At 38.9% G+C, this 144,179-nt stretch overlaps 3 protein-coding genes across 4 annotated transcripts in view; 1 reads left to right on the forward strand and 2 right to left on the reverse strand.

The window, feature by feature from the left end:
* Nucleotides 1-26,878: 26,878 nt before the first annotated feature.
* LOC136883506 (mitochondrial import inner membrane translocase subunit TIM44) lies at nucleotides 26,879-65,118 on the reverse strand. 2 transcript variants are annotated; one of them, XM_067155854.2, is made up of 6 exons: nucleotides 64,982-65,118; nucleotides 64,656-64,772; nucleotides 64,303-64,466; nucleotides 50,612-50,745; nucleotides 45,996-46,269; nucleotides 26,879-27,702 (listed from the first exon to the last, which is right to left on the reverse strand). In XM_067155854.2, exons 1-6 carry the CDS (start codon nucleotides 64,982-64,984, stop codon nucleotides 27,063-27,065), a joined length of 1,332 nt encoding a protein of 443 aa, XP_067011955.1. In that variant the 5' UTR covers nucleotides 64,985-65,118; the 3' UTR covers nucleotides 26,879-27,062. The 2 variants fall into 2 exon arrangements, with proteins under 2 accessions (XP_067011955.1, XP_067011956.1); XM_067155855.2 differs by lacking the exon at nucleotides 64,982-65,118 and having other exon boundaries at nucleotides 64,303-64,461; nucleotides 64,656-64,770.
* Nucleotides 65,119-86,156: 21,038 nt separating this feature from the next.
* LOC136883384 (thioredoxin, mitochondrial) lies at nucleotides 86,157-90,896 on the forward strand. Its single transcript, XM_067155655.2, has one exon. It carries the CDS (start codon nucleotides 86,235-86,237, stop codon nucleotides 86,805-86,807), a length of 573 nt encoding a protein of 190 aa, XP_067011756.1. The 5' UTR covers nucleotides 86,157-86,234; the 3' UTR covers nucleotides 86,808-90,896.
* Nucleotides 90,897-134,335: 43,439 nt separating this feature from the next.
* LOC136883160 (uncharacterized) overlaps nucleotides 134,336-144,179 on the reverse strand; it is a 117,129-nt gene continuing 107,285 nt past the window's right edge. The window contains exons 11-12 of the mRNA XM_068229616.1: nucleotides 135,526-135,663; nucleotides 134,336-134,748 (exon numbers count right to left, since the gene is read on the reverse strand). Of these exons, the coding sequence (XP_068085717.1) occupies nucleotides 135,544-135,663 (120 nt within the window). The 3' untranslated portion in view covers nucleotides 134,336-134,748; nucleotides 135,526-135,543. The remainder of the gene's footprint in view (nucleotides 134,749-135,525; nucleotides 135,664-144,179) is intronic.

The following is a 144,179-nucleotide window of genomic DNA, read 5'->3' on the forward strand; positions in this document are numbered from 1 at the left end:
TGTCTGTACAGAACAAACTGTCCATGTGGTTATGGTTGCGTAGCTGTGAGCTTGCATTTAGAGAGAAGATGAGTTCCAATACCACCGTCGGCAGCCCTGAAGAGGGTCTCCCTTGCTTGTCCATTTCACACCAGTCAAAAGCTGTGCCTTAATTGAATCGGTCAGTGGAGAGGAACTAAGTCACTTTTTCTTAGTGTTCAAGAGAGACAAAAACTGTCTTATTAATAAACTATTCAACAGAATTATAAGCTGTAAATTTCATTTTTGTTCTGTAATAATAATAATAATAGTAATAATAATAATGTTATTTGCTTTACGTTCCACTAACTACTTTTACGGTCTTCGGAGACGCCGAGGTGCCGGAATTTAGTCCCGCAGGAGTTCTTTTACGTGCCAGTAAATCTACCGACACGAGGCTGTCGTATTTGAGTACCTTCAAATACCACCGGACCGAGCCAGGATCGAACCTGCCAAGTTGGGGTTAGAAGGCCAGCGCCTTAACCGCCTGAGCCACTCAGCCCGGCTTTTTGTTCTGTATTGAAGTGAAGTTATAAGAATAAATTGACAAGACGGTCTACCCTTTCAATAAAATATATCAAGTAAATGATATTACATAAGTCTTGGGACCAGCCAAATAAAAATTAAACAAATTATGTGATAACTAAATCATATGTACTGTATACCAGACAAAGACAATGTTGTAGGAATAATTATAACATTAAAATACATATAATAACAAAAATTAAGGTTATGATCTTCTTGTCACAATATGATATCTTTAAGTTCACTTAGGACCTCAGGCAAAGAAGTAAATTTATAATGTCTGTAGAACAAGCACTGACTTGCTCGAGGAAGCAGGCTGAAATTAGTCCCAAGACTTGCCAATTAATTCTTATATTCAACAGAATATATTAAAATTTTCCACATTTGTTTGGGAAATCTGTGAATGATTTTTTTAAAATTTATTAGTCTCTCTCAATTCAAGGTATACCTTTACTAAGATATTATTTTATATTTTGAGCGGGTATTTCATCTGAAAAATATGCGTACTTCTTTAACATTCTTCGAAATGTAGTTATCAATATAGTGAAACAGGAGTGAAAAGACCTCATTCGTTCCCTTTCTGGCTTCACCTTCATGACATAGGTATAATGATGAATATTTGGACTTTACATTGCAAATACAGAAACAGTTAATCCATATCTGAAGTAAACAGAATGTTTCCTGCACAGGGATGTTTGGCAGAGGCAGATTTTGATATATAGTCAAAAGCTAGTCCAACAATGTCATCCCTGCCATTAAATTCTTGTTCAGTTATTTTAATCAACTTATAAAACTTCCTGCTTTGCCGCTTGTGAATATCCAGATCAAGATGTGAAGCTCTTTTGCTACTGCCGTTTATATGTGGCCTTTTCAGCTTAGCCTCAAAATCCTCTCATTTGCCACACACATCAATTTGGGGACAACTGAAAGAAAAGTTAAAATTTTCACAAAAATATTTCCTGTAGAAGTTGTATTTCACATTTACTTGTGAAATACCTCATGAGGAAGATTTAGTGCACAGTTTTCAGATCCAAACGTGTGTCTTAAGTATTTCATTTCCTTCCCAGCATAGTGAGTTTCTTTGAGTGGGTAAGATCTGATCTACAGCTTCCAGTGGGGCCGGCATCCACATACACATGCACGTTCCGAGCGGTGTATTCATAACCTCATGCTGACTCACTGCATAGTTATGAGGCAGTCAGTTACAGTTTGTGTGTCACGGGAAGACGTGAAGTGATACGTTTGTTGCAAGAGGACATGTGGCTGAATTACAGTACAATTAATTAGATTAATTACATTATTACCAGTTGAAATGCCAGCGAAATTCACGCTTGAACAAAGGGTTTTTATGTACGACACGTGTAACAACTGAGTCATTTAGAGAGGCATGTAGGCGATTTCAGGAGAGATTTCCCAGGGTTCCAGTTCCAGGCAGAGAAACAGTTAGATGTCTTGTGATAAATGAAGAACAATGGTATCACTTAATGCTGTAATTCCCAAATCGAAATGAAGGGTTCTATTGGAAGAAAATCGACGACATTAACACTCATTTGTACAATCACCCACTAAATCTGTATGATGTGTTGCACAAGCCGGTATCTCAAAATCCTCAATATATAGGGCTACTAAAATATTGAAATTAAAACCTTACAGAGTGACTATCGTCCACCAATTACGACCCTGTAATGATGAAGCCAGAGTAAATTTCTGTAATTGGACGTTTCAAAATATTGCTGAAGGCATTGTTGCCCCTCATTAGAATTCTGGTTTTTTGTTGTTGTTGGTTTTTTTTTTTTCAAGCTGCTTTACTTCGCACTGACACAGATAGGTCTTATGGCGAAGATGGGATAGGAAAGGGCTAGGAGTGGGAAGGAAGCGACTGTGGCCTTATTTAAGGTGCATCCCCACCATTTGCCTGGTGTGAAAATGGGAAACCATGGAAAACCATTTCCCGAGCTGCCGACAGTGGGGTTCGAACCCACTCTCTCCCGAATGCAAGCTCATAGCTGCGTGCCCCTAACCGCACGGCCAACTTGCCCGGTGAATAATTTTCTCAGATGAGGCATAGTTTCATTTGAGTGGTCATGTTTCTCCACAAAACAATAGGTATTGGAGCACTGAAAATCTGTGATTAATTCACAAATTTCTTTTACATAACCAGAAAATTGGTGTATGGTGTGTTGTAACTGCAGAATGGATATTAGGCCCCATATTTTTCAATGATGCCATAAATTTCAAGGGATACTGCACAAATATTCTTGCACCATTTTTTAAAATGTTGACACATAATGAGATAAACTGCATCTGACAGTATCATAGAAACTTCATATTTTTACCTGTGCATTTTTCAACGCACAGTACTCCCTAAAGATTTTATTGCTTCCCTATCAGCAACCTATAGAATTCTTTATACTTCGCAATTTATTTATCTGTGCATTGTTTTACACCTATTTGTGATCGGTTGATGATGACCAAAATACTGGTCAAAACCAATACCAATTTTAATTAAATAAGAATGTAAACTTATACTTCTTATTTTAATAGTATTGAAAGGCTGAACCATTTCATACTTTCTTTTAACTTATTAGCAAGGACACTTGTAGTTGATGATGTTTGTATAAAAACGAAACGTACTACTAACCAAAGAAATTGCTTAAGGCAATAAATATATAGTACCGATAAGATGGAATAAATATTTTATTTTAATTTAACAAATACTCTCTATTTAAGGCAGGCCATACTGGCCTTAGCTGTTCAGTTGGAGTTGTAAGTTAAGAAAGAGTGCAGTCAGTTCAGTCTGAGATTGGGCGAGTTGGCCGTGCGGTTAGGGACGCGCAGCTGTGAGCTTGCATCCATGAGATAGTGGGTTCGAATCCCACGATCGGCAGCCCTGAAGATGGTTTTCAGTGGTATCCCATTTTCACACCAGGCAAAGAAAAAAGTTCAGTCTGAGAGTGAGTGCTGCTGAGTGTCAGCCTCTGTGAGCGTTCTGTCCGTGGAAGACTGGAGTCTCTCGCGTCCAGCTGCTCTAAGTGAACGTCATATTCTGGAGCAGCACGAGTGTGTACAAATAGGTATCGGTATATGACAGTGAATGCAGTCTGCTGAGAGGTACGGACAGTTTATGTCATACGGAATTGTGATACCAACAGCCAAAATAACTGTAGAATTGATTTAGACTGCAAGTGGCAGTTGTGGAAGGATGACCCCGATTTATGTCAGAGAGAACATGCGACCTGTGTAATTGTGTGTACTGTGCAGTATAAGTTGTGATCCAGGTATGTATATGTAGTGTAAGAATTAGAAGTCAGTTAATAAATCCTTGACTGGGTGAGTTGGCCATGCAGTTAGGGGTGTGCACATGTGAGCTTGCATCCAGGAGATAGGGGGTTCGAATCTCACTGTCGGCAGCCCTGAAGATGGTTTTCCGTGGTTTCCCATTATCACAGCAGGCAGATGCTGGGGCTGTACCTCAATTAAGGCAGCGGCCACTTCCTTCGCACTCCTAGCCCTTTCCTATCCCATCGTTGCCATAAGACCCATCTATGTCGGCGTGACGTAAAGTCACTAGCAAAATATATATATATATAAATCCTTGAGTTTAACGCAAGCAATTGTTGTGTTTATCTACCCTGCCAACACATTTCAATACTATTACACTGAAACAACCAATATAAAGTAAACTTAAGAGTGGTGGTGATTATTGTTTTAAAGGGAAGTATACCCAGGCAACCATCCTCTACTAACACTAATCAGAGGGGAAAAAACTGAATGGAATCTGACACTTTAACACACGGTAACTTTTTAAGGATATCTCCCTTCATAAGGCCCCACCGGCTTCCTTCCTTTTGTAACAACAAAGTATTACCACTGTCAGCAATACTTTTATAACACAAAATTACGCATTACTTTTGCCAGTTGCCAGTCAACAGTGAAATTTTCTAAATAAGGTTTTTGTTTCAACTTCCAAGACATAAATGTGCAGTACTTTTTGCAACAACTAGTTTTAAGGATGGTGCAATTTGTCGAATGACAATCAGAACTTTTTTTAACTTCCCTTTTAAAACATTTTTCTCATAATTCATAGGACAAATCTTAAAGAAGATTTTACAGTGTGGATGTTTTTTATTGAACCTGTATTTAAGGAGGACTCATCTTAGAAGACTAAGTAATCTTGACATTGTCACCATATGTAAAGTGTTTTTTAGTTCTAAGTTTCTTTATATGTAGCTGGGGATGGTCAGGTATCGACCGAAACTAGTACTACTTCCAAAGAGGTAGATTAAGAATTTATGTCTTACTTTTAATGTTGATGCCGGCCCCCTGGTGTAGGGATAACGTACCTGCCTCTTACCCGGAGGCCCCAGGTTTGATTCCCGGCCAGGCCAGGGATTTTTACTTTGATCTGAGGGCTTGTTCGAGGTCCACTCAGCCTGCGTGATTACACCTGAGGACCTATCTGACAGTGAGACAGCGGCCCTGGTCTCAAGAGCCAAGATTAATGGCCGAGAGGATTTGTCGTGCTGACCACACGTCACCTTGCAATCTGCAGGCCTTCGGGCTTTGCAGCGGTCACTTGGTAGGCCAAGGCCCTTCAAGGGCTGTTGCACCATGGGGTTTGGTTTTGGTTTTATAGTGTTGATTAGGTGGGAGCTTTAATAAAGTCCTTTTTTCACACGAAACTGGGAAATCAACACAGATAATGAAAATTAGGTATTAACTGTGATGTTGCGATACAGAAACAAACAAGAGGTGACCAAGGGAGGTTGGATAGAATAGATGAAAGTGAGGAACTCTGCACAAATAAGATAAATTCAAGAAACAACTTTGTGAACAAAATATCAGGTACAATTCAGAGTCTACATCAAAGACTTTTAAACAACAGCATTGTCTGTTTACTATGCTGCAGCCAAGTATTGGAAGCCTCATATGGTACAAGTTGGCATACCCTAAGCAAGTAGATACTGCTTTCAATGAGATGTACATGCTAACAACTGGTTGCCTGAAATCAATGAAAATGAAAAACATGAAAACCTACAACCTGTTTTCCAGTCATTGACCAGGTCAGGGATGTAAAGAATGAAGCATACATAGGCTGTTAGTACGATGGGGTCGCCACTCCCAAAGTGATATATTTATGACTGATAGATGCTATGAAATGACAACAGAGAGTGTTGCTGGAATGAAAGATGACGGGGAAAACCGGAGTACTCGGAGAAAAATCTGTTCTGCCTCCGCTTTGTCCAGCACAAATCTCACATGGAGTGACCGGGATTTGAACCAAGGTATCCAGTGATGAGAGGCCGATGCACTGCCATCTGAGCCACGGAGGCTGCCTGAAACCAATACCCTGGAAAAATAAGTTTATAGGCCAAGAATGACCTTTCTACATCAACTGAAGTGATGGGACTAAATTTATATACTGGCACCAACACACCAATTCCACTTAAGTACCGACTAAAGAGTTTGAATCTTCTTTAGTCCTGGGATATTTTGGTTTACAGAATATTTCTTCAAGGATGATTGTAAAACTGGACTGTTTAATTTATTCCATGGAATAACAGTGCATACTACAGCCACAATGAATATAATACCTAGTGTGATCGCTCCACGCTCTCAACACTGTCGTTGGTGGCCTGGCCGGAGTGTGGCACTGCAGTCGCAACGAACCAGCTGCAACAACACATACGCCAAATTTACGGCGAAAGTAATAGCGCTCATGCGTAAAGTCATGGTGATAATTTTAACGATCATCGAGGGAATTTGTTTGCTTTAATATTTTCCGAAAGTCTGTCTTAGTATCTGTGCAGTGCTTTGTGTGTGCAATCAACTGTTTCATTCCTGGTTGTAAATCGGGTTACGGAAGGAAGCTTGATGGTAGATGATATTTTACACCGCCAAAAGAAAATAAATAATGTTTGCGATGTGGGCTAGACTTATTCCGCGGAAAGATAAGCAGTTGTCGGCCAAAAGCAGAATATGTGACCTGCATTTTAGTGCAAATTTAATTATAAAGGCAAACTGTTTTGTTGTGAATGGTGAAAACGTTGAACATTCTCATTATTCAAGACCTTTTAAATATTGAAGATCAGGAAAGTGCTGTATCGGAGTTGAGCCCCTTCCCTGATCCTTCCATATAAAACTGTTTAGTTTATCATGTGGCCAGGTATGTTGTTAGGCAAACCTCAAAATTTATCAAGTGTACATCCTGTGCCTGGTCTCTGTGGCGCAAGTGAAAGTCAGTTTTCAGTTCTTATGGAAATGAAAGATCCGGCCACCAGCTTAGTAGTTGTTGTAACATGCGTCAAAAGTTTGTGAGAGTTTTTATAAGGAAACAGAACAAGGTTAAATTGTTTTGTTTTAATAGCGCACGGTAGTCTGTGATACACTTTTCATTACTGTAAAAGCATTTCAAAAAGAAATGCAAATATAGTTATAAAATGGTAGTTAAATAACAAATCTCCATATAAAATTGAGCTCTGAACCGCGGTTTTCCTAAACTTGTTTTAAGTCAAAATGGTGTTCAAATTAGAAGCAAACTATACCGTAAGAAAGTTTATATTTTTTTCTAATTAGCTACTTTAACATACTTTAAAATTAGGGACTTTATATATTTAATCATGATTTTAATAAAGCTCTGCTTATTGACTTACGAGTGTCGGCCGAATTCTAGTACTGGTAATTCAGCCAGTTTCCGTCAGATGCCGCAGCGTCGCAAAGTCTTGTCCTTGAAGAGGGATGATGACAGATTAGCTCTTCTCCATGCAGGGATGTGGTGAGATCTTCAGCTGCTATCAGTCGCTTCCTCACCCTTGCTTCATAACAAGCGGCAGTGGACACGCTGACACTACTTTGTTACTCGCTAGTTGTGGTATGACCTTTCAATAGCATGTTGTATTTTTATTATACCATGGTACTATGATTAGTGGATTTTTTTATTAGTATGGTTGAGGCTGTGTAGTGGTTTTATATTGCGATGGGTTTAACATGGACTAAAAAAAATTTAATGCTGTCCACCAAAAGGAAAAAAAGAAGACTACCGGAGCAGCTACGCAAGTATATTGAAAACAAAAAGTAAGTTGTAATTCAACATCTGTATCGGGTTATAGCCCAGCAGTCGGGTACTTTTTACCTGGAAAGTATTCTGAAGTTATGATATTTTGATATGTTCTTAACGGGTACTCTGTGAAACAGAATCTGAGTTTTTGACCTCGAGAAACCTGTGCTAACTTAAGGGGAGCCGAAAAACCTTGAAATTTTTGGACTTTTTTCATGCTCTCGCTTATAACTTCTAAACCATACGTTTTTAGCGGAAAACACCTATTTACAAAATTGAAAAACATTATTTTTCCTACACATTTCGCTGGTCAAAATTATCTTTTGACCCAATAGTTACTGAGATACAGTGGTTCAAATATACAACAAATTTCTCAAATTATCAGAAATAGCAGAAAAATGCTAGTTTTTGCCTTATAAATTTCATTTTTCAACATTTCTACGTACATTTTAAGTACCCTTTAATTTCAACACAAAAACATCAAGGAGCCTGCATGTCTCGCATACACAACCCCCTTTCCCTCAAGATACCATACTAACACTCTCTCTTCCCATTCCAAAAACATTTAAATTCTACACTCACAGCTGACTTAATGCGGTTTAGGGGGTGGAAGGTCTGCTCAGCAGTTGCCTCACATTAGTAAATAAATAACAATAATAATAATAATATTACTACCTCTATGGATATAAGGAGACTCGCCATACAGTGGCATATGAACAGGCTACAAAATCGGAAGAAGAGGCTGAGGTGGTTAAGCGTAAATTACAATAAACACAGTTGAGCATTTACTGTAAGATGGAAATACTTAACACATTCACGCCCACCACCTGAGCGGCTATTTAAAGGGCTGGCCCAGCTATTCCAACTGTTAGTGGCAGAGCAAACAACAATGAATTCTTTTCACAAGTTCTAAACTAAACAAGATATGGAAACAAAATTTTCCACATCCTTAATGAAGTCCTCTAGTATCTCTGTAGGGTGTGGTAGGTAACGTCACACTTTCCTGGGTGAATGGAAACACCACACTTTTCACAAAAATAGCGTGTTTCACTAATAATTTTATTTTTGAAGCACACTTTGCACCTTCTTCAGGGGAACTTGACTATATTTGATGGTGGAAACTTCAAGAGAATATGCTCTTTTCTCTTCCCATCTAACCTAAATGATGGATCCTTGGCCGGTGCCCTTTTTGGCAGCAAAATCACGGGATGTTGACTTGGAGCTGATGAAGTAGATGGAGCTGAAATTTCGGAGAGAAGTGACTGTACTTGTATGTCGGGTTCACTTTTCCCCCCCGTCTGAGAATTGCCTGGTGTTCCTTTAGATCTTTTGGTACACCCCTATTTGACCCTGTTGTTCCACATACGGCAGTGTTCTGTTCCCGTAATTGTTTCGCGTGTCCAACGCTATTTGTAATAATTGTCCATATTGTCGTGGCCAAGATAATTTTCAAGCAGCTGAAAAACTGTGCTTTGTAAATTCGCATCACTTGCATCATTTATATTGTCCCTACACTCCATGATTACACTTCAGAACGCCATTATACACATGCTTGTGCAATCACAAACCAACTACGCAGCTAGTTGTACCAGCAGTAGGCTACCTTCAGAAACAAAACAAAGAAAGTGCATTGGGAGGGAAAATCGCCGTGGCCATGTGGTTTCTGGTGAGTAGAAGCATTCATAAGGGTATTACTTTCATCTCTCTCGCACATATTTGTGACCAAAATAGATCCCAGCTGCGTAGGAACGGCTCGAGTTCAAGGTTACGCTTATCCAGGCTAACTTGGATACGGTCCACAGCATGGTCACGCGCTATAGGCAATAACTCGGATACGGGCGTGAATATGTTAAAGCAAAAGGGGCTTACCATAAGTGTCTTCCGTTATAGGTGGAAACATGAAAAAACTCTGAAAATTTTGAGGTTTTTCGGCTCCCCTTAAGTTAGCACAGGGTCCTTGAGGTCGAAAACTCAGATTCTACTACACAGAGTACCCACTAACAACATATCAAAATATCATTAACTTCGGAATACTTTCCAGATATCTTTTAGTACCTGACTGCTGGACTATTGGGTCTAGGACCGAGGTTGTTGCCAAAGTCTACAACACCATGTAGAAGTAGACATATTTCTTAAAATCATATACAGTAATAGAATTATTAATACATTTTTAAACTCTTATAGTAGAGGTATAATCAATGACTGACTGCCTAACCCTAAAATATCAAGCAAATAATATAATTGATTATTATGAAGTGTAGGCTGTAGAATTTTATTGTTGTTTGGCGTTTGGCTGTATTTGTTTTAAATTCAGTGTACGTTTGGGGGGTTTGCACTCATTGAATTAACGTCGGTCGAGTTAACTATTTATTGCAATACCGATAATTTATCTCTTTTCAGGGCACAAACATCTCTCCTAAAATTAATAATAATGATGAAGCTAATAACCAGAACCAAGAAGTAATCAAGCCTACTCTAATTGGACGAAGAATTGTTAACATAGGAGACATGTTCGACCAGGTAAAAGACTTGGATAATCACAGTCCATATGGGTGTTCTTTTAAAGACATGTCATTTTTGAGAGAAAAGAGAACTGGACTTAGACGTAGTTTTATTTTTAAGTGTGATATGTGTAATCATACAGAAATGATCTGGTCAGAAAAAGACAGAAGTGATGAAATGGATGTTAATACTTGTGCAGTCAGTGGCTCCATTACAATGGGCAGTGGACACACCCACCTGGAAGAACTTTTGTCATCGATGAACATTCCGTCAATGACTGATAAAACCTTTAGACGGTATGAAGAAGTTCTATCCGATAAATGGCACGCGACAGCCGAATATGAAATGAAGAAAGCTGCTGAGGAAGAATCAAAACTGGTATCAGAATGTGGAGATGTTGACAAGGATGGAACACCATTGATCACAGTCATCGCCGATGGTAGCTGGTGCAAGAGATCATGCCGGACCAACTACTCATCACCCTCCGGAGTGGTAAGTTATAATTTAAAGTATTTATTTATTTTTACTTATTTATTTATTTCAGGCTACGATAGTCGGCCTTGTTACGAGGAAGTTCCTGTATGTCGGCGTCAAGAACAAATATTGCACGCCTTGCGCCTGAGCCAATACAGCGGGGGTGAAACCAAAACCTCACACATGGTACAAGAACTGGAGTCAAGGTCAGAGCTCTTCAAGTATGGAGCCTGCTATTATTACAGAGGGTTTCCAGCAAAGCGAAGAGATGTACAGTTTATGGTATGCTCGTCTTATTGCTGATGGTGATAGTAGCGTATATAAGAAAAATTTAGAAAGTAGGCCTTACAAGTCACTTACAGTAGAGAAAATTGAATGCAAAAACCACCTATTGAGAAATTTTTCAAATAAGTTAAGGTCAATTGCAAAAACTAGCACGAAAGAAAAAAATACAGTGTGGTTGAGGAAAAAGATTGGTGATAGTATTTTGCGCTGTGAACAGCTGTCACAAAGGCAGTACGATTTAGGAAGAAACAAAATGGAGATCCAAACAAACAAATCAACGAGCTGCGACATAACATTTAAATATTCCAAGTCACATCTTTGGAGAACACAAAGAATGTGCCATATGGGGCAACTTTTGTGAGTTGAAACCAGTCCCTTCCTCTGCTTGAAGATGTCACCAGCAATACAGTCGAACACTACAACTCAATAGTTGCAAAGTTTATTGGTGGCAAAAGGAGATGTACGGGTGTAGTCATGGATTGTTTGAAAAAAAGAAAAAAAAAAAGTAAACAGAGGAAGAAATGCAGAAAATCATTATTCCCAAACTTGCAGAATGAAAATGAAGAGAGAGATTATGGTGTATGGTGTATTAAGACCTACTGGAAAAAGAATCTGAAGAATTCTTGAACAATTTAAACAAGTCTAAAGAAGAGTTAAAACGCATTGAAACTGACACACTTCAACAAAGTGAGAGCAGTCATTGGCTAGAAATAAGACGAAATTTGCAAACTTTGTCATATTTCGGAAATGTTGGTAAAATGAAGGCGACAACTGGATGCCAGTCATTAGTCAAACAGATGTTGTATTCAACATTTGACTGTCCTGCGATGGAACATGGGAGAAGACACGAAGACACTGCCCGTCAACAAGTTTTGGAGCTAATAGGGAAAGAAGTTAAAAAGTGTGGCCTGTTCATTGATCAGGAACATCCATTTCTTGGAGCGAGTCCAGATGGACTTATTGACGAGGACGGTGTTATTGAAATAAAATGCCCATCTTCCGCAAAAAATCTTACACCGGAAAAGGCTATCAAATGGAAAGTGGGAAAGAATGGAGAAATAGGGAACTTTGACACCAAACACAATTTTTTTTACCAGTTTTAAGGGCAGCTTCATATTACAAGAAGGCAATATTGTCTATTTGCAGTATGGACCCCCAAAACTCGTACAGAGAAATTATGACTTTTGGCAGAGTATTTTCCTGTTACTTGATCGATTTTACAAACGTTGCATCCTTCCTGAAATTATAGACCCAAGACAAAGTAGATCTATGCCAATAAGAAACCCGGATTATACATTAGAAGCCCAAGGACGAGTAGAAGAAAGAAAAGTAAAGAAGATCAGCAAGCAAATGCCTCAGTGAACACAGAGTTGAACTTCATGCATTATAAGGATCTTATCTACGTATTACGATAGCGCATTTTATTTGTAGTTTTCTGTAAATATTATGTTTCTCTTTTATTGAATAATTTAGGAATTTTCTTTATGCTACTTTTTGAAGAGAAAAAAGTCTGTTAAATATCACATGGTATACTTGCTCGATCAATGCGCTTGAACTACAAAATACTATTATAACCTGTTGTAAATAGAATGTTGCTTTCCTGATGGTATGGAGCCTACGGGTCTTACGCAGTTTTAGAGATTATCGAGTGCTTTTTAAGTTGTTTTATAACATGTCTGTAACATAGTATATGCTACTTTCAAGATTATGCCACTGTAACCTGTTGTAAATAGAGCAGTTGTTGCTGATTCATTTACATGATTCATTTAAGGGTTTGACCACTGTGAAAGTGCCCCTTTTTTCCCTTGTACGAAAATGAATGATTTTAATATTTCATCACATTTTTCCGCGACCGATGCACTGCCCAGATACAGACTGACGACTATAGACTAAATTCAGCTAACCAGCTTAGGAAAATGTATGTATGTACGTATGTGTGATATGTACAGTACTGTATGTAGGCTAGTTCTGAATACTAATTTACATTAATTACTTAAACTGTATGTTTAAAAATATAAACATACATTATTATGCTATCCTTAATTCTTCTCCCTTCGTCATTCAAAGCTGCTATGGAACAAACCCTACACAATATTGTCCTTTGAAGAAAATACACAATATGCATAATATTGGGGTTGAAAATAGACAACAGAAAATCTTTCGAAGGACGGCCGGTTTTGAACCCACTCATTTTCCGAATCCGGGGATAGATTGGACTCGTGCCGTAGCTACTGCGGTCGGTCATTGTGTACTTTATATCTGCCTGTAAAACAAGTTTCTCCATGCAAGGTCTTGTTACCTTTATCTTGTGAAGCTCCTTAGTACAATTCAGGACGGGCCACCGAGAGCAAGTTTGCCAAGCGAGCATCTTACCGTGCAGCGAGCACCAGTGGGAGCAGATAAGAAAGCAAGGCAATTCAAGGGCAGCGATCCACAACAGTTCTATGTTTCATAAGCATACTGGGCATTGCAGAGGAAGGAAGCAAATGTCAGTCATCGTGACGACCTTCAACTCCCATCACGTTCAATGCAGCATGGGAACACCAGTAACTTTTTACCGAGTGCAATGGAATGGCAAAATGCTTGATTTGTAATACTACATTAAACTTTATTAGAAATGTTAACACTGGGCGAGTTGGCTGTGTGGTTAGAGAAGCGCAGCTGTGAGCTTGCATCTGGGAGATAGTGGGTTCGAATCCCACTGTCGCCAGCCCTGAAGATTGTTTTCCGTGGTTTCCCATTTTCACACCAGGCAAATGCTGGGGCTGTACCTTAATTAAGGCCATGGTGGCTTCCTTCCAACTCCTAGGTCTTTCCTATCCCATCGTCACCACAAGACATATCTGTGTCGGTGCGACGTAAAACCACCAGCAAAAAAAAAAAATTAATATTCATCGACATTATTCTTTAAAACATGCCGAAGAATATGACAAATATGTTGGTGAAGAACGCCATGAAAATGCGAATGAAATTAGAACAGCTGCCTTTTATTAATGATGCAATGATGCTTACTACTCTTATTCAAACTAAGACAATTAACTTATTTTTATTGGTAATTGTAGGTCAGAGGTGGATCATCAGTTCAAATAAGCTACAACATATCCCACTAAAAGAATGGCTAAATCTCGTAACGTTACAGAAAGAGATGAAGTAATGGTTGAGAATCTACATACTGAATAATAGTTGCTTCTAATGTTTCTGTATTATCTCTGTGTGTATACATTTATAAAACTATTTTAAGGTTTAGTAGAATAAGAATAAAAATGGAATTAATTGCTATAAATATATGTTGTTCCTCTTTCAGTTGTAGCCTATTACAATATGGGCAGTGGCAGTTCTAGATACTTAAAACTGGGAGGGAGGGGGGCGGGGGCCTGTTTGGAATTGAAGGTCTTGGTAACAGAATTCAAAAGAAAAGTAACCATGTTTATGAAAATACAATGGGCAACACTAGCACAACCATTAACATGTTTATTTCAAATACATTATATCTGTACATTATCAATTTCTTTATTAATCAAGGAATTTTAAAATAACTATTTTGCTAAAACTGAGGGCCCCACCCCGCTAGGGCTAGAACCGCCTCTGGATATGGGTTTAAATCTATGTTTGTTACTAGTGTGCACGGTAACTTACCGCTGCACTGCTTCCCTTGCTCTACATACAAGGCATGCAGGCGGACCTCCCCTGTTTCTGCATTACAACCCTCCTTGAGGCTCCGTGCAAGTGTCACTGTTTGAAATACCCATTACAGCTGGGACAGAACGCAACCATTTCAGGAACACAACCATTGTTCAATGAAACAGTTACAAGAATATAACAGTTTTTCATTTGCAGTGCGGTGGTGGTGGTGATTATTGTTTTAAGAGGAAGTACAACTAGGCAACCATCCTCTATATAACACTAATCAGAGAGAAAAAATGGAAGGGATCCAACACTTCAAAGAAAGACAAGGGCCACGAAAGGCGTGAAAATGAAAGACTCCATAGGCCTGCTTACGTAATACCATTGGGGTCAGAAAAGAACAAGAGTTGACCAAATGTGGTCGGATAGGATAGATGAGAAGAGAGAATATCGTCTACTGCAGCTGGTTGTTCAAGGGAAGATACAAGGCAAACGAAGACCAGGAAGAAGGCGCATTCTTTGGATTGATAATCTGAAAACTTAGTTCAGCTGTTCCACTACTGAGCAACATCCAAAGCAAGAATTTCTATGATGGTAGCCGATCTTCTGAAAGGAGATGACACTTGAAGAAGAGGGACAGATGAAAGTGAGGAGCCTGGCACAAGTAAGTGGACATTATGCTAGGGCTCAGCTAAGGGCTCCGTGGTCGCCAACCCAGACTCCCAAGTTCAGAGCCCACGGGGCCCCCTTTAGTCGCCTCTTACGACAGGCAGGGGATACTGTAGGTGTTATTCTACTACTCCCACCTACAGAGGGAAGTTGCAGTGCCCCTCAGCTGTTGCGTTCTTCACCAGCACCGCTCCAGATTTTCATAACAGGTAAGTATACAAAACCGTCATTTACAATCCTTGTACTGGGCGAGTTGGCCGTGCGCGTAGAGGCACGCGGCTGTGAGCTTGCATCCGGGAGATAGTAGGTTCGAATCCCACTATCGGCAGCCCTGAAGATGGTTTTCCGTGGTTTCCCATTTTCACACCAGGCAAATGCTGGGGCTGTACCTTAATTAAGGCCACGGCCGCTTCCTTCCAACTCCTAGGCCTTTCCTATCCCATCGTCGCCATAAGACCTATCTGTGTCGGTGCGACGTAAAGCCCCTAGCAAAAAAAAAAAAAACAATCCTTGTATTTCTTGGAAATTGGGTTTTCCAACGTAGCTAGAATGACTCACAGGTCTGATAGGTCATTCCGGAGAGCAGTGCTGCTATTGGCTAATGCGCCTCACGTCACCGAGAGCGAGAAAGTGGTATTTTTTTGAGCTTAGTAGTTACTCGAATTACACTCCACTCAAGTCATGAAATACAGAACTAATGGATCTTTAGATACTGTAACATTTATTATTTAAAACTTATAAGAAAACATACGACTTCAAATCTGTCTTTGTAAAGACAAAGAGACTTTCACAACGGCTCAAAGGTTGGAATGCAGGCCTTCTGCCCCTTGGCAGGTTCAATCCTGGCTCAGTGCGGTGGTATTGGAAGGTGGTCAAATATGTCAGCCTCGTGTCGACGCGTTAAAGAACTCTTGCAGGACAACATTCCAGCACCTCTGTGTCTCCGAAAACATGTTATTTGAATCCAATTTTTAACATAATATACAATGGGATGTTTTATACATTGTTTATATATTTCAGAACTGTTTGTTTCCAAGGAAAAAACTGTTATAAATTTGTAAGGCTTTTCTTTGATTCAGGGTTGTTGGAAAATTCTGTTCTAAGTCACGTTACAATCTTTATTGTATGATCAAAGTATCACCGTATGACTAAAAAATGCGTAAATGAATTCACTTCTTTTATATCAGTTTGTATTTTCATTGGATAGAATTATATTATGTAGCAATGACTGGCCGGTACAGGGAAAGACGTGAAGCGGGGACGGGGTTGATGCACTACTTCAACATCGGAAACAGTGTCCGGCTCCATGGCTAAATGGTTAGCGTGCTGGCCTTTGGTCACAGTGGTCCTGGGTTTGATTCCCGGCAGGGTCGGGAATTTTAACCATAACTGGTAAATTTCTCTGGCATGGGGGCTGGATGTATGTGTCTTCTCCATCATCATTTCATCTTCATCACGACCCGCAGGTCGCCTACGGGTGTCAAATCAAAAGACCTGCACCTGGCGAGCCGAACTTGTCTTCAGACACTCGCGGCCCTAAAAACCATACGCCATTTCATTTATTTTTGTCGGAAACAGTACGTTGTTTTGACTGTTTTGCTCAGCACTAACCCATGCTCAATAATTTCCTGGAATGTTTTGCATTCCGTACAAATGTCAACACCATCAGCTCCGTGCAAGTACTGTATCACAACTTCCTGGTGACACTGGAGGGTGAGAGGGGAATCGCTCGCTCAGCCTTTCTCACTGACATCTATGCACCAGCGATGTAACTATCAGTGGAGTTAGCTGTTGACAGCAACGAGACTAGTGGCGATATTTTGAAATAAAAGCTGGATCTTGACCTGACTCCGGCCGCCTCTTAAAGAGCCGATTCTTCTTCAGAATGATAGAAATCTGCAGAGATCTTCCAAGCTGGACAATCTGCTAAGTATACTCGTAAACTATCAAAAGTGGCTTTGAACTAGTTTTGGTGGGTAATTTAAGTCATTTACTTTATTGAGGAAAGTGTCAGTGTTATTTGCAATCTGGTGTACGTTTAATGTTTTATGTGCTCTGTTTAAAAAGTTTTTTTTTATGTATGTAAAGCATAATATTGCTTTTGCTTTTCACAATGATCCATTTTATCTCGTAAGTTCTCTTTTTAGAAGCTGGATTGGATATGGCGGAAGTAATGGAGTAGGAAAGGTGGAATGACAGAAAGGAGTGGAGGCTTGTTAACCACACCCGGGCGACTGGAGTGGGACACTGATGATGATGATGATGTTCTCTTATTAAAATCCAAAGATATTTCTTCGTGGGGACTAAGAATAATATTTACAACTCTCCAACAGTAATATTCTTAAGTCTAAGGAACTGGGTGTTGTATATGGTTAGTTGCGCATCAGTGTAAAACAGTTGACCGTGAGGCGTTGGTGTTAGGCTCCACTAGTGCTGCTCTGCAGGAGTGCACTTGAACTCAGTGAGCGATCTCACTACGTATTCTATTCGTCATGCTAAAGCCTTACAAAGATCGGTTGAAAATGTATTAAGCGGAGGCTTCGGTTTTTCCATGCGTAAGTAGTTGTAGTGTGTTGTTGTTCTTTCCCTCCTTTGCTGTAAATATGTGCAGTCATTTTTGCATGTTGTTCAAGTTAAAACTTCTTTTCAGATTTCACTTCCTTCGAGCATACCTAACAATAGACGACAACATCACTCGAATAATCACTATTATCCGACACCTACTGATCGAGTGATATGGAGGACACAGCCATGACTGCACCTGGCGGATGGCAGAACAACCTACGATGATGATGTTGTTCTTCACTTTAGGCATTTTGGGTACAGGAATGCAGAATAAGAATAAAGTAACAGGTTAACTGAACAAACTCTGCACAAAACTAACCCCAGGCTATTGGCTGCCCAGCAGGGATGCGACAAATGGTTACTTTCCAGTATCATGTTCCTGTGTACCCATTACAGGTTGGAGTATTAGAATATAAAAGTAACATAATACATCTTGCAGGTCAACTTCTGGGAGGAGCATTCACTATACCTGCTGCCTCTTGCAACCTCTTAACCGCACCTTAGCAAGTACTTACAAATAGCAATACCATATCTTTATCTTGCTTTCTTCTCTCCCACTTGCCAGCTTGTTACTCACATTCTTGACTATTCCATGAAAATGTTTGCAATGACCCATTTACATTCCGAGAACTAATACTTCGAAACCTTCATTTATAACAATCGCCATGTTTGCTAGGTAGCTTTGTGTATTCCTAGATGTCCAAGGAACTGTAGTTAGACAGACACTGGAACTCGACATTTTAAAATATGTTGATGAACGTGTGTCGTGTACACTTCAAATGCTGCCGGAAGGAGAGATGAGGAAACAAGTCTTCAGTCAGGCAAGACGTAAGCAGATTTTAACCCAGAACTCTCTCTCATTTTTTTTTGTCTTTTTACGTCGCACAGACAGACTTATCTTAAGGTGACGATGGGACTAGGACGGAAGCAACCGTGACCTCAACTACGGAACAGTCCCAGCATCTGCTTTGTGTGGACATGGGAAACCGCCAAAAATTATCTGCAGGGATACTGAGAGTAGGATTAGAACACACCATCTCCCAAATACAAGCTAACAGCCATGTGACCCAAACTGTGTAGCCAACTCGCTCTGGAAATCCAGTATAAAAGTTTCCAAAATCTTTGTTTTCCGCCATAGGAAGAAGGTTGGGAATATATGGGTATTGTCGAGCGGTTTTTTTCTCTATATCACTCCTCGCAGGTTGCAGTCGATGACTGAGTTTCAGGAGAGAGAGAGAGATACACATCATGGCACTTGCAATGGCTTTTCAGGACCTGATACACAACTACCATGTACACTAAGGAGAACTACATGAAGGGGTTGAAATTTTTAAAATTATACTATTATTATTATTATTTGGTACCTTCTTACAACGCGTTTCTAAGAAAATGTTTCCCTGTAATTTAGGTTTTGTCCGCATAGATCGTATCGGGTCCACAGCACAGCATGAAACATAAGATGCATAGTGGGAAGACGTGGCGTAACTGTTTCGAGGGACTACGCTTCAGTATGTATTACCACCAGCCTAATACAAAAGTACTTCAAATAAGTGAAGAATACCTGACCGGCCAGCAAGTAACAGGGTAGGAATATCGGTATTGCCTCTAAACGGTAACAAAATTATCGCTCGCGCCTGTGCAGGAGTGCACGCTTAAAGCGAGCTGCTATGCTTCCTAATATCCATTAGCCAATCAGAAACTCCCTTCAATCGGTTTCACTGAAAAGGAATGTCCCACCCAATCTCTTTTTTGAAAGAGCCAGGCAGCATGCTTGCATAAAATACTGTTCTCCCATTGTATGCTACTCAGAATGTTGCCTACAAGGGATGTTCAACATGCAGCGAAACCAATTTTGTTAATAATAATAATACAACGTTATTTGCTTTACGTTCCACTAACTACTTTTATGGTTTTCGGAGATGCCAAGGTGCCAGGATTTAGTCCTGCGGGAGTTTTTACGTGCCAGTAAATCTACCGACACCAGGCTGATGTATTTGAGCATCATCAAATACCACCGGACTGAGCCAGGATCGAACCTGCCAAGTCGGGGTCAGAAGGCCAGTGCCTCAACCACCTGAATCACTCAGCCCGGCGCTAATTTTGTTTGAGACGTTTCAAATTATATTTAATATCAAAGGTATATGCTGAAATATGTTATGTATAGAACATGCAATAAATCCAATAATCCCACAAAATATGCATTTTCAAAAAATCAGGTCCCTATTAATGATATATGATGGTATGAAGGGAGCATGTGAAACGTGGTTGCAGAACAGCTTGCTTACTCCTGTTGAACAACACCGCGGTGTCTGCTCAATTCTTAACGTCACCATCCGATGGACGAGCCACCATCAACAGCGTTATACGCCCTCATTCCATGTTAACACCTCTCCTGCCCTGCTGACCAATATTCTGATGGTGTACGTTTTTAAACCAACGGGACTCGAACCAGCTAACCACGTATCGGGCCATGTACAGTAGACTCGACGCCATAACGATCCTGGTCACCAGGCGGGCTTATAATAAATAGTTTCAAACCAGTTAATACCTCTGGGAAAAATTTCAAACTCATTGTAATAACTTATTAACCAAATTTTGAATATGAAAATAAGTCGTATCAAAATATGTTTTTTGACTTCTCTTTTCCAAATGTATCAAATGAAAATGTTTTTCAGAGGATTAACAAATTAAGAGGACTGGCAAGGAAACCAAAATATAAATTAATATATTAAATTTTTAAATTTAAAGCAACTACAAAGACTTCAAAAAATTACAGATTTTTTTACTGAATATCGACAAAACACGGATTTGGCACTTAGCTCCTTCCAAGCTACAATTAACACATGGCTAAAATCCTCGGCAGGTGAAGAATCAAACTCAGGATCCTCTGAATCAAATGCCACTATGCTGACATTTGGTCAAGGAGCTGTTTTTAGAAAACATGATCTAAGTGATCTAAGTTTTTAATAATATATTAAATACCTTTATTAACTCAACCTTGGAAAGGAAACAGTTATTTCATGCAAATTTATGAAACATATATTGCTAAAATATATTTTATTTACAAAATAAAATACAGAGTTGCAATAATTACAATGCACCATATGCTGCAATGATGGTAACTAATAGACAGTTGGTGGAACTGCTACCCTGGTGGGAAACTTTGAGTGGTGTTTTTCACTTTTTCCAATAGCAAATATACCATACACAAGTACATATAAAGGAAAGAATTTTATTTTTAGTAAGTTGACAATGAACTAACAAAATTAATCAGGATTAAAATGTGTTTGATGTAGTGTCACAGAGCTAGACAACCGCTCAATGAAAGATGTTGAGAAATGGTTCAGCATTTTTATGAGGAAGTTAATCCTAGAACTGCAGACCAGTGTATTATTTTGTCAAGTTGTCAATGTAGTTATGTGGTCTTTCATCAAACGGCACCAATTTTGAATTGTGATGGCTACAGTGAGTTTTGTGAAGCATTTGAAAATATTTTTGCACATGTGGGTACAGTACTAACAGTGATAAATAATGGTGTGTGCCCTCCGCAGAGGCCTGGTGCAGGTGTTTAAAGTTGACGCCTTATAGGCGACCAGCTTGTCTGTGAGGATAGGTGCTCATGCTGAAGACCTGCACATATATCCAGTCCCCGAGCAATCGGAATTGACCAATGAAGGTTAAAATCTGAGACCCATCTAGGAATTGAACCCAAGACTCCTTGAACAAAAGACCAGCACGCTAACGATTTAGCCACGGAGATGGAAACTGGCAGTGATAAACGAGCACAAATGGATAAACAGGCAAATAGAGTAAATTGAATTTACTGTTGAAAGGACCTTCATTACAATACAAGAAAAAGAGAGAAAAGTGATGTGATGTCGTATGGTCTCAGATGTCTAATGAAGGTCTTTGCAGTTGATGCCCATCTGGGCGTGAGATCATAATGACGTAGAGACAGGATGAAACCTGATGTTAACACATAGCCTATTCGTGTCAAAACACCACCAATTGGTCTGCTTATGGCTTAACATTTCCATCTGATGGATGATTCACCATCAACACTGTTGTATTTCCTCCCTCCATATGAACACTGTGGAAAAGTTTGGATTGAATCCAGGCTTTTGGCATGCAATCTAGTTATCAGAAATTGTATACCACTTCTCATACCCTGCTGGTCCACATTCTGATGATTAAATATTTCATTTCACCAAAAGGACTCTAACCAGCTAACCACAGTGAAAGACCATAGAATTGATGCTTTAATAATAATGGCCACCAGGAATAGAAAAAATGACGACCTCTACAAATACATCGAAAAAATCACTGTCACCATGCGAAAGCGAAGGCTAAAATTCCATGGGCATCTAGAAAGAATGGATGAGAAACGGCTAACTAAGAAAATATTCAAGTACATCACTGGACTGAAAGCTTCGATGAAGTGGGTGGAAGAGGTAAAAAAAAAAGATGGAATAGAAAGTGGACTTACAATGGATATGGTTCACAGCAGTGCTTTGGACAGCATCAAAACATTCCAGGAGAAACCACCAAAATGTAGACCCAAGCTGGTCATATCTGAGAAAGAAAGGAAGATCAGAAGTGAAAGGATGAAGAGGTTCTGGGAGGAGAATAAGAAGAGAAAGCCTTAAGTTCAATGCAGTCCATAGGTGGCCAAATTCGGAAACAAGAAGAAGTAGAATGGCCACCAGGCAGGCTTAGAGAGGGTGAGTGTTAGGGAATTATGAAGACCATGTCCTAAAATTTTAAATACAGTATAAATGTCCAGTGTGTCAGGCTTTAAGAAACATTTTTGGATAGATCTACTGGTAACAAGAAGTACTGAAAATTGTTGCAAAAGACAATTTTTTTAAGCTTCTATGTTTTGAGAATAAATTATATCCTGAAAATTTCATTCTGTGGGCAAAAGGAATTACTATTTTTCATTAATTCAAATAATTTTGTTTTAATTTCACATGATTATAATATTTTTGCCATAAATATATATGAAAATCTTTTAGTTAACTATTGGTGCAGACAGGATTTTCTGCTATCCAGTGAACTGGGGAAAAATAACTGGAGAATTTGAAAGTTAAACCTGCAGCAGTACAAATGTTCCTGTAAATGATAAACATTAAATGTGGATCTGCAGTAACTAATGATAAATCGTATTTACGTATGCTGGCCGCACCGTTTGGAAGACTACAATTCGGAGGAAAATTCAACGGTGATAAAAAAAATGAAAGTGGATACAATCAAAGGATGCCCTTGAGGAAAAAAAACAAAAAACACCATTAGTGCCACAGGTTATCACTTGTATCGCTATCACCTACAAGCGGAATGAGTAGTTTACTTCTCGTGGCGGACGTGGTCGGGCAGTGCACAAGGCTGCCAACCTGTATTGTTAGGAACAGAGATAAGCACTAATTTGCTAGTGGTAAAAAGGCGAATTACACCTTTTTCCTTGCCGTACAGAGAGTATGCGTTGCGCCCTCATGAGAGAGATTGGCTTAGAGCGATAGCAGTGCATTCTATGTGGGCTAGTGGTGAAAAGGTGAATTACGACCTTTTTCTTGCCGTGTGGACAATATGCGCCGCAGCCACTTTGTTTCCTTCATTTTACATTAGTGTGCTGCTCTTTATAAGGTTATAGAAGTAATAATGTACTTCTGGGAGTGGGCTGGTGGGTTCCTGGACATCGCAATGAACACATCTCTCCTCTCAAAGGAATTCTACGCAAGTTTTACATCATTTCTACTTCTTTATAATGTTACAAATCTTGCGATAAATAGTGTATAGTTTTCTCCCAAGAAAAGTCTCAAACCCGAACCACTTTTCAGAGAAAGAAGGCGAAATACTATGAGCCAGAGGCCAATCTCCTGGAATATGTATGCAAAATAAGATCAAATGAATTTTCGATATCTGTGGAAATATTACAATTCAAAAACATCAGAGTAGCACATATCATGGCAATTATAGACATGATATACGCTTTTGGGCTTATGATCAACATCTATATCATCTGATGTCCAGGCAGGCGTCAATTTTTGGTAATGAGACAAAGTCTCTCATAGTGCATTGGCACTGCCGGTGGCTCCAAATAGCCTATGCAGTGGTCTCCACGGTATCCACTAGCCATGCGTCTCGGTAGGTGTGCTATTTACCAACTCATGAGCCCAATTTAGCACACTGGGGCAAAACGCTGGCAACCAGGAATGACTTAGCTGGAAAATTTATAATATCCAATAATGGACCAAATTTGGGCTTATGCAGTGTCAAGAAAATAAGGTGAAGTTCTTTACGTTTCATGACACGCACCAAGAGGGTGAGACGAATTTGTGAGCCATCAAATATCCAGATAGAGAAGGACACACTCAAAGTCACGTTCAAGGGTAATGGTTACAGCGATTTGCTGATTCATAGAGCCCTGCATCCCAGAGAAACCACCAAGCAAAGCTCACAGAAGGAAGAAGTGAAGGGAACTGCCTACCTGCCTTACATTCACACCACCACAGATCGAATTACCAAGGTTCTCCGCAAATACAATATAAAAACAGTGTTTGGCACCGTCACTAAAATTGCTCACAGTCTGGTTAAAACAAAGATTGGTCTTATAAGTTGTACGTTCCGAGCTGTCAGCGGAGAGATTGCGTGGAATGACATTAGTAGATGAAAAAGTTTAAGTGGAGTCTTTAAAAGTAGTAAAGATCACAATATGGAGATAAAGTTGGAATTCAAGAGGACAAATTGGGGCAAATATTTGTTTATAGGAAAGGGAATTAGGGATTGGAATAACTTACCAAGGGAGATGTTCAATAAATTTCCAATTTCTTTGAAATCATTTAAGGAAAGGCTAGGAAACAACAGATAGGGAATCTGTCACCTGGGCGACTGCCCTAAATGCAGATCAGTATTTATTGAGTACAACAAATTGTCCCCACTTTTACATCCTGGGGTGTATGAAATTCCCTGTACTTGCAGCAAGGTACATATTGGCCAAACATGCCAGTCCATTGGTACTCGTATCAAGGAATATGAACGAAACATTCATCTCAACCAGCCAGACAAATTAGCAATAGCTGAGTGTGCTCTATCGTCGGGTGATGTGTTCCAAGATGCTCGAGCTCTTACCCACACTAGACACTACAGGTCCAGGATTATACGGGAAGCTGTAGAAATCCTAACAATTTCAACAGGGACACTGGCTATGAAGTAATACATGGTTGCCAGTCATTAAGGATTTACGTAGGTAGTTGCCTTCCCTGTCCCTTCACTATTGTTATTTCATTTAGGTGTTTTCCAAATTTGTACGTTCCTCATCGCCAGATGTTTCATTCCAGGCTTGTGTCTATCTCATACTTTCATATGTGACTCCCTCTCAACTGATTCTGATGGTTCCGTCAGCTTCTGCTTCGAATGCTAGCGCTGTACCACGTCCGGTGAGCCATCTGGTGATGATTGAACGTACCACTTCCACTTCTATTATAACGTCAAAATCAAATCTCATTCTTGAGAAGCCTTTCTCGTGAACAGTCGAGATTTTATTCTGAAGACGCAGAGCAAGTTCTCTGCAAAACGTAAAGAATTTCACCTTATTTTCTCGACAGGGCATAAGCCCAAAAGCCTACTATCATATCTATAAGCACAGGCCGTGAAAGCATCATGGCAACACCATGGGGATTCCTCGTAATGAATTTAAAGGAAATTATGACTGGACAAGGAGTTTTATGACAAGATATGATCTCTTAATTCAGAGATGAATAACAATAGGGCAGCAGTTTCCCAATGCGTGCCAGGAGAAAACTGCTCACATTTTTGAGACATGTTCTAAAGTTACAGATGACAAAGAACTACAGCATAAAGGCAGATGTAAATTCTGATGAAACTAGTGTTAAAAGGCAGGCAATAAGATTACCAGTGTGTACTGTGGGAGCAGAAAGGCAGCAGTGTTCCATGATACGAGTCACTGTTAATGGTTGCAAGCTAGCATCATGTCTTGTTCAAATGAAAAACAATGCTAAAGGAAACTCTGCCTCCAGTGCAAGAGAAAGGGTGGATGACCAAAGATTTATAGAGGATTGATTGAAATCAGAGTGATTTCAGTGACTTACACTCCAACATCAGCAATCTGTCTGGTGATAGTCAGTTTCAGAGTACTTTTAACAGAAAGTTTTAAGGTGGAGATGAGGCAGGAAAAGTGCAACATGGTTGATACCAGGAGAAATGCTGGGTATGTTACAACCATCACTCGAGTCCATCAACTGGCCTTGCAAGGCCCATCTACGGCATTTTTATTGTCACTGGAGATGCAATTCCGCGGAAATGATGCCTACTGAATAGTCAAAGAAAAATTTGCTGTTGCAAATGTGAGAGAGGATTGTAGTCGGAATAAATAGTCTCCATAAGTTTCAAGTCACATCCATTTGCAACACGGCAGACAAGACTGAAGACGTCGGTGTTGTATCTAGCATCATGTGAGTAAAATCTCGAGTAGGAGTGACAAGGTGACAAACAAATGTTGTTAGCATGTCTACGAAAGGGAATATTTTGATAACATGTTTTATTGTATGTATTGTTAAATATGAATAAATTGTATCAAAGCTATTTGTAGGATTTTTTTTATTTTTTACAATTTGCTTTACGTTGCATCGTCACAGATACATCTTATGGTGATGATACGACAGGGAAGGACTAGAAGTAGGAAGGAGGAGGCCGTGGCCTTAATTAATGAACAGCCAAAGCATTTGCCTGGTGTGAAAATAGGAAACCACGGAAAACCACCTTCAGGGCAGCCAACAGTGGGGGTTCGAACCCACTATCTCCCGAATGCAAGCTCACAGCTGCACGACCCTAACTGCAAAACCACTTGCTCGGTGGTCAAATATTTCTAATTTTATGTTAAAAAGTGCAATCTGCACATATGTAAAAACATAGTAACTCCAAGTAAATTCTAGTGTTCTGCCTTTTTACTTCTTTGTTTTAATAGTGCGTTCTTTACAGGTATTTTATAGTGTTATAATTAGTGTTCGACAGATTGAAAAAAGCTTTAAAGTTACATTTTTACTTATGGCAAGAATAAATATTTTTTCCTAACAATAACAACCTAAATTACAATGAACCATAGGCACTAGTAAATACAGTATGTGTTGAATAAACAAACCAGAAAATCTTTAATATCACTTCATTTTAAATAAAACACGTACACTTCAAAAGAAAAGGACATGATACAAAAGAACATACGCTCACTTTATGATACAGATGAATTGTACATATATTTACAGAAGTTATTAACAATGCATTACATTCTTACACTTTAAAACTGGTCAACACTAGCTCCTTCGTGTGGCTACTATACGAACTGTTCTGTGCTGGTAGCCGACAGGTCTAACAGTCTCCAAGCTGCCTTGGGATTAAGTTCTAACCGGTCTCGACACAACACCCAGACGTAATTCACTCTCAATATTTTTTCAGGATCCCCTTCCACCACATTATTATTTTTATCACGGACACAAAGGATTTGTTGTGACGTAAAACTTATGATAAGGACAGGTCCTTGGTCCATAACTTTCCCCATAGCCAAGTCCACATTATCTACATCTAAAATTTTGGAATCAAATCGTAACCCCATTGCCTTGGCTTGTTTTATTGGAGTGGAAAGTATATTATACGGGGCGTCATGGCACCAATCTCTCAAGATATCCAAATCCCCACGCACCATAGCTTCGAGTATGTTGGGAATGATGTCGGTTTCACAATCTCGCAGGAATCTCACTTTGTCGAACGATGGATCCAGTTTGCAGAGCTCTGTCATAGTTTCCGAGAGCTCTGTCTTCTGGAAGAGGCCGCCCATGATGTCTGATACCTTGTCTGTCAGAACTCTAGACGCTCTGATGACGGGATTATCACTCTCTTCATAACGGATCTTCCAGTCCAAAACTTTGTTAACATACGGGTTGTTTTCCTTGAAGTTCTGCCAGCTCTGGTAGAATCTTTATAAAGCAAAATTCAATATTAATAAAACAAGACAAAAAGGTTACAATAATTATGTTTATGAATACTGAATACAGAAAAAATTGGGAAGAAAGAAGGAATTATATAGGCATGAAGGTTGAAATTCAATTTTCTCTTTTATCCAGATTGATTAACTGAGTGGATAGTAAAGAAGAAATCAAGTGAGAAAATTTTGCAGATTGTTGTGGGGGGGGGGGGGGGAAAAAGGACACCGATCAATACTTCTGGAGAGAGAGAAAGAAAAAATTGTAGATCGCATCAGACAACAAATTTCTACAGAAGATCTTTAAAGTAAAAAATTTGTGGTTAAAATACAAAAGGGAAATTCTAGGAAAAGGTAGGTATTAACAAAGATATGGGGACTGTAAATAATAAATAGATAAAGAAGACAGCAAACAACAAAAAATAAAGCAGAGTGTTTAGTGACAATGATAATGGTGACCCATTTAATTGCCCCTTCAAATGCTGTAGATCTGAAAAGATGCTGCAGAGTTCTTTAACTTCTCGGGCTGGTCTACGTATACTCTCACTTAATAGCCACTGTGTGTGTATGTGTGGGGAGGGGGATTGCGCTCTGCACACAATGCAAAATCAGCATTAGCATTTCATCTACTGAGCACTTGTAGAAACTGTGAATACCAACAAGTTCTAGAAGCCTTGATCTTCCAGACATCCTGTATTTTACAACAAATATTTCAGAAGGTTATTGTTTTACAAGTTATTGAAATGAGGAATAATTTGCCTCTATACAGACAAAATAGAAATTATTGACTCCTAGGCAGACTACTGCTAAGAATTTAAACTTTCCTTAGCCAAAAGAGGAGGTGGATACTGTCTGGAGGGCTGGTTCCGTGAAAATTGATTAGGGCCTTCATCTTTTAGGTTCTGAAATAGAAAGTGCTCCGTTATGAGAGGAACTGTGTAGTGTAAGCAGTTTTGCTAGTGTGATTCTGATAGTGAAGTAGATTATGCCCAAAAAGAATTTCCATCTCTGGAAGAAAAAGCTGAAGATGAAGAATAGTGACATTCAGAAGGTGAGGACGCATAGCGAGAAGAAAAATTCTTTTTACTGCACAATCAAGATGATCATCAAATTTTAAAGGCCAAGCTTGTCACTGCAGGCATAGGTTTCTGTCCTGATCTCTGAATAAGATGTACAACTCAGCCTTAGAGTAAGCTGCTAAAAAGTTTTCCCTTTGTCGTCCTCTCCCTCTCAAAGATGTTGCAGAGGAAGTCGCTGTGCCATATGATGTGAACAATGAACTTTATGTTCCTTCTCTCGATTTCACCAGCGAGGCTTCCTTTTTCTCCTACTTAATGCTTTTATTTTCTGTTCCGGCTTATAGGATTCTTTCTCTATTTTGAGGTAAAAAAAGATTTTGCTGGAGTCAGATGTGTTTATACTCTTCCTTGTTGAGGATATACACACACACTACTGGCCGAAAGTTTCCGGACAAAACATATGTACCCGCACGAAAAGGTTTAATGACAAAATATATTAATGTAACCAAGCTACGAAGGTTTTCGGCCAACGGCGACAAGTTTACATTCAGCATCGGAAAAAATGCATCTTGACTATATGAGGCGGTCCGTTCCAAAACTCGTCTTATCCATCATAAGTGATTTTTCAGGAAAAGCGAAAAACCTGTAATTTTTGTCATATAAGTCTCACTTGTTTAAATGTATTACGACGCATTCAAGTCCAATGTCATAGGGTCGTCTTACTGAAGAATTATAAATATAATTAGTAGAACGTCAATAAATTACATTTGTATTTTGGATAAGACGAGTTTTGGAGCACCCAAAAAAATTCAAAATATATTACCTCACACAACTTATTTTTAAATAAGAAAAATGAAAGGATTGAGAATATAATGTTGTAATATAACTCACCACTACACTCATGTACCTTTTTGCTATCAGTATAATGATATTCACAAATAAATTAAACACAGCAGTGTGATTTATCATATTTACATCCTATCCATAGTATTTGGGGAGAATTCTTCCTTTATAGGCTACATTGCACTCGCAATAGAAGTAACTTGAACAATAAAACATCACTTTGTTGTTAATCAAACTCTCAAATCTGTTCCCTCCTCTTGAGGTCCATCATAAAGAACTTCTGTTTCTACAACAAGATTGTTTTCGTCTACAGAAATTGAGGTGAACAGATTCTTGTAAAAAGAAAGCAACACATTCCTATCCCAATCCATTCTAAAATGCTTTTCAAGCAAACGTTTTACGTCCTTTACTTTAGCGGGATTCAAGTTTACTCCTGGCAATAATTCAGGTGGCATTAGCATATCTCGTCAGGCGTTTTCCCTTTTTCATTACCGATTTTCCTAAACCGATGTCTGAGTTGTAAGGAGGTTCTCCTCTAAGGGTGGCATTTCCCAGCGAGTCTTTGCTAATAACAAATCATTTCACTGAAGAAAATTCACAGTGCCAAGATGCATTTTCATCATATTTTCAGAAACCATTTTCCAATTGTTCACCGAGGAGTCTCTGCCAAACTTGAAGACTTCAGCATGTTTGCTGAAGATGTCTTGATATTCTGCTGGATTACAGATTATAGAGCATTTCCATATCTCTCTCTCTCGACTTGAGTAAATACCCTGTCAGAGGGCAGAAATGAGTGGCCTGTCATAGGAAAGACCAATTCAACACTTTCTATATTAGGCGGAGCTGTGTGTGTCAAGAAATATGAGCACATTGCAATCGTAGATTTGCGGTTCTCGCACGAATTCGTATAGTAGTGAAGTTTGACAAATCAGTTTGTGATAATCGATGGTAAACTGCAGATGTCGTTTCATTAGACCCCTTGTTGAATTCATGCTCCATCCATGTGTATGCAAAAACATTCTCCTTTGTCAATTTGGCATGTGAGGTACCCCTCACAATGGTAAAATTATAGGTGTACAATTGGCGACTGTAATAGGCAATCTGATCTGGAACTTTTGGATTCACAAGATTCTTTTGGCAGTCAAATGAAAATATTGCCATGCTATCCCTTTATTCTTGGAGCATTCTGAAAAAAGCTGCAGCCCTTAGTTAGAAGTTCCAAGATTAAATCATTCTTCAGTGCTACGTTCGAACTTTCAAGTTTAATTTTCTCCTTAAACTCTATGCACTTTGAGCAAGCGTCAGTAACTGGTGTTCCGAATCCTATGTTGTAGCAACACGTAAATATTTCACGGAAGAACCACCGCTTCACCCTGAGTTCTTCAGGCGATTTGTTGTTATACATTTTGTAAAGCCTAGCGATGCTTAAATTTCCAGGTAGATACTGTCAGACCGGTGACTTTCCGCGGCAATAGTGACTTTCACAACACTGCAAACTTTCAATGAAACGTTTCACGGAGTGCTTCTTTTCAGTGTACTCTGGTTTGATCCTAGCTCCTCCCCTCTTTTCTGTTGGAAGTTTCCCTGTCGTGAAGGGATTTCTGGCAATCCTCTGAACCCGATCTTTCCTGACATGCAATACATTCAAGAATGTCTTTTGGCAGACCTGAATGTGAAACTGTTCTGTATTAGCAAGTTTTATATACCTTCCACAACAAGAGCAATATTTTCGGTCATCTTAATACACTCTATTCACAGCACAAAACTGCATGAAAGACTAACACAGTTCATGAACAGGTCAAAGAGGGGAAAGACTGGCATAAAACGCGGGTAAATTGTAGCGTGAGTCACGTGCTGAAATTATCTATTCCTATTGGTTGATTGTATATGGCGAGTTTTGGAACGACAAGCGCCGTGGATAAAGCGAGTTATGGAACAATAGCCTAAGTTTGGTGACAGATTTCTATGGGAAAAGGCGCGTTTTGGTGCTTAATTTTGTGAAGGCAATGCTACCTCTAACTCATTTTTTTTTTTAAATGGATAAGACGAGTTTTGGAACGGACCGCCTCATATAACACCTACACTGAAATATGGAGGGGGCTCTGTGATGGTCTGGAGTTGTGTCACATTCAGTGGAGTTGGTAGACTGTACCGAATTCAAGGAATACTGGACAAAAACAGTTACCATTCCAACCTATCTCGTGCTCTTCCATCTGGACAGCAACGCGGGTTTGTCCTCCAACCAGACAATGACCCCAGACACACGTCTCGCTATTGCATGAATTATCTGCAAAACAAACAAAACTGTGGGGAATTGTTTTTAATGGAATGTCCCCCGCCAAATCCCTGGACTTAAATCCAATTGAGCTGATGTGGGAGGAGTTGGATCAGCAAGCCTGAAAAGAATGTCCATCGGAAAAACTGTGGGACACCTTGCAGAATGCCTGGCAAAGTATACCTGCATCAGTGTTAGAAAAACTTATTCTGCAGCAAATGCCGAGAATAGTTAAAAGTGCACTCGCAACAAAGCAGTTTCTCTGATGAGAAGAGAGTTTGATGTGCTCTGGTGATCTGTGGGAGTAAATGTGTACATATTGTCTATTTCTTGCTCAGATGTAATGTAAAAAACTTAGTTTCATGGTAAAATAATATTAGTAACAAGAGTATACAGTATATTTGTCACTTCCTTGCACAGGTATGTTGTTTTCTCTTAATCTCAATCAATTCTTTAACAGTTCAATGCTTGTCTGGAAACTTTTGGCCGTCGGTGTACATACTGCGCAAAAGGGACTTAATATAGATGTTGATTCCTATAGGAAACCTGAAATATTTGTCCCTAATAGTAAATTTATATCAAAATAGTTGGTCCGTTATTGGACATAAATTTTCCAGCTAACTCAATCCTGGTTGCCAGACCAGCTAACTCATTCCTGGTTGCCAGAAAAAGTCTCTCATAGTGCACTGGAACTGCCGGTGGCTTCAAGTAGCCTACACAGTGGCCTCCATGGTATGCACTAGCCATGTGTCTTGGTAGGTGTGCTATTTTCCAACTGATGAGCCCAACTTAGCCCACTGAGGCAAAATGCTGGCAACCAGGAATGAGTTAGCTGGAAAATTGATTATGTCCAATAACGGACCAACTGTATTGGTATCATAAGAGACCTAAAGTTGGAATTTTTTTGTGTTTCTAAAATTGGCGTAAATTAGTAAGCAATAAGAGTTCATGATTCTAGATACAACACTTCAGAAGATATATTGACTGTTCCTATTAACAAAACTGTATTTTGAGAAAAATGAAATTACAGCTTTCTTTAATTTTCTTACCAACTGTACTTTTGTGACAATCAGTGGCGAAAACTTGAAATGCTGCATAACTTGTTAATAAGACCCACAGGTAGCACAAGAAGTCAGAACATAGAAATGCAATTTTTACACCACAGACACTTTTGTTCAGCTCTGCTGTAAAATTTCCATTGCCGACTTTGGGCCCCTTTCTGCGCAACAGGTCACATATTGTGACCATATCTGCCACTACTGTTTCCAAGCAGAGGAGCAAGTCAGTTGGCCCCATCTGCCAGCCAAGCTTTTGCCCCATCACATGCATGTCCTCAGCAAGGATGGGCCAACAGTAGGAGCGCTGGTCTCCCTCTGGTAGTGTCCCCTGGAAACCTCTGGAGGATTGGGGACCGAGTGTGTTTCTGGGCGTATCCAGTCAAGTCAGTGCTGTGTGCAAGTGTACTGCTATGGAGCACTGCTGTGGAGTTCGCAGTTTAGTCAGATCTCAATCAGAGTTGAAGATCAGTTGAGCAGTGCAGTGCAGCGAGCGTTCTATATGGGGAAATTAGTTTATCATTCAGAGGAGTTGAGCCGCTTGTGTTCTGAATGTTGTGTCTCTGGTGCAGCTTGGAGAGAGTGACGAGGGATTGGCAAGGCAAAGTGAATGAAGACGGCTTTGAGTGTACGGACAGTGTACGAAGTACCGAACTGAGAGACTGTTGTGCTCAAGGTGTGAACTAAATGGGCTGTGATGGTGTGCAGTGAGTATAATTGTGGAACTGCTTGAGAGTACAAAAGACAGTAGTGCAACAGTGTGTAATGTGCAGCTAACGTGATTGTGTTATTTTGTAAGCGGTAGAGTGAACAAGCAACGTGACCGAGTTAGCGTAGAGAGAGTGCACACTGATGTACTTGTGTGTGTCTGTGTAGTGTGTAAGATATAGCAACTAATAAACATTAGTCATAGAATTAAACGCTACCAGTTGCGTATTTATTTCATACCCGCCGCCACGTTACAGTAACATAGTAGAGGAGATGAACAGATACGCTGAGTAGTTCCTACAAGCGTCGGGAAGGTAAGGTGGTGTGTTAGGGGAGCACGTGAGAAGCCATGAAATTCATATGACGACTAGTCTCAATGTGTAGAAGGATATAAAGAAGAAGCCCACATTGGAAACGTATTTCAGGAGAAATGGATTTCTGGAGTACCCAGTCTTTCTGTAAACTATTAACCAGTTTGGACTTTTAATAGGATTCCTACATTTCATTGATAACACAACAGCTGACAACTATACAGGGCCTGAAAATTCTTGAAATAATAAACATAAAATTTCAGTCTGTTGACCTTCCACCACAAAATATCGCAATCAATGAATCTTTAACCTTTTGGAAATGTCGGTTAGGCCTAAAACAGTATATCCCTCTGAAAGCTGCCATGTTCAGAATAAAAATGTACTAACTCTGAATGGTCTACAGCAGAGGCCTCTCAGGGTGCATGTACCAGTGCACTGCGCTATGCACGGTGCAAAAGACGACTTCGCTTGGTTGACCAGAGTGCAGACCCCCCACTCCTTGATTTGGAGCAATAGTACTGTCTCTCTCTTTCCCCACGCCTGTCTTGCTCGCTCCGCCTGTCTCCCTCTTCCTCACTTGCTCCGTTGCGCTCCAAATCCAAGCCGAGTAGCCCAGAGGCGAAGCGTTGGTCCGAGCCGAGCGGGACCAATGCACTTGTGCACAGGAACTCTGTGCTTCAGTTTGCACGCGTGAGATTTTGGGCGTTTGAGAGGCCCTGGTCTACATTCAAGACACCAATGGTAAGTCACCCTGAAAATGTTCTGTTATTAACTTCTATAATTTCTAAAATATGCTACATTTTAAGATGTGGTACGAAATTTCACTCTGGTAGCCCATATAAATACTGCCTGGAGTGCAGAAGCCAGGCCATTTAAACACCTGCCTGAAAGGTTAATGTACTGCAAGCCAATAAGAGTTACTGCATTTCAACATCCTTAAATGCCACCAACCTGAGTCAGGATTAAGCCTGCCAATAGCTAATTTATTGAACACCCATAATTAAATGTGCTACCCTTCTGAAATTGCAGGATTGTTAGTGTTTTCTGATTTTTTTTTTCAATACCAGACAAAGCAATGATTGTAATATTTAGAAATATCACAGTTTCCTCTACACAAAAATGATTTTTAATTACTAAGATGGTACATTTTTTTTTGCTAGTTGCTTTACGTCGCACCGATTCAGATAGGTCTTATGGCGACGATGGGACAGGAAATGGCTAGGAGTGGGAAGGAATCGGCCGTGGCCTTAATTAAGGCACAGCCCCAGCATTTGCCTGGTGTGAAAATGGGAAACCACGGAAAACCATCTTCAGGGCTGCCGATAGTGGGGTTTGAACCTACTATCTCCCGAATAACATCTTTTTTTAAAAAAAAATTTAAGATGAAGGTAAGTTCTACAAACGGAAAAAATCTGACGCAGCTATTGATGCCAGTTTAATATTTCAAATTTTGACAAATATTGAGGACACATCAAAAATAAACTAATACTGATGTAATTGGTCAGTTGGCACAGGTATTCTTCTTTACAACCAGTAATTTGCTTTCACACCGTTCATCGCTTGATGATGGACTCGCATCGAGTTGCTGCAGATTATCATCTACACACACTGTAGTTAAGAAGGACCCTACTCAAAAAATCCAATGCCTACTTAAACCCTTAAGAATACTTCATTCCTTTTAACTGAACAAGAAAAAACAAAATTATTAGCATGAATCCAAGCCTTCCGACTGCAAAAGCCCTTCCTAAGATACACAAACCTGGCATCCCTATCCACCCGATCATCAGTTATACACCAACCACTCTATATAAAAATTCTCAATTCATTCAAAAGTTTCTAAGAAGATATCATTTTATATTCAAAAAATCTGTTAAAATTACTACAGAATTGATCGAAAATCTAAATAAGTTTCATAATCTTAGATGAGAGCACAACAGATGCTGCTTCCTCTCGTCAACCTTAACAATATTGACCCACACATAAAATTTACACTCGAATCTGAGCATGAATGAAGAATACATTTTTTAGACTTGACCATCATTAGCCAACCAAACTGCTTAAAATACAATATTTTCAGAAAACCTACCCAAACAGCTTCTACTATTCGTCAAGATTCTTCACACCCCCAAATCCATAAAAGAGCAGCTTATAATAATATGGTTCATCGAGCCTTTACTGTCCCAATGACCAAAATTGATCTTAAAAAAGAATTGAACAATATCAGTATGATTGCTAAACTTAATGGATACAATAGTTGATTGATGATTGATGTTTGTTGTTTAAAGGAGCCTAACATCGAGGTCATCGCCCCCTAATGGTACGAAACGAGACGAAATGAAATTACAACTTAAAATTTCAAAATCCTCCACTGACCCGAATTCAAAGCATGAGGAAGAAGAATGAATGGACAGATATGAATTTAAAACAATCAGTGGATCCGACCCACAGTGCCTCGCATGTATAGAAGCTGGCACAAAACAATAGTATTACTGACCAATGGACTGCTTCTATAGCACGATGCTGAATCGCTTATGCTTATAGTCGACAGGGTCCAAAATCCAGGTCATCGGCCCCTCATAATGGTACTGATTGCTAGGGAAGTAGAACCATGCTATGTGCAATGTTGCGGTACTAATCAAAAGTAGCGGAGACTCGCAGTATTCCACACATTACGGTACTGATCACAGGTAGTGTAATGCGCACATGTAAAACAGACCTACGGTGTTTTGCACATTGCGGCACTGTTTACAGGCAACACAAACGTATGGCGTCCCTCACATAAGTGGACTAACCACAGGGACTTGTACTATCCTGTGGAATTCCACACATAGTGAGAACTGAGCATAGGTAAGGCAGAACCATGATGTTGCTAATCCCATGGTGTCGCTCATATAGGGGTACGAATCACAGGTACTGTAGGACCCACCTGATTCACACGCTTTCGCTACTAATCACAAACCTATTGCGTACCTAACATAGTGGTACTACGCGCAAGTAAATGCGACCCATGGTGTTCCCTGCGTGATGGTACTAATTACAGGTAGTCTCATGGTTCTAATTGGATCATCCCTTGGTCGCCCCTTTTAGTTACCTCTTACAACAGGCAAGGGATACCGTGGGTGTATTCTTCGTCTGCGTCCCCCACCCACAGGGGGTTGAGTTTGGTCCGCATGAGGTCTTTTATTTCCCTCAAGTCCACCGGCAAGCCGGTTTAGGACCCCCCTATCCGCCACCTGGGACACGCTACGTGGGAGTATCACCTCTCCCTCTGTTACGCCAGCGTAGTAGATTCGTGGGATACAATAGTTATTTCATTGAAAATATTATCAACAAATACAAACATTGCCCTTTAACCACTCTGATAAAAAGAAAAACCAAAAGTTACTTTATTTTCTACCTTCACGTTCAATGAAGATATTTATAAGGTCACTAACTTTTAAAAAAATATGTTAAAATATCCTTCAGAACCATCAATAATAATGCAACAATCTTACACAAATCATCATCTATTAATAAAATTGATTGCTTTTCAAAATCCAGTGTATATAGGATAAAATGCAACAGCTGCAATTTTACTTATGTTGGACAAACAGGATGGAGCTTTAAAATAAGATACTAGGAACATGTTAATGCCCTGAAATACAATAAATATTCAGCAGTTGCGCAACACATGAATGATTACAATCATAAATTTACTGATATTAAGCATGACATGGAAAATCTCAAAATTATGAATAAAGGTCCCGTCCTTAACATGGCAGAGAACTGCTTTATACATCTAGACCAATATAATCCAAATTACAATCTTAACGACATTTCTGAAAAACTGAATATTCTTTTTGACCAGCTCATTCACCTTTTCAGAATCTCAAAATCCAATAATCAAGGTCCAATTTTTCATTCTATTTACAGTACTTACGCAATCTTCCAGACTCCCTCACCCCCGCCTTAATACCCCCCCCCCTCCTCTCCTTCTGCTTCCTTTCTCTTCTCTTTCTCCCCACACCTCCTACACAAGACTTCCTTTGGACCTCACGTACTCCACCCCCCATTCTCACTTCATTTCTAGCTCCACTCAGCTTATTACAACACGAAGTAATTTTCCATATAACATATTCCATTTAGGTATTTTTTTCCCCCTAACTTATCTCCTCCTTTCTTAGCTGTCATTTATTCCATGTCAACTGTACGGTCCACATTGAACTGCGAATTTCTAACCACCTTTATTTAATTCTATATATATTAAACCTCCACCCGCAACAACCATCGTCCTTCAAGATTATAGAAACAGAAGAGCTTTTTTCTAGTATCATGCTTCGCATCCATGTGTACTAAATTTATGAACATCTTGAAAGCAGCGTCTCTTATGAGCCAACCTATATTGATTTCCATGACCAGCAATTTTAAGGATTACTTTTACAACTTTTTAATGTTATATGATGCACTGGACTTTTTTATGAATCTCTATTTTTGAACATAGTGTAGGTCATCTCTCAATTCTTAAGCATCCACGCGCAACAATCACCTTCCTTCAAGTTCCAAAAAACAGAAGAGCCTTTCTAGTATCCATGTGTTATTACATTTACGAATATCTTAGGAAACGACTTGACTTCGGCTCAGTTGTTCTTCAAATGGATAATAGCATCTTTAAGGAGCCAACATATATTGAATTCCTTGACCAGCAACTTAAAGATTTCTATCTTTAACAACATTTTTAATGTTGTACGGCGCACTGGCCTTTTTATGTATATCTATCATAGAGCTATTTTTTAACATAGTGCAGCATGTCTCTCAAATCTTATCTCAGTTTATCACATGGTAGGTACAATTTTGAGACCTTATGTGTCTTTACATTGTTTAATTTTCTTCGATACTTATGTATTTAATTTGCTTTAGGCTGATGATTACCTTCTCTTAGGTCGAAACTAGTCCCTAAACATATATGTAATTTGATGATGTTTGTTGTTTAAAGGGGCCTCACATCTAGGTCATCGGCCCTTAACGGTACGAAATGAAATGACAAATTAAAAACCCAAAATCCTCCACTGACCACAATTCAAAACGTTAGGACGAAGAATGAATGGATGGATGGATATGAATTTAAAACGATCAGTGGAACCGACCTACAATGCCTCACATGCACAGAAGCTGGCGTAAAACAATAGTATTCGCTTAAGTGCGGCCAGTATCCAGTATTCGGGAGGTAGTAGGTTCGAACCCCACTGCCGGCAACCCTGAAAATGGTTTTCCGTGGTTTCCCATTTTCACACCAGGCAAATGCTGGGGCTGTACCTTAAGGCCACGGCCACTTCCTTCCAACTCCTAGCCCTTTCCCGTCCCATCGTCGCTAGCAAAAAAATAAAAAATAAAAAAATAAAAATAAAAAAATAAAAAATAAATTAAAAAAAGTATTACTGACCAAGGGAATGCTTCTATAGCACGATACCGAATCGATGATGCTTGTAGTCGAAAGGAGTCCAAAATCCAAGTCATCGGCCCCTCATAATGGTACTTATCACTAAAAAGGTAGAACCATGGTATTTGTCATGTTGTGGTACTAATCAAGAGTAGCGTAGACTCGCGGTATTCCACACATTATGGTACTACTCACAGGTAATAAAATTCGGACATGTATTACAGACCTATGCTGTCTCGCACATTGCGGCGCCATTGACAGGCTACGCAAACCTATGGTGGATATCACCTAAGTGTACTAACCACAGGGACTCGTACTATCCCGTGGTGTTCCTCATATAGTGGGTACTAATCATAAGCAAGCCAGAACTGTGGGTTCTGTCATCCCATGGTGAATCCCACCCGGTTGATGTATGTGATAGCCCTCGGACAATCGGGACACGTAATTCTGATATGTATGTAGTCTAAGTGACCTATAATTCCATGGAAATTACCCCATGTACATAATAAAATATATCGGTTGCCAAGAATTGTATTTAAGTTGACAGTTACCGGACTGTCACTTCGTCAGTCTCAAGAAACAAGTCTTTTGTAAAACGTTGGAATGAGGCTGTGAAAGAAGAGCTCTCAACTTACGTTCACAACCACTACATTTTATGCTTATAAAAGCATCCAACAATATTTCGGTGAAGTCACAGCTTGCTGAAACGGTCACTACTATTTTTAGCTACAGTGAAATCGTGCACCCGTAGATTCTTCGAGCTCAGCCAGCAGCAATGAAATATGAGCCCATAGTTTCTATGGGCAGTGTCTCCGATGTGTTAACCAACCATAATACCGAGCTCAGCACATTAAAGAAGTACTTTATACATATATTACTTCCATTGCACAATAAAGACAAGTAGCAGTAGTAGTCGAAAGAACATTAAATGCACACCATTATAATCATGGTAACCCCACCTCGCAGCCATCATCATTAAGGTGTCAAGTCTTCCTGATTTGACAATGTGGTTAAGTGGTTCAAGTTCTATTAGCGAAAAATATTTTCACCATGAGAATTTTGTCTGGTAGGGTAGGAGAGGTGGTAGTATTCAATTTTGAATTACTAGATTGTGTGTCAAAAGCTTGGGTTCCATTCTGAACCTCACTGCAGTGTTCACATGTGCAAAGATGTACGATGCAGCTGATGGTGATTCATCCATCGGGACATTAAGCTCTGAGCAGATCGCTTGGTGTTATTCAACAGGAGTACACTTCCACATAAGCATATGACGTTATGGAAAGTTACGCACAAACTAGCCAGCTGGTCTCATGCCAATGACAAAGCACTGCTCCACCCTGCACTCTTTGCTGGACTAAGAAAGAGAGAAAGCATTACTGGAGCACTTCATTGAGGCAAGTTATAGTGATCAAGTATTAAAAGGGTATAAACACAATTTTAACTAACATTTTTACATTTCATAATAATTTTGACCAATTCATAAGATATTTATTGTAAAATGTGTAATTTGATAGAATCTGAAGATGTTTTTTCAAGAACGAAACATGTCATTCTATTTTTAGTTAAAGGTATCTTTTTTCAGGTATAATCAGTGAATGAATGTTTAGGTATTTTCTAAATTTGTTACACTGAATTAGTTTTGACAGACTTAAGAACCTCACAGCTTTTTTTTTTTTTAATCCTATTTATGACATCTAACAACCAATAATGAAACAATTGCATTTGCTATTACACTTAAATCTGTAATGACTTTTCAAAACACTTAATTTCTTCCAAAATGCACAACTGTGTACATCAATGCTCTACAACAATGTCAACTATATTAAAAAATACAATGTGTGGCCAGTACGTTCTGAACCCTGTTATTTAATAGATAACTGTATTATTTAACATAAGGTCTAACCAGGGTGGATGAAATAAAACAATATATTACTTTCCATAAAATTCTTTACATTTAACAATGCCCATCTAGTCATAGCTTTAAACATTCCTTCGTCTTTCTGCCAATGCCACACATTACGCTCTGAAACATCAAACATTCGAATAGCCTGTACATTAGCCTTGTGATAAACCCTGAATTTGAAATTTATGTCAAACTCTCTCCTTTATTTAACTGAAGGGACAAATACACTCCACTTTCCACTCGATCCATCATGACTGGAATAGTGACGAAAACTGAATACCCTAATATAATGACACCAATCCAAGTGCATTACAACTCTGCCCATGAGTAGCGATGGCCTTTCTAAGAGTTCGAAGGGTCAAGTAACTGTCATCTTTGCTATTCCAATTCAAATAACATTTACCGTGCAACTGGGGTCCGGGAGTACATTACGATCGACCTTGCAAGTAGTGCAAGAGAGTAATGTTTTGATGCCATTCTGTGGGTTTGAGAAACAGTTCTGTAGAGGCCAGTAGAATGTAACTCTCTCCTCACTCTTTTCTGAGAACCAGAGACGTTATTGGAAAAAAGTTGTCAAAGCTAGAGAAATTTAGGTTTACTCATAACCTCCGAGTTCAACTGTGATGGGTGTGGCTACTCCCGATTCAACAAGCCTACACAGTTAGGAATGATACAACTGAACTTCATAAAACAAGTCCTTAAATGTTAAGTGATGCATATAACACAACGAACTTATAAAAATTAACACCTCATCACAACATTAAAAGTAAGTAGAAATTAAATGAAATCTTACTTGGAATATGTGTCAGAGGAGAACGGTGTTCACTGCGATGTCCAGGAACCCACCATCCCACCCCCAGAAGTACATTTACTTTTATAACCTAATGAAGAGCATTACACATCATTTTCCATTGCTGCAGTAGCTATTTGCATTCCTATTGGCCAACGAAAAAGTAGCATGTAATGTCATTCCCGTCAATTATGATAATGAGATTCCATTACCAACCCCAACACAATAAAAGCACACGTAAATGGAACAGGTGAAGGATGACCAATGATCTAGTCCAGGTCTTACCCCAACCAGTACAGACCAAAGATGTTTCCACAGGAAACTAAAGGCCTAAGGCTGCTTCGCGGCTCCATCTGCACAGCAAGAGAAAACTTTAAATTCAACTTTCCATTAAAAACAATAATCACCACCACTACCAGCCTCAGTTCCTAAGCAGAGAGGTTGGGCAGCCTTCAGCACCGCCCAACAACATCCTCCGCAAGAAGCAGACAAAGGACAGTCGTTCCACAAGTACATGTGTGTGGTGAAAATCTTGTGACAACGGAGCAAGTATTGAGCAACAGTATTAATTTTTTTTTTTAGTGGCTTTGCATCGCACTGACACAGATAGGTCTTATGACGACGATGGGATAGGAAAGGCCTAGGAGTTGGAAGGAAGGGGTCGTGGCCTTAATTAAGGTACAACCCCAGCATTTACCTGGTGTGAAAGTGGGAAGCCACACAAAACCATCTGCAGGACTGCCGACAGTGGGATCCCTGAAGATGGTTTTCCGTGGTTTCCCATTTATTTAACATTTATATTTTTAAAAAATATTCGGGTCAACATGGTGTATTTGATATTCCTTTCCATTAATTATACAAACCCATGTAGCACCTTTTCTCCAAGTTCCTACTTTTCTACCACTCGTTTCCTTTCCAAGTGTTCATTTTTATTTTTACACCTCCCACATCGAGACTAAAGATCTGTCACCAAGGCCTCTCAATGTTTTAAAGTCCGCTGTTCTGATGAAGCTTGGAAGCAGAAATGAGCTTGTCAAGGGATGAGAAGAAATTAATGTATAAAAACTGAGGCTAAAGAAGATAGAGACTATCCATTAGAAGATGATTGTGTATGAACATGTGGAGAGTGCCCCTTGTCCTTTTGTGTTTTCAATGTTGTCCTCGTCTCCTTTTCCTTGTGTTATTCCCTATCACTAATTCCTTTTAATGTTCCTATCTTTCTGGATATGACTTGACCTGTTCTTATTCTATCTTCCCATATATTACCTTAATCATCACTATAGTTCATTCCATGTTAAGAAAACAGTATTGCTCTTATGGCAACAGGGTTGCCATATCAAACAGTTCTGCTCAAGACCATCCGGAGAAAACTGCGGCACACACACATCTATGAAATTCAGTATTTAAGTTTAAGACAAAAAGCAGAAGAAAGTAAGCTGCAAATTATTTTTATGGACTAAATGGGAGGGTGGGATTTATAGGGGCTATGTTTGTATGGAATCAGAGGTAAACTACAGCACATAAAAAACTCGGCAATAAAGTATAAGGCAAATTGGGGGAGGAAATAGAAAAATATTTCTATGGGCTCGAGGGGTGAGGGATGCATTTAATTGCATTTAATAAATTTCCTCAGGCAATGCAGGGTATTACTGTGCTGTCGTATCACTCACAAAAACAATAGTAAAAATTAAATGCAGTCGTGAAGAAAAAAGTGGAAAAATTGGAATGCACTTATGAACAGCAAAATAACAAAACCAAGCATAAATAAAACACAAGACTAATTTTTTTATCGTACAAGTTATGCCATGATGTATCACTGCACATCACAATACCAAAATCTTCAGTAATAACTTCTGTACAGTACAAAAATAATAGAACACACACAAATACTATGCAATATACAACCAACTCTCACTCAACTTAAGACAAGTACGCAGTGATTTAAAGCCTAAATACACACCCGCAACAAATAAATACTGTAGATGACTCCACTATAGAAGTGAGCTGCTTGCGGTTCACAGAGTGAGGGACTACACGCAGCTTGTACCAGAGCAACACACAAGAAAGAAAATGAAGAAAGGCAACGAAGCGATGGATGTTCCCGTCATTGTGCTTCCTCCCTACGAATATATTTATGAAAAGGAATATGTTGTTTAGTTATTTTAATAACTCGCAGGCAAAAATTCCACATCCTTTTGATCTGTTTTTCATAATAAATTCCCGGTCTAGGAAGCCAAGAATAACGGCCGTGAGGATTCGTCGTGCTGACCACATGACACCTCGTAATCTGCAGGCCTTCGGGCTGAGCAGCGGTCGCTAGGTAGGCCCTTCAAGGGCTGTAGTGCCATGGGGTTTGGTTTGGTTCATAATAAATTACGAAGTACAGTATAATATCCTTTATCCACGAGGAATTATGGGTGTCTCAGAGGGGGTGTGTTCACTCCTTGTAGGTAATAAGATACGCACTGTTTTCTTAAGCCTCTTAGTGCCAGGCCCGGTTGCTCACAGTATGCCAAGAGTGCCAGACAGATTTAGAGAATTTTTCAGGTTCTCAATCTCTGGACTATATAGTTCACAAATATTATAACTATGACTTGAAATTTTTATTAAATGTTAACAAGGAGACATTCTTAGTGCTGAACTAAATTACAGCACTAAAATGCTCTTTTGAAAAAAAAATATATTTTTCAAACAATTTTAAAACACCAAGAATTGAAAGTCAGAAACAAAACAGAAAAAACAGAAAATTCAACTCAACGGTAAATATTGATGACTTCTTTGCAATGTTCTATTTCAGGTGAATAAACATGTAAAGTTTCACATTTTTATCTTGAATATTTTAAGAGTTATGTACAGTGGTATCGTAATATACAATTGGAATGTTCAACAATGGGATCAAACCTGGCACATGGGTTGTAGTCAGGGTGACCAGATGGTGATACATTATCATTGTTCACAAGATGAAATAATCTCAAGATCAATTGGAATCTTGTTTCTTGAGAACATTTTTCCAAACCACGGAATATAACGGGAGTTTTTGACCCAATAAAAATATGCTCGGCCTTGTAGTTACACCCATTTCCAACAAAACGGCAATGAAAGCCTTCATTTCAGTCAATGTAACCAGGCACCAGTGCTGTGCTCTGGCATATGGTGACAAGACATGATTTCTCATATCTGCTTGTCTCTGTAATTATGAGATTCAATAATCGAGCCGTGAAAAATAAAATAAAAATACGCTATAGGTTTGCGCCTGACGAAGGGGCGTGTCTCGGGGCAGGAGTGTCATAATAATCAGGTTAGGGTTGGTATTTTGCATCTTGACCTAACTGAATTTCACGGAAAACAGGAAATTGTTGCTGTTGGATATTGTTACAGCCGTCATCATCATCATCAGTACTGTCACTCAGACGGTCATTACCACTTTCAATGTTTACACTCTGACAATGAGCATGTGGTCGAGTGTTTACAGAAAACTCGCCATTATCACTCCCAATAACACTTTCACTTTCCCCTTCCTCACTTGTTGGAGGAATCAATTCCCCATCAGAGTCTTCATCATCCTCTTCTTCACTAAAAATTATTGAGATATACAGCCAGTTCGTCATCGTTAACAAAATAACTTCTCCCGCTAGTCGCCATTTTACTCACACGGCTTGGAGATCATACATCGTAGATGAACACGGACTTTAGAAATTCAATGCATGATAGCGAATGAATTTACACACTATCTAGCGGCGGCGTTAAAATCTAATGACAATTCTCTATGGACTCGACACATAAGATGTTGCAATCTCATGGCCAAAGTTGTACTAACTCGTGTAGAATTTCGCGCTATCCAAACAACGATATATCGTGGTTGGCACTTTACGCGTATATACGAAACAACGATATATCGTTTTCTGGCTCTCTACGGGTTAAGATGGAATGAGCTATTGATTGTTTCTAGTAAAACACTACTTGCTTACCTAGAGTCCTTATGTAGTTCCACTCCCATAGCTTCTGTATTAGGCTGCACAACTTTGCTGTCCACCTCCTCGGGTGTGTCCACTCTCTTCCTCAGTCGTGCTGGAGACCTGTACACGCGAGCCTCCATGCCACTGGTATCCAGCTCCTTCTTAACTGCTTCTGCCGTCTTAGACAATGTCTGGAAAGTACCAGACTTGCCCAGTTTCTGGCCTTTTTCGGAAATTGTCTCGGCGGCACCACGAGCTGATTTGCCAATTTCTTCTGTGATCTGACCTGCCAATCACATGAACTATAATGATACGGCTAACCAATGTTACTTAAAAAGAAACGGGTATTACTCTACTACAGAACAAATGACTGCACAAAAGGTTTCACAGTATGATTCTCTGCCCTACATGTAAAATCGTAAGTAATAAATTTCATTATAGTCTGTATGTAAAAAACAAGATAACTGTATTTTGAGAAAAAACATTTAGTTTCATGTACAGTATAAGGTAATATCAAGAATTTAAGATCATGTGATTAAGAACATTGTTATACCCACTACAAAGTTCAGTAAAATCTCCCATTAACCTTCAGAGTAAAGCAAAGTCATCTCCGGCTACTCACAAATAGGTTTGTCGTAAGTAAACTTTGGATTTTAAGCAAAAACCTATTTTGTTCCTGAGGAGATAACTTACAACTAAGTTATATTCACACACTTAATGTATTTATAAGGTTAAAAGTGATGGTTCTAAAGTGCCTAAAAATACCTAAATTGGCATTAGAACCTATACTTTCCTTTATTTGTAAAATTCCTATTCTTTATCCCTAAATCAACTAAAAATCCTTTTAATTCATTCTGAGAAACTGAACTATTTGCTGGATCATTTTCAGTATCTTACTACTACTACTACTACTACAGTAGGGCCCACGAGAGTTGAAGTCTGACGTTTAGCGCCACCGGCGAGAAAAAGTTGACTAACGCTGTTCGAAAATGGACTGTTGCTATGGCAACAATAACAGAGTTGCAACATTTTAGGACACTATCACCATGAGGGTTGGCTTGCTCTCAGTACATTTTATTGCTATTTTCTGAGCAATTACGGGGGAAAGTCTAAATGTCTCCTTAATTTCATTATTGTCATTCATATTCTGACTGATTTCTTTTCTCGATGAAGTATCTTCTTCCTATTGTGTTTATTATACCGTAGTTTATTCCTGAACTGTACAGGTACCGTTAACAATCGGCGTTAAATAATAAAAAACTGTGGGTAGTGTTGTTCTATACTGTAATTAACATGTGCATTTGTTGAGGTTATTGTCAGAAACTGATGTTTTTGTAAGTGATAATGAAATCTGTTATATATATCGACAATGTCGTGTTCTGTCTTAAATGCTGGAATTATTAACACGAGCTTAGGAACCGGTCAGGGGCCTGTCTGAAAGGGTGGTAGGCCGCAAATGGAGTTAACTATGACAACGCAGCGTACTTCGTAGTTACAGCTTTCGCCGCTCACCTGTCAGACTTCAACTCTCGTGGGCCCTACTATACTACTACTACTACTACTAATCATTTTCCAGCTTTATTTTCCCAGGTGTGATGTACAAGTGCTTGCTACTTCTTCCTATCAAAGTATCATCAACTCTGTTCGGATGACTTGCTAGGCCTAACACTGTAGAGGATTTTCCGTCGGGGTGATCTCCCTCAGTCTTTGGCAATCCCCTGCCACATCTGCGAGGCAGCAGTGTTTTGGTGAATGTGTGTGTCATTTCCTACACAAAGGCTTCACCAAGCCGCCTATGGGAGAACAACTCTGCCCTTAGCCATGGGTTCTCCCTTAGTTTGTCGGGTTTGGTAGTGGCCACCCAACCATCGGCCAGACAGTTGCAGGTAGTACTGTCTACTGTCACCTACTACTACTACTACTACTAAAATGTTTTCATTCCTCCCCTGAATGAGGAGGCGGACCTCTTAGACAGTGATGCCGTCTCTCAGGCCGTTAGATTTGTTACGGCGAAGGAGATGTTCGGAGAAGGTGAGGGGGTTGGTCACCATGGCCTATACTAGGAACCGTCCCGGCATTCGCCTTAGTGCAGGAGAATGGAAAACCACAGAAAACCATTTTCGGAACAGCCGACCGTGGGGACCAGGCCCTCTCCTTCTACCAAATACAGAGGTGTAGAGCCACGGCCATCCCTCCTCTGCTTGGTTGGTCAGTCAGAATGCATGGACGAGCCATTGCTACCTGTGGGCCGAAGCCTACTCTGCAGACGCTGACTTCAGTATCTTGAACAGTATATTTTTAAAATATTTTACAAATAAAATCTCGAAAGTGGGAAGCTGTAAACCACACTACCCGGGAGTCCTTTAGAATCTCCCACAGTAAACGTGCCTATAGTCTGTGTGTCACGAGGTGGGGGCGAGTGTCCATTGATCTGCGATGATAAACGGGGATAAAAGTCAGGTTGTGAGTTTCACAAATAGGAAAAGTCCTCTCAGTTTTAATTACTGTGTTGATGGGGTGAAAGTTCCCTTTGGGGATCATTGTAAATACCTAGGTATTAATATAAGGAAAGATCTTCATTGGGGTAATCACATAAATGAAATTGTAAATAAAGGGTACAGATCTCTGCATATTATGAGAGTATTTAGAGGTTGTAGTAAGGATGTAAAGGAGAGAGCATATTTGTCTCTGGTGAGACCCCAACTAGAGTATGGTTCCAGTGTATGGGACCCTTACTAGGATTACTTGATTCAGGAACTGGAAAAAATCCAAAGAAAAGCAGCTCGATTTGTTCTGGGCAATTTCCGACAAAAGAGTAGCGTTTAAAGATAAAAATTTCATTGTTCCGTATTGAAAATTATCACAGTTAAATTGAAATAATAAATATGGTAGTTCAACCTATTCAATACAAGTAAATAAGAGATGTAGAGATTACATTCTTATTTAATTAAAAATGGAAATGGTACCGGTTTCGACCTCATTCTGGGTCATCATCAGCCGATTATAACTCGAAAAACAATGCATAAGTAAGAAGTTAAAGGTCAAGTCCTCACAATATCAGTTGAAGAGGCGATATAAAAATGACGGGGGGTAGGCACTGTTCAATTTAGACGAAGTGGAATGTAAGTCACTTAAAAGAAGTAATGCTTAATCTTCCGAGCGTCAGCACGGCACACGCAATGTTTGGCACTGTCTCACAATGTTCACGAAAAGCAGAGAACAGTTAAATGAGCCAGACTGCATACACCGTCAGGCACAAAGTCACAACACAATCCAAATATGAAGATCTAAAGTCATGAAGAAGCCGAAGACGAGCAGCTCAACCGAAGTAACTTGCAAGCTTCAGAAGATCGGCGCGGTGTTTACAACGTCAAGTGCTGTAGTTTCATATGCTGACGGAGATTGAAGGATGGATTATTGATCAAGTATTTACTTAGTTCACGAAAATGTATCTGTATATATATATATATACCGTTCTAAAAATCTTTAAGATCATAATTACGTATTCAATTACAGTGATGATTTTATTAATTGTAAGCTGTTTGAATTTATATTTGTGGTATATTTGAAGAAAATGAAATAGGTATGTAAATTATTTTATTTTATTTTTCCATATTTTGCCGTCTCAAATTTACGGTGCGGGTCTTAATCAGTGGCGGGTAGTATTCGGGATTATATGGTATTACTGTATGTTTCATTACAGCCCGCCTGGTGGCCATGATTGTTAAAGCATTGAAATCTAAATGGTCTGACATCGTGGTTAGCCGGTTCGAGTCCCGTTGGTCGAAAAACTTTTCACTGGATCAGAATGTTGGCGGGCAGGGTAGGGGACGGGTGGAATACAATTTCTAATCACTAGCTTGCGTGCCAAAGGCCTAATTCCAAACCTCTCTGCAGTGCCCATACGTAGTAAGGGCATATGACGCTGTTCAGAGTGATTTGTCCGTCGGATGGATACGTTAAGCCTTGAGCAGACCTCTTGGTGCTATTTGACAGGAGAAGGTGTGCCGGCATTGTGTTTCACCCTCTCCCTTCCTAATATCGTATATCACGTCATTCATTTCAACTCTATTAACTTCTCTAATGAGACTGACATCAGGAAGGGCATCCAGTTATAAAAACCTGCTACGACAGATTCATCTCACCTCATACCCGACCCCATAGAGAAACGGGACAAGGTTTGAACAAACAAAACTGTATGTTCCATTACTAACCAACAAGAGATATTAGCAAATTGCAGGCGAGAGAAATGAAACTCTTGAGGAAATGAATAGGAGTTACAAGAACCAGACTGAGAATGAGAAGGCGAGGAACCCTTTCAAGAGATAGAGAAATGTCAACCAAGACGGAATGGAAAGGAGTCAAGGATACCCAGAGACTGAAGTGGGCACCAGGAGGCTGAGAGGAAGAACGACAAAGAGATGGCTGGAACAGAGGATCCACGGAGAGCTGGTGGAATGACAGGTAACGATGGATAGGCTTACATTATAAACAATGACTGGAAAGAGTGCAAGGTGGTGATGACCACGCATTCAATGTATTAGTTCACATTAATCCATACCAACAGAAAGTCCCTTGATGAACATTTCTTAGTGAGGTACAGAATCTTCACACAGCTGCTAACTCACCTGCCTTCTTAGCAATGTCAGATTTGCTAGCCTCTTCCAATGCCTCTTGAACTTTGCCTCTGATAGTCCCCAGCGTTTCCTTTAAAGCCTCAGTGCTTCTTGAAGCTTCAGATTCAACAGTGTGATACTTCTGTCTGAAAAACAATAAAAGACAGTCAGAACTGGCATCAAATGGAAATTTTATTACGCTTATATGAGTGGAATTAACTTATACAAGCTGTTTGGTTCCATTAAAATCTTTCTTGTTGAAACAGATGTGTGCTATTTCTGTTCTGATGCTAAGCAATATCGCACAATCTATTCATCTAACCCATATTTTCTATTGGCCTATCTGTTATTCGTGCTTTGGTGTTAGTCTAAAACTTGCATTATAACTATGCCAAATTCCTAAACTTGCTGATTCCTTTCACTCCAAGTAATTGTTCAGAGTGGCAAAAAAATTAATATTACTACTGTTGTACTCAATCAATAAATACTGATCGGCATTTAGGGCAGTCGCCCAGGTGGCAGATTCCCTATCTGGTTTCCTAGCCTTTCCTTAGATGATTTCAAAGAAAGTGGAAATTTATTGAACACCTCCCTTGGTAAGTTATTCCAATCCCTAATTCCCTTTCCTATAAACAAATATTTGCCCCAATTTGTCCTCTCGAATTCCAACTTTATCTCCATATTGTGATATTTACTACTTTTAAAGACACCACTTAAACTTATTCGTCTACTAATGTCATTCCACGCCATCTCTCCGCTGACAGCTCGGAACATACCACTTATAATACCAATATAAATGATCCATTATTGGACATTGTAGATTTTCCAGCTAACTCATTCCTGGTTGCCAGCATTTCGCCCCAGTGTGCTAAGTTGGGCTCATCAGTTGGTAAACAGCACACCCACCAAGACTCATGGCTAGTGCATACCGTGGCCACTGTGTAGGCTACTTGGAGCCACCGGCAGTGCCAATGCACTATGAGAGACTTTGCCTCATTACCAAAAATTGATGCCTGCCTGGTCATCAGACGATATAGATGTTGATTCCCATAGGGAACCTGAAATATTTGTCCCGAATGAGTAAATTTATAATACCAATATAAATAGTCCATTACTGGACATTATAAATTTTCCAACTAACTCATTCCTGGTTGCCAGCATTTCGCCCCAGTGTGCTAAGTTGGGCTCATCAGTAGGTAAATAGAACAATGTACTATGAGAGACAGTGTCATTACCAAAAATTGATACCTGCCTGGCCATCAGATGATATAGATGTTGATTCCCATAGGGAATTTCATTGTGTGCATTGGCACTGCCGGAGGCTCCAAGTAGCCTACACAGTGGCCACGGAAGGCACTAGCCATGCGTCTTGGTGCATCTATAACAACATCTATAACATACCACTTAGTCTAGCAGTTCGTCTTCTTTCTCCCAAGTCTTCCCAGCCCAAACTTTGCAACATTTTTGTAACGCTACTCTTGTGCCGGAAATCAACCAGAACAAATCGAGCTTCTTTTCTTGGTATTTTTTTCAGTTCATGAATCAACTAATCCTGGTGAAGGTCCCATACACTGGAACCATACTCTAGTTGGAGTCTTACCACAGACTTATATGCCCTCTCCTTTACATCCTTACTACAAACCCTAAACACCCTCATAACCATGTGTAGAGATCTGTACCCTTTATTTACAATCACATTTATGTGATTACCCCCATGAAGATCTTTCCTTGTACTGTTGTACCAGAACACCACAGGAAAACTAAGTACCACACTCAAGACTAACAGCAGTCACTATAATGCTGATTTCAAACATTACATTCTAACAATAGAGTAACCTTACATTTCTTTCTGCTTCTCGCTTGTCAACATTAGCAACAATGTTGCAGTATTTCCAAACGAGAAACAAGTTCTGCGTTTGAACTGTATAATCTTGTAAAGTGTCATTTTTGTAAGGTGGCTCATATAACCCACAAATCAATTTTTCAGAATCAAAATTTGGATAAAAAGTGCCACTTATTTTTGGACTAATATGCAAGTATATATCCCTTTGTCATTTTCTATCTACTTTTACCCTTCCACTTTACCCTGCTCAGTCCCATCACTGCTACCACAGTAGCTAGAAGAGAGACGGTACGTGTCACGCGCAGTCGGCCAGGAGCGTGTGACGTCAGCAGACCGTGGACCATCCGCCAGGCGCTGTAACCAACTACAAATCACTGTGCGGAGCGCCTTTGCTTATCTTCCTTATCATAAGTACGTTTACGTTGTAATATAATCTTTTCACACGAAAACCACTAAGATATTGCCTAAAACTATTATTTTTATTATTTTATTTGTGTGCTTTCGTAAATATTGCAGACCTATTTTAAAACCCAGAACAGTTTAAAAATCATTTTTAAATGCTTCAATACACCTGAAATGTTAGTATTTACAGTTCTCAATTACTTGAAAGAATTTAACGTAAGTACCCTATACACGTACAGATTAAATAAACTAAAGCTTAACAATCAAGCAATGATATTAACCGAAAAAGTCTAAATAAAATATGCAAGATTAAATACGGCATGTTTTACTTTTCCTGAAAATAGTAACTACTGTACAAACATTTTTTGCTTTTTTATTACTAACAAAAATCAATAATAATAATAATAATAATAATAATTGTACCGGGAGGTACACCCCAAAGCTGCGCATTCAAGTTCAGCGCCTAAATAAACTCCTCTATTGGTAAAACAGTGAAACTTAAACTATACCAACTTAGAACTTTACTCAGAAGAGGTCACCACAGAAATATGATTTAATTTTGTTATTGTGCAGTTGCCTAAACTGCGTGAATTTCTCCGTGTTTTGTTTGCTCTACATCAAGAAGTTTGGATATTTTTCTACAGGTGACACTTCCAAAAAAAACTATGATCATGCACCCTGGTGCGAAGTGTAAGAAGTTATAATTTAAAGAAGTTTTGTATTTCTAGGTTTTTTGTAACTGATTGATGTTCATTTATTTTTGGGTTGGCAATATCTCCTTTTTATTTCCGCCAGTTTTGAATCTAGCCAATCACTAATTTCTGTAATTAATTTTCCGCCTATCACAGGCTTCTTGTTCGATTCTGAGCGTTACTTTTGAAATCTACCAATAAAATTGAGAGGGTGTGGCTAGTTTAGTCTTGAATGATCTCGAACCTTCCCTGAGGGTTTATAAACTGCAGCTTTTCACTTTCTTGGCCAACTGATCGACGTCTATTTGAGTGTGTGTGTTAAGCAGGAGGCGGGCGGCCTCTTTCGTCGGCAGCTACAAGGTAATGGCCACATAACTTCATTCTTTCTTGCTAACTCTGCCTAGAGCCCTTTAGGTTTTTAAGTGTTCATTATATTGGAGCGCAGTGTGCCTCCATTCACTGTGTGTTTGGGCCAGTTATCTAACCTGTTCTTTTCCCATGAAGGCACAGTAGGTTGGGTATCATATACCCCTGTATAAATTATTTTCTAATTGTAAGTTGTGCACTGAGAGGCCAGTAATTGTAAGTTTATGTTGCCTTGAGTAGGCTTGGAAAACTGAGAGCCTGTTAGCTCTTTTCAAGTTTTGTAATAGTAATGAGTGCCTCTGGAAGGCTACATATTTATATTTTGGAGAGCAAGTGCTCGTTAATTAGGGGATTTCTGCCCTTGAATAATTTGTGCTCTTTGTAAATTTGAGCTGGGAGCTCAGGAATTGTGAAGCTAGGGGCTTGAAGCCCAGGATTTGTAAAAATCACTCAAATTTGGATCTTTCTTGTCTTGCTTTTAGTTTGTCAATGTACCTGATGCTTCATTATTATGAAAAATTGTTAAGTTTGAAGTTCTGAAAATATAACCTTCAGTTTAAGTTTTAAATTAATTTTGATATTGTAGTTATACCCATTCAAGCCCGCACCTTCTTTCATCACCTCTGCGCTCCACAGATACCCCCGAAATAAATAATAATAATAATAATAATAATAATAATGAATATCCAGTACAATATGGAGCCCTATTTCACAAAAGTAGTTTATAATCACAAAATATTTCAAAACAAAAGATTACGAGTTCAATTTCTTAAAGATAATAATAATAATAATAATAATAATAATAATAATAATAATAATAATAATAATAATAATAAATCTACATAAAAAAATAACATTACTACTAATTTAGGCTTACCTTTCAGGACTTAATTTTGTTCATTTTCTTTGATTTTTTCCGTGCAGCGTCAGCATGCGCATCCATAGTTCAGCTTTCATTCAATGACCTCTTGAATGCTCTCTTTTTATTCAGTTCTTTCATTCTAATAAATGAACGAGTTCTCACAAAACACGTAACAGCGAAGTCGTCGACTTCACTATAATTAGGTCTGATGATATTTATCAGTTCCTTCATCACTTTGGACACTTCCTTAGACCATTTCCGTGGAACCTTTGAAAATCTTTTCCTAGTTCGCAAACAGTGTCGAACCACTGGGGAGATGGATTAATTAGGCCTCCTCTAGACAAAGCCGAGATCCAGTCAGTGTTCCTAATATTGATGCATTTTCCAGTTTTCCTCCGTAGATTAAGGTAGTGGTGATTCCTTTTTTCGTAACTCGGTATGCAATGTACCCCGCCAACATTTTCAATAAGTCCTTATTTTCATTATGTAAGCAATCTTCGAGATTGTGCTGCTCAGTAAACTGATCTATTAATGAGTCAACTATGCAATTAATGTCTTCATACTCTGAATCATAAATTTCCAAGTTAGTTTCGACTGTCTACTCGGTCGAGAACATCTACAGTTATTGTTTCACACTCTTGCCTGTTGCAGTTTGCAGTTTTAATTAATGTCATATGCACTTTTGTTCAGTAATAGGGACTTTATTCTCTGGGTAACTGTTGCGGGCAGCGGGTGGTCATATAAAATATACGATATAGCCTTAGCCACAGTGCCAGAGAGGAGTTCAGCAGCTTTTCTTGCGTTTTGTCGTTCTCTACCAGTTACTAGTAAATAGTGTTCGGTTATTTTATGAGTGAATTTTAAGCCCCCAATTTTCTGGTACTGTACTAAGTCTAAGTCTACAAAGATATCTTACTTGAGTGCTTGAGTGAAATCACTGACACCAAAGATATTCTAGACTGATATTAGCGCGCCAAACAATGCATAGTGTAATGGGAGGGGCGGGCCAGTGGCGTCACGACCACGGCAGTCCACTGTGCATCCGGCTCGTGACACCTACCGTATCTCTTCTAGCTACCATGACTGCTACAATCTCTTTCTCCATAAAATCAATGACCTCGATCTCTACAGCCTTCCCTATGAGGGTCATCACAATGATAATGCCTACCTCCATAGTATTAGTTATTGTCGCCCACTTTTCACAGTTCCCTCAGCACCCCGAGAACTGTGTGCTGCCTGTAGGACTTTTTTTTCCTCTGCTAATTGCTTTACGTCGCACCGACACAAATAGGGTCTTATGGTGACGATGGGATAGGGAAGGCCTAGGTGGGAAGGAAGCAGCCATGGTCTTAAGGTACAGCCCCAGCATTTGCCTGCAGGATACACCCTAATCTTTTATGAGGTCGGTTTCATTGTACTAACATAAGAATAGGATACTTAAAGATGGAGTCACCATTCCCAAAGGCATTTTAGAGCTACTGCCAGTGATTGTTCAGGCTGCTCCTAACATGGAGAACAGAGGTCTCCTGTAGCCATTCCACTGGAGGAAAAATGCAACAACTGATGGGTTGCCATATCAGTCATCTCTGCCTATTGAAGCATACCTTCTCTACCTTCAATGCCATTGAGCTGAGACCCATACCCCAGGGACACATCAGGCTAGTGTGCCCTGGGACTCCCATAGGTAGAGTTGCCACTCTCTGAGGAAGGGCTGTCTCTACAGAGGGTTCCTACCTGCTACCTAAACTAATAATGTAATAACAATAGCTAAAACCAAACAAACTCCATGGCACTACAGCCCTGAAGGGCATTGGCCTACCAAGTGACCGCTGCTCAGCCTGAAGGCCTGCAGATTATGAGGTGTCGTGTGGTCAGCACGACGAATCCTCTCGACCGTTATTCTTGGCTTCCTAGACCGGGGCCGCCATCTCACCGTCCGATAGCCCCTCAATTCTAATCAAATAGGCTGAGTGAACCTTGAACCAGCCCTCAGATCCAGGTAAAAATCCCTCACCTAGCTGGGAATCGAACCCGGGAATAACAAAAGCTAGCAGTTACAATATGAAAAATTTTCCTGGTCGATACAGACCGATGACCACGCAGTTTTACGTCTTAAGACAATCGTGACAAAGAAACATCACAAGTTAACACAATAAAACAATATTTCCATGTTATATGGCTGTTAAATGGACTAAGTAACAAAGTCTGAATTCATTATTCTACTATCGTAATCAGTTCGGTAAAACTCGAAAAGACATAAATTACTGGAACTTGTATTCTCTGTAACTTTTATTATGGTATGTAATACTTTTCAATAGGACCAATAACAAAGGTATTTAAAAATTAAATTTTAGGCACCTTCCCCTAAACTACCATTTCATTCAGTGTGAATAAAAATGTTTTATAACCAAGAATGTAGCACCTTATTCCCAGACTTTACATACTGATATTCATTAAATTCTGTTCACCCATTTTCTTGTGGTTCGGTGCCAATATAGACTTAGCAACAAAAATCAAATTCACAAATATCTCCCATTTATACTATTTATACAGGACCATTAATAACATGAATATTTCAGAATAAAATTTTAGGCCTTCCCCTAAACTACCATTTCACTCAGCATGAATAAAATTTATAGCCTATATTGTAGTGCATGTACATATTGATTTTCATTAAATTATCTTCAGTCATTTTCTCATGATGCCCGGACATACATATAGACAGAAAATTAAAAAATGCATTTCCTTGTTACTGTACACACAAATGATACAGAAATACCATTGTTTTTAAATTCTTAGCAATGTACAGACAAAACTCTTATTTTATATTTTCATTAGATATTGGGACTAGTTTCGACCCTATTATATTGGGTCATCTTCAGCCATAATCAAAAAATGGAGGAAATAACAAGCAGATACAATCACCAATAAAATATTACAGTCGGTATGTCTTGAACTTCACATAACATGTTGAGAAACACGTATAGTCTTATGTAAGTTGATGTTTTACACATCAATCCAGAATTTAATGGGATACACCTCTGCTCTCTCTGGGCAGTCAGTCTGGTGTTAGCCTAGTTTTCATGCCGTGCACATGGTAGTCTACGACAAAAATTATAATGAAACTTCATAGATACAATTTGTTCACGTACGGTACCCTTAGAAAACATTTCCAAGGATATCGTAATAATTAAACAATATCAGAGGAAACCGTTTTTTATTGTGTTATTTTAATTCCATTTTTAATTGTGCACAGTTAACATTCTTCTATACTGTTTCATACTAAGAATCTAGTTTCCAATTAGGTAAAGTTACACCGTTGAACTCCAGATGCATGTGTAAGACATCAAATTACATAAGACTCACATGTTTCCAAACATGTTATTTTAACCAACTGTAATATTTTATTAGTGACTAGCTGATGTACCCGTGCTTCGCTACAGAATTCTACAGGGAGAATAATTTAAGAGTTCAGACTTCTGCTTGCATGCCGTGGGAATTCCTGAGCGAGCGCCATATGGCTTGTGTCAACACTGGTGAGATAAGAAGTGTTTACTGCAGCTGTTTAGCACTCTGTCGCTCAGTTCGCTAGAAACTATTGGACTTTTAAGGTGTGTTGTGAGGTTATCATGATGGTTAAATGCACTATAGGCACCGTGCAGATAGATCGAAATGCTACTACTAGCGCTACATAGTGGCCCGTTCTGAAACAAGAGGTGAGGTGTAGTGCGAGAGTCTCAGTACAACATGTGTGACATTCGAACAAGTTGCGGGTTTAAAGCGATTCAATTCAGGGATCTAAGTGAATCATCATGCAATAAAGGAAGAAACCTTGTTGTCAGTGGCCACGTGAACGATGCTGAAGAGTTAATTTCGAATGGTTTCGGATACATCACAGGAAAAGTCACCCGACAAACGTCTGTCAGTTTGCCGCCTTATATCGTGAAACTTGAGGTAGGCAAGGTGTGGTTAGCTAACAATTTATAAAGTTTATTTAGTAAGGATTACTTAATGCACGTTTGCTAAGTTGTACGCATTTTTATTTTGTGTTCAGGTTGACCAGAATCGTAATGTCTCTACCAGCGAATGTTCCTGACCTGCCGGCGCCAGAGGAACTTGCAAACACGTGGCTGCGGTAGTGTATTATATAAATAATGAAAGTGTTGTCTCCAAAACAGACCGTCCGCAACAATGGGGAAAACCGAGCCCGAAAACAATGTCAACAGAAAAATATAGAAAAGGCAAACGCGTAGAAGAACTGTTCGGTAAAAAGACTTTGAGGACATCTCTTCCCCCCTTCGAATTAACTGAGAATATTTTAAAACACATCCCTTGCTGTCTTCGTACAATGCTTCGAGCAGAAGCAAGTACTGAAATCGAACAATCGTGCAGGGCCGTAGTCATCTCATTGATAGACAGGGTAGTGAATGATGTGGAGAGAGAAGAATGTGAGGAAAGTGTGACACAGCTATTACATTTACAAGTCTCTAACGACGTGCGCTTGCCAGACAAATACACCTTTCGCACTGTGAGTGACGAAATGTTTTTTACCAGCAAAGTGCAGGTTGATACAGATCATATAGTTAAAATCTCCCTGGATACTCTCTCTCAATCAGGAAGCCCTCGGTGGTTTCAAGAAAGAAAGATAATATCAGCTAGCACGAAAGCACATCGGATCAAAACTAGGCGACATAACTTTGATACTTTAGCTCTCGCATTTGTAACTGAATCTCCAATTGGGGGAGCTGCTTTGAACAATCTTTCTTACGGAAGTGAAATTGAAAGTGAAGCAATAGAATGCTATGGAAGTTCATTTGGTGTTCGTGTTATTCGATGTGGGTTAATAATCCACAAGAAACAACCTTGGATTTGTGGATCTCCAGATGGCATAGTTCTCAGAGGAAATGTAGCTGACAGAGTGTTAGAAGTTAAGTGTCCATCGTCGTGTAAAGATAAACCAATAGTAGATGAGTCAGGAAATGTGCAAGTACGTTATCTTTACTTTGACGAGCAAAATAACATACAGTTAAAGACAAGTCATATGTATTACACACAAATACAAATACTGATGTACATAACTGGCTTGGGAAAATGTGATCTATATGTATACAGCAAAGCACAACAGTTGACAATACCTATTTATCAGGACAATAAGTATGTCGAGGAATGTCTCACCAAAATGACAAAGTTCTATTTCAATAATTACTTGCCAAAAATTAGCGGTATTCCTAATAATAATAATGATAAAAATAATTAAGTATTTATTTTCCAATACTTGTTTTTTGAACGTTGAACAGATCAAAATGTAAACAAAGAATATATAAAACAAACTGATGGTAGAACAATTCTTAAACTATTCTTTAATTATTGGAGGTTGCAAATTCGTTACCACGCAACACGTATGCACGATGTCATCTACGTGTGGAAAAAGGTCTGTTGGCAATTTCTGTAATATATTGTATATTTTAATTCTTTGAATACACCTTTCTACGTGAATTCTAACACTCGCAATATTGTAAGTACTCTCAACTTCCTCAACTGTTAATCTCCCGTCATGTAAGAATGGTGGTGTCACGATTACGACACCGCAGCCAGATAAGTTAGTTCTGATGCCAGGAAATCCTTTATCACCCATGACCTCATCGCCAGGTTGAAGGAAAGTTAATAAACCACTGTCGGTTGTTATGAATGAGTTGCTAGCTCTTCCACCGTAACATTTAGATTTAAAGGCGATCATACCATTAGGCGTGATTGCAATTAAAACTTTTGCAGTGTAGCAACCCTTGTATTGAGAATAGAAATACACTCTCTGATCTACTTGGGGAGGGTGTTCAACCCTAAATTCTGTGCAGTCAATAATGACTCGACAATTACCGTAATTTCTCTTAAATGCTGGAGGCATTGTTTCTTGAACACTTTCCTTACTAGGCCAGAATATGAAATGTTTCGTACGCAGTGTCAGATGCATAAGCACGGTCGTAAAAATACGTGAAATTGTTGTCCTGTGAACACCGAACAGCACTCTCAAAGCAGAATAGGACAGTCCGGTTTTCATTTTCACAAGGAAAATCAGTAATCTGGTTTACATAATTTTGAAACGTTACAGTTTGGTAATAACGCAAGCAGCAAGGCAAAGACATTGAAGTTCACACCTGTTAAATCACGCATTGGTGTATTGTTCCTTATGGAATTGTAGCCTTGGAAACCTGGACCCTTGATGTCTGCACGATCGTCTTCTGTTCCACACATTTGATCATGTTTCGTAATGTCCCCTCCCAGACCGAAATTAAGTGGAATACATGTTTGTGTATTTACGTCGTTTTCATGTATTGAACAAGAAAACATGAAGTCTGAACAATGAAAATCAGATGCCTCTGTTCCCACGGATGCATCCTTGGTTATGTTACTTGGGCATACTGTACTCGAAAATTTTCCGTCTGATTCTTCCTTTTTCAATCGCTTGAGTTGTCTGTGAAAGCGCTGTAAGCTGGGCCCTGGCGACACATTCCTCTTCTTGTATTCATCCGGAAATATTGTCTGAACATAGGCTGGACTTAGTGGGTGTCCAGATCTTCTGTTTCCGATGAAATGTGCACTACATATTCTTGAGTAAGTCGTAGGTTGCCAAAGTGATCCATCAGTGCTAAAAATTAAAACCAAAATGAAATTAAATCGGATCAATTGAACTTATTGCAAACATGTGCAGTACATATGTGTAGACCTACTTACTTCGTTCGGTTAACTGCTTGTATCCATCGCCTCCTTCGGTCCACTTCTATCACTCGTTTTGGAAAACAACAAAATTGTACTTCACTTCCTGTATTTGCGTAAGTATTGGAACATCCGACAACACAATAATTGCGTTTACTTGATCTCCTTTACTCTGCCATTTTCACTGGAATAACTACACGCTCACTCAGAACAGCTACTGCGAGTCTGGAGTCTGCCTCACTTGTTGTTCTCCGCCCGGCCGCTAGAGCGACGCGCACAGTGCCTATAGAGCAAAGAATATTTTTGGTCGACTTATTTGCACAAGAAGAAGAAACCAGTTAAAAGATGCCTTTGAAAATTCCGTAGACAATTTCCTGGAGCGACAGTACCATCAAAACGTTATGTGCATCAGCTCGTTTACAAGTGGCATAGTAATGGTTCCGTAACCAATAAGAAAAAGAAGCTAAAGAGAACAGCTCTCACACGGGAGAGGTTAGAAGATATACAGGCCTCCAGGTCAGTCCACATAAGTCGCTTCGGAGAGTAGCTCAAGAGAGTAGTACTTCACCTTCAGCACATAATGCAACAAAATTGTTACATTTACGATCTTATCGGACTCATTCAGTCCATAACATACTGCCTACAGATTTCAATGCAAGAATACGATTTTGCAATTGGCTAATGAGTAGTGTCCACGACGGTATTGTGGATCCGAACTTTCTTTTTATGAGCGACGAAGCCTGGTTTCATTTGAGCGGATATGTCAATTCACAGAACAATACAATATGGGATACAGACAACTCGCACATTTTACAGCCGAGACCTCTGCAAGATGTGAAGGTGGGTGTGTGGTGCGCTATCAGTGTCCGACGAATTATCGGTCTGATATTTTTTCAGGACACGATTATTTTTTACCGTTATATTCACAACATTCTGGAACCACTTTTTGCTGAACTGACTGAAGAAGAGGAAAGATACGGCTATTTCCAGCAGGATAGTGCAACGGCCCAAAGCTCTATGCGACGGTTACGAGAAGTGTTTGATGATGATCAGATCATCAGCAAAGGCTTATGGCCTGATTGCCTGATTTAAGCACATGTGATTTTTATCTATGGGGAAATTTTAAAGGAAAAGTTTACAGGAATAATCCTCGAACTGCAGAAGAATTAAGAACTGAAATTAGGAACATTGTGCATTCTATCAGTGTCCATGAACTACAAAGTGTGTTTTGAAATCTCATAACAAGATGTGAAGCTTGCATCACTTTCAGCATCGTCTGTAAATACTGGTGAGTTCAGTTTAATCTCCTAGTTAATTTATTTATTTGTTTATTTATTTATTTATTACTGGTGAGTTCATCTTAATTTCCTAGTTGATTTATTTATTTGTTTATTCATTTACTTATTTGTCCAGAGCATCTGTGTAGCCGGTGAGTTCAGTTTCATTTAGTTTCTATAAGCGTAATCATGCCGCTTCTTTGAGACGATTATGCCTACTTGTCATTGTGGGCACTCTGAGGATGTAAAAAGGCAGGTGGAGAGTGAGTGTCTACCATTATAATGAATGCTCCCCAACCTGATTGTGACTGACAGTATGCAAACAGGTCTACCATTACAGTGAAAATTCCCCAACCCAGTCTTCATATGAGAAAAGACGTTTGGTGACTTCCCCGTTGCGTTTGTAGGATAATGTTAAGAGCTATGCAATTTAATACAATCTTGCTCAAAATGTGTACACTACCTAACCTAGAATCCTGTATACAATGTAGAATTCTGTAGCGAAGCACAGGTACATCAGCTAGTAACAAATATTTGAGAATTAAATATTAGGCCTTCTCCTAAACTATCACTTCACTCAGCGTGAATAAAACGATTTATACCCTAGAGCACAGTGGCTCATTCCCAGACTTTACATACTAATTTTCGTTAAATTCTCTTCAGCCATTTTCTCGTGACGCACGTATGTACGTACGTACAGACAGAGATGACGGAAAATTATAAAATGAATTTACTTGTTACTGTGGACACATCCGATAGAGAAATACCATTCTTTTAAAATTCTGAGCAATGTACAGACTCTCTTATTATATATACCTGTATATAGCTAGATAGTTCCATCACATCCACTGCAAACCATTGTCATTCGGAAAGCACGTGCTTTTCACCGAATGTAGTAACCCTGTGGCCACTAATGATGAGGCCTCTAGCAGAAAAAATATTACATAGACTTCTTCACAGCTGATCAGAGCTGGCCAATAGGAACAAAGATAATAGTGGTACTTCATTTTTCATGCTTTCAATTCTTCTATATAAGTTAAAATACTTTTTGGGACAGGATGGTGGGTATCTACCAAGCATAGAAGAAGGCTCTCTCATCTCTGCTAATTCAGGTATTATAAAAAATTATTTATTAAACCATTGCAAATTATTCCAGACTACGACCCGCCTACAGTTGTGTTACCAAACTGAAATATGAAAGTTTAATACCAAATACTAGATCGGAAAATGGTAATACATGTTTTTCGAACATAAACAATCAATCAACAGAAGTACTGCACACAAAAGAACAATGCAGCACATCAGTCTGCTGACCAGCTATAGATCATTCAAACCATGAATGCCTTTAGTGATGCAGACCAACTAGAGTAACAACATGATTATAAGCTTTGTTTGGTCCACAACTCAGAATCTAGTGGGCCTGCTCTACCACTAAAACAATTTTTTACACTGGAAGCTTCCATACAACAAGCTGTTCTCTGGCTAAGAGTCAATTATCAATATTCAAACTGAAAATGTACATGGCGCTGCACAATATTTTCATACATTACCTAGCTTTTTTAAGAGCATCTGATTGCTCTAATTTTTCTGCCTCTTCTCGAAACTTTTTCAAACTCTCTTTCATCTCTTTATTTTTTGCCATTTCTTGTTTGATATTTTCCAGGAATTTGGAAAAGAAGTTAGATTTCTGGGGACTATCGGCATAAAATCTGCACTGCAAAAGAAATATTATTTTAAGAAGCTTAGTTATATTGAAAAAGTCTTGCATCATTAATTGAAAAAGTGTCTTACAGAACAGTCTGTTAGGCACATACTAAATTTGAACATTTTAAAAATTGATAAGTAATCCTTCGTGCTACCTAGTGAATAAGAAAGACAACCGAATATTTAGTAAAATACTTACACAATCGTATCTAACATGAACATACAACTGCAGTGACTTCTCCAGACTGGGTGTTTTGGAACTGTAAACTATCCTAAGAGCACTATTCCGAGGCTTGATAAGGTACCTGCTTTGAAGCTGAAACAGAATATCAGATATACATTAAATTACTAAAATATTTCTATATTCACGAATCCTAACCTCTTCATTCCACGAGGTGGCACGGCCGGTGAATGGATATTCCATCGCATTTCCACCGACTGTGTCCATACTAAAATTCGTAAGTTGTTCTCCATCACACAAAATGCTTACAAACGGGACATAGAGAGAACACGTTATCAGATTACCATTTCAGGCGAAGAATTGCCACACGAAGAAAATTTAGGGACACAACCCCAAAGGAAAATACTACCCCAGCGCTCAACATGCACGTGGTGATTTTAAAGATCAAAGGAAAATAACACTTGAACTCTGAAATATTGCAGGACGACCAACATGATTAACGCTACGCGCCCAACAGCGCAATATAGAACAGAGCCATCTACAGTTAAAGAAGGAAGGTACGTTTGGCAACGCTGTATCTATCTGTCAAGCGGAGGCCGAGAGAAAAGGGGGCGTGACGATTTTGAATGACTTCACCCATTTTCACTACATTTAGACAATACGACGATTGTGATAAATGCACACTCTTCGTAAAATGGTACTAAGAAACACACACATTAGTAAATGCATTCACTAAAGTAAGAAATACACATTTTACATGAATAAAAACAAAACACCTTAAAAACGGTACTCACAAGCTCGATTACTGTGGAGCGTTGACAGCTTCTTCCGCTTAGTGTTTTTATCCTCACTGCTGACATAACTCGTATTCTTCATCTGCTTTCAGCACTTATTTAACACGACATTGGAAAATGAAGACAATAAACAATCTATCGCACATTTATTGTCACGCCCTCAATGACAGCGTTCAAACCAGAACTGTTGATTGTCATCTCTTCATAAAGCAGCTGAGGATAGAAAAAAACAGAAATTCTTTATTATTTTTGACAACCCAGATGGTCTTCGTCTACCACTGTTCTGCAGACACATACAATACAACGTGATAGCGCCCCCAACCCACTTCTCTGAAGTTCTTCAAAATAGGGATCACCTGTTTCATTACTCCGCAGGAGTCATTATTGTATACCCAGAAATGTACAGCATATTACCCCTGACATCTCAAAATGCCCAACAAAAAATTCACATGATAAATGCGAGTCTAACTTGTTTATTATTTCTATACTCAGCCCAATAAGATCTGTCTTGATGGAATCAGACATTTCTAATTGCCTACAGCCAAACCTCACTTTTCCATACCATCACTACCACCACCGCAACCCTAGAACACCCTTAATCCTAATTTTCATCTCAATTTTTAGGACTTGAGGTGCAGTAACATTGTAGTTACAACCAATAAGCTATACTAAACTATAAACCTTCTTTCTAAGTTATCACTTTGAAAGTTTCTTTACAGTAAATAATTTCCTTTCACAGTTCCAAACTGCCACGTTAGGGTCAGAAGCCCAGCGCCTCAACCGTCTGAGCCACTCAACCCGGCCCTTTTAGTGCAAAGTTCGACATATGAGTCAAGACAAAGAGTGTTGTTTCACTGCTTACCTCACAATACTCTATGATACTGTGAAGCATTTTAATAGATGTATTTGTACACATTTAACACTAACACCACAATAAGTGGTTCCTATATAATTTGCATTTAGTTGAGACTAGTTTGATATTTTACCATTTGCTAAACATGTCATTTCTTTCACCAACACCTGGTAACTTAACATAAACAGTGATATTCATATCTTGGTGAATTTTGAGCAAATGGGTTACATTTAGCATATCATCTATCTTCTTGTGTACCCTACTGTTCATTTCCAGGCTCCTACCTTCAGGATCTTTTCTTTAACACTTTTCGATGATGAATATGTTGGCAAATTTGGGAAAATAATTGGATATACATCAGGGAGAAGCTCATTAGATTTAGGTGGCAGTATAGTTACGTTGACTTTACTATCACAAATTTTGTTCCCCTGTTGAAAAATTTTCGTGTGTGGCATGTTTTATGCATACGACTGAATCCTTCCCAGGTTCTCAATTATCCCGTTTAAAATGACAAAGCCTTTTTTGTTTTAATTCCTCGTCTGAAGGAAAACTAAACGAGGTAACAAAACACTTTCCTAATGCTATAATTGTTACGATATATAGGAACACAACATTTTCTAGGCATCTGCAAGTTAATGAAACATTTTATTAATAAGCCAAATTCAGTCCGCACCATCAGAAATAATAACGTTATTGAGTTAACGTCCTACTAACTACTTTTACGATTTCTGGGAGACGCCGAGATACCGGAATTTTGTCTCGGAGGAGTTTTTTAACGTGCCAGTAAATATACCGACACGAGGCGGACGTATTTGAGCACCTTCAAATACCACCGGACTGAGCTGGGTTTAGAAAGCCAGCTCTACAGTCCAAATTACTCAACCCTGGTTAGCCTTCATATTATTTCGATAATAGGCTCTACGTATGCTTATTCTATCACTTATCTTGTTAAATATATAGGTACTCGAACATATTCGTGAAAAATTAAACGAAACACGAGACGAAGTTCACTAGTCATCAACATACACGGATAGATCCCGCGCTTTCATCTTGCCATCCATATAGTTTTCTCCGCTTACAGTGCGCTGTTTTTAATAGATAAGGTCGAATAAATTAAATGCATAAATTATGCTCTCTACGTGTGCGACATGCAATTGCATAAATTTTAGAGAGAAAAGGATATACCGGTATCATATTTTAAATACGTTTTAAAATTAATGTACAGTTTTTGGCGATTAGCAGAATTACGTTGCCTATGCTTATAACACAATCCAGTATGTGTACAGTAGACCCACTTTTATTTTCTTGCAGGGATTGACCAAACAGCGAAACACGATAAACGATATCCTGCCTGCTGAGTGGCTCAGATGGTAAAGCTCTGGCTCTCTGAGTCCAAGTTGACATATTTGGTAGGCCTATTTGAAGGTGCTCAAATACGTCACCCTTGTATCAGTAGATTTACCTGTCCGTAAAGGAACTCCGGCACCTCAACTTCTCCGAAAACTGTAAAAAAGTAGTTGGTAGAACGAGAAACAATAACATGATTTCATATTAAATGGTATCCTACTGAACACAGTTCCCTGGCATTTTGATAATAAATGTATAGAGAACATACAATGGCGCTTAAATTATGGCCACCGCCGTCTCGATCTTCTTATACTGCCTGCTCTATGCCGCTAGTTTAACTCAAGAAGGCATGACTACCATATGCTACCAAGTCACCGTAAGAGTGCAGCAGTAGACGCACAATCTTCGCTGTCAATGTGGGTGTAGCACTGTGTTATTGGTGCATGAATGTGTGTGAAAACCTGAGTTATTTCGTACAATGAGTAAACGTGTCTGGTCACTTCAGTTCGTACAAGAGATATTTTGTGTAGAACTGTGAAAGGTATTAATCATGTTATGCTTATAGATATTTCAAAAGTGATTTTAAAGTGTTGGTACTTGTTTCTTTCCGTTCGTGCAAGGTATATTTTTCGGAGAACTGAAACTTCAGATTCTTTTCCCGAAATATTAAACTGCTGTGTACCATTTTGCCAATCGCGGCAAGGTGGTTCGCAGCCAGAAAAGATACGACTCCATGAAATACCGTCTAGAAGAGAATTAAGAGAAAAGCGGCTGTCGGCTTTATCTAGGCAAGGACCTCATAAAGGAAATAATTGGATATCCTCAGATTACTCCCGCATCTGTGCCTTTTCACCTAATTTCAGAAGGTGATGGATCCTCCGGGGTCCAGGCGGCAGTGGTTCAAATTCCGGTCACTCCATGTGAGATTTGACCTAGACAAAGCGGAGGCGGGACAGGTTTTTCTTCGAATACTCCGGCTTTCCCTGTCATATTTTATTCCAGTAACACTCTCGAATGTCATTTCATTTCATCCGTCATTCATTAATCATTGCCCCGGATGTGCGACAGACTTCGGCAGCCGGCACAATTCCTATCCTCGCTGCTAGATGAGGGCTTCATTAATTCCATTCCTGACCCGGTCGAATGACTGGAAACAAGCTGCGGATTTTTTTCAGAAGGTGATTAAAGCCGTGGAGGATAGTGGATTCCTTGTGATAAGAATTGTGACGGACAATCACAAAACCAACTTCTTCATGTTTAGACATTTTGGACAACCTCAGATATCCAGACGATAATATTACAATCAAACTAGAAACAGGAAATCGAATCCTAATTTGCGGTTACTAGGTTCATGTTGTTGAAGACGGGATGGAGTGTGACATTTGCGTCAGCAACATCTCACTGCCTAGAGCTACGACACCGCTAAATGGAACTGATTATGTATCAGGTTAGAGGAGGAGTTTGATACCCAAATCCTTGTTTTGTTTCTCTGGTGAAGCATCTGCAGGAGTTCGTTTAAGCTGCTGTGCCCTATTGTCGGAAGTCCTTCAAATGCACGAGCGTAATGCGAGGACTTGCGACGTCTTCCCTTTCAGAATACCGGATGAGTTGGCCGTGCGGTTAGGAGCGCGCAGCTGAGAGCTTGCATCCAGGAGATAGTAAGTTCGAACCCCACTGTCGGCAGCCCTGAAGATGGTTTTCCGTGGTTTCCCATTTTCACACCAGGCAAATGCTGGGGCTGTACCTTAATTAAGGCCATGGCCGCTTCCTTCCCATTCCTAGGCCTTTCCTATCCCATCGTCGCCATAAGACCTATTTGTGTCGGTGCAACGTAAAACAAATAGAAAAACTTTCCGAATGTGTTTTGTTACAGTGTGAGGTCAAAGAACATCAACAAACTGTTAGTGATATTATCCTAACCAAGTTCGTAAGACCTCTAATACGGCATTTGATATTGCGTTGGCAAGAACACAAAAAGTACCGTACCACTCCAAGCCTTCGTCCAGGAAAATCTTTAAATTGTGCATGAAGAAGCCAATTGCGACTTCATACAGGTAATATTGCCGATATTTAATATTACTGATGTAATTTACGAGCTTCAGTGAACATATGACCATACTGCATACCAGGGGCGTATTCTCCTTGAATGCAAGGCATTCACTGCATGCGTTATGATAACACAAAGAACTGTCTGATGTACGATTTTAGGTTGTTTTAAGTCAAATATTAACGATTTCATCTCTCAGAAGTTCAAAAGGTCCGCGCAACTGTACTAGCTCCGTTGCTTGACTACGTGTGGTGCTGGTGTAGTCTCGCCGTCTACTCCTCTCTAGGAAGAAAGAGACAGCATGGCGGAGTTAAGGATGCAAGGCATTCAATCTTAAAATTGCATTCGGTGGCAGACGTAGTTCTGAAACCCTCCGAACGATGTTTTGTGGTATTAACGATGGATGAGTCTAAAACGGATATAATGGTAAATCAGTTTACTGGCCGTTCGTTTGATGAAAAGATTCAAATAGTTCAAGCCGGGAGACCTCTACCTTCCCTCGTATATTTCTTCTTTACCGGGCGAGTTGGCCGTGCGTGTAGAGGCGCGCGGCTGTGAGCTTGCATCCGGGAGATAGTAGGTTCGAATCCCACTATCGGCAGCTCTGAAGATGGTTTTCCGTGGTTTCCCATTTTCACACCAGGCAAATGCTGGGGCTGTACCTTAATTAAGGCCACGGCCGCTTCCTTCCAACTCCTAGGCCTTTCCTATCCCATCGTCGCCATAAGACCTATCTGTGTCGGTGCGACGTAAAGCCCGTAGCAAAAAATTCTTCTTCTTCTTCTCCTTCTTCTTAATCTGCTTACCCTCCAGGGTTGGCTTTTCCCTCGGCTTTTCGGACTCAGCGAGGGATCCCACCTGTATCGCCTCAAGGGCAGTGTCCTGGAGCTTCAGACTCTGCGTCGGGGACAAAACTGGGGAGGATGACCAGTACCTCGCCCAGGCGGCCTCACCTGCTATGCTGAACAGGGGCTTTGCGGCGGATGGGAATATTGGAAGGGATTGACAAGGAAGAGGAAAGAAGCGGCCGTGGCCTGAAGTTAGGTACCATCCCGGCATTTGCCTGGAGAAGTGGGAAACCACGGAAAACCACTTCCAGAATGGCTGAGGTGGGAATCGAACCCACCTCTACTCAGTTGAACTCCCGAGGCTGAGTGAACCCCGTTCCAACCCTCGTACCACTTTTCAAATTTCGTGGCAGAGCCGGGAATCGAACCCGGACCTCCGGAGGTGGCAGCTAAGTTAACTGCATGGTTACTAGTTGCATGCCTCAGTGGAGATTCCAGGATACGCCACTGCTGCATACTGTTTTGTAGGCTGTTGTCATTAGAATAAGTCTAGAACATTGTGCGTCTATGTCTGCCATCTAGCGGAGAAATTTTGTCGCAGCGTAGTCGCAAAAAAGGCTCGCATAGAGCAGGCAGTATAGGAGGATCGGGACGACGATGATTATGGCCAACCTATATGGCTTTGGAACCACCCAGAGCGCTGTAGTAGCCATGTTAGCCACTCTACAGTCCTCTTTCTAGCTCGTTGTTATAAATAGATGTTAAATAGTAGGAGACGCAGATGACATGGCACTAGGATCACTTTGCAAAGGTGACCTCAAGCTGCACTTCAGAAACTTGAATTATGGGCCGGCGAAAACAGCTTAGAAACCAATAAAGAGAAAACTAGCGTTTGATGACCATCCAATCCTGCAAAGGAGATTATGCCAACGGCCGTGAACAAATTCACGTACGTAGGAGTGTACCTACAAACGAAGTTACCGAGCTCGATAGCTGCAGACGCTTAAGTGCGGCCAGTATCCAGTATTCGGGAGATAGTAGGTTCGAACCCCACTGCCGGCAGCCCTGAAAATGGTTTTCCGTGGTTTCCCATTTTCACACCAGGCAAATGCTGGGGCTGTACCTTAATTAAGTCCACGGCCGCTTCCTTCTCACTCCTAGTCCTTCCCTGTCCCATCGTCGCCGTAAGACCTATGTGTCGGTGCGACGTAAAGCAACTAGCAAAAAAAATGAATTTGTCTTCCTACAGGATACACATTCAAGAGAGATCATCAGCAGCCACAAAAACCATACATAGAACTCAAAATATCACCAAATTTTCTTTGCTTACTGCAACGACATTGTTTAAAGCAGCCATAATACCGCTCCTACGAACGTGAATTTGTTCACGGCCGTTGGCATAATCTCCTTTGCAGGATTTGATGGTTTCTAAGCTGTTTTCGCCGGCCTATAATTCAAGTTTCTGAAGTGCAGTTTGAGGTCACCTTTGTAAAGTGATCCTAGTGCCATGTCATCTGCGTACATGTGCGTCTCCTACTATTTAACATCTGTTTATAACAACGAGCTAGAAAGAGGACTGTAGAGTGGCTAACATGGCTACTACAGCGCTCTGGGTGGTTCCAAGGCCATATAGGTTGGCCATAATTTAAGCGCCATCCATATAGTTTTCTCCGCTTACAGTGCGCTGTTTTTAATAGACAAGGTCTAATAAATTAAATGCATAAATTATGCTCTCTACGTGTGCGGCATGCAATTGCATAAATTGCAGAGAGAAAATGATATACTGGTATCATATTTTAAATACGTTTTAAAATTAATGTACACAGTTTTTGGCGATTAGCAGAATTACGTTGCCTATGCTTGTAACACAATCCAGTATGTGTACAGTAGACCCACTTTTATTTTCTTGTAGGGATTGACCAAACAGCGAAACACGATAAACGATATCCTGCCTGCTGAGTGGCTCAGATGGTAAAGCTCTGGCTTGCTGAGTCCAAGTTGACATATTTGGTAGGCCTATTTGAAGGTGCTCAAATACGTCACCCTTGTATCAGTAGATTTACCTGCCCGTAAAGGAACTCCGGCATCTCAACTTCTCCGAAAACTGGAAAAAGTAGTTGGTAGGACGAGAAACAATAACATGATTTCATAATAAATAGTATCCTACTGAACACAGTTCCCTGGCATTTTGATAATAAATGTATAGAGAACGTACAATGTTTTCAATTTCCTAGTCACCTCATCCCCTCAGCCGACGATACAGAATAATACGAGGACTTGTAGACCTACATCACGAGTGAACGGCTTGGCTACGAGGATCGCGGCATATAGCTCTTAGCTTGCATACGGGTTATAGTAAGTTCGAATCCCACTGTCGACAGCCCTGATATATAGTTTTCCGTGGGTCCCGTTTACACATCAGGCAAATACCACTTCCTTCGCAGTCCTAGCCTTGTCCTATCCCATACTAGCCATAAGACGTTCCTGAGTGGGTGGAAAATGAGGCAAAAAATTAATCGGGCCGGGCTGAGTGGCTCAGACGGTTAAGGCGCTGGCCTTCTAACCCCAACTTGGCAGGTTCGATCCTGGCTCAGTCCGGTGGTATTTGAAGGTGCTCAAATACGACAGCCTCGTGTCGGTAGATTTACTGGCACGTAAAAGAACTCCTGCGGGACTAAATTCCGGCACCTCGGCGTCTCCGAAGACCGTAAAAGTATAGTGGGACGTAAAACAAATAACATTATTATTATTATTATTAAAATTAATCGTCATTACCGGAATCTTCATCTAAAAATGTGGAAGTGAGTTATTCAGATAAGTATGTGGTTTAAGATCATTAACACAAGGACTGTCCTCTTTTGAAACAATTATGTTCAATTGTTTATCCTACAACTTCTTGTTCTAATGTTATTATTATTATTATTATTATTATTATTATTATTATTATTATTATTATTATTATTATTATTATTATTATTATTATCAGGTGATCGGCCAGGAATGATTTCTCCAAGTTGTTGTTATTTGTTTTCAAGGTTTTCTGTTCTATATTTTAATTCTCTGGAAGTAGGACTAAATTTGTTCATAAAGACAATTTATTGTGACTTATTTTGTAATTACTGGAAATGTGTTAATTTTCCTTCTTTATACAATATGTATCGAGAGAGTTGGCCGTGCGGTTAGGTTGCTCAACTCTGAGCTTTTCCTTAATGATATTTGTTCGTGGCGTCGACCTCTATAGATCTTTTGCCACTACTTTCACCATATGATATGAACCTGCGTGTAAGTGGAATTGCGGAAGTGTTGTTGTTGTTGTTGTTTGAGTGATCCGTCCGTTGACTGGTTTGATGTAGCTCTCCATGCAGAAGTGTAGAGTGTTGAATGTGAGGAAAGGAACCCGGCCGGGAATCGAACCCAGGGCCGCCGAGTGACCCATATACCGCGGGGCCGGACAGCTGTGAGATTTTATTCGGGAGATAGCGGGTGTGAGCCCCGAAGATGATTTTCCGTGGTTGCCAATTTTCACACTAGGCAAGTGCTGGCTGGAGCTGTACCTTAATTAAGGCCACTGCCGCTTCTTTACCACTCTTATCCCATCGTTGCTACACGACGGTGTCGGTGCTACGTAAATCAAATTGTAATATACAATATGAAAGTATGTAGCCTATATCTTGCGTTTTAATGCCCTTTTAAATAGACATTAGGCCTATACCTACTTCTTTGATTTCTTTCCTAATTAAGAACTTCAAATATGGCGGTCCAATAGCCACTCTAAAACCTATATGAGGGTGAGCTAGAGTGATGCATCAAGTTGGCCATGGTTGGACATTTGCACGAATCGAGAATAATGAATCGGAAGTAGAATAATCGATTCGTTGTGTTAATATCGAAAAAATAGGCCTACAATTTTTTTCAGATATCTTGGAAATCTGTCTAAATCCGGAGGAGTTTTGGTAACTAAATATTCCTTCAACTTTAGCAGTTTGTAGATGTTGATCAGTATGCCTTGCCTTTGCTAATGCTTTTGTTTCTTTTTTTTTCTCCTCAGCTGGCTCAGGTAGGACATGAGTCATATATTGGGAATTGGTGTAGGACTGTTTTTGATAATTGCCGTCTGGACTACAGCAATCATTCTTTGCATTATATCCCAACGAACACATAATCAGGATGTTGAAATTCTTATATTCATAAAAGCTGTTATTGTCACTCTTGTCTTGGTTTTTGTTCCTCGTGAGTCGGAGACCCCAGCTCCGCCTGTTTTCAAGGTAATTTTATACCGCAGATTATTTTGGTGTCTCTATACCGGTACTTGTTTTAATGCTGAATTTGTTTATAGCAGTACTTGTTCTTTTCTTTCCTTTTTTTTTTTGGCACGCAGGAAGTTGTAATTGTCATTGAACAGTTTTTATGTTTCGACCATAATCCGTGATCTCTTCTAATGGTAAAGTATTCCTGTAGTGAGGGTTCTTAATTGGAATTCAGTCACTTGATGACTGGTTTATCATCAAGCATACATTTTTATCCACTGACGTCCGTCTTGACTATCCCTCTCACAAGGCAAAAAACCAATATTATATCTTAATTTTAGTAGTTTTATTATGAAGATGTCGTTCATGCTGTGGGTTAGCTGCATCCTATTTTACGAATCATTGACGATACTCGAGTGGGCATGTTTAATGTCAAAGGCTCTTTTGATGATAATAAATATAATAATAGTTGTTTAATGCCCCTTTCAGATTTCAGGATGTTAGAACTTTGTGTCACGGGGATTCTTTAATGTGCCCAAAGCCCATGCCATAGAGTTGTTGCATTGCAACCCCCAAAACATTCTTCCTACCTTAGCCAGTATCCAATCCGTTATCTTGGGAACAAGATACTGACTGAACCCCCGAGATCGGCTGGAGTAGGGCTGGCCGAGTGTTGCACAGTATAGCTCAATACCTTGCATGTATAAAACATTTCTAAGTCTGTGTGGGCATTCCCTCTGCTGTATGACAAATGTAAGGAGGATGGGGAACTAACGCAGCTGTCAGTATGGCATGTTATTAAACTGTTGTTGACTCTCCTGATTCATTGCAAGAGTCTTATCTTAGTGTTAAAGGTAATGCATAGTAGTATGAAAAATGCATCAAAGAAGTGAAGAAGCTTCACAGTCCTTTAAGGACTGAAAGTTGCACTTTTTCTTTACATCTGAAGAGAACAATGCCATCGGGCTATTGCTGGTCACCAAAAAATTGACAATAGAACACACTGTAATGGTTTCCACAAGGACAAAGATAAGTACGATTATGTAGTAGGCGAAGAACATGAAGCAAAACTTGGCGAGCATAAAACGTGACTTCATTCAGCAATAAAATAAAACTTAAAATAAAACAAAATATTCTGAATGTGTAATAACAATTTTCAGTATAAACACCACTACACACACAAGCAGACACATTACAGGAAGAAAATATTTTTGTTACACTGACAGTCAAATAATATATCATCGTTGCCGGGACAAAACCTGCTATGTGATAATATTTTTGGAGATATACTCACCCGCAGCACATACATTATGAAGAGCGAGAATGCTTGGACCATATTCATACAATATTGCACCTTAGATGACAGAACCTTACCGGCCAAAGTTCTAAGCTAAGGAGGTTTTGTTCCGGCAGTGTAAGAGAGGGCCAAGAGCCCTAACTTCGCCACCTACAAAGGCATAATAAATAAATAAATAAATAAATAAATAAATAAATAAATAAATATTATAAGATTTTAGGCCTTTTTCAAATAATCTTCTGAAATAATAATAATAATAAAATTGTTTTTACACCCTACTAACTACTTTTAATCATCTTTTTTATTTGATACTCCCTTATCTAAGAAGGACACAAAAGGGTTAATAATAAGCAGAGAAAGATTGACTGTATCATTACCATTTCATTATATGTTGCAGTATCACAGTTCTTGTGTACCAAGTAAGAGGGAGTTGACAAGTGTCTTAATCCATCCACAGCGTACCTGTTAAAGTGAGACAGGCATAGTGGAAAGAGTAAAGAACAAGAGTGGGAGGGAATGTGTAGGTAAGAAGCCAGTGACCTTCACGCATACAAAAGCTCATCTCAATGCAAGATTATTGGCCGGCCCTGGGCTAGAGGTTAAAAATCAACTACAGTTTCAAGCAAATTTTCTAGTTTATGCTACTTTTTGATCGACGGAAATATCACTGGAAATCTATTTTTATTTACTTACCTTATCAGGAGCTAAGGCCATGAGTCTTGTATGGTCTAAATCCGTAGTAGCTGGTTCCATTTCCGTTGGTTGAAAACATTTTCATCATCGGAATGTTGGCTGGCATCTCCCCCTGTGGGTGGGGTTGGTACAGTAACATCCATGGTATCCCCCACGTGTCGTAAGAGGTGACTAAAAGGGGCCCCAAGATCTCTCTACTTTGGAGCGTGGGTTGGTGACTATGGGACTCTGAGCTGAGTCCTGGCGTTGCTTCCATTTAAGTAACGTGTGCCAGGCTCCTCACTTTCATCTATCCTATCCAACCTCCCTTGGTCAACTCTTGTTCTTTTCTGGCCCAGACAGTATTAGAGCACTCAAGGCCTAGGGTGTCTTTCATTTTCACGCCCATTGTGGCCTTTGTCTTCCTTTGGCTGACACCATCATTTTTTGAAGTGTCGGATCCCTTCCGTTTTTCTCTCTGATTAGTGTTATTCAGGGTGGTCCACCAGCCCCTTGCTATCCAGTTTTATGCATCCCTTCACCACCCGGTATAGAGGATGGTTGCGTAGTTGTACTTCCTCTTAAAACAATAATCACCACCACCACCACTGTTGGCTGGCAGGGTAGGATAGGTGATGGTATAAAATTTCTTATTGCTAGATTGCATGCCAATAACCTGGATTCAGTTTCAAATCTCTTCACAGTGTTCACATGGAGTAAGGCCTGTGACACTGTTGGTGATTTTTCCATTGGATGGAGAGGTTTAGCCTTGAGCAGACTCCTTGGTGCTATCCGACAGGAATAGACACTGGGTTTCACCCTCTCACTTCTTGTTACACATCATTCATTTCTTCTATGATGTTGACATCTAGAAGGGCACCTGCTCGTAAAAACTCGCTAAGAAGATGCATCTCGCTTCATATCTGACTCCATAGAGGAATGGGACAAAGGTTCGACGTGCATCCTTTCAGGAGCTAAATATGGCACATTAAAACGAAATACATGTGTACTCCATAGAATTATCAGTGGTTGCTGGTGGTTTGGAAATGTGGTGGTGCACAATGGATATCATAGGAGGAAGGAGGTGTTTTAAACATACTTTAAACTTAAAAACTTTGTACCTGCAAACTTATAGGATTTAGTAAGTAAAACAGCTAACCACAAGCATTCTGGTAGTTATTTATGCAGATGGTTCATCCATCTTTTAAATGAGGAAAAAATCATGCATATTCACTACAGCTGCTAAATATTTGGAATTATTTTCATTCAACATTCAACAACTGAACTGAAATACCATATTCCTGATCTATCGGGATACGTGACTAGTGTTGCTATCTCTTGACAGCTTGTGAAAATGACTGCTTTCAGAATGATGATGCATTAGTACTTTAATGTCAAAAAACAAGATCTTAATTATTGTGTCATGTGTACGTGCGTGCATGCATGTGCGTGTTGATTTTATCAAAACATGCAACAGTATATTGCACCAAGTGAATAAATAATGCATTCACAGCTCTTCAAACAAAAGCTTACTTTAAATGGAAACTTTCCTGATGTTCCTTTAGTTTCTTCTCCAAATATGTTTGTACCTGTGTCAGGGAGTTCAACAAACTTCTCTCAATAGAAAAGCAACCCATGGTTTAAAAACCCCCCTGTCTCTACACAGGCCAGAATCCTCAGCGAAATAATCTTCCATAGATTTGCAATTTGACTGCAGACCTACTGCAGATGCTTCTGATGACTCTTAGCCTCCTTCATATGTACAAAACAAAATTCTAGCTACACACAGTCATGAGTGAAGACTGTAAAACAATGATCTTATAAGAGATTCAGGAAAATAATTGTGCATTATACAAACCTGCAACCCCCTTGAGGAGACACTCCTGGACACACTGTGGTCACAGGATTAAACTTTCGGGGAGCGAAAGCTGGCCACTTGAAGTTGCCTTGAACAGATATATATATATATATATATATATATTGGGTAAAACTCTGGGCGGGTAAGTACCAATAAGGCAAGATGTAGTGCTTGACTGTCCCACCAGAAGATACAGTACTTGTCTCAACCAGTGGTGAAATTTAAGCATGCGGATGCATGCACGCACGCACGCGCGCACACACACATAGTGTAATTTGTTATGCAAGTGGTTCCCAAACTTTTAATCTTCTGGATCTCATTCATTCATTCATTCATTCAGCTTCCACAGACTGTATGTATACATTTTAAAGCTATTTACAAGATATTAAGAATGTTTAAAAGTTAGTAATAGTATCATTACCAGCACTTTTGCATGTACCAAGCGAGTTGGCTGTGTGGTTAGGGTTCCACATCTGTGAGCTTGCATTCGGGAGATAGTTGAACCCCACTATCAGCAGGCCTGAAGATGGTTTTTCCATGGTTTCCCATTTTCACACCCGGCAGATGCTGTGGCTGTACCTTTAAGGCCACAGCCACTGCATTCCCAATCCTAACCCTTTCTCATCCTTCCGTTGCCAAAAACTATTGATGTGATCGGTGTGTTAGTGTGATGTTAAAAAACTTCTTGATGTATTCTTCAGTACTGTAGAAACTTAACACAGCAGATTTTTTAATGCTGTGCTGAATGAACTGATGGAACTAATATGTCTACCCCTTAGTCCTATTTCCTGATACGGAGTTGGGAATGAGGTGAAATGAATTTATATATATGTCTATGCAATAAATTTCATTGCTAGGCCCATATTGATGATTTACTTTTTTACAAATTTTAGTTTTCAGTACACAGTTTGTCATTGAACAGTACTAGTTTCAGCTGTTCATTACAGCCATCCTGTTCACCATAAATTATTAGGAGGACACCAAACCAACCAAACCCCGTGGCGCAACAGCCCTGAAGGGCCTTGGCCTCCAAGCGACTGCTGCTCAGCCCGAAGGCCTGCAGATTATGAGATGTCGTGTGGTCAGCACGACAAATCCTCTCGGCCGTTATTTCAACAATGTGTATGAAAAGTTTCTAGACCAATGAATGATTTTCCATTCAGAAGGATAATAGGATAGCATCTGGTCTTGGCTATCCACTTCTGGTATGAATTTGTTGTAACTGACAACTGGCAAAGGCTTCTTTTGCTATTTCTTTCCATCTGTTTTCCACTTCCACAAGTCTCTTCTCATACATGGTTGAGATGTAACTTACGTCTCGTTTGTCTTTCCACTTGCCTATCATAACTCCGTTAGCATATCTATTAACTGTCTCCTCCTTTTTCAGTTTTTCAACTTTCACTTCCTTAGGTAGTAGTTGTCCATATATATGTGGTGTCCAGCATTTGATTTCTCTGTTAATAACTGGATAGTGACCTTCTGTGCATGACCCTTTTCACCGTAATTGTCTAATGAACCAGTATATATTGCAATTTTCTGGGTGAATACTTGTGGTGGTGTCAGCATGTAGAATTTTACTCCATATTTATGCCCCTTGGATCCTCCGTGGTTCAGACGGCAGCGCATCGGCCTCTCACCGCTGGATACTATGGTTCAAATCCCGGCCACTCCATGTGAGATTTGTACTGGACAAAGCGCAGGCGGGACAGGTTTTTCTCCGGGTACTCCAGTTTTCCCTGTCATCGTTCGTTCCAGCAACATACTCCATTCTCATTTCATAGCATCTATCGGTCATTAATAAATCCCTTTGGGAGTTGCGACCCCATCGTACTATTATCCTATATCTGGTTCATTCATTATATCCCTGACCCGGTCAATGACTGGAAAGCAGATTGTAGGTTTTCATTCATTTATGCTCCTTATTGTGGATGTATTGACGAAATGACAGCCGATCTCTCCAAAGAACCATGTATGCATCTAGTGATAGTACACAACACGTAACCGGGCGAGTTGGCCGTGCGCGTAGAGGCGCGTGGCTGTGAGCTTGCATCCGGGAGATAGTAGGTTCGAATCCCACTATCGGCAGCCCTGAAGATGGTTTTCCGTGGTTTCCCATTTTCACACCAGGCAAATGCTGGGGCTGTACCTTAATTAAGGCCACGGCCACTTCCTTCCAACTCCTAGGCCTTTCCTATCCCATCGTCGCCATAAGACCTATCTTTGTCGGTGTGATGTAAAGCCCCTAGCAAAAAAAAAAAAAAAAAAAAAAAAAAAAAAAAAAAAAAAAAAAAAAAAAAAAAGTACACAACACGGATAATACACTGGTGACATCCTGTTATTTAAATATTTGATCACTAGTCTTATTTTGTATAAGGGTCACTTGGTTTTGGTTCACCTTCACCAGAATTTCTTGAAAAATGAAGAACGTGTAATATCAGAAGAAACCTATTGCATCTCATACTCGCTGAAATGCCTTGATTATGGAATAAAGTATCTTTCTTCCAGTAATCCTGTAACCTACTCATTTTCACATTATACATCTAGAGAAACGCACCCTACTCGCAGTTCTTCTACAGTTAAGTCTTTCCATTGACAAGTTTGAGATTTCTCTTTAGTTTGCATACCCAGAAATATCTGTATGGTATTGTAATTAGTTTTGTCTACAACTTCTGGGAAAGATACATTTTCCAATAGAAGATGAAAGTAGTCCTACCAGCAGGGCAAATAAGAAGTCTCTCCTTAGTGAACGAGAAACAAGTCATTCCTATTGGATCATCCACCCATTTTATTTCCTCTTCATTTGCAGGTATTGTTTGGAAATTTTCATGAACACTGTTCCAACTTTCACCCTCTGAATCCCCCCATTATCGGTATAAATTGTTTGTCTCATATCTCTTCTTAGGATGAGACGGACCAGGCTCTGATCTGTTCTTCTCCATTCCAAAGCACTACTGATTTTCACCTAGTTGCTTAACAAAGGAACTGCAGACGCCAGATTGTTCTAATGGTAACCTTCCTGGAGTGTTGACATAACCACAAATATCAGTTACCAAGCCAGCACGTTTCTATTTAGCTTTAGAAACATGCGACTCGGAATGCTTTAAAGTGGCAGCAGCATTGCCGCATATACCAGCTTGACGCTTAAAGCGTCAGTGGCAGTGAATGTGTTAAGTAGAAATTTTTCGTTATTTGCTTCTCATGGAACAGCGGTGAAGAGCTTGCTTAATGATTCCAAGTTTGAGCGTTGTTCAAGTTATTATTTTTGTGTTATCGTTCTTTAACCTTGGTGGCCATGATCATTAAGACATCAAGTCGAAATGGTCTAACATTGTAGTTAACCGGTTTGAGTCCTGTTGGTGGAAATATTTTCAGAATGTTGGTCGACAAGGTACTTGCAGGGAAGGAGAGGTGGTCGTGTACAATTCATAATCACTAGATTGTCTGCCAAAAACCTGAGTTCAGATCCAAACCTCTCCACACTGCACCCCTCTGCTATTAAGATGAATACAGTATGTGGTTGTGTTAGACCAGCCTGTGCTATTCTTCTCGCATGCCCACGTCAGGGTTGGGCACAAGGAGCACCGAGGAATAAATGACCGGAAAACATAACACATAACACAGGCAGAAAGATATTTAAAAAATAGAAACAAAAAAATCTGTGGAAGCTCATATCAACCAGAGGTAATGGGATTGTGGCTCTAGATTATATCATGAAAATTTGGCAAAAAGAAAACACCTAAAATTAAAATTGGAGCAAAACCCTCAATAAGGACAAACTCCCTAGGGTTTGCAGATTATTTAGCTCTTAGCCCTTGACATGGAAGAAGTCCGTGCTCAGATCACCAGTCTCCAGAAAATTGCATTAAAAATAGGATTACAAATATCCTTCGAGAAAACTTGAGATCATGCCAATGAAACCCCTTGACATAAACAAAGTCATCATAAATGATCAAAATACTAACATAGTCCTACAATTTAAATACCTTGGAGAAATTATTATGCACAACTTAAGTGAGAAAGCAACATGGATAAATAGAACCAACAAAATGAAAGAAGCACATTTTCTAACCTGGTCAACTTATAACAAAAAATGCTTATCAATAGACGTCCGGCCCCTCAGTGTAGGGGGCAACGCGTCCGCCTGTCACCCGGCGGCCCCGGGTTCGATTCCCGGCTGGGTCAGGGGTTTTGAATTGTAAATGATTAATATCCCTGGCCTGGGGACTGGGTGTTTCTGTCGTCCTTAATGTTCCTTTCCTCACATTCAACACTCTACACTTCCTCCATTTCAATTGCACGCAGGTTCATATCACATGGTGCAAGTAACGGCAAAAGATCTCTATAGGTTGATGCCCCGAACAAATAGCTTTTTAGAAAAAAAAAGAAAAAAAGTCAATAGACACTAAGATCCAACACTACAAAACTGTTACTTTGCCCAAAGCCACTTACACTTGGGAAACCTTGTTCCAAATTAAAAATGAAAGAAGAACTGATCAGCTCCTCAAAAGTGAAAGAAGAATTATCAGAACTTGTATAAATAAAAAGTACCAGGTTGGAGTCTGAAGAATCCTCCCCAGTGAAACTGTCTATCGAGAGTTTGACCCAGTTACCAGCACGATGAAGAAAAGAATCTCTTATTATTTTCACATCTTACGATTTCTGGGAAAGAAGACCGGAGGGCATTGGATCAGAGAAATTCAAGAGGATTTTCAAACAGTTGGACTCAAAATTACACATGCAGAGAACAATAATAAAATTACCACCCTTCTTAAGAATCACCCAATTTTCAACTGAAATGATGCACAGAAGGCCTGTAGAGATTTTGGACGAATTAAGAATACTGCAATCGGAACGAATGAAGTACTGGGCAGATGAGAAGAATCAAACAGTACAACCTTCAAAGAAAGAGTGTACATGGAAGACTCAAGTGGTCCAATATGGCCAATGAAGTTAATAATAATAATAATAATAATAATAATAATAATAATAATAATAATAATAATAATAATAATAATAACGGAAGCAGTTATTTGGGGTTGAACATCTGACATGAAAGAAAAGATCTGGCTTTTATATAATTCATTCCAGGAAATAACTGTTCACACAGGTGCACAGTACCAAGCATACCAGGGATTTTCAGTCTGTAAGTGTGGAAACCTTTCTCTGTCAAAGTCAAGAAGATTTACGTGCCATAATATTTTTCTCAGATTTGCTGGTCACTTCTCAGAGTTGCAGATTTTGCATTAGATCAGCAGAGCGTGAGGGGCCGTGACTGCTATGAGCCATAAAGTTAAAACATACAGTGAGAAGGAAGCATGAGGGTTACATTGCCCAGAATCAGCCAGTTGTGCACACCTGCAGTAGATGATGGACAGCTGGTCAGGATAGTACCTGGCATTCATGTAATAACCTGGCAGAGTATTCCTGTCCAGATCAGGCGCGCGCTCAGTGCAGTGTAGGCGTGTCAAGGGAAAGGTTGGCACAATTACTTTGTCAGGCTGCCAGCCAGTCCACTTTCAGACAGGTTTCAAGAATTTGAAGGGCACAAGACTGATCTCAGTTTATCAGACCTTATTCACTTTTGGCTGAAAATGTTCCCCATTAGGCGAGCTGAGTGGCTCAGATGGTTAAGGTCCTGGCTTTCTGAATCCAAGTTGGCAGGTTTGATCCCGGCTCAGTCTGGTAGTTCTTGACTATGCTTCTCCGGCATATAAAAGAACTAATGCGGGACTAAATTCCGGCACCTCCGAAAACCTTAAAACAAATAGTTAGTGTGATGTAATTTCCCCATTAGTTCCAAATTGAGCTGAGTGCAACACCCTGCTCAAGGCCATAAATCTACAATTCTGAAATGTGTTCCTGTCTTTCTATATGACTTCATTTGACACTTGTTTCTTCCTCTCCAGTACTTATATTTCTTCCTGTTAACTGATGCTTTCATATTTTGTACTGAAGGAGTAATGCCCCAGGGAAATCATATTTTGCCTAGACCAGTGGTTCTCAAACTGGGGTTCACGAGCAGCCTTCAGGGAAAAAATGAAAAAGAAAAAATTGGAAATAAATAAGAAGAAAGTTAAATATGTATATATGGAGCCACTTTTCGCTTGAAATTTTCACCTGGACTACAACACATCAGAATACTCTGTCACGCCATGCAGGCACACCCATCCCATTGAAATTTTGATGGTTCGCAATGTCTGAATTCCAGAATTAAGATCAAAAATGTTTCATGTTTATTTAATAAATTTGATACTGAGGCTAAAATCTAGAGTTTTGTGAAACTTTCATACAAACAGGGAATCTTGTGTTATTTTATCATTGTATTATACTTGATACAGACACACACTCTTAAATTTCTTGTGATGTATTATACAAATGTATTGAATTTCACAATCTTGTCTTATTTACGATGTGTATTTAAAAGAATATACAGAAAGCGAGACTGAGACGGTTTGGACATGTAAAAAGAATGGGTAGCAAGAGGGGAATTGGAAAGAGAAGTTAAGGGAAAGAGACCAGTTGGAAGACTGAAAAGAAGGTGGATGGATCAGATTTGGAAGGACATTAGAGAAGCTGGATTGGATGTGGCAGAAGTAATGGCTCAGGAAAAGTGGAAGGACAGAAAGGAGTGGAGGAGGCTTGTTAACCACACCTGGGCAACTGGAGTGGGACATTGATGATGATGATGATGATGATGATTTAAAAGAATGGTTTATAATCAATTAAAATGCCTTAATAATTAGCTAGGTACTCATATTTTTAAACCTATCATTTAGGGATTTTTTTGTGGTGGTACATTGAACTTTTAGCCATAAGTGAGAGGTACAATTGCATAAGAGTTTGAGAACCTCTGGTCTAGACAATATTTCAACTGTGTGATTATTTGGAAAATCAATGTCTTTATTAAATTAACATCTCAGAAAGCAGTTCTGTGCTACAAAACTTTATTTACAAATTTTTCTCTCCCCCGCCCCCTCACCTTTGCCTGTAATATTTTCTCTTTGTGCAAATGACATGCCGACCCCATACTGTAGGTGGTAGCATGCCTGCCTCTTTAACTGAAGGCCCTGGGTTTGATTCCTAGCCAGGCGAAGGATTTGTACCTGATCTGAGGGCTGGTTTGAGGTCCACTCAGCTTATGTGATTACAACTGAAGACCTATCAGATTGTGAGATGGCGGCCCCAGTCTAGAAAGCCAAGAATAATGGCAGAGAGGATTTGCCATGCTGACCACACACCAACTCGTAGTCTTCAGGCAGGGCAGTGGTTGCTTGGTAGACCGTGGCCCTTTGAGACTGTTGCGCCATGGGGTTTGGTTGATTGTGCAAATGACATAGAACTTTCTTCCAGAAATTGCATGTTTGTTCTTATTGTTTAGAGACTAAAATTATTGGAATCTGTATTCTGTCATAAAATATTATTTAATTCCAAATGAATAATTGTAAATATAATTGTTTCTTTGCAGTTATATGATCACCTCTTTGTGGTGCGACCCGTTATCTTGACCCTTCTTGCTGTGTCTTCTGTTGCTGGATTCATCTTTTTTGTTCTTGCTCACCTTATGGAACCAAGACGTGCTGAACCTCTCAAGGAATGGAAGTTGTAATTTTATTTTAGTAGGTATCTTTTAAGGTGACGACCAAGGCAACAGGTAAAGGTATTTTGGTTATATCTCAATATTATTGAGAAAGAAAATGTTTAACTCTCTTGCTGTTGTAAATGTATTGTCTTCACCTGCACGAAGACTAGCATGTATGACCCTCGCTCTACCAAAACATATAAATGTTCCAGCTGGAATACAATGTTTGGATATTTCCTCCCCAGTGCATAGGAGCTTATCTTGTTCGATTCCTTTGACAAAATCTTTCACTGTAAAGAACAACAATGAATTCATGCAGCGGGTTATGCAAAGTGATATTCCCGTAATAGTAAATTTCCATGCCGAATGGTGTGACCCTTGTAAAATCCTATCACCAAAACTTATGGAACTTGTCGACCCTTTAGAGCATATTGATCTCGCCATTGTAGATGTGGAGACCAATGCTGAACTGGTTCACACATTCGAAGTTAAGGCTGTACCAGCTGTTCTTGCTGTCAAGAATGGTTTGGTTGTAGACAAATTTATCGGACTTGTTGACGCTGATATGATTGAGAATTTGGTCAACAAGTTATCTGGGAATGATGTGATCTCAAGCAGTGCTACTGGAGGTAAGGATAGCGGTGGTACTCCAATTGATCCTCAGGGGGGTCCTGCTAAAGATAAGTAGTTAGAATTTTTCATTATTCTTAATATGTTACATTTACTGTGATTGTTGTATTGCAGGTTTTCGTATGTGTAATTACATTGTTGAAATGTATGCTAGTTGTTGTAAGGATTGTAATTTTCTCAGATGTTTTCTAATTGTTCCCCTCATTCTTTTTGTATTACATGTAAAGTCAGGTACATTTTCCTGTGTCACACAAAAACATCGTAAATTTACTCTGCACTGAGTAACATACAGGAGGTGGTCTTTATTTTATATCTGTGTAGTTGCATCACTCAATCCATGGCACTTGCCCGCTGGCTGGTAAATGCTGCTTATTGTCAATTAAGTCATAGAAAGCCATTTCTGGTGAAATTTACAGATTAAAAATGTACCTGACATTAAAGGAGATGCTCATAGACGTCCGTCAGCCGGTGGAGATTTTCTGCACTCCAATAGCGGTTGTCCTCACTATTCACATAGCCCCTCAATGAAACCTTGCCTCATCACTAAGTAATTATTTATGCCTTTACAAGTGGTGAAGTTAAGGCTCTTGGCCCTCTCTTATACCTAACCACATTTTATGCTATAGGTTAAATGGTCTATTCATACAGAAGAATAAGATGATGATGATTATGTCTGTTGCAAACAGGCTACAAAATCCAGTTACAAAACTGAGTGTGAGGCTCCCTTAAATTTTGGACAGCAGCGAGTTTATTTAGTTTTGTTTCTAAGAGTTTAGTTGTTTTGGGAAGAAGAAAGTAACACACTAGCCTCTTCAACAAGAAGCAGTGCTTCTTTCTAAGAGAGCTTCTTTGTTTCTCTGTTAACGCAATGTCTCTCCTATTTTTTTTTTCTTGTGAGAACGGACCCCAGTGGTGTGGAAGTTCTTCACTATATTACATACTGTATTACTATTTGGAATACCACGGTCAACAGGATGACTTAATTTATCAGTCTTGCATATTAACCCCGCTCAGCTGCCGATCTGAGGTTGCAAATAACTCTGCTACACCTGGTGAAGTTGCTGCTTGACTAGCATCGTGCCTGACACCTTGTACATTGCACGGAATAAAGATCATATTATTCAAGTTTTGTTACGTACCAATTCTCAAATAATTTTATATATTTGTTTAATCAAAAATATTTTTGAGAAGAGAGAATAGCAACCCCAATCTTCGAGTTTGTATCAGTGTACTAACTTTCAATATTTTCATCTATTAGCCACAAATATGCCTTAAATTCCCAAGATTTATTGCCTGAATTTCACTAATTCGGTCACTGAATCCATCCATGAATGTGATTAGTTCTAGCAAAATGTGGCAGTTAGCTTATTTGTTTTTGTAACAAGGGCTGTGAATGCATTTGCAGTTCCAGTCGGTCCATAGGGGGTCCAGAACCATAGTGAATAAATTGCTTTCAGCAGAAGTCATAAGCTCTTCTCTGTTTGACCCTCTCACCTCTTTGAACCATCTGCCACTGCCTTACAGCCACCAGGTGCAGAGATGGTTTTAAATACACATTAAAGCTGGTGATAGGTTTCATTAAAAGTGATGATTTTATATTACTTGCAAAAATGAGTTCATTGATTCATATACAGTAAGTATCTATCGCAGAATTCATTGTCGGTTCCTTCTGTTTTATTTTATGCATTTTTCTGTAAAAGAAATTTGAAGGAATGCAACCCCTTTTTAATGCTGTAAAGGTTGGCTCATCTAGATCAGAGTTGTAGAGTTCCCAAATGACTGACATGCTGATTGTAGCTTTTCACTTTAGATGTGGAAGTTAAGGGTTCTGGATCCCTAAGATATAATCTTGCCTGACACAGGAAGGTTTGCCTCGACTAATATGATTGTCTGGAGTCAACATATGTACCAAAACAGTTTTTTTTTAAGAAATGGATTTCCAAGACGACATGGAATTCATATCAAAGAGCTTCAGAGAATATGTAAGTTTTTGATACCAGTTTTGAGAATTAGAATTAAAATAAGATTAGAACCAAGCTCTTACTTGAGTGAGAGGTGCAGTTGTATTATAGAAGTGTTGTTGACAGATTACAGTGAACTGTATGCTCAAAAACTTAAAAACTGCCATCACTTCCCTCTGATTTGTTGTAGAAATGGTTGTTTATTGTACAAGATGTCCCTAATTTGTGATATCCTTGTAGTGGCAAATATTTTCATTTAGAAAAAGGAGGTTATATGTAAAATTAAAAAAATTTGTTAAATTCCAGGCTAGGTCATAATTCCCACCTTTCAGAGCTGAGAACTTGATTCAGCTTACAGCAAGATGTGGAAACACATTGGTACAGCAGTTCATGGGTTATATAGGGTGTACTGTATCTTGAATCTGCATGTCTGAATGTGAAAGAGACTATACCAGATGTTTGAGAAAGTGTCCTTTTTTTATATATAAAAAAGGATATCGAGATTATTCATCATACTGTGTACTCCCTTCGTTCCAAAATGGTGTGTAAAAACTAGTAATTTATGGTGTTGCAATGTATGGTAGAGATATGTTGCATATTCCAAACTAAGACATTAGGAAAGTATCATAAATGTTATCAACAAAAAGAGTATATACCCCATGTCAGTGTAGTGGCATCCTGTAATCCTACTGATGGTCTGCCTCCAGGAGTCTTGTTTTTAGCATGGTGACTTGCTTGCTTTAGGCTCATCATGGTCATTCTCTTGATATGGTTCATCACAATGAGTCTTCAGCTGTCGACCCTATATAATGAATCTTTCCATTGCTTCTCGTTTCCTGGCAGTGTGACCAAAGTACCCCAGTTGTCTTTGGCTGAGAAGGTTTGATGACAATCTTGTTCTGACAAGTAGCTGTTTCAAGATTGATTCATTAGTTCAGTGTGGCATCGGAAGTATTCAAAGTAACCTCTGCAACACCACATTTCTAGAATATGAATTCTCACTGCTATGTTCATTGTCCAAGTTTTTCCTGCATAGGTCGCATTAGAAAATATTAGAGGATGAGTTTCGTCTTGGCCACATCTGCTACTTGTATGCAAATAAGGAACATACATTTGTCATCACTTCTGGGTGATGGTCTCTTGATTGTGATGCCCTTTTCTGAAATACTGACAAAGTTATTTTTGGCATCTCAAGATCTCCTACATTTGTGTAAAGGGGTACCACTGATTTTGCTTAATTGAACTTAATAGTTTTTGTGCTTGTAGCCACACTTTCTTCTCTTCAGGGAACTCAATCAGCATACAGTTGACCTTTATCATATTGCTTCTTAATGCAGTGTTAAATCTGCAGAATTGTTAAAGGTGTTACCTGAAACTGAACAGCAGATCCTTGATAGGATCCTTCGGCAAGTTCTTATGAAGCAGAAATTGTAGAATGCTGGCATGACATCCAGAGGTCGACTGTTGTTTCTTGAACTCTCTGCATACATTTGGCCCAGTTTTTGGTTCTTGGGTGTCCATTACATTGCCAGTGCTGCTGTCCATTTGATTCCCATTCATTAATACTCCAGTTAGACAATCCATGTGCACTACCAGCAGTTACGTCCATAAGGTAGATGCACCATCCAATACGGAACATATTAGCACACCACAACACCATCTGCATATACGTAACACTCCCTCACGTCAATCTCATTTCTAAACCATGTTTTGGAACAGAGAGAGTATTAATTTTCCAGAAAAAAAAGCTGTTTTTATTTGTGTAGTATTTTTCATTTCTTTCCAGTAAAATATTGACAGTGTGAGTATATTCATAAGAGATGATCACTGATAAATTGTATTATTTTTCATGTACAAAATAATTCCATTAGGTTAACAAATAAATAGCTGATTTAATTGAAGGGCCTTGGATTTGAAACTTAAAGCACACGTAGGATGACATGTTGTTTATCTGTCTGATTTGATTTGTAGCTTTAAATAAGATTTTTAATGTTTACTAAGAGCAGCTTTGTAGTAAGTTTAGAACAGGACTTCTATGTCATATTGGAAGTTTTAACTAACAAAGTTCTGAGGTGGGAAAAGTTTTCTAATATTTGAACAGAAACATCGTAGTACAGTATGAAGTAGCAGCAAATACTCCACTATGAAATACACTTTGGTCATCTTGGAAAGCATCACTTGATGATGAGTATTTATTTATTTATCGTGTCAGAAGTACAAAGTAAGAGAGACAAAAATTAAACCAAAAAATTTTAAACATTGGTTGACCAAAAATTGGCCACGACAAGCGCATTTGGAGTTGCTCTCATTAGATCTTTAATGGTACAAGTGGCTGGAGAAGATGGACACAGTAGAAGATGTTCGTTAGTCTGCTTAGTACCACACTTGCAGTAAACTGTCTCCACAGGAAGGCCCCATTTCTGTAGGTTGGTCTTGCATCTCGTGGTACTGGAGCGTAATCGATTGAGAGCCTTCCATGTTGTCCACTTTTCAGAATGTCCAGGAGGAAGTTCTTCCTTTGGAATCATCCATTCTCTCAAATGTTGACATTTTTCCCGCCACATTGAGATTCTTGCTTGTTGTGGAGTTCCTTTAAGAGCTTCAGTGGTTGTCAAGAAGCTCTTTCTTGATTTCAACCTAGGATGTGCTGGTTGACAGGCATACAAAGGATGGGCTTCCATAGTCATAGCCTTGCTTTTCTCATGCCTAGCAGCAATCTCACGTCGGATTTCAGGTGGTGCTATACCAGCGAGACAGTGGAGTTTATCTATGGGAGTAGGTCTTAAACAACCTGTGATAATACGGCAGGTGTCATTTAGTGCTACATCTATGTTTTTGGCATGGCTGGACTTATGCCACACGGAGCAAGCATACTCAGCAGTGGAGTAGCACAGTGCTAGCGCGCTTGTTCTCACAGTGCAAGGGTGAGCTCCCCAGGTGGTGCCTCGAAGTTTCCGCACTATGTTGTTTCTGGCAGACACTTTTTGTTTCACGTTTAGGCAATGTTTCTTATACGTAAGCGTACGGTCCAGAATCACTCCCAGATATTTTGGAGTCGAACGGTGTTGAAGAGGGATTCCTTCCCAGGTGATTTGTAAGGTTTTAGCTGCTTTTTTGTTATTGAGATGAAATACACAGCTATGAGTTTTTGCAGGATTTGGCTTCAAATCATTTTCATTGTAGTAGTTGGTAAATTCTTTCAGAGCTTTGGATAAAGTCTGTTCTACCTTTTCAAAACAGTTGGCCTGAGCAGTGACTGCACAATCATCAGCATAGATAAAACTCTGGGTACCTTCAGGTAGAGGCTGATCATTAGTATAGATGTTGAATAACAGTGGTGCGAGCACACTGCCTTGCGGTAACCCATTCTTCTGTGTTCTCCATCTGCTTCTTTTTCCCTGAAATTCCACAAAGAATCTTCGGTTTTGGAGAATATTTTTAATGTTGCACATTAGATGGAAGTCTTTGGTGATGTCATACAATTTTGTTAGAAGAATCCGATGGTTGACTGTGTCATAAGCTGCAGAAAGATCAATGAAGACAGCGCCTGTAATGAGCCGATTCTCAAAGCCATCCTCAATATGCTGTGTCAAGTTTAATACCTGTGATGTGCATGATGAGTATGATTTTTTATTATTATTATTATTATTATTATTATTATTATTATTATTATTATTATTATTATTAATAAATACCATACATTGCAATTTGGAAATATCTTTGTGCCACTCTCTGCTTATAATACCACAGCAATGATAATTAAAACATAAATTTCATTACAAGAACAGCAAAGTTTATAAGTTGATATTGTACTTTTAAAGATGTAATATGTTTTGTTCTTCTACTTGGACTACATTATTCATAGGGGTGAAATATGAGATTTGTGTTTGAACAGAATCTTTACTGACTTATCGCAGAAAAAAAGGGGGGGGGGGAATAATGATAAACAAAAGGTAACTATTTTTAATAACATTTATTTTTACAAACTTCTATCAAATGTGGAAGTGTGATACCCACTTATGTTTTTAACATCATTAAAATTGAAGGCCTAATGAGTGGAATATTTGTGTAGTATAAGAACATAAATATAATCTCGGGGTTTGCATGGGATCAATTTGATGCAATGTAAAGACAAAGTTTATCTAATTTGTTCTTTGGAGCTCTTTGCTTGTACTGAGTACCATTTTAAAACCATAACATAGCCAAGCTTTCAGAAATGAAAGTGTAAACACAAGTTTCTTGCCTCCATTTTACTCCTACATTATAAAATTAAGACTTGTTAATGTTGTAACAATGTGCCTCTCTAGTCTTTGATGTTTAATAATTGTACAAGAATATGTCAAGGTTATCATTTGTAGAGTGAGAGACCATGTGATGGTTCACTCCCGTCACTGAATATGCAGGTAGGGTGTATTGGGTTTTTGACTTTACTATAGGAGCAGCAAGGAAGTCCAGTGTCTGTCAATTTTTATAATTTGGCTGTGCTCTTCACGCTCCCCAACTGCACCAGTACTAACGCGCAATAACATCATCATCTTCATCAATTCTCCACTTAGCAGGGTGGGAATGAACAAGCATCTTCCATGATCCAAAAGCTGTTTTATTATTGTTGAAAGCAATTCTCCTTTTTTTCTCTTCTGTTGAATTACTAGGCCTAGTACAGTAGGATTTTCAAAGTATTTGAGTATGATTTTTCAGTGTGGTGTACAGAAACGACAGCTTTGCTTTTCTGGTTTTATTATCTAGGCCTGGATTATCAAACACTCCATTTTGCTATTCTTTGCTTGAAAGTTTCAAATGGTGAATTTTGGAGTTGAACTATCCTGGCTGTTCATTGATGCCTGGAATTGCTATGATTCTGCACGATACTTCTGGAAATGATTCATGTCAGGAAAAAAGGCAGCCAGAGACCATATGATATAAGTTCTAGAACTTTGTCTTTATAACATCAGTCTGAGAGGAGGATATGCTGATGCATAGTCTTACTACTATAAAAGTATAGGTGCCTACCCTGTTATGTCATTTCATCTTGATGAGGAGTACTGAGCAGTAGTTGAAAGATACACATACTTAAGATACCAATGCAGCCCTATATCAATATATTTCTTAATATATTATTATGTTAATAAAAAGATAACTAGCATCTGGAGACTTCCAGAGCTCTGTCTCACAGCTTCAGTGGGACAAATGCTTCCCCCTGGAAGCTAAAGTCTCGTTGTGTAAATCCTACCTGCTCCCTGACTAGAAGGAACAACATTGGATACCAGCAGTGGAGAAGTTCCTTTAATCAAGTATACAAAAAAGACTAGCCGGCCTCCAACTAGGCCGCCACAAAGAGTCAAATGGTCAGGTCACCTGATGAAGATGGCATCAACCTCAATATACAAAAATTATTTTGGAAGAGAAATATCTGGAAAAGGACTTAAAGGCAGACGGAGAGATGGATAAAGCAGGTGCAAAAGGACATGGCTAGGAAGAGCCTGGAATGAGAGAAAATATTGAAAGACAAATGGTGGCAGGACAGGTGATTACAGAAGAGGCTTGTTCATTCCCACACCGGCCTGTGGAGTTGAGATTTGATGATGATGATGAAGAAGAAGAAAACTTTTATAAGATACAAATACACATTTTTCATACAGATTTTTTGTTTTAATATAGCAGTTATCACAATTTGATGGGAGTGTAACAAAAAATTGCTACTTTTTGACAGATAGGAATATCAATGTATGCCTCGTGTTCTTATTGCTTTGTTCATCTAAAAGTTTTGGAGACCTTAGGCTCTTAAGTTCTGTGTATGATAAAGTCATAATTTAAAATATAATTAAATATTTACTGAGGACAGTGGGCAGAAAGCTACTTTAGTAAATCTCTAAACTACGATGGTGTCACGTACTCTATCTGTAACCATAACACCTTCACCAGTCAGGGGAGTGAACAGCACATTGTTTGCCTCTTGTACAAAAAATTTTAATTTTGTGTGATTTTATTAACTTTCTTGAGAATTGTATACATATGTTTACATCTGCTTTTGCAAACTCTGTATTCTGTAATTAATATTTAATATCTTGTGATTTTCTGAACTTACTGGAAAAGCAGACTTTGCTTCTGTGTTAATTATGTAACTAGATTTAAATATGTTAAAACTTTTATGTATTTTACTAGACTATTCATCATTATCCAGGTTATCCTATTTATTTTTTTACTGTTATCTATAGATTAACTGCTTAGATAGTAATAAGTTTGGTTTCAACATCATAGATAACTTCAGATCATGGCAGTTTTGACTGCACTGATCCTTGAAAACATTATGAAAAGACTTGGCTTTGTGAAAAATGTACCTTTCTAAATGGAATAATCCATGCAGGGCATGAAATTTGAAGTCAAAGGCAGAAACCATTCTAAATTTTTTTGTTGCCATTAAGTTTATTCCTCAAAGATATTTCTTGGTCCTTTTGCCTTTCCACTGTGCACTATGCTCTTTTTATACAAAACAAAGGATTCATTTCTTAAAGGACACAGAGAAACCCACAACCAATTTCTTGTCGATGCTGTCGTATAGCATCTGTTTACAATGCGTGCATGCTCTGGGTCGAATCGTATTACAACTCAGAATAGCCTAACCAATCTTTGTTGAATTTCCTTTTAATAGGAAAAGATGTTTTGATGGTTTTCACATTTCCTTTTCACACAACAGGAAGGTGAACTGACTTTAACAACACTGGAACAGGCTGATTCACTCTTGTTTGGTTTTAGGGACTCTTGTGTTTGCATATGAGATACAGTATGCTCATTACTAACTTCCTCATCGTTAATACAGTAGAAGAATAGAACAGAAGACTTTGTTTTTTCTTCATGGTTGTTACATAATTGCTATAGTGCAGGAAATAAAATAACATGAAACACTTATTATAATGTCAACTTTCCTGAACACTGAACTAGTAAAAAGCACTGCTAACAAAAGATTAAATACCGAAAATGGAAACAAGATTTTGAACACCAAAATGTATACCAATAAGAATTCTGAAGTTCTTTTTCCAGATTGAACTGTGTGGTTTAATGTAGCTTATACACAGGTTGCCAACTTTTCAAATACATTTCATCATCAAGGCAACTGATGTAACCCTGTTCGATCTGAGCTAATCAATCTTCCCTGGCAGCTAAAATAAACTATGAAGGAAGTCACTGTGCCTTGACTCCCGCATCCCTGCTATCGGAAGCCCCAGGAAGAAACTTGAAACATCTGGTACATGCCTTTCACTCAACAATCAGCTGAGAGTTTCCGATGCTGTTATGTAACTTGAGAGGGTTTGTCCTGTATTTTCATGGCCATCCAGAAATTGCTCTTATTGCAGTCTTCCTCGGTTGTTTCATACTTTTTGTACCAATCCAATATAGTCATAATTCATGAAGAGGTGGTATTTTATAAATATTAAAATTTGGTCACCTGCTTCATATGTGACAAAAAATTTTGTGCCCTGATTCCATGGAAACTTCATATTATGACTCATAATGAAAATTATAGTAAAGGTTGTTTATCACGAGTGAGAAACATAATAATGTTTGCAATTGACAAGCAAAGTTTTGAAAGTTATGCTAACTTGACTCAACAATAATATTATTATATATTACTTATATACACTACATGGTGTTGCAGTTGAACTAGTTTACCTATGTTTAAACACGTGAAGTTTTGTTATCAGAGGTCTTTCTCATTACAGTAACCTGAAATGTAGATTGCTCAAAAGAATTAGAGAAATCTCCTACCCACACCTTCTTTTATTTTCTTTGCAGGTGACAAAATATTGTTCTATTTTATAAAAGTGTTGTCTCTTAAACTTTGCTTTTAGAAGGGTTTTGATGATTTTAAAGATTTCATCTTGACTTGAATATGAATAAATACATCAGGTTATAAATATCACTAACATTGCAACAATAAACATAATTTCTAGACTTCAGAGAAGACATGAGTGTGAATCTATTTAGATTGAACCATACGGTTTGGCCACTAGAGCCCTATTTCATAAAAAATACTGTTTTATAAAAGACAAATTTGTACTATCTTTAGTGTTATGAAACAGTTAAACTTGTTGTGGCATATGTAAAAGTGTGTAGAATTGGCATTACAGAAGTTATGTATTGTGTATAAAACTTGACTATTTCTGTGAATATTTAGTGATTTAAATAAGGGCTCTTGAAAAGTCTCTGATTGCTTTAGCTTTCTGCTCATGGCTGAGCTTGGAAGAAAATATTCCTGAAAGCACATCTTTGTTCTCTTGAATCAAGTTTAGTACCATAATCTTATCAAAATTACATCAGGTAAATTTTCAGTCTTGCTTTTATTCCTTTGTTCAGTCGTTTGTACATCACATTTCAGAGCCGTCTAGACAGTATTACAGTTAACTTCAGGTCTGACATAAATTTGTCATGTTAATGAAATAGGTTTATAAGTTCCACAATTTGCAATATTTTGCCTGTGACATAAGGGAAACTTGTAACTTTTGAGAAACAAATAATTGTCATGACAAATTTGTCACACCTGTTGAGTTTTAGGGTCCAGAGAAAATTGTCCTGATAAGGATTTACAAGATATTTAAAAAAAATCTCTCTTCTCTAATTCTTTTGTGCAACATATTTAAATATTTTTTAGAGAATTTGTTTGTAATGGCAGAATATGGGCTTTACTTCATAAGTTACTCGATAATTTATTTTTTGATAAAATTTATTTGTACAGTCGACGTTTTGCAACATGTGCTATTTTTTAATTGTATTATTTTTTCCACAGACAATAAATAATATTTATATTTTCATTGTAATTAAGTTAGACACAATGTAATGCATCATGTGTATGGTATGGAGTTAACATCGAGAAGTATGTTAAAGGAACTAATTCACCAAATTCTTGAGGGCAGATGGATGTTATTCAGAGCAACTTCTGAAGTAACATGTATTAAATTGTTGTTATTGCTTTCCTAACTTGCTCCATTATTTCCTGCCAACAAATTATTTCAGTACTCTGCTCATAAAAGTGGAAAAAATTATAAAAGTTCATGAGCAACGATCCCAGCCACAAGGTGGTATATGAGTAACTAGGTGCACAAAACATTTAAATTCACATTTATTGCATACTGTTAGGTTGCCCAAATATTCTCGAGATTTTAATATTTCATTTAAAAAATTTGTGCTTGAAGCTTTTTCTTAATAGTATTGTAGAACACAGAGCTAAAATTACATTTTCATATTATGATGTCCATAGTGAGTTAGGTCTGTGCAGTGGTTAATAGTTAATTCTATTGTAACAGTTTAATCATCTGAATGGTCAGTGTACTGGTCTTCGGTTCAGAGGGTCCCGGGTTCGATTCCCGGCTGGGTCGGGGATTTTAACCTTCATTGGTTAATTCCGATGGCTCGGGGGCAGGGTGTTTGTGCTGTCCCCAACGTCCCTGCAACTCACACACCACACATAACACTGTCCTCCACCACAATAACACGCAGTTACCTACACCTGGCAGATGCCGCCCACCTTCATTGGAGGGTCTGCCTTACAAGGGCTGCACTCGGCTAGAAATAGCCACACAAAATTATCTGGATATTCCTGTTCAGGAAGGAAAAATAATTGACTCTGTGGTCACGACTAATTCTTTCTCGGGAGCCTTGCTTTTACTTCAAGGCCAATCCTTATCAATGAATATGGACGAATTTCCCTGTCTTATAGGGATTTGCTCTGTGCAGTGTCAAAAATTGGCTGCAGTTAGTTCTGAAAAGCGTGAACCATCCACGATAATTTCACATCTCCTCTTTGGATATCAACCTGCTGAAAGAAGACTCAAATCCAGAAAGAGCTGCACGCATAGCCCAAATGGCAAGATGAGAAGAAAACTCATGAGCTTTCAAACTGGATGGAAACAAAGGAATCTGTACCTTCTGGTCATGCGGAGAAATGACCTGGTAGTCCTTGCATAAGTGGCACCTCCTTACTGATACAAAGTGCAGACATCTCTGCTGCACTGTGTGTCTATCCGTCTGCAAATGAAGGACCACACGTTAGCTAAAATTTGGATAGGAACTATGTAACGTCAGCAATGGTCCACATAGTTTACATTGTTAATTTTATGTGATTCTGACTCGGATAAAGAATCTTATATTGTATCGACAGGCAGAATAACAAACTTCATCCCTTTAGAAAAAGAAAAACATTCATATTTATGATTAGTAGATCTATTTGTTCTCCTGAATGTTTGGTGAATATGTTCCTTTGAAAATGTGGTCCTCCAAAACAAACCATCCACTCCGGTAGTAGTCATTAGTCGATTGAAGCAGCTAGCATCTTTGGTTTGGAGGATCACCTCACTACATTGTGCTTCCATTTGTCATTGTCATTCAGGTATTTGTACTGTATCATTCCAGTCTAGTGTTCAGTACTCAGTAAAATGTCAACTAAATATTTCATATTTATTCTCTCTGCAGCAACATGATATTATAAATGATATGTAACAGTAGACAGTACAAGGACAGTCGTAGAAACAAATAATTGTCGGGGTAGCTAATGTATAGTTCTACGTTTCAGAAATACAACAGTATTGTGAATGCTTTCTGTCTTTTTATGTTCCCCTCACTTCCTTGCTTTCTAAATCATAGTGTCTAGATCATACCTGGCCAAACAATGTTTCTGTCCTGTGCACCAGTTGCAGAAGTGGCATGGTGCCAAGGGAAAAGGCTGCACAACAGCACAGTCTCCTTGCCAACCAGTCAGCCAATCTGTTCTCAAAAACTCAAGACAAGACTTTTTTTTTTATTTTTTATTACAGCTTACTTGCTTTTTGCTGACAATGTTTCTCATTACTTCCAGATTGAGCTGATAGATCTATTATACACTCCGGTAGTTAGATCCATATTGACGGTTGAACTCAACAAAATTGTACAAAATTATGTTGATATCCTCCTAGTCAGTACTATAATATTTTACATCCAATTATGACAAAACTTTACTTAGACATGTTTCAACCTGACATAGGGTCATCCTCGGTAAGACTTATATAATAAATTAAAAACATCAGACACACAAAATGAAGTGTTAGTTACAAAGTTTCTCTTAAAAAGCATGATAAAAATTAAAAACTGTGAGGTGGCAATAAATTGTTAAAACAGTCTTGAGCTGGAGGCCTGAGGTCAGTTGAGAGCTGGACTCCATAGTCAGCGAACATGTGTGGTACAAGCAGGCCACGTAACACTGGAAATCAGAGGGTTCAACTTCATTAACAGCTTACGTATATCGGCTGATGTCTGAACGTAACAACTAAGCCAACAGTTTACAGATATTAGTTGAACTACACCAGGGACAACAAAAAGGCCACCAGCTCACAAGACTGTTTAAACAATCACCATCTCACAGTTTTTAATTTTCATCATACTTTTTAAGAACACTTTTTAACTAATACATTTTGTGTGTCTGATGTTTTTAATTTATTATATATGTCCTACTGAGAACGACCTTATGCTGTGTCAAAATGTGTATGTAAAGTTTTGTCATAATTGGATGTAAAATATAGCAGTGACTAGAAGAATATAAACATAATTTTTTAAGAAATCCCAAAATGTGCACGATTTTTATAAAATATTTCCTTGATAGTAATATCCTCGATTGCACAGGCTAGCTGCTACAGTTCTTTCTATGTATAATGAAGTTCAGTTTTGTGTATACAGTATATGAAATTGATCAAGTCCTGACAATGTGTGGGATTACTGGACGTTAACCTGCACAATTCTCCGTGCAGTCGATTGTATCACAAACACATCTTCCAAATATAGGACACGTTGCACACATGAAACCTAAGTAAGATAACGCACATCGTGCCATCTCGGGTCACAGTGTTCATTGTTTTTCAGACGAGTGAATTCGCTCAAGCCTTCACACACAACCAACTGACCCATATCGAAGAGAGCTCTACTGAAAATAACTCCAAAGACTTCTACTGAACTTTTAAGCAGAATCTTTGTAAACACACTCCACAAAGCCATCATTTTTGTGGCAGGATTAAGACAGCAGTGGAGAATCGATGGAAATTTCTTAATTTATTGTTTCAAAAATTATCTCTTTGGTGTTGTATAAGATATCTGGTTTGGACTTTTGAACTTGGAAGAATTATGTTTTGGAATTTTTTTGGTGTTGTATCAAAATTATCATTTATATGAGAATTTTGTTTGTTAAAATTGTGAAACAGTGTGTACCTACACGTGCTGTTCTAGAGGCACATTTCCTATTGTATAAAAGAACTCTCTCGAACATTTGTCAGCGATAAACAGCTAAACAGCTGGTTGGTTACACAATTAACATAAAATAATAATAATAAATTTATGAACACAGTAAAATAACCTTAATGTTCAATAGAAGCGATATACTGTACTACAAAATGTAAACAACAGGTTGGGAAACATGACAACTACAAAATGGATGTAGAAAGAAGCATGGAACCCTGTGAGATAAATGGAACGTAACCTTGGTAAAGGAAGAAACCGTAGAGGGCAATTACCCTTCAATAAGAAATATTTATTTTTAAAAGACAAACAAAACTCAAAGATAGTTATGAAGTAAATTTAAGTGTTAACCACGTCTGCAGACACTCGCAATGCAGCAAAAAAATTTTAATATCAACTTTAAAAAGAAGTATCCAACGATCCCAATCTACCCAAGGTAGGGAAGAAAAAAGGTCCCACCGGGCGAGTTGGCCGTGCGCGTAGAGGTGCGCGGCTGTGAGCTTCCATCCGGGAGATAGTAGGTTCGAATCCCACTATCGGCAGCCCTGAAGATGGTTTTCCGTGGTTTCCCATTTTCACACCAGGCAAATGCTGGGGCTGTACCTTAATTAAGGCCACGGCCGCTTCCTTCCAACTCCTAGGCCTTTCCTATCCCATCATCGCCATAAGACCTATCTGTGTCGGTGCAACGTAAAGCTTCCTAGCAAAAAAAAAAAAAAAGGTCCTAACACAGAGGCACAGAAAACTTGCATCACTACCTAAGACGCTTCCAGTAATGAGCATAGATGTTAAGTAAAGGTGGTAGGTAATACAGAATTATGGGAGGCAAACCCGAGGAATAAGTAAATGATATTATTATTTACAAGGTTTTAAAAAAAGGAGATTGCCTCCGAAACAAAATGTACATGATCTTAACTGAAAAGCAAAGTCATTTTGACAATTTTAGTGGTGAACATGAAACTTGAGGGTAAACTCCTGCGCAAGAAAAATTATTACATTTAAAAGAAGTTAATGTCCGAAATAAAAGAAGAAATACAGTTTACCTCGAGACAGGTATCCCATGATGAGACCGAAATGGGAGCGCGTCCACTCTCTAGAATGGTAAAAAATCAAAGATGCAGAGACTACCTCGCTCCCACTGAAGGAGCGGATAAGATCGAGAAACAGGAAATGGTGCAACCACCAAAAGAACCAATCAAAATACAGGTTTCACCCTTGACTTTCACATTCACCAATTACATTTGATCTTATTTTTACCAATCAGAAGTCTCTTCATTTTTGCTGACAAATGTTCAAGAGAGCTCTTTTACAAATACTTATAGTTCTTTTATTTGTGATCTTGGTTCAGTATGGATAACATAAAAGATGAAATTTCTTATGTTAAAAAAGCTCTTTTATGCAACAGGAAATGTGCCTCTAGAACGGCACATGTAGGTACACACTGTTTCACAATTTTAACAAAAAAAATTTAAAATTCACATATAAATGATAATTTTGATACAAAACAAAACAAAAAAAAAATTCCAAAGCAGAATTCTTCCAAGTTCAAAAGTCCAAACCAGATAATATCTTATACAACACCAAGAAAGATAATTTTTAAAACAATAATATAAAAAATTGCCATAGATTCCCCACTGCTGTCTTAATCATGCCACAATTTTGGAAACTTGCAACAAGGCAAGCTGATTTACAAACACAGGACTCCTAGGTGAGTACTTAAAACCTGGTCAGTAGTGATCCATCCTATGAAGACTTTGACTAATGCAAATGACTCGAACCTAGACTCACTACCTCATTTGGTAGAAGAAGTTATTTGAATCATCCAACTGCTGAAAAATAACAAGGCAGAGGAGCAGACTTCATGCACCAGTAGCAAGGCTGTGATCAAGCTCACTGAGATCATTCAGAAGATGTGGGAAACAGTAAAGTTGCTACCTGACTGGACCTTTGGTTAAGGAGGAGATCTTAAAAACGTGAACTACGGAGGGATCTCTCTCTCCTCTGGGTAACGTACAAGGCCTTACTTTAGGGAGAGCCAATTCTGTGCTGAGCAGGTCCTTAATTTTAAAACATTTGAAGTCTATCCCAAGATTAGAAACCACAATATCGTAGTTGATTTTAGGAAGGCCTACAACTCCATTGACAGACAAAGGTAATTTTATTGAGAAACTAGGACTCGACAACAAAACCTGAAGACAAATTCTACAAGCTGTAAGTAATACACATTCCAAGGTTACATTGAGAGGCGAGATCTTGGAAAGTTTTGAGATCGAAATGAGAGTCAGACAAGGTGATGGACTTTTTTCCACTCCTCTTCAACTACGGCCTTGAAAAATTTGAAGAGAGAATGGTGCAAGGAACTGCCTAACTTAGGTGTCCAGAGAGGTTTCCTGAATCGTAAGAGCCTTTGCAAACAACGTGCCACTGGACAAAACCAAGTACTGTACCAACATCAAAGAGGGTAACACGAGCCTTGTCCTGTTTCTCTATGGGGTCAGGTATGAAGCGAGATGAATCTTCGTAGTGAGTATTTATGAACGAATGCTCTTCCTGCTGTCAGCCTCATCAGAGGAGTGAATGAGAGATGAATGGCATGATAGCCTATTCGACAATAGAAAGCAAGAGGGTGAAACAGGGCGCCGGCACATAGCCACTACGGTTTTATGTCCCCATCCAACGGACAAATCACCATCAACAGCATCATATGCCCTCACTCCATATTAATACCGCAGAGAGGTTTGGGATTGAATCCAGGCATGCACATTTTAATGATCAGAAATTGTATACAACCACCTCTCCTACCTTGCCGGCCAACTACCTGATGGTGAAATGTTTTTCCACCAATGGGACTCAAACTGGCTAATCACATAGACTTAACGCCTTAACGATGATGTCCACTCATTTTACCTATAGTTTTTCCAACTCTGCACTGGACTTGTGAGTGCCCTTGACTGCACACACAAAAAAAAATTTAAAAATAAAAATTCTGACAAATTATTAGTCCTGAATAGGGCTCGGATTCGAGCATATTAGCATATTTTTTTCCTGAATAGTACACATTGAAAGAAGCCTTTCGGTGGTATTTTCATCTCTCTGGGACCTACAGAATTTAAATTTATTGAGCATATAAATGCATAAAACTGCTGTTTTCAGAATACAAGCATATAAATGCATATTCTTGTGGTTTTCGTCTAAATAGTTTGTTTTTCTTCGAATTCCTCCCCGAATTCGGGCCCTGACCATTCTTAAGGTTCTAAAACAGAAATAATTATTGAAAAGCCTATCTGGTGCAAATAATAGAACCACAGATTTTTTACCTTTAGTGAGGTTATTCACACACCCTAATTGGCCTCTGCCGGATTAGAGTGTGACTCGTCAGATAAGCGATGAAACCCCCAATCATCCCTTCACTTTGAAATGTGCGGTATTTTAGTGGTGTGCCTATTTTGGGAACCAGTATTGTTTAGGCGTGAAGACAATGTCGATCTGTTTTTCGATGTTTGCAGCGTTGTTCACTCAGAATATGTCCCTGAGTATCAAACGGTGAACCAAGTCTTCTACCTGAAAGTTCTGAGGTGGTTGCGTGAGAGTCTTCAGTTGAATGGCCTGATTAGTGGCAGACTGTTTCTTCCACAATGGCAATGTTTCAGCTCACACAGCCATTTCTGTGCATGATTTTTTGGCAAAAAACCTCATGACACTGCTCCCTCACCCAACCTTCTCATCAGATCTCGCACCTTGTGATTTCTTTTTGGATAGGAAGCTGAAAGGAAAACGTTTTGCAGACATTTCGGAGGTGAAAAGAGAATTGAAGACAGTGGTGCAAGACGTACAAAATAACAAGTATGAAAGGTGTTTTGCGCAGTGGAAAAAATGGTTTGAACAAATGTATTGGTGTTAATTAAGAGTACTTCAAAGGTGACTAAAATTTGTAACTCGACAAAATAAATTCTGTATTTAAAAAAAAATGGTGTCTGGTTATTTTGGGTCCCCCCTCATATATCTTGACACTAAAGGAGTGCGTATATACCTAAATTTAACCAACTGCCTTTCAATAATTCATATGTTAAAACAGAATGACTGAGTTCAGAACAGACCAATAATACAGAAGTGAAGTGCTGAAATGACTCACCATGTGTGACGTGTGCTGCGAGTGTTTCTATATTTGGCCTACTTAAAGTATAAATTCTAGATCATTAGAATAAAAATGGTATTAAATGTCATCAGAATTTGTGGGACACACTATACCGCAATCTTGTAAAGCGGCGCCGTGTTGGTTGAGGGCGTTAGAGAAAAGTTTGGATCCTAAACAGTTCAAACATCAGAATAATTATGAAGAACGTTTTCTCTCCAAGTCAACTTTACGTTAACCAATTTAACATCAATAAAAAGACTTCAAACCAAATTTCCCTTTCGACTCTACACAAGAAGCTACAGTCGCTCCTTCCAGCTAATAATTAACACAGCTGCTTACCACTGAGCACTCTTCTTCACTCGTGCTTTAAGACGACTACATATTTATCTCTTCACACGAGATTTACAACAATCTAACCACTTTATATGTTATTATAAACCCCACTTAAAGTATCAAGCCCCTACAGCATAATTTGAGTGAGCGGCAGAAACGTCTCATTACTAGCTTTAAAATGTATTTAAACTCCATTCGGAGTAATCAGCAACATTCTTCATCATTATTCTGACGTTTGAACTGTTTAGGATCCAAACTTTTCTCTAACACCCTCAATCAATACAGGGCGCTGCTTTACAAGATTCAACGTAGCAGTTTGCGTTCTTATAGAACCACCAATATGCAACTTGTTACCACATTTTTAGACAAGGACATTCAAAAAAGTGTGTAAATTACATCTATTTGTTTGTAAGACTTTATTAAGACTTTATTTTTAAGAATATCTTAACTATTTCCTACATCATCCCCACATTCATTTGTAATTTTACTTTTTTTTTTTTAAATCAACCACAATTAAGAACAATCAGGATCCTGATTTTTTATCTTTCAGATTGAGATTTAGGCTGAAGATGCCCTTAAATAAAAGGCAAAACATATCCCTATAATTTAAAATCACTTTTTATGTATTGAATAGGCGGAATAAACAAATATTAATATTTCTTTGACTTTAAGTGGTATGTTCCGAGCTGTCAGTGGAAAGATGGCATGGGAGGACATCTGTAGACGAATAAGTTTGAGTGGTGTTTTTAAAAGTAGGAAAGATCACAGTATGAAGATATAGTTGGAATTTAAGAGGACAAATTGGGGCAAATGTTCATTTATAGGAAGGGGAGTTAGGGATTGGAATAACTTACCAAGGGAGATGTTCAATAAATTTCCAATTTCAATCATTTAAGAAAAGTCTAGCAAAACAACAGATAGGGAATCTGCCACCTGGGCGACTGCCCTAAATGCAGATCAGTAGTGATTGATTGATTGAGTACCACTAACATTCTTAAGAATTTCGTCTCGTAACATACCAAAGCCCTTCACATCTGTCATATAAGCGGCCAAAGATTATTAGCTGCCAATCGGACGAGCTTATAGAAATATTCAGCCCAGTTGTTTTCCATGTCCTACTAGTGTCCGAGTCATGGTTAACAGATAAGAGCCCGTCTTCATGTCAACTTGAAGGCTACTTGCTTCTTAGAAATGACCGCACCCACAAGCGAGTTGGAGGGGAACGTGGCTATTTCTTAACCAGCCTCAGACCCAAAATGTTAGGTCATTCACCAGGCAGGTATGAGAGGAAACCAGAATACATGTTCGTAGAAATAACTGTGAACGGGATTAAAGCCCTAGTAGGAGTAGTTTACAAACCTCCAAATATAGGCCACTTAGAAGATTTTGAAGCTGACTTAACTGAAATGCTGCCAGACTACCCTCACACAATAATTATGGGAGACTTTAATACGGACTTAATTGACGTAACTTCTCCCGAAACCACACGATTTAAACATTGTTTCAAGCCTATAATATGGACATCTTGCCTCTCTCTCCAACTCACCACACATCTCATTCGCACACACTGTTAGATCTTATAGTTACCAGCAAACCTCATATAACCTCCGACCACCAAAACCGTCCCAGAAATTTATTACCTATCGACCATTGAAAAATATAGATAAAGATAGACTCTTCAAGGACGCAAGCAACATACCCTGGCATAACATAACGAAGTATAACAAACTAGACGACAAAGTCATCTTTTTTAATAACAAAGTAACAGAATTATTTGACAAGCATGCCCTAAAGTGGCGAGTGAGTATATCCAAAGGACCCTCCCCGTCGTTTAATGACGACATTAGATAACTAAAGAAACAAAGCGACTGCGCTCACAGACAATACAAAAATTACCCTACTGTACAAAAGCTTGACGAATATAGGAAGTTACGAAACAAGACAACACAACAAATACTGCGGCACGCTTACAGTTTAATTACGCCTAATGGTAGAACAGTGATGACATTGTAGAAATCTATTAATAACCTTGGACTTATGAAGAACAAAAACAAAGATGAAATTACAGTACCTCTCGAGACTCTTAACGAGTACTTTATTGCTGGTTCCTCAGCAGTACAACCTGTCGGCAAACAAAAACTTATGAACCATTACGATACACACCCCACCCCTGACAGAAATAAATTCTATTTCAGTCACGTGACACCCCTCCAAGTCAGAAAAGCAGTCCTTAGGATAAGTACAAAAGCAAAAGAAATTGACATTGGGACTGACATGGTCAAACTAATAAATTCTTGATTTTTTATTACCAAGCTTAACCCATGTAATCAATTTCCCTCTTCTATACTCCACATATCCAACTCTCTGGAAGAAGGCTATTGTTCTACCTCTTCTGAAAAGTCAAATGCCTTCGAACAAGGGAGACTATCATCCAATCTGTATTTTATCAGCTTTATCTAAAATCTTAGAATATATAGTCTATTCACAAAGGTCAGAGTACCTTCAAACGCACAATCTCCTTAATCCTTTCCAGTCCAGTTTCTGACAAAGACATAGTACAACTACAGCCTTACTCAAAGTGACTGAGGACGTTTGACAAGAAATAAACAGAGGACGAGTCAGAGTTCTAGTACTACTAGATTAGAGTTAAGCTTTTGACAGCGTAGACATTGACATATTACTTGTAAAACTGAAGGCTCTACATTTTTCTCAGAGTACGATTGCTTGGATGCATTCCTATCTTCACGGATGTCAACAATATGTGAAAGTTAATAATGGAATAGTTTCCTCTTGGCAGCACTTGAATAGAGGAGTCCCTCAAGGCTCTATACTTGGACCTCTTCTTTTTGCACTCTTTGTGAATGACATATCATCAAATTTAAGACATTGCAAATACCACATGTACGCTGATGACCTTCAAATCTACACAGACTCTACAGCACAAGACCTTCAGGAAAATATAGACTTACTAAACATTGACTTACAGACTGTTAGCGAATGGTCTGCTGCCCACGGCCTGCAATTGAACCCTATAAAGTCACAAGTAATCCTTCTTGGCCATCAATATCAAATGACAAGTATTAATAAACACCCACTGCCCAGAGTAATCCTTCAGAATGTTCCAATTCCTTTTGTACCACAAGTGAAGAACCTCGGCATTATCATGGATGAGCGCATGACTTGGTCTGGACAAATCTTACATATCTGCCAAAAGGTTTTCTCTGCTCTTCATTCTTTATATAAATTTAAACACATACTTCCAATAAAACTTAAGCAGAAATTAATCGAGGCTCTTGTAATGACACATTTCGACAATTGTGATACTGTTTTTAATGATGTGAGGCCACTGTTGTCCCTAAGGCTACAATGCGCTCAAAATGCATGTGTGAGGTATATGTGCAATCTAAGAAAATATGACCACGTGTCATCATCTTTCCTAGAACTAGAGCGGTCGCGACTCTATGTTCGCCGTAATCATCATGCTCTGTCTCTCCTCCACCGAGTCCCGACTACATCTTCCCCATCTTACCTTTCTTCGCGTTTTCATTATTTATCAAATGTGCATAACTGAGATGCAAGGGCTCAAACATCAAACCTGCTCCTCATTCCTCACCATCGAACTGCCACATATAATTACTCATTTTCTGTGTTTGCCGCCCGAGAATGGAATCGTTTCCTGGATGATGTCAGAGGAATACCAACCACAGGGTTGTTTAAAAGAGAGTTAAGAGGTACAGCAGGATACGAATGAACTGTGCATTTATTATCTTTTACTGATTGTACTAGTACATTATTACCACTAGCTATTATTATTGCTGTTATTATTATTATTATTGTAAGTATGTATATCTGACTGGGGTGGAATTTTATTTCTGTTATAAAATATTTCAATTGTGTTTAACTGTGCTATACTTAGTATTAATTACGGTAATGTTAACTTTGATTCTATGTACAATAACTGGTTTAGTGTAAGAGAAGGCCTAATGGCCTTAACTATGCCAATAAAGACATTTATGTATCTACCTTGAAATTAAATTGCTCACTAAACTCGACCTCCGTAATTCTGATTTAATCTTAAACTATTTTTCGTTAGTGAAGTTGGTCGCTTCACATTTACAACTTGTAATCAATCAAGTATCTTTTCTTTGAATATCGACCCACTCTGCACAGCAGACCAATTCAATTTTGCATCCTGATTTTAGTTTTATTTTGTGTTGATTGTAACTTAAATTACTTTTCATCAAGACTAGTATTGATAAAATCATTGTAACACTGAAGCTAAATTCCACCACGATTCACTTTTCTATTCTTATTGTCTTAAGGCTCGCTCACACCTAGCGGAAGGGAGACGCGGCGCGAAGGCAGAAAAATATTCTTTCACTGCGTAATAGATGTGATGGCCCACACTTGCACCTGCTGGAGAGGAAACGCGCTGCGCCGAAAAAGAGGAAGTCGCTTGGCAAGAATATTTCTTCCGCTTCTTCCGTCAAAATTTTATTTCGGTAACGTTCATACAGTATTCGGGTGTTTTGCAATCGGTTGAGTCCATACTGTACATACACATAGTGTTTGCTTCCTCTGGGCTGTGTTGAAAATGGACTCTTGAAAAAGTTATTCAGTTATGTATTTGAATAGTACACTTTTCCATATGATAAATGCTATAAGTTATATAGTTATATACCATTGAATTAGCAGTTGAAAATTCACACTGCTCATTCGAAAATACACTTTGAATTTATCTTGAGGGAGTAACAACGGTTGAAACAAATTAGACAATTCACCATTTAAATCTAGATAAATTAATGCCGTCCTTTGTTCTTCCCTTTCAGCATCTTCAACCACGAGAGTGTTCGGCTCCATGGCTAAATGGTTAGCGTGCTGGCCTTAGGTCACAGGGGTCCCGGGTTCGATTCCCGGCAGGGTCGGAAATTTTAACCATCATTGGTTATTTCGCTGGTTCAGGGGCTGGGTGTATGGGTCGTCTTCATCATCACTTCATCCTCATTATGACACGCAAGTCGCCTACGGGAGTCAAATCAAAAGACCTGCTCTTGGCGAGCCGAAGTCCTCGGACACAAACGCCATTTCATTACCAAGAGAGCAAGAGCTAACACGTGATCCATTAGTTACGTTCGGCTGGACCAACACTTCACACACAACTAAGACAAGTTTTGACGATCAGATGTCCAAATGACAAGGCGCGGTTCCTATAGGTATGAGCGCACACAGGAGAAATTTTTCCTCTCTCCGCGTCTCCCTTCCAGTAAGTGTGAGTGGGCCTTTATGCTAGTGTTCTTCATTTTATTTTGTTTTGTAATTTTTATAATGAATAGGTGTTAACTAAATTATTCTTTTTTTCTTCTTCTAAAATTTCGCCTAAAAATTTATGTTCCATCGCCTCATAGGGTTCATTCTACTCCTCATTTCCTGCCAGTTAGTTGTATTTTTAACTTTTTTACTTTGATTTATGCTTGTTTTTTAACGGTTCTAAATTTAATTAATGTTTCACGTTCTAGAATGATATGTCTGATTTAATGTTCAGAGGTTGCACCCTGTATAGAAGAAAGTGGTTCACTGCAGACAACACAGCAGTGCTCATATTCCTGTGGCAATGTACTGTATTCACTGCAAACAAATGGTTAGAAAACTTTATGGCACTGTACTCTCCAGCTCTTTCAACATGTGATTATTTTTGTGCGGGTTGGGGGCATTCAAAAAGCAAGGTGTATAACATAAATGTACACATAATACAGGGACTAAAAGATATCAGTCATGAAATAGCTGCCATTAGCGCCAATACTTTACACCAGGTGTACCTAATTTGTTACTTCCCTTTTCTTGTCTTTATCTAATTTCTTCTTATCTTACACTCCCTCACATCAAGACTGAAGATCTATCAAGGGCCTCTCAATGAGTACAGGTGCCCACCTTCCTAATGAAGCTGCTCAACAGACACAAGCTAGTTGGGAACAATCTATCAATCATATGGCTTTTAGTGCCAGGAGTGTCCAAGGACATGTTCAGCACACCTGGAGGTCTTTCTTTTTGACGTCCATAGGGGACCTGCGCGTCTGGATGTGGGATGATGATGATGGGGTAGGGAGAGGGTGAAACCCGGTACCGGCACATAGCCTACTCCTGTCGAATAGCACCAAGGAGTCTGCTCAAAGGTTTATGTCTCCATCTGACGAACGAATCGCCATCAACAGAGTCACATTCCCTCACTCCATATGAACACTGCAGAGAGGTATGAAATTTAATCCAGGCTTTTGCCACACAATCTAGTTATTAGAAATTGTATACCACCGCCTCCCCTACCCTGCTGGCCAACATTCTGATGGTGAAAATCTTTCGACCAACGGGACTCGAACCGGCTAACCATGGTGTCAGACCATATAGACTTCAATGCCTTAATGATCATGGCCACTGGGGACTAAGAAGAAATGGATGCAGAGGAACTGGGATTAATGAGGAGAGCACCTATATATAGATTGCAGCATGTCACGAGAAGCCTGAAAACTTCTCAATATCTTGCTGATAACACACGTCTTGCGAGACTCTCGGGAAATATAATTCCACTTCTGACCTCACACGGTACACTGAGAGCAGTAACCATCTGCGACATCTCTGCCAACAGGACAAGTCAGGAGGTTGGTTTGGCATTCCATTTGCAGTGAATAGGACAGATGAGTAATCAGGAATAATAATAATAATAATAATAATAATAATAATAATAATAATAATAATAATAATAATAATAATAATAATAATAATAATAATGTTATTGGCTTTATATCCCACTGACTACTTTTATGGTTTTCAGAGGTGCTGGAATTTAGTCCCGCTGGAGATTTTTTATGCACCAGTAAATCTACCGACTCGAGGCCAATGCATTTGAGCACCTTGAAATACCACTGGACTGAACCAAGATCGAACCTGCCAAGTTGGGGGGACAGAAGGCCAAAGCCTCAACCAACTTGAGCAACTCAGCCTGGTGGTAGTGGTAGGTCTGATTTACCCCATTCAACCCATGAGGAGGTAGCAGAATCTTCAGCCCATGCCTTCGATTTATGGTGGATGGGGAAGTTCTGCACCCTCCTGCTCGCATTTTATTGAATGTCTTATTTTTAGTGCACACAAAGAAAGTCGTGGGCCTGGTAGTATTTCACAGATGTTCCAGGAATAAAGTGCAATATAATATTTGTTCCCAGCTTATTAGTTTCGACACAAAATATACGACTACACCACTTGAAGAGTCACAAGACATTTCAAGACAGTCAAGCATCAGCTACCTACTTTGCAAATTGTGTTGTATTTGTATTTGCATTTTAAACTATATTCGTGTTTTATTTTTGCAAATAATGAGTTATCATTTTACAGGGGTCCCGAGTTCGATTCCCAGCAGGGCCAGGAATTTTAACCATAATTGGTTAATTCTGCTGGTGCTGAGTGTGCAGGTCACCTATGGGCCTACGCCTATAGGCGTCAAATCAAAAGACCTGCATCTGGCAAGCTGAACTTGTCCTCGCACATTCCGGGCATTAAAAGCCATATGCCTTTTCATTTCATTTCCATTATAAACAATGATGAGCCAATGTTTGACACTCTGAAGGCAAGAAATTGTAAAAGGCTGCTGCACATGTGTTATGACTGATTAATCGAAAAGGTGACCCTTTAAAAGACCTCGAGTCCTGCTCGAGTGAGAAATGTTTAAAAAACACACACACTCTCTCTCCTCTCTTTGACTCGAAAGGTGACCCCCCCCCCCCCCATGGATGAAGGCAATAGAATCCCCTGCCAGTTATAAGAGACGACTAAACTTGGGAGCGTGGGTTGGCGACCACAGGGTCCTTGGCTGAGTCCTGGCATTGCTTCCACTTACTTGGGTCAGGCTCCTCACTTTCATCAATCCTTTCCAACCTCGCTTGATCAACTCTTTTTTTTTTCTGACCCCAACAGCATCAGGTTTGCGAGGCCTAGGAAGTCTTTCATTTTCACGCCCTTCGTGGCCCTTCTCTTTTGTTTGCCAATACCTTCATTTTTAAAGTGTCAGACCTCTTCCATCTTTTCCTGTAATTAATGTTAATAGAGGATGGTTGCCTAGTTCTAGTTCCTCATAAAATAATAATCACCTACACCACCACACTCAAGAGGTATTACAAGATTCTCAAGATTTTGGTTGTCAGCCTTTGTATTGAATAGGTTGAACCTTCTTTAATTCTAATTGTGCGAAGTGAGTTTGCGAACACAATGTGCTATGAGTGGTCAGTGAGGGAAAAGGGAGCAACAGAAAGAGTCGATGAGGAGAAACATGACAATCCCCATATTTTCATATACTGCTGTCTTCAAGTAGAGATGAGAATTCTTCTTGCTCAAGAGTCTCAAGGGCAGGGTACTTTGTGATTTCTAGCTGATGATGACGCCATTAAGTGTCGAAACCGGTACTAGTAATAATAAATAACATGTTGTGAACACCTTGTACAACACACTTTGTATTGAATAGGTTGAACATTCTTTAATTCTAATTGTGAATCTCAGTTCAATACGGGAAAATGAAGTTCTTAACTTATAATAACTCACTCCGCAGCGAGCTCGATCTACTAGCGGGAAAACCACTATCGTCCACGGTGAGGAGACGCTGCTGTATATGCTATGGGCTACAGTTATGTTGGGAGGTCGGATTCAACATTATTACAATTAAAACAGTAAATGAAATATACTGTACTCACCACTATCACACTAGGTGCTTGAAGTGTTTTCCTCTTTCTTGAAGGCTTAGTTCAACCCGTTTACACTTATTTGCAAACACTTTTACCAATGTTTCAAATGTAATTGAATGCGTATAATGAATTATCTTTTGTCTCCAGGTTATCTAGTGTCTTTGGGTTATTTCAATACACAAATGATTTAGCCGCACCCCAAAGGAAATAGTCGGGTGGAATCAGATCCGGGAAACGGGGGGGGGGCAGGAAAAGTTATTTTGTAATCATTCTGTCTCCAAAGAATTCATCTCAAAGTCCTACGGACTCGTGTGCCACATGAACCATAGCGATTTTGTTGGACTCTGCAACATGATGTCCGAAATGTCGTCAAGCTTCTATTCCGTTAAAATTGTTGGCCTACCAGTTCGTGGTGCATCATGAACTGAACCTGTTGCATGAAATTTGCTAGTTAAATTATGTACAGTGTCATGGTGTGGACACCTTGAATCAGGAAAATGCAAACAAATTGCAACCTCACATTTTCTGTAAAGTTTCCAGCAGTACGGTAAACATTTTCCACTAAAAACACACTCTCTTCAATATTAAGTATTTTCACCACACTAAGTTTACACATAAACTCGACAAGAACACAACTTAAAGCATTTATGCACCGGAACTCACTGTCAGCAATACTGAAATGGTCGACTCCACCCTCTACCCTCCCCCATGAACTCAACACTAAACACGTGTGGACAACAGTAGTGCCAACCTAACTTTTACTGCTAGTAGATCAAGCTCGCTGCGGAGTGAGTTAGCGGATGCACTGTATTTATCCTGTTGTGTGTTCCTTTTCATGTTTTTTCCTACATCTGACTTGATATGACACCTGTTTATCCCTTTCCATTACTACATATTAATAATTGACTATTTGTTGTTCATAGTGATAATTTTTCATGAATATATACTTAACATAGTTTTGCTTTATTAATCCATATGGTACTAGGCTATATTTTTATTCAATCATTTATTGAAGATACAGGAGCAAAAATTGCAGACATAATACACTGAATTGCCATCATTCAAAGTAATTAACTGGATACAATGTAATTTTGATGACGTTCTATAAAACAAACTTTTGAATAAATTTAATATCAAACAGAATTAGAAACTAATGACAGTAAATATATATTTTAAAACTCTAACCACAAACAGAAAATTATTATTGACTACTATAAGTCAGTCCAATATTAATATCTACAATACCGTAATACAAGTTACTAACAAAGAAATAAGGCTCTCTAAAGCATTTTCCTAAGGAAATGCATCCACAGTATTGTTAAGTGATTTCAAAAGCTCTACTCAAAGAGTTCGTTATCACAATTAGTTATTACCAACATGTTTACTGCTAAACCTATGTTTGGTCCATATTCCATTGAACTTTACTACACTTTCACCTGATAAAACAGATCAGCTTGTAGGTGCTGGTTAGAAGTGGAAAATATGAGTTCTGCTTTATAAAACAGAATTTCTGTACCAGTGTTGAGCACCCAGAGTATTTCTAATATTAATGACTATGAGAGACAATCATCATTTTCATTCTATAGAATTTCAACAATAAATATCAAGAGACGAAGCTACCATGGTCTATAAAACTATTGTTAAATTCATTTTCGATGTTGGACCCTGTTGTTCTATGCACCTTCTGTACTGGTTGCCGAAATTTCAAATGCATTACAATATTCTTTACCAGGGCAAATAAAGACCACTACTCAATCCAAGTCTCCCCAGACAGCTAAAATCAACTACAAAACTGGTCTCTGTGAATCGCCTTATATCATCTCTCAATTTCCAGGCTCTTGTGATCCCCGAGGACATCTTCGGAACATCTGGAAAATATCTCCCACTCGGCGGTTAGATGATCAATTTCTGTCAATGTTCTATAACTAGGGAGAGGTTTCTGTTTTCCTGGTTTGACATGCATACTGGTAATTTGTGTTATAATAGGCCCCGAGAATTGGTTTTCTAACCTTCCTCTAAATTTAAGTTATGACCACCAGATAAGATGTTCCAAAGATGTCCTTGTGTCTTGCAGGATCCTGAGATTATAGAGACGATATACAACAAGTGACAGATGATTTTAACTGTCTGGGGAAATGATAACCTCAGATCAAGTAGAGTCAGATTAGTCAGCTTCGTAAAGAATACGTAATGCATTCAAAGCGCCGGCAACCTGTACAGAAGTTACGTAAAACAACAACAGTCCAACATGGAAAATAAAATAAAATACAATCTAAAAAGGATCAAAGTCATAGGTTTGCTAATCAGGTGTAGGGGCACACTAACTCAAAATATTTGTTGAGTTCTGCAATACATTCCACCTGCCAAAATCTTTGATTATTGACATACTTTCTGCCTTAAAATTGTCAGTAAGTATTTTAAAAAACCATCTTTGGTGATTTTCTTTAACATTCAATAGATTTTATTTATTTTCTTCATTACACAATGTTAGTTGGTATTTAAGTATAATTTGTCTTTCAGCCAACCTCTAAATTGAGGAAGTATTACTATGCAACATATATATATATATATATATATATATATATATATATATATATATAAATCAAGTTATAATTTAACTTACAGACCTGCTTAAAATGAATTTCAGTTAAGCCTCAATGCACTTACAGTTAGGCCACGGTACCATTACTGTTGTCCCAAGGAACGAACATCCTTGTGGAGAACAGTGCAGCAGGAGTAGTGAGTCACACACCAGGGCTCCGTGATATTCACCGACTAGTGATGGTGTCTTGATTAATAAATTTCATGATGTTCCGTATTGATATCTATAGTATGTCATAGAAAGAAAGAGATCCACCTTATCAATACTAAATTTAATATTGTTATTTAAAACAGGACCGGTTTCGACTTATTACAAGTCATCTTCAGCTGTCATTTACATACACATTAGAATACATGTTCAAAACAGTTGTATCTTACAAATAAACATGTCGTGTTTGATAGACATTAGGTAGTATGTCTAGAAGTGAAATTCTGCTTCTTACATCTAAGTTTAAAGGATCAAGAATATTAAAAAGAATATCTACCTTTAACACATTAAAAAATTACAACACATGATAAAATTTGTTGTTTACACCTGACCTTGAATATAGCATTATCGTTCAAGTTTTACTAATAATAGTTCTTTAAAAGGACTTTTATATTGCATTGTTTTTAGTCGACTAAATATGCTTAAATGTAGCCGCTGTGCTTATACAGATACTTCTTATTAGGCTTAGGCTTTGTCAAAATGAGTAATGTGAATTCAAAGTTGAAATTACAATTACAAAGTGAAGTGCGTTTGAATTAATAGTGATCTAGGTAATTATAACCTCTGTTGAATAACTCCTGTAATTATATGCTATTTAAAATACATTTCATGCAAAGAAGACATTAGCACACTTCAATATATAAAAGTTGAAAGGTATAAAACAATCATATACGTTTTGTGAAATTCATATGAAGTAATGTTCTTTCCTCATGCGTATGTGTCAATTTCAAATGGGGTAGTATACTTTATATAAACTTTGTCAAATTAAGTAATGTGAGTCTGAATTTTGAGATTGCGTTGAGAAATGAAATGCCAGGTAATTAAAACCTGTATTGAATGACCTCTTCAGATATATACTATGTAAAATACATTAAATTCAACATAAAACAATGGTACATTTCAATATAAGTTGAAAGGTAAGAGGCAGTCCTGCAAATTTGTAAAACTTCATATGAAGTACTGTTCTTCACGTGTACATGCCAAGTTCAAATGGGGCACTATTGGCCACTATTTGCTTAATAGTAATAAGTCGAAACCGGTCCTGTTTTAAATAACAATATTAAATTTAGTATTGATAAGGTGGATCTCTTTCTTTCTATGACATAGTGATGGTGTGACGACATCAGCTTGGTACTTACTACCAATGTTAACAAAATGTTCTCTTTGTCTAGTATCAAGGTTTCTTTTACTAAGTGGACTATATTTTTACCGTGGTTTAAAAATGCATCCAGTTAAAAAAAAACAGAAAGTGAAATACTATCCATAGTGCAGAGTGGGAAATAACAAATAATATTATTAAAGTGTGTGATGATGAATCGAGACAGAAATGGTTTATTCTACCCCTCGTCCAAGCAACAAAGTGAGGCAAAATATACAGATGATCCTTCTGTACAGTTATATCTATAGGATGGTAATTACGAGAAGGATGTTAATTACAAGAAAGAGACGTGTCGGACTTTCAGTCACCTCGTGCTACTCCGCGCCAACGTTGTCAAAAATCAAGTGAAATAATTAGTCAGCAGATATGTCTTTATCACAGTTAAGAGATTTAACAGATTGAAACAGTGACTACACAGGACTGGAAGGATTAATATTATCGTGTGGAAACTTTAGAAAAATACTCTTGGAATTGTTTTTTTTTTCTTTTGGTAGTAGCTTTGCATTGCACTGACACAGATAGGTCTTATGGCGATGATGGGATAGGAAAGGCCTAGGAATGGGAAGGAAGTGGCTGTGGACTTAAGGTACAGCCTGGTATGAAAATGGGAAACCACGGAAAACCATCTTCAGGGCTGCTGACAGTGGGATTCGAACCCACTATCTCCTGGATGCAAGCTTGCAGCCGCGCACCCCTAACTGCAAGGCCAACTCGCCCGATTTGGGATTGTTTACAATATCATCAATTCAATCATAATTGAAATGATGACAGTAACAACACTGCTGCTAGTGGCTCACAAAAAGGTTCCTTGGTCTATGAACTGGCCTAGCCACTTCTTGACCTTTCCCCCTAAGTTTATCGGATTGGCATTTCTGTTCAATACATGACGGTTGGGTTGCAGAGAAGCTGCATTACTTTCATTGATGTTCTTTCCTTGGGACAACAATACCTATTTTATTCTACTGGAAACAAAATAACAATAAAATAAATGTAGGAACACAATGAAAAATTTAGAAGGTTTTCAAGCCAAAGGAAAAAATTAAGACTGGAAGAGTCTGGACAGAAAAACAATAGAAGAAAACCTGTGAACGCATGAAGGAGTACTGGACACAGAGGAAACTCCACACAAAGAGAAGGAAATGAAGTTGTACTGTGAAAAAAAAAAAAAAATGTAATTACTACGGCAAGGACTATAAGAAATTTGATTATCATCATCATCAGTTTTTCACTCCAGTTGCCTGGGTATGGTTCACGAGCACTCTCCACTTCTGTCGGTCCATGTACCACTCTTCTCTCAAGACGACATCCCAGCTGACTCCTCTTGTTCCTATGTCCTCTTTCATTCCAGCCATCTCTTCCTAGGTCTTCCTACCGGTCGTTTTCTGGCCATGACTGTGTGTAGCCATTGTTTTGCTGTCCTTCCATCGTCCAATCGTTTGACATGGCCAGACCATTTCAAAAGGGCCCTTTTCACTTTTTCATTCAGAGATGGGTACACACCAGCTTCCTCCCTTATTCTTTCATTCCTTACCCTGTCCCTTTTTGTATTCTGTACCATAGTACGTAGGAACTTCATTTCTGTGGCTTGTAGTTTGCTATCCACTTGTTGGGTTGTTGTGCAGGTTTCTAGGCCATATGTTAGTATGGGGGTGAAGTATGATTGGAATAGAATCTGCAATGAAAATTATTTAACAACGTTGAACTAGATTAACAACAAATAAACCAACATCTGTAATACTGACTCACCATAATCATCATCTTCTTAGCATTCATCCTGCAATGGAGCAGGGTCCACTGTTTTCAAAGCCAATCTCCTATTGGTTCTGTTAAGCGCATCATTTGGAACAAGATGAACATTGCGCATGTCTTCTCGAAGGCGATCAAGCCAACATTTCTTGGGCCGACCACGTGGCCCATTTCCAGATGGCGTGATGCAAAGTGCCGTCTGTACAATAGATAAACCTTCTCTACGCAGTACGTGGCCATACCACCAAAGCCGGGTCTCGCACATCTTGTCTGCGATTGGGGCACCTCCCATGATTTTCGGGATGTGTATGTTGGTGAAATGATCTAGCTGGGTCATTCCAAGTGACCAGTGAAGCATGTGCATCTCCATGACGTGAAGTGCTTGCTCCTGCTTGACTGCTGATGGTCAGTACTCTGAGTCATACAGAGCGATTGGGCGAACAACAGTCCTATAAACCTTGGACTTCAGCTAGATTGGTATCCAACGATCGCAGAGAACACCAGTAGTTTGCTGCCACTTCATTCAGGCTGCATTTGTTCATGCACAGGCATTGAAATAGTGTCACATTCACCGGTGACTACAGAACCAGGGCACTTAATCTGTTTTACTTTACTGAGATATTAGCCATCTATCTGAATGGTTCCATCTGTCTGTGGACTGCACTCCATGTACCCCATGTAATACTGACTCTACCCTAAATTTGCTGACAACTTGGAAGACCTCTGACTGTTTTTAGATAAGATCAATAAAATAAGCAAGGGTGTTGGGTAAATAAATGGTAGCTATTAACAGATATGTACCTTGGTTCACGGTATCCCATCCAGTGGTTCAATCTGCCCACAACTTAATCTCTTTGTAAATGGAACTACAGCACTGTGTTGAATTCACATAATTTTCTGGGCCTTCTCACTTCATATGGGGTCAATTAAAAATGTATATTTTGATACAGTGAATTTCTGTACATTCAAAGATTTTCTGGCTCAATGTGCACCACCATATCCTACTTTACATGATGTCGAAGTCCAAATACTCACGTTGGCCTTGTTGAAATGTTTAGAGGGATCTGAAATTCCGTGAAGATTCCATGCATGGACAATGTCACCAATGAGGGGGTACTCTGCTGTACCAGGATGACATGCAAAATCTTAACAATTGTCATAGAAAGGAAAATCGCATAGTTCAGTCACATATTCCAAAATGTGCAAGTATCATTACTAATTGCAACACATCATTCAGGGGAGGATGGAAGGGCAATGCATTTCCTACTATGGGTGGGGGTGGTAGAATACATCCACGGTATTTCTTGTATGTGTAAGAAGCAACTAAAAGGGGAGCATAGGTTGGTGACCATGGGGTCCCAAGCGGATACTGGCATTGCTTCCACTTACTTGTGCCAGTCTCTTCACTTTCCTATCCGACCTCCCTTTGTCAACTCTTGTTCTGTTCTGACCCTGCCAGTATTAGGTTTGCAAGGCCTAGAGAGTCTTTCATTTTTGTGCCCTTTTGATGATACCTTAATTCTTTGAAGGATAAGAATTCTTCCTTTCATCTCCCTCATTAGTGTTGCGAGAAGATGAATACCCAGTTGAACTTCCTCTTAAAACAATAATCACCAAATACACTGGTCATGATTCGCTATTTGAAGAGGCAAGGGACATTTCAAAACGTCAGTTAGTAGCTCTTCTACTTTACAGGCTTAAAATGCGTTCTTCTCTTCTTAATTCCTTTCTTGAAAATAAGTAATTTTCTTTAAGAAACAAAGCATAATTCAGTTTTTATTTAATTGCAAATTATATTTGTTTTTGAAGAGTTTCTACACTGAGTTTTGTTCGGTTTCATTTATTTTTGAAAATAAGCAGTTTCTGTTAATATTAACAAAGAAAATCCAATACACAGAACTCATAAAGCAAGGAATTATAAAAAGACAGATAATTAACTGAAAATATGGTTCATTAAAACAACTTGAATCCTATGCTTTGAGAGAGAAGTGTTTACAGTACCTTGTCCCTTGCACACGTGCACAGACAGCACAATACTGTTCACTTATTCAACTCAAGAAGTGTTATCTGATTCTCAAGATTTTGATTGCTGCCTCAAGACTCTTGAGGAAGAGGAATTCCACTGATACCTCACTTTTACTGAGATGAATTTCAATTTATACCATACTCTTAATTACCTATGGTTTTGTAAAAAGCACTGAAAAATTGTAGAAGCTAAAGATGATCCGTAGACACTGGCAGCTTTGATGTACGTAATCAAATACATGTTTATAATCAACTACCTCCAGTACCAGTCACTGACAGGACAGCTACTTTCCAATATTCAGGCAGGCTGTTTTACTCGAGACGCAGCAATAATTCCATCTATCGGAGATGAGTGGCAGCAGAAGAGACAAATCACATCACAACAATGGCCAATATAACGTTACTGTTGATCAGTTTCATGAGCTTTCAACATTGTGGACCTTCACATAGTTTTCTTCCGACTCTGGGATATTAGGGCATCTAATATAAAGGCAGCCCTTGCTTCTTTCATGACTCCCTCTTGTCTTATTCTTCAAGCGATCGTTCCTTTACGATTTTTCTCATTTGGTATAATTATCTTCACATTTTTCCTTGTCAATACGGACCGATGACCCTCGCGGTTTTAATTTTTTTTTTTTTGCTAGGGGCTTTACGTCGCACCGACACAGATAGGTCTTATGGCGACGATGGGATAGGAAAGGCCTAGGAGTTGGAAGGAAGCGGCCGTGGCCTTAATTAAGGTACAGCCCCAGCATTAGCCTGGTGTGAAAATGGGAAACCACGGAAAACCATCTTCAGGGCTGCCGATAGTGGGATTCGAACCTACTATCTCCCAGATGCAAGCTCACAGCCGCGCGCCTCTACGCGCACGGCCAACTCGCCCGGTCGCGGTTTTAAGACAATCATGACAGAAACCATCCTTTTTGCAATTTGCTTTACGTCGCGCTGACACAGATAGGTCTTATAGCGACGATGGGACAGAGAAGGACTGGAAGTGGGAAGAAATTGGCCGTGGCCTTAATTAAGATACAGCCCCAGCATTTGCCTGGTGTGAAAATGGGAAACCACGGAAAACCATTTTCAGGGCTGCCGACAGTGGGGTTCGAACCTACTATCTCCCAAATACTGGATACTGGCCGCACTTAAGCGACTGCAGCTATCGAGCTCGGTCAACAAATGTCTAAATTAATTATTCTATTATCATAGTCGGTATGATAAAACTGTGTAAGATATAAATTACTGGAACTTGTATTCTCTATAACTCTTGTTATGGTATGTAAGAATCTTCTATAGGACCAATAAAAGGTATTTAAAAAAAAAAATTTAGGCACCTTCCCCTAAACTACCATTTTATCCAGTGAGAATAAAAATTATTTATCCCCTAGGCTGTAGCAACTTATTCCCAGAACTTATACACCGATTTTGATTCAATTTTGTTCTCCCATTTTCTTGTAGTTCGGCACTGATATGGCCTTAGCAACAAAAACCAAAATTCACGAATATCTCTGTTATCAAACCAGGTGCGGTAAAAAAATGTATAAGAAATAAATGAAAATGATCGGAAATTTAATTCTATTTAACTTTAGTTGTATAGTATTTATCATTTTTTTTTTTTTTGCTAGTGGCTTTACGTTGCGCCGACACAGATATGTCTTATGGCGACGATGGGATAGAAAAGGTCTAGGAGTTGGAAGGAAGCAGCCATGGCCTTAAATAAGGTACAACCCCAGCATTTGCCTGGTGTGAAAATGGGAAACCACAGAAAACCATCTTCAGGGCTGCCAACAGTGGGGTTCGAACCCACTATCTCCCGATTACTGATAGTATTTATCAATAGCACTATTAATAACATAGATATTTGAGAATTAAATTTTAGGCCTTCCCCTAAACTACAATTTCACTCCGAGTTAATAAAATTATTTATAGCCTAGATTGTAATGCCTCATTCCCTGACTACATATTGATTTTCAGTAAATACTTTTCAGCCATTTTCTCGTGATGCCTGTACATACATACATACATACATACAGAAAGAAAGAAAGAAATGACAGAAAATTAAAAAGTGCATTTCCTTGTTACTGTGGACACGACCCAATACAGAAATACCATTCTGAGCAATGTACAGACAAAACTCTTATTTTATGTATATTGATTATAGAATTTTGCTTTGAGGCTAATTAAAATGAACTCTTCCACAAGGGGGCTCCATGAAGTATGCCTTGTCCCTACCAACACACAAGTCTCTCCTGTGGCCTCTTAAAGCAAAGTTCTTCAGTAAAATTACTTCAGAAATGAGACAAAATTTACCAGCATCTATCCAGCACCTACATTACAGAACTATACCTACAAACAAGTTCCACAGTCACTGCGTAATATAAGCATTCAACTGTCTACAAGTAGGTTAACACTCAATATTACATATCCCTATGGCTTTACACAGAATAACATCTACAGTAAATTCTATTGGCTCAAAACACAATCACATTCGTATCACCTGACTCGTATTTATATAAACTTCATACCCAAAAAATATTCTCTATATAATAAACAACATTTCTCTTGTTATAATAATCTGACGTGTCAGTTTAACGTAGGCCCAAGCATTCACATTTAGATCTGATGAGCTGCCTTACAGAATATTGATAGTGTGGAAGGAATTGGTTGAATAAGACCTAGTAACAATCTGTCGAATATGGAGGAATTCCTCACAGTGGAAGTCAAGATTTATCAGATTAAAAATTACATTACGTTTTGATATATATAATCAGAACGTGTAATGCAATATTGTGAGAAAACCACAACAGTAACGGCTATGTGTTATACATTAAAAGAAAGGTTGCCATTTCAGGATTACTAGAAAAATAATATTTATTTCATTAAGTCCTTTATTTGTGTAAAATAGTCATTTATTCAAATAATATGATGCCTACATTACTGCGCTGACAGATGGCTCCATGAAAACTGTCTCCGCTGATCTTTCTATACCAGCCCAATAGAAGGTTCTGTGTAAGTTTTCTCTGCAGATCTTTCTATGTTAGTCTCATAGATGGCTCTATGAAATCACGTTATCACCAGAATGTAAGTTGTTGCTCCATGTTGGTACTACTAAGCGAGAAACAGAAAGGAATCTCCTTATTATTTCTTACTGATAACATTGATCTGTTTGCTATATTAATTACAGTGTAGTCTCAACTGTTTGGTTTATTTTCCACAACCTCAAATAAACGATGTACTTATACGTATGATGCTACACGACATGATAATGATTTCATGAACCATGTAAGGTAGTATAATATACAATTTGCATCCTTCTCTGCTAGCCTTAGCCACGTTCCAGTACTAGGTCCCTATTATTTCAAGATCCAGGGGATGATTCATGGATACATTTAAGATTTACTGCCTACTGAAACTTGCCAAGCATTATACGGCCAGCTTTATCTGATAGATTCAAGTCTTGCGAACAGAATTCATTATGAAACTTCTATAAATTTCTCTCTTAATCCAGAGACAATTGAAAGACTCTCAAACAGTTTGCTAAATAAGCCATATGCTAAATCATATCATAACGCTGGCAAAGCAATGAGACAAGAAATAAGTTCACAGCTATTGTTGTGATAGCTCACTAGTTTGAATATAATTTAACTATTCAGATTGATGTTTTCCTGGCCCAGATTTATAGACATAACATTTTTTGAGCTTTTGCCATTTGTAGATTCCCTACCTATGCCGCTGAGACCTGGACGCTCAATTTAAATGAGTGGAAGAAGGTTAAATCCTGCAAAATGTGGGCATACAGAAGGATTCTGACTATCTTGATTTAACCTTGAAGACCACCGGAAGCACCTTCACGAAACATGTAACAAAGAGGGTGACAGCAGCAGTAATAGCAAGGAGTGACGCCACACTGCTCCGAAAACTATGACGTGACACGGCTATGAAGATCTTCTTTAGCAAAATAAGTCCCATCGCTACTTATGGTTAGAGCCCTGCATGGGTATCCGCAAAGTTAGTGTCTTGGCGGAAACAAACTGTATGGCAGTGTGGATAATTATGGTGATAATTTCTAAATAATGACGTTTATTGATTTTCACTCAGGTATACTCTTGTTTTTGCTTGTGGTTAAGCAACCCTTGACATTGGTATGGGAGAATGGTGATATATAAAGACCCTTGAGACCATAAAACTGTAAATCTATCCTAAGCCTAACTGGCTCCTGCCTACAATTAATGGAAGGAATGAACAAAAGTCAATATGTTGGTAATTGTCACAAGAGAAAATCCCTGATAAACCTGTAACTGCACGGGTTCTGGTGCCAGGTGTCAGGCCTATTGTATTATGTTAACAGGTCTATCCATTTCAATACCTTGGGTGTAATATATTGTAGTTAAATATTTAAGTTATCTGCGGATAACCATTTTGCAGACGCGGTTAACCATTCGCAGATGCGGGTGCGGATATAATTTTCCATATCAGCGCAGGGCTCTACTTATGGGATACAACTCGTTTGGCCCTATCTCACCAAGAACAACCTGAAATTAATTGAAAAAACACAGGCAACTTTTCTGAAAAAGACTGCATTTGTCGTGATTCACCCCCTCCAAACTAACTTATGAATTAGCTAGGAAATCCTTTATATAGAGGATGTATGACTACAGATGTGCCTACCATCCACAACTGCCTACCAAGACCTGCTAACAGAAGCAACAAGCTAAGAAGAAATATATATGATCCGAATTCTGTGCAACTGAAACCACGTCATCTTCAGACTTGAAAGCAGCTGACTATGATCTCAAACATATGGTAACTCGTTTCTCCGTGCATGGCTTTCATTTTTGAGCGTGTAAAGCCAAAGACTTCCATGAGCCAGCCTTAGACTGCATCTGTGAACTATGTGGAAAGAAATGTAAATGATATCATGCAGAGTGGTGTAATAGGAAACAGGAATCTCTTAATGACTTGTGTAGTGAATAAGCTTTTCATTTTTACTGTACTAATTTTTGGATTAATGGCTGTTAGCTGCAATAAATCTATTATTAACAAGTTTTTGGTTTTACGTCCCAATAACTACTTTTGACAGTTTTTAGAGACAACGAGGTTCTGAAATTTAGTCCCACAGGAATTCTTTTACACTTCAGTGTATCTATCGACACCAGGCTGACGTATCTGAGCACCTTCAAATACCACTGGACTGAGCCAGGATCTAATCTGCCAAGTTGGGGTCAGAAGGCCATTGCCTCAACTGTCTGGGCAACTAAGCCCAGAGATGTCATGAAGAGCAAAACATTTAAGAATACAGGAGAGTCAAAGAGACTCATCAACAGTACCTCAGAAAATGGAACTGCAAACCAGTGATGATTATGATGATGTGATTTCCATTATCTTGAAAACTTCCTACTGTGAGGAATGTATACCAAACACTGAATTATTTTTTATATAAGTATTTGACGTGTTGTATTCTGATATACAGTATTAATGTACCGATATTATATTTTTACAAATACAAAGCTGGTTGCAGGACAAGTTATTCAACTCACATGAATATACCTTTAAATGCAGTTTAGATCAGTTCTCAATTGTATGTTAGACATTATAGTAAGTTATTGCTACTTGTTTCAACAGTATTCAACTGTATTCACTGAAAAGTTTAAAATTACCATGCCCTGAACTTTATCATAAAATGCAGAATGGAACAAAAACAAAGTTCAATGGACAAAAGGGTACAGAGTAATAATATGCAATTGTCTCTTCTCTGGAGGGCATTTCCAAGAGGAAATCACTTCCGCTAAGGAAACAGTATATAAAATTTGTAAATAATTGTTTGGATAAGAAATTTGACAAGAGCAAAATATATAGGCAAAGGAAACAGATGGAGAACTGTAATTTTCCAGGGAAGCTTGTGTTTTATAGCATGCAGGCTACATCTTCATTATAAATTGTTAGCAGTGATGTGTGGTGGTCGTAAAACATCTTGGTTATGCACAAAATTGCTTTTTACAAGTTGCTTTACGCTGCACTGACACAGATAGGTCTTATGGCGAAAATGGACTAAGTGTGGAAAGGAAGTGGTTGTGGCTTTAATTAAGATACAGCCCCAGCATCTGCCTGAAAAACCACTGAAAAGTATCTTCAGGGCTGCCAATGATGGGGATAGAACGCACTATCTCCCGAATGCAAGCTCAGAGTTGCGCGCCTTTAACCGCATGGCCAACTCGCTCAGTTCACAAAATTTTTATTATTATTATTATTATTATTATTATTTTCCTAAATTCCCAGTACCAAAGAGACATTATTGTTTCATAGAAAACATACGTTATTGTTTAATAATTTTAATGTTATTGGCCTTACGTCCCACTAACTAGTTTGTTATGGTTGTCGGAGATGCCGAGTTGCTGGAATTTAGTCCCACAGGAATTCTTTTACATGCCAATAAATCTTTCGACATGAAGCTGATGTATTTGAGCACCTTCAAATACCACCGGACTGAGCCAGGATTGAACCTGTCAAGTTGGGGGTCAGAAGGTCAGCGTCTCAGGTGTCTGAGCCACTCAGCCCGGCTAAGTTATTGTTTCTTCATAGATATAGTACGATACAGTGTTCTGTTTGAACAATTAATACACTATAGCAATACTGATCTTTGTAATGTAAGTTTACAACCAAATTCATGCACATTTTTGTACAAGAAATCCACCCTTCACTTCAGCTTTTGCAACTTTCTTGAAGGCTTGAATTTCTAAGAAATATTTTATTTGTTTAAGCTTTGAAATATTCATTCTGCCTATGATGTAATCATTGGAATTATGATGATAATTTTCAGAATCTGTACACACTTTTCAATTGTTTCAGTCAAATTATTGTCATCTATGAATGAGTACAATCTGAATTAATTCCTACAATAAATTACTCCGAGCTCTGTGTGTAGCTTTCTCTAATCCTGAACAGTAGGAGTACAGTTTAAAATGTTCCCAGCCGTGCTTTCTCAAGCTAGTGTTTCTGACCACCTTCCTCCCCACTTTGCAAACCCGTCAGGGAAAAAATTCAGTTGTGCATGATCACAGAAAGGAAACAGTGCCCTGCAAGTGTTGAATGAAAGGACAATATAACTGCTGTTTTATTTGTCTTGCCCAGCAGAATAACATTAATTACAGTGATGATCTTATAAATATAACAGAAAAGTAAATTCATTTTGTGCTCTGAATTTTATTAGCAAACTATTTTTAAAATTTGATATTATTTTGATGAAGTGATGCACTGCTCCTGTGCCACTGGCTACTAGGTCTTTCAGCTCTCAGTCGGAACCCTCTGTGAATTAACTGTCTGGCTCCTTGGCTAAGTGATCAGCGCTTTGACCTTCAGTCCTTGGGTTGGATTCCCGGCTTACCAACTGCAACTCAAATCTCGTCAGACTGAATTAAAACATGAGAATTTTATTCACCTATCTCAACCGGAAGCCATATTTTTGGTCATGCTAGTCCGGGAGGGCATATATAGCAAGTGGAGATGCAATTCTCCCCTAGTACGTCAGCACATGTATAGCTTGTAGTGGTGTTGCTACCGGCGTGCTGGCCAGCTAGTGTCTTGGGAAGGTGCGGTATCCAACTGATGAGCCCATGCCGCACTGGGGCGAAACACGGGTGATTTTTGACGATTGAGTTTCCTAAATTTTACTTAGCTATCTCAATCAGAAGCCATATTTTTTGTCATGAGAATTTCATATTTTAATAGTATGACTCAAAGCAACACTGAGAAAGTGTTACCAAATGCTTGTAATGCCCTATGATTTAAAAGAAACAAAAAAATGAAGCCTTATCCAGGCCCAGTTTTCTAAAGCTAATGAAATGATTGACAAGTAGGAGCTAGGATAAGAGCACGCGAACTAAAAGAGGAAGCAACAGAAAGAAAAATAGACAAGGTCAGAGAAGAAAACATGAAGACAGTTTTCACTTCTCCATTCACTCCCACCTTCACAAAATAATGAAATCCTGTTTCCTGACAGTCACAAAATGTGAAAGAAATTATTATTATTGCTTAAATAAAAATAAATAAATTCAACATAGTATGAAATAAAAACATTATACATTACACGGGCAAAAGCATCTCACGTATTCAATTTGAAACTCCAGCTCAACTCAAACGAAAAAATGGGCGGTGGGCTGTCACTATTGTAACAGCCACAGGGTCTTGAGGGTTTCCTAGACTTACTTATTAAATAATTATTTTCACTGTGTCAATTTCTCATAGTAATGCCTATTACGCTCTTTTTCTTTTATTCCTTCATTATTCACTTTTCTCATTTCAACTCTTACTTTTGCACTTTTTTGCCGAATCCTAATCAAATCTTTCTTTTCCATTATCAAATTTATTATTCTATACAGCTGACAATGCTGTATTCAAGACATCAGTTAACCTCCAACTGAGTGCGCGAGTCAACACAGCACCATCTTATAACAGAGTATGCATGTGACATCACATATTTAGGATCAATTTGCCTTAATTTGAAGCGCTATTTCATGAAAACTACGTTTCGGATTTTCATTTTTTTGAACAGATAGCCTCATCTTTTGCCTGTCTACTGAGACATTAAACATAATCGTAAGGGATATACATGTTCCACCCAAACACTAAAAGCATCTTGAAATATGTACCCATTGTCGAGGAATGTGTGTCTATGTTAAAATCTCACTTTTGGCCCTTGTAAGGATCAGTGGTCATGGCTCTAGCATGGCTCTACACCTGTGCATTTGGGAGACAGAGAGGTGTTGGTCCGCATCATTGGTTGTCCTGAGAATGGATCTTCATTCTCCTGCACTAAGGCAAATGCTGGGATAGTTCCTAGTATGAGCCATGGCTGCCAATCCCCTCACCTTCTCCAAACATCTCCTTCATGGAATCAAATCTCCCTGGTCTGAGGGATGGTGTTACCATGTATTAGTAGTAGCAGCAGCAGCAGCAGTAACAGTAGTCCTTTGAAATGTAAATAACTACCCATATATCCTGTAAACCCAGACACCAGAGATCCACAATTAAATTGACGCTGTTCAGCATGGCACAGCATGGGCTGCAATGATCGCACAAGTCTAAAATGTCATAAATAAAGCTATGCGATTGTGAATTATGGTATAAAAATGATTAGTTCCAAGTCTTGCTACCAGGTGATTATATGGCGTTGTAAGCAGTGGTAGGACCGCAGATAAAAACGCAGTTAAGATCAAATACATGATAACGGTGGTTCTGGGATGTTTTCATTAGGATTTCTTGTCACAAAAAATGTTCAATATGACCTTCCAACCCAGCACAACATGTTTCATCCATAACATGGCATGGTCGACAGTTGCCCGCAGCATATTGGGTGAAATCAGGACGACATGTCTTATGTTAGCCTTTAGATCAGGCAGAGACCTGCTAGACATGATCCTTCAAATATTCCCACAACCAGAAGTAACATGGATTTAGGTCGGAGGATTTTAAGGCCATGTATCTGGAAAATGTCTCGAGATGATGCGGTCATTACTGAATGATTCTCGCAGGAAAAAAAAGAATCGATATGCATCACCAAGGAACTGCCATCAGAGTTATGGAATACAGCACTATATTTTCGCTGGGTGGCAAGACTTGGAAATAATATTTTTTTGTTCCGGAAAGTATTGAATTAGGTTGTTTTTAATTAAATTATCCTTGATATCTATGCCTAATTTCAGACTTCCACGATCATTACAGTCCATGCTGTGCCGCACTGAATACCGTCAGTTTAACTGTGGACACCCAGTACAACTGGTTGCTGACTAGGCAAGAGCAGCAACAAACAACAATGGTATACAAAAAATAAACTACAACCAAATGTTGCAGATGAAAAAGAGAGAAATGTAGCATCAAACTAGAACAATCCAAACACACGGATTTCTATAAAAATAGTAATGGAAGATCTATAAATGTATTATTTTCCATGTAACTAAAATGTTTTCCCCATAAAAATTCAGCCTCAAAATATGTACAGCTTATGCAGTATTCTGTAAATTAGTGGAAGACATAAGAAATATTTGTGAAAATTATATAGTGTAATAAGAGCTGTACAAAAATAATGCCCCCACATCTTATGATTCCTTAACACTGCATTCAATAGTCTGTGTAGGCTAATTTGTCGTAAGCAGTAGACCTTTTGTTAATTTGAAATTATGCCCCTCACATTTTTCTTCCCCTTCAATCTGCTCTATGTCACATCAACACAGATAGGTCTTATGGTAACGATGGGATAGCAGACGGCTAGAAGTGGGAAGGAAGCAACCGTGGCCTTAACTCGGGTATGGATAGCCCCAGCATTTGCCTGGTGTGTAAACGGGAAACCACGAAAAAACATCTTCAGGGCTGCCATCAGTGGGGTTCGAATCCACTATATCCCGAATGCAAGATCATAGCTACATGACCCAAACAGCACAGCAGGTTTTGAAATGGAGGTTTGGGGAAAGATAAAAATTTGCATCCTGCCATGGTTATGTAAAAGTTTTCTCCTATCAGTGTCTCTTCTATTTACTTTTTTTCTGAAATGTGCCGTCATGAAAACATTAACGTTACGGCTAGACAGGAATGTTTAAACTTAAACTCGTCCATTGAATAATGCAAGAGCTACGCATTGAGTTGTGTGCTATACGGTGTGGCAATACGTTTGTGAAGTTATTGTGTAATATTGAAACACAAAGCCGTTCTGAAGGTCACAGCACAGACAAGTGGATCACAATGCATAATCTTCTGGTAAAGGACATAACTTTCAGCAGCTACATTTATGTTAAATAATGTAGTGTTCGAGTGACTGGGTCGACTGCCAATTATTCAACGTCCCCATCACTTTCTCTGCCATTCTTATTCACGACATCATCTGACAACCAATAACGAAACAACTGCTTTTAATGTTATGCTTAATTCTGTGATGACATTTCAAAACGCTTCATTTCTTTGAAAATGCTCAGTCTACACCAGTGCTCGTGCTGGGCATTTCATCCCATGGGCGCCCAGTACTGGAAGTGGGCAGGTAAGCATGCAGCCAGGCAGGCGATGAGATATGTTGTTCTGCCACAGTGATGTGATTATGTCACAGGCCGTGAAGGTCGGGCAAAGTTCTCCCACTCACTCTTGATTACTGCGGCAATAACGAAATTTGAAATAGAGGCAGAAAATAATTAAAGAAATAGGGCAGAAATCCAAGTCTTTTCCATTTACATCATAAGGAATAAGTTACTGCACTTTATGTATTTTGACTGGATACAATAAAGAGTTAGGCCTACAACCTGAAATATTTTAGTACTGTACTTGATGAATTACAATTTTCAACTGGAGTTGGAAAATTATGATGATACTTTAACAGGTGTTTTTAGAAATATCTCTAATATAATACGGAGTTAAGGTGGATAAGCTGTGGCTTGCGGTTGCTCCGGTTTAAATTATCTGATAAACTCGCCAATAATCTGATCATGCATACAAGAAATAAGATCAGTCAGGTTATTTATTTAAAGGAATACTGTATTGTTGTTGTACTTTAATCTTGGATAGTAAATATCTATGACTTCACTCATCATGAAACTGCCTCGCCATTTAGAGGCTAGCTATTATCGTCAAGAGGCCTGATAAGTTTTAAATACTATTTATACTAAAACACTGTGCAACTGGAAATGGTCGACGACAACGATGATGATGATGATGATGATGATGATGATGATGATGATGAAAGAATAACAGGAATTTTACTTTTTAAAATAAAAATAATGTCATTCCCATCCAGGGAATTATAAATTGTAGCTTGTACACTTAAACCCTGTATCTTTGTAAAGTGTAACACAAAAATTATAACGTGTCAATTTTCTTTGAATGTATAAATATAAGAAAAATGAAACTGACTGTTTATATCAAGCACAGTATAAATCAAACCAGAACATCTTGAAAAGATCAGTTTTCTTGCGATTATAGCGTTAAAAAAACTGTAACCCTATCAGCATTTCGCTGTGTAGTGAAGGAGAGCTTCGTAGTCACAATTGGACGTCACTGCTCCCTTCCCTGTAAAATATGTTCGCTCTTTCGCTTCACTGTGATGTATGCTTGCTACGTAAGCTGGCTGCATTTAAATCAGACCAGCCCAGCCGCTCTGGGCTAGCCTCAACGGGCGCCCAGCTGAGCACCTCTGGTCTACACCACAGCTCTACAATAAGGGCAACTATATTAAAAATACACTGTGTAACCAGCAGAAGTGGGGCTGCTTTTCATAAAAGGGAGTTGGTCCTCTGGTAATACTACACAAAACATTTAAGGTGGAACAATACCCAATGCTGAGCCATATATCCAAAGAATACTTACAAGACAGTTTCAAAGAAGTATCTAAATATTTTTGATCACATAGTGTATGTAAACAGGTAAGTTTGTAGTAAAGTATTTTCTAAAAAAAATCAGTTCATTTCATGTTATATTTCAACTACTTTGTATAATGAATAAATCTTTGGATACAATCAGCACCAAACTCTTCTGTATACACTACTACAGCCTGCACAGGATCTTCCACAGAATGTAAAGAAACTGTAGGGAAGATTTTGTACATAAATCCTATAAGACTGGAAGCATTACTTTTATACCAGCTCCTTATTTTCAGCCTGTGATACACACCTATATATAGCCTTAAATATTACAAAACTCTTTACAGTAAAAACTTGTACTTATTCCTTGAAGACAAAAAAAAACTGAAATGGAATTATTTAAGAAAATGAACGAACGAGGAATCAGAAGCTTTTGGCAAATCTGGCTTCTTCTTAAAAATGAGATAAATGCTTCTTCATTGTACTGAGATCAGGTAGGATCCGTCTTCAGGTTCAACATGTTTCAATGGCTGAAACAAAATACTACCATCAAAAATCTTTCCAGTCACACAAACATGTTTTGTAACACAAACAAAACATCTGAAATAAAAGATGTTATAAAATAGAGAAAGGTATTTTTCATATAACAATATATTCTACATCAAAAAGAATGGACTGCCTAAACTAGATCTAAGAGAAGTCATAATATACAGGCTGTATCATAATTAATAGCACAGACTGAGACAGATGTAAGTACATGATACTAGAAGCAAAAAAGTTTTAGTAAACATGAGTCCACAAACGAGCCGTTCGAGAGATAATTTAGAATTTGTGGTTATCAGCCACCACTGACTTGATTGTGTGTAGAAGTTATCATAGTTAGGGAAAGGTACCAATACAACATTCAGAAAAGTTATCAGATACTTTAGTAGAAGTGCAGTTGTTCTTAATGAACAAGAAAGCAGTCTTACTTAGTATGTTACAGTTACATGTTACATTTACTGTACAGTGTACTTACTCATAGTTAAAAGAAGTAAGACTGTTTTCTTGTTCATTAAAAACAGCTGCACTTATATCAAAGTATCTAATAACTTTTTTAAATGTTGTATTTTTGGTACCTTTTTCCCAACTAGGATGATGTTTACACACAATCAAGTCACCAATTCTAAATTATCTTGCAAATGGCTCGTTTACAGATCCATGTTTGCTAAGACTTCTTTGCTTCTAGTATTGTGTACTTAGAGCTGTTTCAATTTGCGCTATTCATTATGATACATCCTCTACATGTGTACTAACATCATACATACTATGGTTCATCCTGCAATCTAGTCAAGTGGAGATATGGAGCAGGTGTCTTGACAAATGACATTTCCTTTGACACAAAGACAGCTTTTACAACTTTCATCCGGAGGACGAAACACTTCCATCTCGCTGAATAACCGGCCCTGGAAGAAATATATCAAGTGATTATAGAGATAAAACAGTACTCTTGTCATCACAGCAAATCAACAAGATATGCAGAAAACAGTTAAATTTGCTTTGGGCAGGAACTTAAGATCAATTGGCCGCTGGCTATCTTTTACTTTAATGTTGGCTGGCAGGACAGGAGAGATGGTGGTATAGAATTCCCAATCACTTGATTGCATGCTAAAAGCTTGGGTTCAATTCCAAAGCTCATTGCAGTGCTCATATGGAGCTGTTGATTGTGATTCGTCCATTGGATCGATCAGGCTTGCTGAGATATTCAACAAGAATAAACTATGCAGCAACACAGAGTCTCAACCTCTCCCTACTTCATCATGCACTACACAACACACAAAATGCAGTCCTCACACTATACAAAAACACATACATACATACATACATACATACATACATGAACACAATGATCTTCACCTCTGAGGCAGGGAGTAACCAACTCAGTGCTCAGTGACCACAGACCTGCGCACACATAAATAAAAATCACAAACTGCATGTCATCACAGCCAATGGACTCTTATCCAGGTTGCCCATTAATTCATTATTTTTTAATTTATCTGTTTCCTAGGTGAGGAATTCATTCCTAAAGTTTTACCCACAGGTTTTGTTACATCCTGAATATAGGGTACTATCTACATAGTTACCTACAGCTGAAGTGGGTAATCATGGAAACAACTTCTATGATGGCTGAAGCTGGATTCCAATTAATTTCTCTTCTTAGTTGTGGGCTGATTATAGTCTATTCCTTAAATTAAAAGATAAATAATCATCTTGACTTTGTTTCAGAGAGTGAATGCACTCTATTCAAGATGTTCAAGCTCGTCTTAAATTTGTGGCAGTTGGAAATCAAATCTACGCTAACTCGACAGGTAATTACCTATTATGTGATAGAAGGATCAAAACTACTGCACCACATTTCTTTACAAGGCCAATTTTTATTCTACAGCTTTGTTATTATTACAGTATACTGCTGCAACCTATAGACACTTCTCTACATAACTTTTGTCCCTTTCAGCTGCATTATGGCACTTGGAATGAGTGCACATATACCTGCATGGTAAAAGTTTGGTCTGGCAACCCTAAATCAATGTGTATAAAGGAGTCGTTACCTTCAAACCTCGTTCCACAAAGTGGGTCCTTCCTTCAGTTCACCAGTCAGAGCTGTAGGGCAGGCGAGACAATGTTCTCATTTTTTGGGTAATATCTGAAGCCATCTCGTTTCAGTTTTGACTCAGTTAATTTATAACTGTTAGTTTCTTCAGTCTGCCGAAACTAATTCTGAAATAAATAAGTTTATAAACTTTATAAACTTATAGATAATTTTTGCATGCAGCTTTTATTACATCTGAAACTGAGAAAGATAGATGGTTCATTTATTTCAAAATTAGTTTTCGCAGACTGAAGAACCAGTTATTTACAAAAATAAAAAAGTAAAAATAAGTAAACCATGTTCTGTCCCAAGTTTGGATAGTACAGTTGGTTGTATTGACTAACATTGTTGTGCAACAGAAAAGCATCATGTCGAAGTCAATGTGGTTGAACAGAGTCCATTCAATGAACCCCACAATGATGTCCACAAGTCCTCCTGAATTGCAGGTAACAATAGACATCACTAATCCTGTTGAAGGCATGACTTTGAATATACAGTGAAACCTTGTTAGTGTGTTCCTCATTTACATGTTTTCCTGCTTAGCACGTCGTAAATTCGAAGTCCCGATTCTCATCGTATTAAATCTATATAAAAATACCTCACTTATCACGTCATGAATTTTTGCTATTACCGCTTAGTATGATCACATTTTTCCTAGCCCTGAAAATGTTATTTGTCATCTCTTGTGGAAGGAACGTGATTTCCAACTCGGGTAATCGCCCCTGCCGCAGTTGCATGATAACGGGAAAGGCCTTGAATTCTTGAACTTCACAGGATAAATTGCATCTTCAAGGAGCAAGCCACTAGACTCAGAAATGCTCAGTTTTGCTGTACCCGCGGATATACGAGTAAAATTCCATTATTAAGAAACAATGTTAGGTTTATGGTCCACCCAATCAACACACATCATTTTACAAGTAATGAAATGGTGTATGGCTTTTAGTGCCGGGAGTGTCCGAGAACATTTTCGGCTCACCAGATGCAGGTCTTTTTGATTTGACTCCCGTAGGCGACCTGCGCGTCGTGATGAGGGTGAAATGATGATGAAGAAAACACATACACCCAGCCCCCGTACCAGCGAAATTAACCAATGATGGTTAAAATTCCCGACCCTGCCAGGAATCGAACCCGGGACCCCTGTGACCAAAGGCCAGCAGGCTAACCATTTAGCCATGGAGCTGGACAACTTTACAGGTGAAAACTATTTAATATAAAAACATATTAAACATATTTTGGGACATGTTTCGTCTCTATTTGAGACTTCTTCAGCCATAAAACCACGTGGTAGATTACAAAACTCATTGTTCAGAAATTGAAAAAATTGAAGAACCCAATGCCTTTTTAAAAACTATTTGAGATACGCTAAAGATATAATATATACATAGAAAATCCACAGCCTGTTTCCAGTTATTCGACAGGGTTGGGAATGAATGAATGAATGAATGAATGAATGAATGAATGAATGAATGAATGAATGAATGAAGCCCCCATCTAGCAGCGAGGATAGGAATTGTGCCGGCTGCCAAACCCTGTCGCACTTCTCTGGGGCAATGATTAATGAATGACAGATGAAATGAAATTATATTGAAGAGTGTTGCTGGAATTAAATATGACAGGAAAAATCGGAGTACCCGAAGAAAAACCTGTCCCGCCTCTGCTTTGTCCAGCACAAATCTCACATGGAGTGACCGGAATTTGAACCACGGAACCCAGCGGTGAGAGGCCGGCGCGCTGCTGCCTAAGCCACAGAGGCCCTACAATATACATTATATAACTTGAGATTTGACATGCCAGTTATATTATATATATATATACGTAGTTATATTTCAAATTTTAACATTGAAGGTAACAAAAGTTTTTGCAAGAAGTGAGGACAATTTTATGTAAATAATGTACATATTATATCTTTAGCGTATGTCAAATAGTTCTTAAAAAGGCTTTGGGTTTTCCCATTTTTTTCAATTTCTGAACAATGAGTTTAGTAATCTACCACGTGATTTTATGGCTGAAGAAGTCTCAAATAGAGACGAAACATTTTCCAAAATATGTTTAATATGTTTTTATTTTAAACAGTTTTCACTTGTAAAGTGATGTGTATTGATTGGGTGGACTAAAACCTAACATTGTTTCTTAATTTTAACTGTATCAATATGGATCTATATGATGAAGTTTGTAAAATTCCATTATAATACCAATATAATGGTCAATTATTGGACATTATAAATTTTCCAGCTAACTCATTCTTGGTTGCCTGCGTTTCGCCCTCGTGTGCTAAGTTAGGCTCATCAGTTGGGACTTAGCACACCACCCAAGACGCAAGGCTAGTGCATACCGTGGAGGCCACTGCATAGGCTACTTGAAGCCACCAGCAATGCCAATGCACTATGAGAACTATGTCTCATTTCCAAAAATTGATGCCTGCCTGGCCATCAGATAATACAGATGTTGATTCCCATAGGGAATTTAAAATATTTGTCCCGAATGAGTAAATTTATAATCCCAATATAATGGTCCATTATTGGACATTATAAATTTTCCAGCTAACTCATTCTTGGTTGCCTGCGTTTCGCCCTATTATATTATATTATATATTATAAATTTACTCATTCGGGAAGAATATTTTAAATTCCCTATGGGAATCAACATCTGTATTATCTGATGGCCAGGCAGGCATCAATTTTTGGAAATGAGACATAGTTCTCATAGTGCATTGGCACTGCTGGTGGCTTCAAGTAGCCTATGCAGTGGCCTCCACGGTATGCACTAGCCTTGCGTCTTGGGTGGTGTGCTAAGTCCCAACTGATGAGCCTAACTTAGCACACGAGGGCGAAACGCAGGCAACCAAGAATGAGTTAGCTGGAAAATTTATAATGTCCAATAATGGACCATTATATTGGTATTATAAATTTACTCATTCGGGACAAATATTTTAAATTCCCTATGGGAATCAACATCTGTATTAAATTCCATTATGTCGGAAAAAATCATACCTAGTGTTTCCATATCACTGTTGGATAGTTTTTATTCGTGTATTCAATAATGTGTTTTCTTGCTTAACTCTTTCGCTGCGGAAGTCGACTTTTGTCGACTTGGTACTTTCCTGCTATATTTTCCATGCGCTTCTTTAATAAAGGCGCATTTAATGATACAAACATCTATAGTCATGTATTGACTATGTACTAAGCATTGTTTGAAAACCATGCCGTGAATACTGGACCTATGTTTACTAGTTATCTTTCACCCGCCTGCCAACATTCCTGTCAGCTGTCTGGCCGATAGCAGGCTTCACTCAGCAGCTATGAGCGAGCGAAAAACATTAGTAATGACAGTGACGAAATCTTCAATCTTTTAGTGGCCGATTCTGATTCAGTCTGTTCAGTAAATTTGGACAATAAAACAAGTGATGATGTGCATAGTGATTGTTCGGAAGAAAGTGCCAACGAGGAAGATCTTCATTTTGTTTCGGACGAGCGGGATATTAGTGATGGCATTGAAACTTCACTAATGAGAGGAAGAATATTGTACAATAAGCTTCAAAAAAGGGCAATTAGTGCTCCTGACTTCAGAAATTCTGTCATAATCGGACTTCTACGAGAGTATCAGCGCAGTCCGCCGCCGAAACGAGGAAGACCTTCTAATTACATACTTCAAGCGCGCCTGACGGAGACGCACTTTCTTAGGGAGCAGCAGCACAAAAGCCACAAACCTAATTGTGTTGTTTGTTCCATATTACCAGCAAAATGTTCAGAGAAAGGAAAGGGACTGTGCAAGAGAAAACAGACAGTATTTTTTTGTAAGAATTACCCAGGGCAGCCTGCAATGTGTCCAGTTCCATGTTCGGAGATGTATCACAGTAATGTGTGTTTCAAGGTCAAATGTCACTGCTAGTTTGCCAAAGTTGAGTTAAAAATGGTGCAATGGTGTTGAATATCATTAACCTTTAACAAAAATTAAATTTCAGTTCATTTGGAAAATACGAAAAAAATTACATTTTTCTATTCTGTGTTTTGTTTAAAAATAGCGCAGCGAAAGAGTTAACACCTTTTTTCCTTGTCCCCTGCAGAAATGTCTTAATGAGGTTTTACTGTACTTTCTTTTGGGTCAAATTCACATCGTGTTACTCCACTGATCACCTCTTTGTCTCTGGTTCAAGGATCCATGGGCTTTTAACTTGGGAGCGTGGGTTGGCGACCACAGGGCCCTTAGACGAGTCCTGGCATTGTTTCCACTTGTGCCAGGATCCTCACTTTCATCTATTTTATCCAACCGCCCTTGGTGAACTCTTGTCCTTCTCCGACCCCAAAATTATTGGGTATCGAGGCCTAGGGAGTCTTTAATTTCATGCCTTTTGTCTTTCCTTGGCTGTTATCTTCATTTTTCGAATGTCGAACCCCTTCGATTTTTCACTGATTAGTTTTTTTTTTTGTGCTAGGGGCTTTACGTCACACCGACACAGATAGGTCTTATGGCGATGATGGGATAGGGAAGGCCTAGGAGTTGGAAGGAAGCAGCCGTGGCCTTAATTAAGGTACAGCCCCAGCATTTGCCTGGTGTGAAAATGGGAAACCACGGAAAACCATCTTCAGGGCTGCCGATAGTGGGATTCGAACCTACTATCTGCCGGATGCAAGCTCACAGCCACGCGCCTCTACGCGCATGGCCAACTCGCCCGGTCACTGATTAGTGTTGAACACAGTCTCTCTTTTCTTATATGGACAGCCGTCAACATCCTCGGAATCCAGCCACAGCAAACCTCTTTGAACCGCAGCTGTTCCAGTACAGTGGAACCTCGATTATCCGTTCCCGGCAAAAAAGTTTTCCCGGATTATTTGTTCAAATTAGGTGGTCCCGCGAGCATCCTAATTAAATCGCATTGTAAAAATCCCGCATTATCCGTTCCTCGAAGAAACAATTTCCCGGATCAACCGTCCAGAAATTTCAGTTCCATCAACGCTAAATCCTCGATCAAGTGTTTTTCAAGAAACTGTATCTCATGAAAGGACTTCTACGGCATACTTATAGATCTTCGCGTTAACGGCCCATCATTCCGATAATTAGAGCAAGTACTGTACCGGAAAAACGATCGGCAGTGAACTTCCATAAGGGACCATCTTAGCATCTCATTCGGGTGGTATTGTTTAGAGAATCTTCGGAAATCATAAAGCAGAGAGTGGCCACAACAAATGGAAGGAGACAGAGTGCATTTCAACAGCTCTACTTGAAGACTGAACAAGTTTCGTCAAATGTTCGTAGTTTTAAAACGTCCACATTATGCCCAGGGTAGGATGTTTATAATTTTACTTTTTTCGATTGTATCGCCGAACAGGTTTTCGGCACTTACCTCAGGTCACTGTATAGTCACTGGGCTTTCGGGCAGGAACCAAAACTGCTCCTTCTTACCACAAAGCTAGTATTTTAATATTAACGTATACGATTATGTTTTCGAGACCAGAATGGATGTTGTACCTTACATACATAAAGCCATGGGAGGTCTTGGGATTGCCTATTACTGTTTTGGTCCTAATATAAGACTGGGAATTTTATGTTTTTGTGTTATAATGTCATAAAAACCGCAGTCATTTTATTTGCGCACGTTTCATAAAGTTCGTATCATTTCCCACTCCCATGCAGCGAGTGTGCTTTCCAGCTGAGATATCACAAATAACCATAATTTCTGAAGTTGTGATATTTTTTCTTCTATTTGATTGGGATTAGTGACGGGCAGAAATGAATAAAATGCATTCGCGAACTTTTCAGAATTGATACATTCGAAACCATATTCTCGAGTTCAACATAACCTGTAAATGTCGATGTAGGCCTAACTTACGCGGTACACGATTTCCAGAAACTGACTACAAACAGTATACCTGTGACCAAATTACAACGGAAGATTAAGAAAAGAAGGGATTTTGCCGACATGTTGGGCGCTTTTGTATCTAATGTGCATTATTTTATTAAAATAGAGAATTAAAAACTACTTGTGATCGCTTTTTGTTTGGCTTGGTGTTATTAGATTTTTGGGAGAGTTTGGCCGATTTAAGTTGCTAAACTGAAAGACTTTTTCATGGAAAACACAGAAAACTGACGAAGTTACCCCGGTAAAAAATAATATGAAGTATTGAGATTTTTAGCTCGCATACCGGTAATTAATATTTGAAGCCAGTCCTGCAGTCCAACTTGCCTGCCTCTCATCCGGAGGGCCCGGGTTCGATTCCTGGCCAGGTCAGGCATTTTTACTTGGATATAAGGGCTGGTTCCAGGTCCTTTCAGCCTACGTGATTACATTTAATTGAGGATCTGTTTAATGGTGAGATGGCGACCGCGGTCAAGAGAGCCAGAATAATGGCCAAGAGGATTCGTCACACTGACCATGCATCACCTCGTAATCTGCAGGCTAAGCAGAGGTTGCTTAGCAGGCAAAGGCCCATTGGGGCTGTAGTTTAGTTTGGTTTAGGAGTGTCTGTAGGATTATAAATATACATATTTTATTTTTGTTATGTTTAGCCAAATTGTTGATGGTTTTAATTCATTCCCAGATTTTCCGTTTTCCCATGTTGTACGGTTTTTTTCCGTGGTCCCTCCAGAAACGGAGAATCGAGTTTCCACTGTATTAGCACACTCTTGCTTCTCCCAGTCCTAGTTGGCATGACGTTCTGCTCACAGTTACACATTGTTTTGCTATCTACAAGTGGTGTTGGTGATTTTTGTTTTAAGAGGAGGTACAACTAGGTAATCATCCTCTCTGAACAAATTAAGTGGAAAAGAAATTTAAAATAAAACAAAATTATTTATTCAACAAAGGAATTTCAAATTGAAGTAGAAAATAAAACAAAAAAGTATTGAATTAAGCCAAAAAATCACTAACGAATCAACGGGGAATGTGCGTTCCCTGAGTAACACAACACTTGCAATTTACATACCCTTGATTAATCCACTATCACACATAAAGCGGATGACAAGATCAGTAGTAGTTGCGTCATTGGCTAATATGCGTTCAAGTGTGCCCTGCAGGCCGAGGCTCCGTCTTAGGCCAGAGAGATCAGAGCATCCTGTAAGGATGTGGGCCACAGTGAAGTCGGCAGCACAAGAACACACTGTGGGGTCTTCACTCTCTACGAGATAAGTGTGCGTAGATCATCCATGACCTATCCTCAGCCTACACAATATTATGGCCTCTTTGCATGAAGGCCGGAAAGAGGACTGCCACACGGTAGTTGTCTTCTTAATTGCTCTCAGTCTGTTGGGAGTTCAGATTGCTAGCCACTCCCGATTCCCAGGACGCCAAGATGGTTCGACGTAGCTGGGAACAAATATCTTTAGCAGGTACAATCA

The sequence above is a fragment of the Anabrus simplex genome, chromosome 11 (assembly GCF_040414725.1).
Source record: "Anabrus simplex isolate iqAnaSimp1 chromosome 11, ASM4041472v1, whole genome shotgun sequence".
NCBI classification, from domain to species: Eukaryota; Metazoa; Arthropoda; class Insecta; order Orthoptera; family Tettigoniidae; genus Anabrus; species Anabrus simplex.

Coding starts and splice junctions, on each gene's coding strand:
- LOC136883506 (XM_067155854.2), bottom strand. Junction 64,467..64,655: donor TTCATGTTAGATACGATTGT/GTAAGTATTTTA, acceptor TTTCTTTTGCAG/TGCAGATTTTATGCCGATAG. Junction 46,270..50,611: donor TGACATTGCTAAGAAGGCAG/GTGAGTTAGCAG, acceptor TGTGATTGGCAG/GTCAGATCACAGAAGAAATT.
- LOC136883384 (XM_067155655.2), top strand. CDS start 86,235: ATGTTTAACTCTCTTGCTGTTGTAAATGTATTGTCTTCACCTGCACGA.